General features: G+C 44.0%; 2 protein-coding genes and 1 pseudogene across 8 annotated transcripts; all 3 read right to left on the reverse strand.

The window, feature by feature from the left end:
• Positions 1–8,118: 8,118 nt before the first annotated feature.
• Positions 8,119–89,092, reverse strand: Prelid2 (PRELI domain containing 2). Of its 6 annotated transcripts, XM_076555108.1 has the most exons (8): positions 82,448–82,727; positions 67,789–67,846; positions 65,339–65,413; positions 64,779–64,813; positions 62,750–62,910; positions 44,018–44,123; positions 14,522–14,591; positions 8,119–8,412 (listed from the first exon to the last, which is right to left on the reverse strand). In XM_076555108.1, the coding sequence occupies exons 1-7, from the start codon at positions 82,520–82,522 to the stop codon at positions 14,532–14,534; spliced, it is 570 nt and encodes a 189-aa protein (XP_076411223.1). In that variant the 5' UTR covers positions 82,523–82,727; the 3' UTR covers positions 8,119–8,412; positions 14,522–14,531. The 6 variants fall into 6 exon arrangements, with proteins under 6 accessions (XP_076411223.1, XP_076411220.1, XP_076411222.1 ...); XM_076555105.1 differs by lacking the exons at positions 64,779–64,813; positions 82,448–82,727 and adding an exon at positions 89,047–89,092 and having other exon boundaries at positions 65,340–65,413; XM_076555107.1 differs by lacking the exons at positions 64,779–64,813; positions 82,448–82,727 and adding an exon at positions 84,590–84,684 and having other exon boundaries at positions 65,340–65,413.
• Positions 89,093–103,805: 14,713 nt separating this feature from the next.
• Grxcr2 (glutaredoxin and cysteine rich domain containing 2) lies at positions 103,806–117,411 on the reverse strand. Its single transcript, XM_006977689.3, has 3 exons — positions 117,076–117,411; positions 110,704–110,931; positions 103,806–105,206 (listed from the first exon to the last, which is right to left on the reverse strand). Exons 1-3 carry the CDS (start codon positions 117,409–117,411, stop codon positions 105,024–105,026), a joined length of 747 nt encoding a protein of 248 aa, XP_006977751.3. The 3' UTR covers positions 103,806–105,023.
• Positions 117,412–122,273: 4,862 nt separating this feature from the next.
• LOC143269460 (putative ATP-dependent RNA helicase DDX5 pseudogene) lies at positions 122,274–126,189 on the reverse strand (annotated as a pseudogene). The gene is made up of 2 exons (XR_013045883.1): positions 126,168–126,189; positions 122,274–123,529 (listed from the first exon to the last, which is right to left on the reverse strand). The product of XR_013045883.1 is annotated as a putative ATP-dependent RNA helicase DDX5 pseudogene (transcript).
• Between the last annotated feature and the right edge of the window lie 17,990 nt (positions 126,190–144,179).

Raw genomic sequence — 144,179 nt, forward strand, 5'->3', positions numbered from 1 at the left:
GCTCTAAGGATATGTTGCCTGGAGTGAGGGGGGGCGGGGGGACTAAAAGGGAAGACATGATTGAGCATTCTAAACCTTCCTGCCAGAGCCTGGATGTCTGAAATGCTATTTGCAAAAGAAAAACAACAGACAATAGGGTTCCCTCATAGCCAGTCAAATCTAATCAGCTGCAGGTATGGCCTCGGTGGGGCACCCCTCACAATCTCCAACATTCCATTTCCATTATAATAAACTGTACTCTGGGGTCATTCATTCATCAAATTCTTTTCTTTCTAGTATTATAGGGGCTTTTAATCTCGGGGAAAAAAAAATACCCACTTACAACCACTTATTGAGAACAATGTTTCAGTTTCTCTTATAGCTTCTGTATGACCCACACCTGAGCATGTTTTTTATATCTTGAATTTCTAGCTAGCTACTCCCCTCCAAAAGCTTCTACCCTAAAGACCAGAAAGATTTTTTTTTCTTTGACTGACAGGGACAACTTTAGTTTCAAAAGATCAAACTAATAACCAGATACTTAAACACAAATGACAGAAGGCTTCCATCCAGCAAGTAATCTCCCCAAACCTCTAGAAAAAAAAAAAAAAGACAAAAAACTAGCAATGTGTCCATTTCAATGTCTGAACAAGTGACGAACATCTGAATTCAAGGAGACACCTGAACTCCAAACAGGAAAAAAAAAACATGCATGCAAATAGCATTTTCTCCTCTGTCATCGGATCTAAAAGTTCATCTTGGCACCAACACAAAGAAGTAATGGTTCCATCAGCAGCTACCAGATGGCAGGCACGAAATGGCTGTAACCTTCTCAGAGAATGCCGGTGAATGGCTCCGCAGAGTTTAATTAAACGGTGGCTGCCATTTCCTCTCTGCTACTTCTTGCACAGCATGTCAGGCCATAGTTCTCAGGTCTGGCCATGCAGTGACTAAGGTCAACACCATGAGATATGCAAGAGGAGTCGGGAGGCATTTGTAAGACTTCTTTCTTTCTTTTTCCTTTCTTTCTCTTTCTTTCTTTCTTTCTTTCTTTCTTTCTTTCTTTCTTTCTTTCTTCTTTCATTACCTTGGATCTTGTTTTTAGACAATGCAGGTCAAATTTCTGGTCATAAGAAAATGGGCTGCCCATGGTGGGATATTTTTTACATCACTTTTCTTCTCTTGGTAATTAGGAGACATTGGAGCATCTTTTGTCGTTAGCCAGTAAATCGATCCTTAGTAAGGGACCACAGGCAAACACCAAAGGGAAAGGTCTTCATGAGACTTCCTCCTCAGCTAGCTTCTTACAGTGCCCACCATTTAGACCATTCCTGTAAAGTTGGTGAGAATCGCCGCCCAGCTTATGACCACCTGCGGTGCCTCCCCCAACCCTGGCACAAGGGCTGCAATGCAGCCATAAACCAGAGTCCTCATGGGTGAGGCCCAGGCATCAGTCATTTTTCAAATTCCTCAGGTGGTCCAAGGTTGGCTAAGGTATGCAAGAAGTAATACATTTGAAATTTCTACAAGTTTCTGTAAATTGGTTTATAGAAAGTTAACTTCTGTTCCTTAACTTCTACCCTAGGTCACCCCGGCATTGGTTTGTTATTCTTGGGATGTTCCTTTCCCACTCTCTCTCTCCACTAGCCTCCGTCTCTCCAAGGTTTGGTTAAAGTTATGGGGTTTGGAGGTCAGCCTGCAATAGTGAACATGGGGCCCCCTCACCCCAGGGAGATGCTGTTCTGGCACCGCAGCTCTGATCTGGAAGGCGTCAGACCAGGCTGCTCCTATGTGAAGGTTGAAGAGGCTCACGCCTGAGTGTCCCTTCCCCTTTAACCACTGTGCACTGCAGAGCTCCCGGCTGTGGTAAAATGGTTGGGGGAGGCTGCCCCACCCTTCTGTCTATGAGGCTGGACCTACAAGAAGCTGTCTTCTTCTAAGATGCCACATGACCCACCCCTAACTCAGGCACTATCCGCAACTGTGCATCTGACAGTGAGCTTTGGGTCTACCAACCTCTATGCTTTGGTGATGTGATGATCTCTGCACAGTACATCTTATGCTGACCTCTCCTTCCTGTATCCCTTAAACTAATAATCACAACTTGCTTTACCTAAGAAGTGGCGATGTCAGGTCTTATTGTCAGCGTCATGTCAGTATAAGAATGCTTCAAGCCTTCTAGTGACCTATTAGTTCAAGTCAAAAGAGATTTTTATCTTACACACAGCAAGTACTTGGTAAGTGCTGGATGAACCAGAGTCTCCTCCTAAAAGCAAGGTCATCACCCAACCCTGGCTCAAGCAAAGGAAAACATCAATAGTGTCTAGACAGGCACTTCAGTAACAAGGCACAGAGATCCACTCAAACACATCCAAGTGAAAACAGACAAACGGAAACAATGTGCAGGAGGCAGAACAGAGGTTCAGGCTGACCAGAGGCGGTTCTGCCCCGCCCCCTTCCTCTTTTGTGCCGTCCAGCTCCACTACGGACAGTGGGCCTCATTTCTTCCCCCTAAAGACTCCAGTCCTTTGCACTTGGCCTACTTGGGTCAACCACTAATGGTGGCCTCTCTTTATATCTCAGAGAAAGTTTATTGGCTCACCTTGAGGGAGGGAGGAGTGAACATCCTGTTACCTACTACCTTCATCCGAAGCAGATGGCAAAACCCAGGAATGCTACTACAATCACTAAACACACATTATACTGAGAGATGTGATGTCCTCAGGAAAGTGTTGTGGGATATTTTGACCTCACTCTGACACTCCTTAGACTGCCAATTAAATTAAACCATGAATCAGGGGGCAGAGCCAGAGACTAGCTGACCGGAATTAGCCATAGAGAAGCCAGGAAGTTGGACAGAGAAGATCTAGAGGAGGAAAGGGTGGTACTACAGCTTGTCACAGGTTTTTGGTTTTTCAGGGTGAGGAAGAAATGGACTCATCCTGTGTGTCTGGCCAAAAAGCAAGGTCAGCTGGTTGCTTGGCTTCTCTGATCTAGCAAGTTTTCACGCTCACATCTGATTTTCGAAGAGTCTTTGTTGCTAAAAAGAACAACAGAGACTTAGTTTTAACTTGTACATCGCAGCTGAGGCAGAGTCCGGCTGCCAGACTGGAAGGTCCTCCAGGGAGCAGCCTAGGTGGGCAGTGGGCTGCTGACTGGGTGGCTGTGGGGTCTCAGACAGTAATTCAAATATCAGTAGATTCATTTGCAGCTGCTAAGCTGACAGAAAAACTATAGTAGCTTTTACCCATAAATACTCATTGAAAAAAAAAACTGCCTTTATTTCTACAGGACAATATTTCAAAGCTCTAACTCACAGTAACACTGACTTTAAAACACTTCGTCCTGTATCAAATCCTAGTCGGAGGTATTTCCATTTGGATTTTAATCCATGTTGTTTCGCATTATAGAGCAAAATACGTATGAAAACGCAAACAAAGATGGGGGAAGGGTTTGTACAGCAAGAGAAATGAGTTCGAGCCACGCCTCGCCTACCTTGAGTCCGCAGTCTGACAACTGTGGCTGGAGGCAGGAAATCGGAAGGCCATTAAGCCACTGAAATAGTGTCCCAAGTCATGACAGCCACGCTCACTCACTTTAATGTGAGCAAGGCAGCGTGGACAGCCTCATCAGATGCTGTTCACTGCTACTTGACACAAAGTGTGTAGTCACATGACTTCCCAGACCCCTGGAAAATGAGAGGAAGGCTACCAGAGGCTGGCATGGAAATGGTACAGGAAATGTTGAGGAAAAGGAAAACTCACAAGGCACCCTAGAATCCCAGGAGCCAACCCTGTCTAAACGGGGGCATTCGCAAACCCGAATAGGGCCCAAAAGAGTTAACAAGAAAAGGACAGCCTTGAAGAGCCTTCCTCGATAAATTCCAGTTACAAAAGCAGGAAATATATGCAAAATTGGGGGGAGCGGTGATGTAAGTGGTTTTTAAAAAAGATGTGGAGTGTAAAAGAATGACCTCAAGTTGTTTATACTATGTGCCCCCACAATGTCTGAGAAATGTGATATTAATTCTTAGATGGCACTGTCTATAAAATGTACAAAGTAATTCACATGAAAAGAAAATAGTAGCTTTTCCATTGGCCAATGATTGAAAACCTAAGAACCCTCCTGGTGAAAACGACTCAAGTTAGCTTCCTTCTTTATAAGAACGTTCTGAGTGATCACATGTGCTGATCAGTGGACTCAACTGACGCAAAACCTTCTTAAAGGGCAGGAGACATATAGACCAAAAACGCTCTCCCCACATCTGTCTTTCGCAAAATGTAGTCTGTGTTACAGAACCACACATGTCCTAAAGAACTTGCTTCAAAATGTAAATCCAGAGTCCCAACTGGATATTACAAGAATCGGAGTCTGTCGGAGAAGGGTTGAGCCTGCACTGCATGGTAGCAGAGTTCTGGGGAGGTCTGGACAGTCTCCCCATCACCGTACAACGTCACCTTGAAGGGAAGGCTCAGCAACACAGTCAGGAAGCCAGCCAGATCTGTGAATGAACCTTCCCCATTCTTGTGCCCAGTGTGTCCAATAAAGCCACACTCCTGACTTTGGCATTTCTCATCCAACTCAGTAGATGACCAAGTGCACACTTTGTAGGATATATGTAATTTTTTTAAACTAAAGAATCCTAATTAATTCTAAAAAGATGAAGTTTTTAAAGATTTATTTTTATTATTTTTATTTATATGTATATGTATATTTGTATGAATGGATGTCATACGTATGTGAGTAGCTCTCAGGGACCAGAAAAGGGCATCAGATCCCTTGAAGCTGGAATTACAGGAGGTTGGGAGCCTCCTGAAGTAGGTGCTGGGAACCTAACTTGGGTTCTCTAGAATGGCAAAAAGTACTCTTAGCTTCTAAGCCATCTCTCCATCCCCAGCTCTGTAATATTTTTATAAATATTTTATTTTTCTTTAAGACTTTCTTTTTAACTATGTGTCTGTCTGGGAAGAGGTATGCATATGGATGCAGTGCCCTCAGAGGCCAGAAGGGGGCATTGGATCACCTGGAATTGGAGTTACACATGGTTTGAGTTGCTAGGGTGGTTCTCAACCTGTGAGTCACGACCTGTAAGACCATCAGAAAACACAGATATTTACATTACTATTCATAACAGTAGCAAAATTACAGTTATGAAGTAACAAGGAAAACAAGTTTATGGTTTGGGGTCCCCACAACATAAGGAACTGTATTAAAGGGTCACAGCATTAGGAAGTTTGAGAACCACCACTCTAGAAGCATGGGCTCAGAAGTACTGGCTGGCAAGCATGCATGGCAAACAGAAAAGTTTGAGCAGTTCAGAATTTGTTGTTGACACTTAAAGTTAAAAGGTTTCTCCTCCTTCTCTCCATCCATCTCCTCGGAATTCCTCCTCCTCCCATTCCTTCTCCTCCTCCTCCATCCTTCCCTGGAAAGGTGAACATTGGAAGGACCACATAAAGCAGCCATGTGGCCAGTCACAGAGGCTGGGGCTTAGCAGCAGCATTCCTACCTTCAACCACCTTCTGCAGTGACCTCAGCCCGCTTCACTCACCACAACAATTGTCAGGACCCGCACACTTTTGCACCAGCCACCCCAGCTTAAAGGAACCTGGTACAAATTCAGTCTCTCTCTGCCTCACTCTCTTGCTGAAAATTCCTGCCACAAAAATCCTTTCTTGCCTCGCAGATGTTAAGGAAGAAATCAAGAATTGAGCTGGGTGGTGCACACCTTTAATCCCAGCATTCGGGAGGCAGAGGAAGGTGGATCTCTGTGAGTTCGAGGCCAGCCTGGTCTACAGAGTGAGTTCCAGGAAAGGTGCAAAGCTACACAGAGAAACCCTGTCTCAAAAAACCGAAGGAAAAAAATAAAACTCAAGAGTTGGACAGCTGCCACAGTTGGAGATCAGCCTGGAGTACGCAGCAAGTATTGGACCAGCCTGAGCCACGATAGTGAGAGCCTATCTAAAATAAATAAGTAAGAAAATAAGAAGAAAGAAGTCAGATAACGTATGCAAATGGCCCAGACTTCAGACACAACTGAGTTACTTTAAAAGTAGTGATCTCAAGATTCCACATTCAGAGAGTCTGTCTTCTCTGTCTGGGGTGCACCCTGCTCTATGAGATGGATTGGAGTCTCCCGAGTAACCTTAACAGGTAGCTAAAGAAGAGAAGCCTGGCTTTGTGAGCTTTCGAGTGCAGAGAGCTGTATTTACTCCCGCATCAACCCCCAAGTAAAAATTTCTTGTCGCTCTCATCCATAATAATTCACTTACTTTTGGAAAAGGAAAATTATTCTAATGCCATTTACTAAGTGGAAAACAAGGTCAAAATCTACTCTGACTTCTACCACTCAGTTTCCTTCCAACGTAAAATGCTAAGGAAATGAAGGGAAATTATCCCAAGAGACAAAACTCAAACAGCACCAATAGCTCAAACACAATAAGAGGAGGCTCACAGTGGCAGGCTTGTATGCAAAAGCACAACTGCTTTGAAATTCATCAATGCACAAAGCAGAGAAAATTTCAAATACTGAAAGGGGGGGGACAATTTCCTTGTCTTTTCAATAATGGCCTAATTTTTATCTTAAGATGAATTCCAAATTATTACTTCCTTTCAAGCTTTCTGTTAGACGGTATGCATTTATATTTTGGCTTCTCATCATGGGAAATGCAAACTAATGTCATCGAAATTTCAACCACTAATACCATCTGCATCACAGCTGAAAAGCAGATGCTCAGGCTAGGTGTGTAACGCCATTAGTACAGTGCTTGCCGGCATTCACCAAGCTCTGAGTTCACTCCTCAGCATCCACCCGTCATCCCAGCGCTCTGGAGACAGAGGCAGAAGGATCAGGAGTTCAAGATCATTTTTGGATACATGAGAGTCTGTGTCTCAAGAAAAAAGAAAAAGAAAGAAAGGTAGACAACAAAAAGAATACAGAAAAGCAAATGCTCAAAAATCATTTCACATAATAATAGATCCTATTTAATATTTTTAGAAACTATCTTAAGTCAGTCCAATAACCTCATTGAGAGCCATTACCCCATTGCACAATTTTTATTTAAATTAGCTGTGGAAAGGTTTAAAAATGATGTGCACACCCATTAAATAATCGGTGGCAGAACCTGGATTTAATCCATACCAATCTGACTCCCCAAACCTGTGCTCTTCACGCTAAACCCACAGATAGAAAGAATCGTGCCTGGTTACTCCCACTTTACTAGTCAAAAACAGAGCTGTATCGTTTGTGCCACACCACAAAACAAGTTAGTGGGAGCCACAGCCAGACTCTTCATATTCTTCACTCCATGTTCTTGCAGAGGAACAAGCCAGAGTTTACACGTCATCTCCTAAAAACTGTACTGACTTCTGAGAATCTCAAATATTCATACATAGGTGGCTTAGCTAATCATGGTACACATGTGGTTAGTTGACCATGGTATAGATATGGCTTAGCTGACCATGGTATAGATATGGCTTAGCTGACCATGGTATAGATATGGCTTAGCTGACCATGGTATACATGTGGTTAGCTGACTATGGTATACATATGGTTAGTTGACCATGGTATACATATGGCTTAGCTGATCATGGTATAGATGTGGTTAGCTGACCATGGTATAGATGTGGCTTACCTGACCATGGTATACAAGTACTTAGCTGACCATGGTATACGTGTGGTTAGCTGACCATGGTATACATGTGATTATCTAACCATTGTATACATGTGGTTAGCTGGTATACATGGGGTTAGCTGACCATGGTATACATGTGATTAGCTGACCATTGTATACATGTGGTTAGCTGGTATACATGGGGTTAGCTGACCATGGTATACATGTGGTTAGCTGACCATGGTATCCACGTGGTTAGTTGTTGTACATGGGGTTAGCTGAGCATGGTATATATACATGTGGCTTAGCTTCACCACAGCTCTGGCACACTGCCTTTCTATTCCATCTCTCTGGAGAAAGGTACCAAGGTGGATCTCTTTATGTGTCCCAGAATCCCCTCCTGGATCCTATGAATGCGGATGCTGACAGCCAATGAGTATAAGGTGCCATCCCAGGCCTCCATCCTGCCCTTGGCCACCCTGACACCATCACATGAAATCAGCAGAACATCTTGAAGAAGCATAGATATCATCTGATATGTTCTCTCCCTTTATTCATAAGATTGTAAAGAGATCATGTCATAAAATCCAGCTGAAAAGGTCTCATCTCCATGAGTCCCATGATTTGAAGCAGGCTCCAAAGTAGAGTGTCAGTCTGTGCTCGGCAGGGAAGGTCTCCTTTTCTCTAAGCCACAGATTCTGTGTCCTGAAACTTGCATCCAATAATTGTGCCTATGATGTCGTGGCCAAGAAGGGATTCTCAAAAAAAAAAAAAGAAAGAAAAAGAAAAAAAAAAAAGAGTAAACACAGCGGCAGCTTCCCTGCAAGAGAAAGAAATAGGTTTTATCACCTAATAAACACGTCTCACCAATCAATACTTATTTGGCCTCTTTTCTGAAGCAACTCCCAAGAGTCACTTGAATTCTCTCACTATGGATAATTCTTGAAGAAATTGCATTCCGACCTCCTAATGATCTTCGAACAAAGCAAGCACCTCATTTTATTAAGTGCAGCTACCTAGAGGAGCTAGTTCAGAGTGGAACTCAAGATACAGCTAAAAGTGAGATCTTAATCATCCCGATGAGATAGAACTCTACTGTGTTATCATACCTCACCAAGCCAGTCTCCTGAATGCCAGTGGCAAGAACAAACAGATGTCAGGGCTATTTGTTTTGTTCAAAACTGACAGGAAATCAAAAATCCATCAAATAGATGTGCCAGCAGCAATGCCACAAGCATATTGGCTAGTGAGATTTATATGCCTCCGTTTTGGTCCATGAGAAAATTACCTAAGCTTTCTACATTTGCAAATGCCCACTTGGACACACGGGTCAGCGAGTTCATGAATGTTACTTTTGATGCTAGGTACCATGAAAAATGTAGGCATGTGTTACATGAATTTAAATCCTACATTTTTATGTTTTTGTGGGGGTAGGGTTAGCCCTGACTTGTCTGGAACTCAGAGATCTGCATCTTAAGTGCTGGGATTAAAGGCACGTGATGTAAAAATATGAAATAATATCTCCTCTGGCACATTTATGTAACTCTACAAATTGTCTTTTAAAGACAGAGAACTGGGCTGCAGAGATGGTTCAGAGGGCAAAGGGCCCAGTACACAATCGTGATGTCCTGAGTCCAAATGTGCAGAAACCATATGAAGTCAAACGCAATAGTATGTGTGCCTATCATTCCAGGACTCAGACAAGATTGCTCCCAGGCCTGGTACACACAGCAAAACAAAAAGCAAGAGACTCTATCTTGAATAAGGTACAAGGTAAAAATCAATACTTCAGATTATCATCCCCTCTCTCCTTCCCTCCATCACATACACACACACACACACACACACACACACACACACACACACGCACGCACGCACGCACGCACGCACGCACTTGCATTTATGCATATAAATGCATACATATACATATGCACATATGCAAAAAACAAAAGAAAACAGAGAGTTGCAAAATTCCAAAGTTGGTATATCAATTGAATTATAAACAGTGCCCATATTATTACCATGCTACAATGACATTGCCTATATTAACAGAATGCCTGTATTTCTATTGCACTGTATTCATGTGCACTGGACCTCTCTGAGTGTCAGTGACCACTGTTGATGGCACTTTTAATTTCACTGTTGTTAGCATTTCGATATCTCTTCATGCCTTAAGATAGCATGATGTGAGTCTTCACTAAGTGAGGCTGTTAGCATAAATGCAGAGGAGATAAACTGTCAAAAACTCAGGAGCAGAGGTATGATGTGATCCATGCTATAGTTTTTAAAAGGCCACACAATCACCACCACAATCCTGGACACTGATTTATGAAACTAACTCAGGAGACAACAAACTTTGCCCTTCTTGTTTCCAACAAACAACAAAAGGAGAATAAAGTAAATAATTTAGGCTGTTAACGGCTGCAAGGTCTCTGTCAAAACTATTCCAGTCTGCTGTTGCAGCTTTGAACGTAGCCAAGAGCACAGTTGTGTTCCAATAAATCTTAATTTATAAAAAGCAGCAGCCTGGATACATTTTTCGGCTACAGTGTTCTGAACTCTATTCTCTGTGTGGTCCCTCCTACCCATTATATTTATTTACTTTTTATTTTAGTTACATCTCTCTCTCCTACCCCCCCCCCCGTGTGTGTGTGTGTGTGTGTGTGTGTGTGTGTGTCTGTGTGCGTGCGCGTGCGCGCGTGCATTTGCATACACCGCACATGTGTGCAGATCATGGAACAACCTGTGGGAGTCAGTACCCTCCTTCTACTACCTGTGGCCACAAGACTGAACCCAGACTACCAGGGTTGGGGGCAAACACCTTCTCTCAATGAGCCATCTTTTCAGACATTGTTTTTAGTTTCGAAGCGGGTCTCACTCCATAGTCCAGGCTGCTCCCAAACTCTCAGTCACCCTGTCCCAGCCCCCCAAATGCTGGCTCCTTTCCGTTTAATTTTGTCACTTCACAACTCAAGAACAGCACACGCCCCACCTACAACTTATTTTCCATAAAGCTATTTTTGAGAAAGGAAGAACGTTCCATGAAGACAGAAGCATTTTAAACTACAAAAGCTTTGTAAAAATTGTCGTCAAGAAAATGGGAAGGAGAGAGAATAAAGCTGTGGCTGGGCTACAACACCAAAGCCTCAAATTTTTCTAAGTCTGATTTGTAGTGATGATTACAGAACTATTTATTTATACTTCACAAAATGGAATCATCAATTTAATTTGTATATAAGTAATAACTCAATGAAGTTGATTGGAACAGCTTAAAGCTTAACTGGTAGTCTTTAATTTACAGTAATTGTAGATGCATATATATCCCTTCCTTTACATTTACTCCTTTGAGAAAATGGGTTATGAATTATGACATCCTGCTCTATGTGTATAACACAGGAACTCTGTGGCACCAAATGCTACTGTCCCAATCCAAAGTCCTGGTACTATGTAGACCTCGACCACTTAGCTACCTGAGGCTGCTTCTTATACACCAGGATAAGCCCAAGTCATAGGTTAGTCTCACATGGTAAAAAGGAAAAAAGACAATCCAAGTGTCCTACCTCTTGATACTACAAAAACATTATCATCTACAAAGTTCATACTGGAGAACTGTGTACCAAGTCATACACACAGGCTAAAATCATCATCATCATCATCATCATCATCATCATCATCATCATCATCATCATCTCCAGAGTAAGAGTTTATTGTTTTCAGCTAAGCTGCACTGATAGCTGTCCTGGGCTCCAGGGGCCACAGGCTGGGCATGACGGAAAGACAACAGGCCACACTGTAAACTTTTTAAATTTACTCATCTTTACTAACAACACTTTAAACCCAAACTGACTTAGAACCACAAGCTAGGATGAGCCTTGACTCCTTGTTTCAGGTAAATTTTCTCTAACCTGGAGCTTGTCTACATTACATTCAGATAATAAACAAACAAATGAATGAATGAATAATGCAAGAAGAGGCTTTGATGAAAAAAAATCAGGGGAAAATACAGGATGCAAACCATTGATAACTGATATAAAGGTAAATGTATACCCAAAGATGCTAAAAGCCCAGTTATCTGCTTTCTTGGTATCCTAGCACTTGACTGCCTCCATCATCTCTACCCAGGGATGAGCTCAGGAGACCCACCCACCCACCCCCACCCCCGCAAAACTTGGTCAACCAGAACTCCAGGAGTGGGTCCACTAGTCTATGCTTTAAAATCCTCCAGCTGTTCCTGATGTTGACTAAAATTTCAAGACCACTAATTCAAAGCTTGGAAACTAGCAAGCATTGCCTTTCCAAAGTCCCTCGTGTAACTTAGAGCTGACTTCATAGTTCACCCCCTGGGTAAGTCAGGATCAGTGCCCAAGGGCATGCGCATTAGTACTCAGTGAGAGTGGGGTCTATTAAGATGGAAGTGGCCAAATGGAAGCCATTAAAGATGCCTCTACCTGGGACTACAGTAAAGCAAAGCCATTACTGCATCCCTGGGGAGATGGTGAAGATGAGAGCCACCATCAAGGCCACAGGGGTGATGGCTCCAACCATATCTCCATTTAAGTCCATTTGGCCTGTGCTGCTGGTGGACACTGGAGAAGGACAGTTAACTATTGTGAGTTGAATCAAGTGGGGACTCTAATCATGAACAAGCTGCACTTGCCTTGATTGAATAGATTAATACATTTCCTGGTCTCTAATATGTGGCTGTTTTTTTCTTTGTATCTGACCATAAGACCCATCAGAAGCTACTGGGTTTTTTTTTTCCAGTTGGTATCTTTTATTACATTATGAGATGTATTTAGAAGATCTCATAATGTATTATGAGAGGGCCATGAGCCCTTGAGGGACAAAGTGTAGAATGTTACAGTTCAAGGTGTCTGGGTGTCACATTGATAAAGGATGGGCTTGTTTGTCAACGCTGTCAACTGACTGGATGGAGAGGTGGTTGGGACATACAATTCTAGGTGAGGCTGGGAGGATATTTCCAGAGAAATGTATCCAAGAAGAGAAGACATGCCCAGAGTGTTGGTGGCATCATGGCATGGGTTGGGATACTGAATTTAACATAAATGGAAAAAGGAGAAGACCGAATGAGCACCAACATTCATGTCTCTCTGTTCCCTGCTGGGAAGGCAATGGGACCAGCCACCTTACAATCCTGCCACCACACTGTACTCCATCTCTTCTTAAAACATAAGCAAAATAAATCTTCCTTGTAGTGGGTAGCTGTTTCAGCTTTGACCTGGAAGTACTACCCCCATTGAGGCTTCAGTAACTGTCACACCTACAAGGTGGGGCCGAGACAGGAGCCCTTAAGACCTGAGATCTGGATGTGCTGGCTCTCTTGGTTCCTGGACCCTGGACGCTGGAGGTAGACCGAGCAGAGTTCTCCAGAGAACACCGCCGGACTGCGCTACACCTTTCCCAGACCCTGTAACCTATCCCTTCACTTGTAAGTTACCCCACAAAATAAACCTCCCTTTTAACTATGTGGAGTGGCCTTAATACTACAACCAATACTTCCTTAAAGTTGCTTCTGTGAGGTATTACATCACAGTAGTGAGCAGAGTAACTAATATAGTCAGCCTCACAGACATGCCAGCCTAGAAAAACAGGGAGATGTAGCCAAGTTCTTTATAATTTGTTTAAGGAGCAGGATGGATATAAGAGCAAACTATACCTAGATTCAATTCTAACACTCTATGAGCACCTACCACGTGCCATGCCTGTACTAAATTATCTTGTTTAGTCCTCCAATAACATTGAAATCTACTATATGTCAAGTGTATACAGCTAAGTAGTCATCAGAATGGTGGGCGTACAACTTGCAAATCAACAGAAATGCAACTCTCCAACTCGTGTCCATTCAGAGGCATGACTGGCATGCTTTGAAACTCAAGGTACTTGTATATGAATGGTCCTATCATTTCTTCTTCGGTTAATTGCTCTCAGAGTTTGTTGTATGCCACAATTAAAACACCAGGTTGTTTATAGAAAACTGTGTGTAGAGTGTCCTTTTAAGCTGGCCTAAGGTAATTATGAATTGCTAGTCTGTGCCCTTCACAAACACTCCTAATCACCCAAGGCACTCAAGCCAGAGCCCATGAATTATTCCTAAGACTCGGACTCCTTCTGAACAGCATTTCAGGCAGTGGAAAGTATGTGCTTATTGCGTATCCCTTATCCAAACTGCCTGGATCCAGCAGTATTTTGGATTAGGGAACTTTTCATAATTTTTGCACTATTTGCACATATATAATGAGATTCCCTGGGATTAGAACCCAAGTGTAAACGCCAAATTCATTTCCTTTTTATATAGACTGTATACTCATAGCCTGAAGATCATTTATATACAATACTTTCAGTTTACCTTGTTTGGACCGCCACCCACCACATAAGGTCAAGTATAAAGTTTGTCACACAGCACTTTAGGTCAGCATTCAGGAAGTTATATACTTAGGAGAATTTTGTATTTTGGTCTTGGGATTAGTTTCCAGACTAGTAAGATGTATTTGTTTTAGTTGGCCAATCAACATGTTCCTTTTCTGTGATCCTTCCTGCCCCAATTACAGCTTTAAGTCTCCCTTCTTATAGTTCTGAGAACAATAAGTAAGCTTCAGTTAATCCTGAGAGCGGCCTTTACAAATCTCTGCCACCCCACGGGCCTCAATCATGGCAGATTATACCGAACAGTTTTAGCGATTTGAAAGCAGTTGTAACTCAGCGCATAGTACAAAACCTGCTTTGAAAATCAGAAAGCCAAGCAAATAAAGCTGCTGAGCAGATAACAAAATGCCTGTGAAATAGTATTCTATGGGTATCACTGGGAAACGTACAGCGAATAGCTCAGGGAGGCTGATTCATAATGCCAGGTTTATAAGCATGGAAACATGGCTTGAGTAAATAATTCTGATTTTGCTTTTGATACTCACTGATGATTCTTTATTCCACTAAGGGGGCACCACACTGTTCCTTTAGCAGCATCTCCATTATTCTAATTCCCTACAGAGAGAAGAAAGAAAAATCAAAATGCCATCTTTCATAGACAAGCACCATTACATTTATCACAACCTTTTCCCTTCAGGGAATCCGGGTCCCGACCATATACATTCATTGAAGAAAAGTGGGCTCAGTCATCCCTGACATTTGTGTAATATTTCACTCAGCAATCCCCCCTTCTGCTTTCTCGGCACGTTCTCGGAGCTGTTTAGGAGGTGGGCAGAGCGGAGTTTGGAATCTGCTTGCAACATCAGAAGGCAGTCCAAGCCCAGGTAAGCAATGTCTCACAAGTGGCACAGCTTGCCAGCGTTGGGATAATGGCCACTGTAAATGTTTGCTGAATGGCGACAATTGTGCTGGCTTCACTGCCAGGGTTCACGAGTGCTGGTGTGGGCAGCAGGTGCTACCCCACCCCACTGAGATGCTCTCCAAGATGAAGGCACTCTTTCCCCACCCACAAGAACCTATTAGGGACCGCTGCAGGCACAGGGACATCTCAGCCAAGGCACATCATCACCTGAGGTCACGCTCTCTCTCCAGTGCCAGCCCATATCCTATGACTGGTGGATATGAAGACATGACTCTCTTCTCTCAGTCGCCAACAACTGGGAAGGGTATTGCACCCCCATGGCTCTCCGTGGCGCAGCTGAGACCTCTGCCGCAGCTGTATCTCAGCCAGCCTCCCTGGTTCCCCTCCTAACAGAGATGCTCCCCGCAGCCCTCTCCAACACACTCGATACATACATCCCCACTCTGACACCTTGTTTGATACAGACAAAACTGCTTTCCTAGTTAGAACACAGATGTTCAAAGAGGTTTAAGTGTGCGCCCAGAGCTCTGACATCATGATGGGAAGCCAGGGAAGTGCACAGGCACTCCACCCTGCTTTCAGCCCCACACACCAGTCTTCTGCACGGTGCATTCCATGACTTCCCACACCACCCTGCCTACCCTTGTTCCTGAAGGAAAGAAGATGGCAGATACCCCTGTCCTACTTTTAGAGACCAGTTCTGCAGGCTGGAGAACAGCTTGCAGGGAAAGATGGGGTTGAGGCATAACTATGAGGTAAGGTCTTAAAGACTGCGCAGCTGGATCCAGAAAGAAAGGGGGTTGCTCTTCACAGAGACTAGAAATGTCGAGAATCATAGCAATGAAAAGAACTTTAAAAAGGTTCCCCAGGCCTCTCCCAGAAAAACGGGATTAATGGGACTCTGGTGGGGCCCCAGAGTTCTGTACCTTTGACAACCTCTCACATGATTCCCTTAAGAACAAGCAGGGCTGGGCAATGCTGAGTTGGCCTACAAAAGAAAGGCTGGGACCCACCACTGGTGCTTGTGTGGGACAGGAGACAAGGACTGGAAGGAAGCCAAGGCATCACTAGTGAACACAATAAAACAGGGGCTTGGGAAGTGACCGCATGGTTGAAGTGCTTGGCATGCGAAGATGGGGACCTGAGTTCAAACTCCCAACACGTTCTTTTAAAAGACCAAACAAACAAACAAACAAACAAAAAACGTTGACCACACATCTGCATTTCCAGCACTGGAAAGCAAGAGAGCAGAGACAGATAGCTGGGTATATCAAGTTCATTGTCAATTCTAGACATATCCATGGGCTCCAGGTTACACAAGAGACACATCTCGAAAAGATATGGTGGAAAATGGTCCAGGAAGATGCTTAACAGCAACCTCTGGCCTCCATATGCATGCATATACATGTGAACCCTGTATGCACATTAGCATACTCACATGAACATGAACATACATCACACCACACACACACACACACACACACACACACACACACACACACACACACACACACACACACCTTTCACACCAAAGCAGAACAAATGAGATATGATTCTGAAAGACCTTCCAGCTCTGCCAGGGCCATCACCCCAGACAATGCTGCAGCATTAAAGGATCATGACAGAGGCTGAGAAGCATGGCTTGTCAGATGAACCAGGACAGCAAACCAAAGGACCAGTAACAGTTATCTGAGCCAGGAGACTTGGACCCTATTTACAGCTCACAGCCTTTCTAAAGCTGGGTTCCTTAGGATGGTCACTTTTACCAAGAAGTGCCTTTGACTACCAAGGTCAGGGGACTTTGAGGCCATCTACTTCCAGTACACCAAACCACCTAGGGCTACCCACAATAGAGATTACAGGCTCCTCGGCCCCAACAGTGACTTCCATCTGAAATTCCAGGGCCAGGGCCTGGAACTTTGCATTGATAACACACTTTGTGAGATTCTGAAATGCAATTTCCAAGGATTTGTAAATAGCAGCTTTGTAACATTTCTAAGGTCCCCCTCCAGCTCTGCCCATCTGGGCATGATGAAGCAGGCGCTCTGTAATCACACCTGGAGGTGTCCTCTCAAACTGTACTTTGAAAGTTAGTCTCCTGTTGGGACCAGAGAGATGGCTCAGTGGTTAAGAGCATTAGCTGCTCTTTGTAGGGGACCTGGATTCCATTCCCCGCACCCACATCAGGCAGCTCACAACTTCCTGCAACTCCAGCTCCAAGGGGATCCTACACCCTTTTCTGGTCTCCTCAGACACCTGCACTCACATGCATATACACTCACATACACATGTAACTAAAAATAAATCTTAAAAAACAAACAAAAAACTAGTCTCCTAGAACACTGGGGAAGAAGAAGTGGGGACCAGGGGTACAACAACTAGTAAGATAAAATCTACCAGATCAGGACAGTGTTCACTTCCATTTTCATTTATTCAACAATACACCTGACTAATATTTATCGTGTGCCTGCTATGTGCACTAGATAGTAAATTGTGAACAGCTAAGAAAAAGTCTCTGCCCTTTACAGGGAATTTTCTTTCTTGTTTCACTTTTTTTTCTTGTTCCAACAACCCCCCTAATGTCCTCTTGTTTCCAGAAAGAACAAAAACTGCCACCTAAATTCTTTTTTCAAACTTATATTTTTCAGAGTAGCTGTCCACATCTGGACAGTATGTCTTTAAAACAAGGAAAGCACGTTCTTTCTTGGGAAGAGAGAACTAACCCGTAATCTGTCTCATCCGTCTATATTAAGACCTCCACCACTTACCAGGCCACTAATTGACGTAAATAAAGATTCCAAGGTTTGCCCTGGGAATTCAAAGACGTGGTTTATTGAATCAATTACGTTCACAATGTGACAGTTGATTTTTCTTTCCCTCTTTTCCCCTCTCCTAGCACTTTACTCTAAAGTAAAGTTAGATCTAGAAAGGGGAGCGTGAGGGCAGGGGAAAAGGCGAATAAAGTGAATTAAGAAAAAGAAAACTCCGAACAGTAGGCTAGCCATTATTTGGCACTTCTCTTGGTAAGGAGGGGCCAAATCAAAGCCCGGTCAATAGTACTTTCAAATAAAGTTCATTCTAACACTCAAATCTCACCCCAGAGATGAGCCGTAAAGAGGCTAAATTTATACCCCTTATCACACAATGAGGCCTGCATGCAGAGTAAACATTAAGTGCATCCACCTTTCGGATATGCTTTAAAAGCTTTTTGGGCTGACAAACCATAAACCAGCTTGATTTTATTATCTCTCTGCCCTCAGAATGGTTTTTCCTCTATTACTAGTCCATCTTTCCCCATTTGTCAATGCACAGGCAAGTAAGCCATCTCAGGGCCTCATGTCCCTAATGTCAGGACAGCAACACCTAACGGTACTCCCATTTAGTCTCAGAGCCTTTCAGGTTGGAAATCCTTCACAAAAACCCTTTTCTGTTTCTGAGAAGTCACTGAATATTACTGCAAGACCACACTGTGTCTTCGGGAGAGGTAGAATCAAAGATGGCTAGATCTAGATAGTGTGTTTATTTTATAATCAAGTTGATGCTCCCTTAATGAATGTCTGATTTACCTGGGAGGCTCCAAAGGGAGTCATATTAGACGTTACAAAAATTACAGACACCAGAGCAGTTCCCCAAAGGCATACCCACGCCGAGCTCCTAATAAGAGAGCTGCTCACTTAATTATCACAGTAATAAAAATGGTGTCAAAGACCCCACTGGAAAGAACTTCCTTCTTGTGATTCATGGCTTTAGAGCAAATACTGCCTGAGCTAGCTAAATTTTTGTCAACTTGACACAAGCCAGAGTCATCTGAGAGGAGGGAACCTCAATTGAGCAAATGCTTCCCTAAGACTGGGCTGTAGGCAAACCTATGGGGCATTTTCTTGACTGATGATTGATTGATGGAGAAGGGTCCAGCCCATTGTGGGTGGTGCTATTCCTGAGCAGGTGTTATTAAGATATAAAAAAACAAACTGAATAAGCCATGAGGAGCAAGCTAGTAAGTAGCGTTCCTCCACGGCTTCTGTTTCAGTTCCTGCCTCTGGTTTCCTGCCTTAAATTCCTGCCCTGACTTCCTTCCATGATGGACTGTGATGTGGAAGTGGAAGCTAAGTAAGCCCTTCCATCCCCAAGTTGCTTTTGGTCAATGGTGTTTTATCACAGCAATAGCTAACCTAATTAAGACACTGCCCATAGTATCAGCTGCCACTGTGTGTATGAGGCTTCATCTAGCAGCATAGAGATCCAACAGGACATGATGTCCTCCTGACAAAAACACACACTCAGAGGTCATGGTCTCATGGAAGAATGAAAAACAAGTGAGAGGCAAGCCAATCTCTGAAAAGTGTTGTAACTTATAGAAAGAAAAAAAAAAAACGTATGAAAGAAAAGGGGAAGGAGAGGTCAGGTACACAAGAAGAGACAAGTTGGAAGAACAACCAGAAGAGGAGAGATATGAGTAAACACCAAAGTGGCTTCTGAGCCACAGACACCAGAGAAGGTAAAGAGGGACCCCAAGAAGGTTAGGAAAAGGCCTTGGAGCAGGGAGCTGCATACAGCACTTTCGCTGTTAAGCAATTACCACAGGAAACTGGACAGAATAGGGAAGGAAACAGGATGATGATACAACCCATCTTCCAAGCTCCTGGTTCTACACACACACACACACACACACACACACACACACACACACACACACACACACACACGTTCTCCTCCTTAGCTCCACTTCTTCCAGGAAGAGACAATAGCACATAAAACCCCCTATGTAGCCACAAATGACACCGAAATCAGCTAATGACTCTATTGGAGACATTTGGGGCATATCCAAGTTTGCTGTGAAACTTGGTGCAAAATTTAAAATTCTTTATACCTTAACTGCCTCCTCTTTGAATAGAGATAGCAACATGGGCTTGTTTTCAAATTGGGGGAAAATCATGCCTAATCTGATTACCGTAATTCCTAGCGTTAAAATGCTAGTTTATAGTAAACAGCCTGCAATTAAATAGCTGTGCTTCCCCTAAATCTTCCTGTAATCCTGGGAGGCTGGAGGCACAGCTTCACTGGTTCCCACATGCACAAAAGCTCCATCCTCAGCACCGCTTAAACCATATGTCTGCAATCCCAGCATTCAGGAAGCCATGGAAGGGGGACCGGAAATTCAAGGTCATCTTTGGCTACCTAGCAAGTTCAAGATCAGCCTGAGATGAATGAGATCCTGTTTAGACGGGGACGTGGCTGATGAAGTGGCTTAGCAGGTAAAAGCACTGGCCATGAAGTCTTGACTACCCAAGTTTGATCCCTAGAACACAGGTAAAAGGTGAAGAGACTACTTCCCAAAGTTGTCCTGACCTCCACGTATACAGCATGGCGTGTGATACCTCCACTCCCCAACTTCCACTCCAACGCACACAGAATAACAAACGGGTAAACAAACAAGGATGCATGCATCTTGTGGAAGAGGACAGCCTTGGGACACAGGAGACACAGCATCACTGTCCACTGAATGAATGCAATAGTTAACCAATCAATAATCAATTTATATTCCTACCACTTTATATGAAATGGAAAGGTACACACTTAAGGTACAAGTTTAGCTTACGTTTCAATCCCAGCACCTTCGGCACAATTCAACACACAGTAGGTGCTCAGTGCTGATGGGTTGTAAAACTTAGCAACATATGAATTATGGATGCTAGAATAATGAGTTTAGGAAGAACTGATCTGAATAAATCTGCCTCATGTTCAGCATCCGTGAAGTAGAAGTGGGAGGTTCTGCATCACAAGAGCTGCTGTAGAGATGAAGGGACCAAACAGGGAAAGGATGAAGGCATGAGGAGGAGGAGGAAGAGGAGGAAGAAGAAAGAAGAAGGAGGAGGAGGAGGAGAAGAGGGAATGATGGAGAGAGAGTCAGGAGCACACACCAGGTCTGGAGAAATCTGGACTAGTCAACAAATATTGAGAAAGAGAGATACTTTTCAATGTGAAAGTTTGTGTTATAAAATCACTGGCCACTTAACAGAAAGCTTTGCATCAAATTTAGTTTAAAAACTTCATTACCCTTCAACTTCTATTTTCCATTAAGATGGCTTCTATAGAACTTGTTCAGAATCATCTTGTTAACAATGCAGAATTCTGAAGACATGAATAAGGTAAAGTAATAACACTTGGTTGCCTCAACTCCCAACGTGACCTGTGGCCCTAATCATACTCATCAGGCTCTGTTTGGTCTGTTTCCTTCCCAATCTTCCAGCCACAGCCCTCTGCATTCTCCTCTGACCATGGACATGACCCACATGCCTACTTTCTACTCAGAAACATATCTGCGCCTTCTTTCTCACCCACTGTTCTCTCTGAGGAACCCCAGGTCTTCAAGGGGCAGTCCTCCTGCAGCATTCACAGCTCAGTTGACCTCCCCCCTCCTCAGCGAATGCCTACTCCTGTGGCCATCCCCGCATACACAGCCAAGCCAGTCTAGGTCCAGTCTCCACATGTCACTATCTCTGTAGCGGCCGTATAGCTTCTAATATATCTGTCACCCCCATAAGAAGGTATATTTCATGAGATCAAAGAAAGAGCCCATGTGTGTCCACTGCTGAATCCCACCTACACCAGAACCCAACAGGATGGGCTTCATTTGTGAAGGAAAGGAAGGAGAGAAAAAGAAATGGATGAAGCAGGAGATGAAAGGAGGAAGCTATCTGTATCCAGTGTTCTCATCAAAATATGAGAAACACTGAGCAAAGCTCTCTAGAAAAATATTTTATCACAATAAAGCATCGTTTAATCTGATGCCCAATTCTTTTCAACTTAGAGCTACCTTCATCTCCAAAACTGGAACAGCACCAAATAACAATAATAAAAATTTATTAGCCCATGCAGCGTGCCAAACACTGTGGGAAACTTTTCCAGAGCAAAGTTCCTCTACCCTCCCACTGCACTAAAGGATTGTTATTTATGTTTGGGGATGACACCAAGGCTCAGAAACACTGAACATCCCATCCGAAACCACACAGTAACTAAACACCAGAGCCTCCAGTTGACTCAAGGCAATCAAGCAGAAGAGCCTAGAATCTGGCTAGGCTGGAAGTTCTAAGGAAAGTGTGAGACCCCTATTACAATGCTGGATGTGTACCAAGAGCTTTTCTCTCTTCTCTGTTTGACTATGGCTCAAAAATTCTGATAAACAAATCAGACATTTTAGTCCTGTTCCCAAACAAAATGTCATGAATTTTAATATCTGAGTCAATATCTAATCATATCTATAAATTATCTCAAATACAATACTTTTCAAGTAGGAATAGTCAGATATAATATACAGCTTTGACATAATTTCCCCAATAGTAATTGATACATTCTTCAGTAAGATTCATTTTTATTTTCACCAATCACCCCAAATCTTTAGGTATAACTGCACAATATTAACTGCTACAATGATTCACACACCTCCGTTTCACATTATTAATCTTTCTCTCTCCTGAAGGAGAATATTCGATTCTTACAACTTGCAACAGGAAATAGTATGTCCCCAAATAAGAAAATCTAAAACTTGGGAAAGATCTTGTATTTTCTGAACCAGAAAGAAAACCCTCAACAAGGGGTTGAAAGTGGCCCATGTGATTTAGAGAGCTCAATAGCCAAATATCAGGAGGAAAGAGGACACTGTCATTTTCATGGCCCCTCTCCCCCTCAGCCCCACCTGACAAGCATCAAGTCTCTAGTGTGCTTCTGTATTTACGTTCCTTCTCCACCACCCAACATGACTCGATCTGCCTCTATTTTGACTGTCTAGAAATGTGAACTGTGCACGGTTGTATTCCTCCTGACTTGAACTTCATGTGAAACACAGCTTTCCTTCACCGTTCATCAAGGCCAGCCTCTCACACAGAGCCAGCCACACCCGACCTGAGACCATCCCGCTACTGAACACTCATCTCTGCTTAGAAGTCGCCATCCATGGGACATATTCACTCATGCCGTCTGTGTCTGTCCTAATGACAAAGAATTCTCTCCTATCCTCCAGCAGAGTGGCTTCAGCGCCTGGCACCAGTGGGCCCCATTACCTACTCTTGTTATGACAAACTAAAAAGTAACAAGCCTTCTATCAATTCCCTTTGAGTAGAGTTTTCTTTTTTTTCTTGTTCACCAAACTTAAGCCAAAACATAGCTTCTCCATTTTCCTTCCTTACTTTGAGATAAAATAGAGAGCCAAAGTGTCTGTACATGTTATCAATGAATTGTCTCTAACAGAATGCATAAAATCTAACTATTGCCCAGGACATAAATAAATCCAACAGATTCCTAGATAATTCTCCTTTTGTTTTTATTTCCACCCCGGCCCATCATCATGCTTCGGTGTAAATCAATAATATCTGCATGCATGTCTTCAAATTAGGTGTTTCCTTTGAAAAAGCTATCCTTTCCTACACCCATACATGAGTAAAAAGCCCAGTTCACGAAGTCTCAGCAGCATCGGCGTTACCGCAGACGTGTTATGGGCTGACTACAAGCCTCTGTCTCACCCACATCTTTAATGTTCTCCACAGTCTTACGAGGTGAGCTGCTTTCACCCTCTTTATCTCCAGGGAAGGAAAGAGTCTCAGGTAGTGAGAACCTAAGTCCACACGGTTATCGAGTGGCAGGCCTGGAATTTCACCCTGGATTTCTCCAGCTCCTTGTAACAATGAGCACTTACCTCAATGAATTTGTTTGCTTGCCTGCGTAGAGAGAGCAGAAGAAGCATTTTGCTTCGCAATGCTATCTTATAAGAATTAAGTGAGACATCTAAAGCCACTTGCATACAGCATGACTGTGTTAACAATACTTAACCTTCCAGTCTCCCTGTGGCCTAAAGACAAGTGCTGACCTCTGCAGACGGAGCTGGCGAAGGGGGGAAAAATGATGGGGGGTGGGGGGTGTCTCTCACCACAAAGCTCTCTTCAGTCAGTGTCCAGTGACTCACAGAAAATGCCTCCAGTGACCCACCTCGAGCATCTTTACATTCGCAAAGTGTATTTCATCCCCTCAAAGAGACACTGGTGCTTCTGGGGTGGCTGACACACCGGATGGTGAACCAGCCTTCCTGAGGTCTCAGTATTGGTTAATAGCAGGAACACAACTGCAATCTGGGCCCACTGAAGAACTGGTTCTCAGCAGGCAGACAAAGCCTCTACTGTGCTACAATACTCCTGGACTCATCAAATCCTCATGCCCAGTCTATGAGCTAGTCACACGGGTAAGTGACACTCAGAAAGGAAGTTAGGCGGTGGTATGCTTGGCTAGAAAGTAGCAGGATCTAGTGACTCTCTCAGTTTCCTAATGCCTTTAAAAGGTGTGATCATGGTCTAGCATGGTGGTACACTGCTATAATCCCACCACTCGGGAAGTAGAGGCTGCGGGATTAGTAGTTCAAGGCCAGGCTCCACTTCACAGCAAGTTCAAGACCAGCCTGGGTTCCATAAGATGCTATGGAAGGGGAAAATGGGATGGGATGGGGAGGAAAGATGTGTTTGTAGCTTTCACATTGTGTCAAGTCACTTACTTCCATCTACATGTATGTGGTCTTCACTTCCTAAATTTAGGAGCAGAATGAGAACAAACTACAAGCAGTGTTTGCAATATCCTCAGAGCAAAACATCTCACCACACCTGGGCTCTAGAGAAGCCAAGCACACCCACAGGAAGCATTTCTGCTCCAATAAGTTACCTATGTATAGAGCGTCTTGGTCAGCTGTCCAACCAACATTTTATTTCCCACTTACACCGGTGACTTTTTGTTGCTGTGACAAAACACCATGTCCAAAAGCAACCTCAGGAAGAACAAGCCTGTTCTTGCTTACAGATCCAGAGGGAGAATCCGTGATGGCGGGGGATGGACGATATAGCAAAAAGCTAAGAGAACACATCTTTAACTCCACGCAAAAAGCAAAGAGAATTGGAAGTGGTGCTATCAAGTCTCAAAGCCTGGCCTCGGAGACATACTTCCTCCAGCAAGGCTCACCTAAAGGTTCCATAAGATCCCCAAACAGTGCCATCCACTGGGGACCGAGTACTCAAATACCTGAGGTTATTGGCTATCAGGGGCATTTCTCATTCAGAACACCATATCACTAAAGGTCTTTTGTTGCTAACCATGCCCATCATTTCTTGGGGGACAAAAACCACAGATGAGCAAAGTGCTAAGTCCCTTTTTGGAGCTCATGATGGTGGTCTTCTTCATACACTCTGTAGAGGGGCACATGAGTAAACCATGGAAGGTTCCAGAAGCAATCGTTTTAAAGTTCTAAGTATTTCACATTTAAAAATCAACCAACTTAGAACAAAGGCAACATTTAGGAAAGCTCTTGAGGAGAAACACATGTGAAATCCTCAAGGTGGAGAACAACTCTTCGATCTATTTACCTCATTTGGAATTCAACTGGCCAATTCAGCTTCTCTGAGAAATATATCTGTTACAATGGCAGATATTTGTTAAAGATAAAAACAAAATCTTTCCATAAATATTTAAAGGTGAATGACTACTAACTTCGTTTGTTTGGCTAGTTCCTTGCCTTTTTGTTTGTTTGTTTGTTTGTTTGTTTACTTGCTTTTGTTTTGTCTTGTTTTGTTCTGTTCTGTTTTTGATACAGGGTCTTGCTATGTAGCCCAGTCTGGCTTTAAACTTGAAATCCTCCTGCTTCAGCCTCCCGAGAGTTGGAATTATACCTGTATATCACTACACACCTCTTGTTCACTTCTTGCTTTCAAAAGACAAGACTCAGGCAGTGTTTATGCAAACAGATATTTAAAAATCCCCAAGTCCTGCTAGAAATTAGTAAGTGGTAAAGGAAAGTTGAAGAACCGGACGCAATGGTGACAGGCTGACGGTTTGGAAAAGTCACTCCACCAAGTCAACTAATTAGGCAGGCAGTGTTTTAACTGATTAATTCCTAAGTCTCTGCTTAGTCTCAGATATATCTCTATGGATTAATAACTCCCACGTGGATGAAGCTCTAAACCTATCTTTGATGTGAAAAAATATTATGAAATTCTTTCCTTTGATTAAAAAAAGTATTTAAATCTCTTTCCTTTGATAAAAAGGTATTTAAAGAAATTACCTTTAAAACCAAAAACGGAAAGCAATCCCAGCTCTTGTGGAGAAACTCATGTGAAATCCTCAAGGTGGGGGACAACTCTTCGGTCTATTTACCTCATTTGGAATTCAACTGGCCAATTCGGCTTCTCTGGGAAATATCTGTTACAATGGCAGACAGAAAGACTTGGGCCGCTAGGAAAGTAAGATGGGGAAATGGGGTGGTTGTCTATCTTAAAGCCACTTAGCCTAGGGCTAGGGGTGTAGCTGGAGGTCAGAGCACTTGCCAAGCAGGAGGCCCTGGGGTTAATCTTCAGCACTGTTAAGACCAAGACCATATTTTTTTTTACAACAGAAACACAGCAATAATAATTTTTCCTATTTAAAATCAGACATGTATGTAGCCTGCTCTTCAGTGTAGAGACAGAGATCTAACCACTGATTTGAATATGGCACTAAGTCTTGCCCCCTGTGTGGTCTTAGGTCTGTCCCTTCTCATCTATTACATACTCATGAGGGTACCCACCACAGATGAGTGTTGAATCATCTGAATGAGACAATGCATGCAAAGTACTCAGGCTCCCAAGTCATCACCTAAGAGATATTTGCACATCCATGTCTACTGTTTACTATTCATGGTAGTAAAGGACCAGCCAAGAGGCCCATTCAACAGCTGAGTGGAAAAAGGAAATGTGGTACATACACACAACAGGGCTTGACTCAGCCATAAAGAAGAACAAAATTAAGCATTTTCAGGAACATGGATGAAAATGGAGATCACTGTAAGCAAAAGCCAGGCTCAAAAAGACAAATATTGTATACTTCACCTCATACACAGAATGTAGGTTTAAATTATATGTATGTGTATAGGTATATGTTATACAAACCATAAAGTAAAAGGGAGGCCATCATAAGCAAGAAAAAAAGTCTAAAGGGGAGATCAACAGAGCGTCATGAAATATGTGTGACTTAAAGGCAGAAGGAGGAATTATTTACAGGGTGAAAGGGACCCAATAAGAGGGTAGAAGAGAGGATGAGGAGAGAAGATTGTGGTGGCCCAAACAGTAACAAAATATATACAATCCAAGGTATGAAAATGCCACGTTGAAAACCATTCCTTTCTATACTAACTAAAAATCAATAGATAATAATAATGACAATAAGTAAAATATTGGAGTAAAAGATATTACCTGTGCCTAGTGTTTTTATTACCATCCCATTGGTTCTGTATTTGAAAAGAAACTACTTTGCTTTAATATTGACTCAAAATAGAATAGAATCATAAAATTATTACCAGTTCTGGAAAATAATATAATAATGTATTCATTAAGTCAATAAATATCCACTGAACCCTGAGAAACTTTTGGATCCTGAGGGCAGAGTAGTCTGAAAATCTAGACTTGACTTTACAGACTCCATCTTAAGAAAAGGGCCACCTAGATTTGACTTTACAGGCTCCATCTTAGGGAAAGGGCCACCTAGACTTGACTTTACAGGCTCCATCTTAGGGAAAGGGCCACCATCTCAGACCACCTGCTGTACTCAGTCTCAGGAAGAATCACAGGAATGTGCCATGACAACTTGAACAGATACAGGGCAGTAAAGTTTAACAAGATCCAGATATTCCTGCAGACATCTTGTCTGTGATTTATGGCCCTTGAAGATATTTAGATATTCCTGCTGAGCAGTCCAGATAATCCTGTTCAGCAGATTGTTGTGGTCCCCATCAAAAGTCTAACCCAATGGTTTCAAATGTGGTTTCGCACCCCAAAGTCTAGACCAATAGTTTCATAAAATCACCTTGCCCCATATCCCTTCTACCCAATTCCAAGCATGTAATTCCCAGCTTGTGGTTTTCTCTATTAAAAACTTTCTACACCTGGGCTCATGGCTGCTGCCACATTTCCTTCCATCTGCCTTGCAGTGGCCCAGGTTGAACCTGAATAAAAGGACCCTTATGTGCTTGCATGGGAAACTGGCTCCTTGGTGGGCTCTGGGGGTTTCGTGAAATGGGTACAACAGTAGTGCATTCCATTTGGAAGTCACTCTGCAAGAAACATGCAACTTTACAAAGCCCAGGGAAACAATTGCACATTTAGGAGTTCTTCAGTTAATCTTTTCTAAGACAGTATTGCAAACATGAAAGATTCTAGACTCCAAATGTTTCACCTTGTGTCACTTTGTGACACTGTAACATTGACTAACATTAGGAGTAAGAAATAACCTCAATGCTCAGTACTAAATAGCAAAGTAAGTTATAACCACTTAATGAAACATAAAGTTTATGTAGTTCATATAAAAGGCACTTGTGATGAAATGTTATTTGAAAAAGATATATAATTGTACTAATAGTGTGGACATCGATGTTTGAAATATACAAATAAAGACTAGATGGAAATGTACCAATTTGTGTTGTTGGCTTGTTTTACTGTTTGTTTTGGGGTTTTGTTTTTGTTATTGTTTTTGTTTTTTTGCCAGTCTTGCTATATAGTGCAGGCATGATTCTCCTGCCTCAGCACCTTGAGTGCTAGGATTACATGCATACACCATTAAGCCCGATTCCAAATTATGCTTTAATGCAATGATCCCTTATGGTGTGTTTCCTGTATGCCAAGGTATTTTACATGCTTCATTACACTTGCCTGTGAGTCTCATGCTCACCAGGTAGACAGCATTATTCAAATGTCATCCAGAGAAAGGTTGGGCTAGAAGACGAGGAAGGGCTCAGATTTAAACCCAGGTCAGGCTGACTTCAAAGGCAGGCTCATTATAACCACTAAACATTGTCTGCAATGCTATAATGGGGAAAATAAGTTTTTGCTTTTAACTTCCTTGCACTTTGCTTTTTAAATAATGACAATACAACAACCGATCATTTGCTTTGTGCCAAATCCTGACCTGTGGTATTTTATATAACTCATTTACTCCTTCCAAGGACTCTAGGAAGTAGGAACCAATACAGTCCTCATTCTGCAGATGAAGAAAATGAGACGCAGATTCTAATGGCTTGTCCAAAGTCACACAGCTCTTCTGGGCAGGGTATTGCCATGAATGGCTCTCCAAACAATCCAATTTAAAACATGTACTAGTTATTCAGTTCATATACTAGTTATTCAGAACCATTTTTAAACAAGCCTCATAAAAATTATGTAAAAAATTTTCAAAGTCTTTGGGAGGAGATAGTCACAATTTCTTTACATCTTAACCGTTTCAGATATATCTAGAAGATTACAAACTAATAAAAAAAAAAGAGTCGATTTTGTTGTTGTTTTTGTTTTTTGTTTTTTGTTTTTGGAGACAGGATTTCTCTGTGTAGTCCTGGCTGTCCTGGAACTCACTCTGTAGACCAGGCTGGCCTCATACCCTGAGATCCACCTCCTCTGCCTCCTAAGTGCTGGGATTAAACTCCTGCACCACCACTGTCTGGCAACAGTCAAATTTTTAACAAATGTAAATCTATTTTAAAATAATAAAAGCTGCCGGGCAGTGATGGTGCATGCCTTTAATCCCAGGACTTGGGAGGCAATAAAAATTTTAATTATAGCCTTTAAATTCTATTTACCCTCTTAGCGACCGGCCGACGGCGAAGATCTGCCCGGTGGAGGACAGCAGACAGCGTGGACCTCTCCACCCTTCCCCCAAGCCCCTGAATAAAGTGTGTGTTGACTCTAAAATTCTATTTACCTTGGGAATCAATATGAAAGAAGTTAATTAACTGCAAAATGAATTAACTCCATTTTCTTTTGCTCAGGAAATTTGGAGAAAAATAGAAAAAACAGTTGAGGACCAGGTATGATGGCTCATGCCAGTAATCCTAGCGCTTGGGAGGTTGAGGCAGGAGGATCAACATGAGTTCAAGGCCATCCTAAATTCTAGGCCCGGTTAGGGCACACGGGACACTGTCTCAAAACAAAACATGAACGACAACAAAATGCCGGGGAGAGAAGTGAAGGCTGAGAGGGAGAGAGGATTCTAGGAGAAGGGGAGAAAGAAAAGCAGTGTAAGACATCTCTAAAGAAGAAAGACAGCTAAGGACCAAGGTGCATCAAAAGACAAATCCCACACAGCAAAGAGAATTAAAAAACGAACAACTTGAAAGTGGCAAAAAGACATCACTCCATAGCCAGGCGGTGGAGCATGCCTTTAATCCCAGCACTCGGGAGGCAGAGCCAGGCGGATCTCTGTGAGTTCGAGACCAGCCTGATCTACAGAGTGAGTTCCAGGACAGGCACCAAAACTACATAGAGAAACCCTGTCTCAAAAAACACTCTAACAAACTCAAGGTCTCTAAACCCAATACTCCTTATCTATGGAACAGGCAGACACACACGGAAGGAAGCCTCTTCCACAGCACCATTGCTGATGTCCCAAAAGAAGCAAAGCACCCAAAAGGAACCAAAAGTCCCCACATCAGGGAACCCAGGGAGCTTTTCATTAGCACATCACAGGGTGCAAGCACACCATTGCCTGTGGACAGCTTACTGGAGCTATGGGAAAGAAGTGAAGTTACCTTTCCAATCCAAGTAGCCATTCCTACACTTCTGAATTTAACTCCCAAATTGAGATTGACTGATGGGATTTTCTGGTCCTTTTGGTCAAACTGAGCCTTAATTTAGTGCCAAGAGCCTAGCTGAGGACAAGATGGAACTTACAAGTGGTCTTATTGATTCACAGCAAATCTGTACCTCAAAAGCACTCAGTCCACACATGTGCATGCACAAACCCTGCTCTATTTCTTTATTTCTTCTTTGTCTTTTCTTTTCATTTGTCGTTGTTGTTGCTACTTGGTGTAGGCCATTTCATACCTTTAAGTTCTATGCCTGCCTCAGGTTTATATTGGGTAGGTAAAGATTTATGGTGGCCACAAATCCTGTTCCCATTGTCTTTTTATGTATTTGAATCTTGTACAACAGACAGAGAGAACAAGCTCGGAAAACTCACACACTGGTGGGAGATTTGATCCAGGACAGCGGCAAGAACTCAGCTCCGAATGTCCCAGTGCCTGACTGAGTGGAACAAGGGAGCACTGGAAAAAAGAATGTCATGGTAAGAGCTAAGACAGCAAGGACACTTTTCTACTGTCTAACAAATGTCAACTTCAAGGTCACAGGTAACCCGACGCTGTTGGAGTCGGGTCATTCTCTTGTCTTATCTCCTCACCTAGACTTCTATCTTCACACTGGTAGCTAAGAGAATGGGCTCCGAAATCACACAGCCTGGACTCAAGTTCCAGTATTATACCTCCATGCCCACATCTGTTAAGAGGGGAAGGTGGAATAGCTGTGGCCTCTTTTCCAGGCTATTGGGAGGATGAATGTTTGAGAAACTAGGAAGTGTTTGGATCACGGTGTGCAATCAGCTACTATCATGATTCTATCTGGTTTCCCCTAGAGTTTCTAAACTGTATTTATGGGAGGTATAGATCAAAAGTAAGTCATCTTGCTCTATTACTGGGACCAGCATTTCAAAAACCTACAAATATTTATAATATATAGCTTGGCTCATATGAACAGGACTGTGATACAAAATTATAAAGACCCTACCACGTGCTCATGGCCACTTCTGCTAAGCAGTGTTTTATTAGCATGTTTTTTTTTATTTTTAGTATTATTATCTCTGCTACACTTAACCATCTACTTTTTAAATGAAGTATCTCTGATGCTCTTTAACCCCTACATAGATAAAACTATTTAATTCTTCTGTATGCTTAAAGACTAACAGATAGGACAATATATAAAGAACTCAAGAAACTAGACATCAAAGTACTGAACAGTCCTATTAAAAAGTGGGCTAAAGAGCTAAACAGAGAATTCACAAAACAAGAACTACAAAGGGCTGAAAGACATTTAAAGAAATGCTCAACATCCTTAATCATCAGAGAAATGCAAATCAAAACGACTCTGAGATACCACCTTACACCTGTTAGAATGGCTACGATCAAAAACACCAATGACAACCAATGTTGGAGAGGATGTGGAGCAAAGGGAACACTCCTCCACTGTTGGTGGGAATGTAAACTTGTACAACCACTGTGGAAATCAGTATGGCGGTTTCTCAGAAAATTAAGAATCGAACTACCTCAAGACCCAGCCATCCCACTCTTGGGCATATACCCAAGGAATGCTAATTCATACCATAAAGATACATGCTCAGTTATGTTCATAGCAGCACTATTTGTAATAGCCAGAACCTGGAAACAACCTAGATGCCCATCAACGGAAGAATGGATGAAAAAAATGTGGTACATATACACAATGGAGTACTACTCAGCAGAGAAAAACAATGAAAGCATGAAATTTGCAGGCAAATGGATGGAACTAGAAAAAAATCATCCTGAGTGAGGTAACCCAAACCCAGAAAGACAGTTATGGTATGTACTCACTCATAGGTGGATTCTAGATATAAAATAAAGAACAATCAGACCACAACCCATAGAACCATAGAGGCTATATATATAGCATGGAGGTCCCTAGGACGACTGTGGCTTATAATAAATTTCAGTTTTACTCAATTATTGAAAAAAAATTGCCAAGCGAATGGAAACACATGAACTATGAACCAAAGGCTGAGGGGCCCCCAGCTGGATCAGGCCCTCTGAATAGGTGAGACAGTTGATTGGCTTGATCAGTTTGGGAGGCAACTAGGCAGTGGGACCAAGTCCTGTGCTCATTGCATGAATTGGCTGTTTGAAACCTGGAGCTTATGCAGGGACACTTGGCTCAGTCTGGGAGGAAGGGACTGGACCTCCCTGGACTGAGTCTACCAGGTTGATCGCAGTCCTCGGGGGAGGACTTGTCCTGGAGGAGGTGGGAATGGAGGGTAGGCTGGGGGTAAGGGGAGAGGGGAGAATAGGGGAACCTATGGCTGATATGTAGAACTGAATGGTATTGTAAAATAATATATATATATAATTTTAAAAAAAGACTAACAGATAGGAAAATGTTGTTTAGAGATAAAGGGAACTAGGAAAGAATGAAAAATGCATATAATTTTAGAATTTAAAATGACTTAATTCCTGCCGGGCGGTGGTGGTGCACGCCTTTAATCCCAGCACTCGGGAGGCAGAGGCAGGCGGATCTCTGTGAGTTTGAGGCCAGCCTGGGCTACCAAGTGAGTTCCAGGAAAGGCGCAAAGCTACACAGAGAAACCCTGTCTCGAAAAAACAAAAACAAAAAATAAAATGACTTAATTCCATGTGGTTTTACAGGAAATGATAGGTCCTGGGTTCCCTAACTCACAGCCAGATCAGCATGCCCATTGTCACACTATGGAGACATGGTCTCTCCTACCATCATATACACAAGGACCCCCACACACACCCAAACCTCAGGAAACCACTTCCTAGCCTTTCAGACAAGCCTTACATTCCCAGCTTTCACCTTATTTCAGAAAAAAAAACACATCCCAAATTTCCCAGACTTATGAGAATCCCGAAAGCTACCGCACTGAGCAAAGTCTATAACAAACAGATGAATTCAAATGAGTCATCTGGGGATTTGTGATTCCTAGGCCTCACAGTCAAGGCAAAACAAACAAATAAACAAACAAAACTATTATGACTCAGAGATCTCTGACCCTGAGATGTTTTCCCCAGGAAGGCGGTGTTTCGGGGGACTCTGTGACAACAGACTGAGCGGAGCGGAGAGGGAGGGGCCATTCAAGAAGACAGAGCCATCTAGAAGTAAGTTGTTATTCTCACAGCATCAAATGAATTACTGTGACCTGAAGTGGTCCAGTTGAGGACTCAAGAGTGGGATTCAAAAGCATTATCACCAGACATAAATAAGAGCTGAAGCCGGGCGGTGGTGGCGCACGCCTTTAATCCCAGCACTCGGGAGGCAGAGCCAGGCGGATCTCTGTGAGTTCGAGGCCAGCCTGGGCTACCAAGTGAGTTCCAGGAAAGGCGCAAAGCTACACAGAGAAACCCTGTCTCGAAAAAACAAAAAGAGCTGGGAAGAGACTTCCGGCACTGAAGAGAGAGCATATTTCATCTGGTCTGTCAAGTGGCTCAAGCAACATAACGAATATTTAAAGGATGCACAGGAGCAAGCAGGAAATGGAAGTCCTCGGTCCTCAGTCTATGTCCTCATGATACGCCTGTAACTTTAACATCTGTGGTTGAATGACGCTAATTCTTGCTCTGTTCCTCTCTCTTGGGATTACTGACTTTAAAACATTCCCCTTTTCAAGAGTTGTGACTACCTCTGCAAGTGTATACATGGGACGCACAGTTCTCAGTTAAGGAACTCAGCATTCACACAACACCACATCAACGTCACACAACATAAAAGCCCAGAGGGGGACTGAGGCCAAACAATGTGGCATTGGCAGAATCAATAACTGTTATCATTTCCAGAATAGATAATCAGAGGGGTAGAGCTGGCAATTTTACTTCTGCGTCACAATTCTAGGAGCTATAAATAATCAGGCCAACAGTTCTAAGACCCCAAGCCATTCATTCAATTCAGACAAGCCTAGTACTGAACTGGTAGAAGAAGCTATAAGCTGGCAGAATTATTTTTGGAAAGGAACTTGATAGTACGCACAGAAGGTCTTAACCCTAGAAGCAATCAGAAATGTACAGAAGTATTTATACTCAGGGATTTGACTCAACACTATTTCCAATGTGGAAAATGAAGAAACCAATAATAAAAGCTATTATACAAAAAAGGGTATTATGCAAACAGTACAAGGAATATGTACTGTCTAGATGTAGCCATGCACACCTGTAATCCAGTGCTTGGGAGGCAATGGCAGGGGGCCTAAAACTCAACTACAGCATGAGCTATGAAGAGTTTGAGGCAGCTTGGGCTATTTGTGAGAGCATATCTTAAAATTTAAAGAACAAAAAATACAGAAATAAGTGATGACAAAGAAAAATGTTGACAATATGCCCATAAATGAAAACATTGGGCTGAATAATTTCAACTTTTTTAAATATAAAAACAATTCATCTATACCTATGCAAACACACAGAGACACATGGAAAGAGCTACATCAACAGGCTAAAGGGGAATACATTATTAGAATTACAGTTTATATTTCACCGTATTTTGATAAAAATATTTGTGATTTAAGAAGATGATTAAAATGTTTCGAAAGAAACAACACAAACTTTTCCTTTACCATTGTATATCTACAATAATATTTGAGGCTGAGAACACAGCTCACTGAAAGTGTGTTTACTGAGTATGTGCAAGGCCATAAGCTTGATCTTCAATAGCAGAGAGAGAGAGAGAGAGAGAGAGAGAGAGAGAGAGAGAGAGAGAGAGAGAGAGAAGAAAGGATGAAGGGACGCTGAGTGAACAAGACTCCAATGCTTCAGACCCAAAGCAGTGTTTGGCATGGGCACAGCCATAACAAAGACTCCAATGCTTCAGACCCAGGGGAACAGCAAAGCCTTCCCTAGTTGAGGCTCAGCAAAGCCTTTCTTGGTCTGAGTGAAAATGCTGACAATGTGTTTGGAAAAACATACCCACCATGGCGTTCTCCTCCTGAATGTTTAAGGCCTGGGGACTGCTCCCCTACAGAAACTGCTCCTACAGCGATGAACCAGATCTGCCTCCTTGTTCAACTCTATATAATAAACCTGCCTCCTTGTTTATCCATATGAAATAGCCCTGCCTTCCTGTTCAACTGCATGTAATAGATACACTGAGCTCCCAGAGTGCTGTGGCTTCTTCATTAGAGAGATCCCAACTTTTCTATATCTGTTTATAAGTCATTTCTTCATTCCCTCGCTGCTCCTAATCAGGGTTCTGGGACCCACGCCAATAATTAAGCAAAAGGGAGAAGCAATAACATCTAGAGCCAAGCTCAGTTAACTGTCAAAAGATTTCCAAAGATAACTAAAATCTCATCTAGGTGGGTGATGGGGACCCATACCTGTAACCTGCACTAGCAAGCTCAGGCAAGATTATGAATTTCAGGCCAACTAAGCTACATAGAAAGTTCCGAGTCAGCCAAGGGTGCCACCATAGAGAGATTCTTGTCACAACAAAACAAAACAAGATAACAACAAAATCTTCCTCAAGTAAGTACTTAAAAGGCTATTTACAGGACCGGAGTTCAATCTCAGAATAGACTGTACAAAGCCAGGCATGGTGGTGTACACTGGTAGTCTCAGTGCTGGGAGCACAAACAGACGGATAGTCCTGCCATTCACTGGCTTGACAGCCTCGCCTGCCCAGGGAGCCCCAGGTCCCAGCAACAGATGCTGTGTCAGCAAACAAGGTGAAGGGCATCTGAGGTGTAACACCAGAGGCTGGCCTCTGCCTCCACACTCGTGCATACACATGTTGTGGGATGTTTATACACTTCATGAAGGTGTAGTGCTGTGGCTAGTGTAATAAGAAGCTGAACGGCCAATAGCTAGGCAGGAGAGATAGGTGGGATTTCTGGGAAGAGAGAGGAAGGAGGAGGAGGAATCTAGGCACTCGCGGAAGACACAGAGAGGAAACAGGAGGTGCAAGATGGAAGAAAGGTAAAGCAACGTGTTAGAGTGAAGATTAATAAAAAAAAAATATATGGGTTAATTTAAGTTATAGGAGCTAATGGGACAAGCCTAAGCTAAGGCCAAGCTTTCATAATTAATAATAAGTCTCCGTGTCATTATTTGGGAGCTGGCTGGAAGGACAGAAAACGAGTCACTACATATACATGTGCATGTGTGTCTGTGCAAACACACACACACACACAAACACACATATACACACACAGTTATTTGCCTATAACTACACTTCTTGTCAGAAAACATCTTTTAATACTAGTGACTATTGAAGGTTAATATATGCCAAGCATGCTCACAGACTTACTAGTCCTTTCCAATCTCCATGGAATAAACAGATGAAAAGCTGGGTGTCTGGGTTGTAAAGTGTAACATCTAGAATATCAGACCAGTGGCCAATGAGCCTTTCTATAAAGCTTCACGCTTACTCACTACATTGAGCATACGCCCAGAATCCCATTTCATACTAAAAAAAAAAAAAGTCCTTGAAAAGCACAGCACACTCTTTTAGTTCAGGAGTTGATACTTGTATATGGTTATTAGGGTGTCTACAATTTACTTCAAAGCAGTTCAGCATGCACAAGGTAGTCCTATGGCATGTATGTGTTACATCCTGTCATATGCTGAGGACAGCCAGTGCCCTCACGTGGGCCTCACAGTCCAGTGGATGGCATGACTATTCTAATCAGCAATCTCACTCTAGAAATTACAGTTATCTTTACCCTTGAAAGGATATTAGCATAAGGCATGCTAAAACTGAATTTTCACTGGTGAAATTGGTGGCTGATTAACTACCATAATGCATGTTAGAAATAGACTCTTGTTAATGCAATGAATGGAACTTAAGATACAGGGATCAGCTCAAAATGCCGGAGATTTTCCCATCCTTGCGTGACTATGGAAGCTATACATCTCAATTACGACCATTCAGGACCAGCTAGTCCTACAGCAGACCTCTGGTCCAGAAGACACTGGCTGCTTCACACCGCCTCCTTCTAACTGCTCTCCTTATTATGAAACCGTGGTGCTCAAACACACTGAGGATCTGTGTGCATATTCTGACTCTAGTTTACATACAGAGAATGCATTTTGGCTCCCCAAACCCACTGCCTCCTCTCGTTGACACCACTCCCTTGAGAAAGGGCATCTTATACTACAAAGAACAGGATCCTGAGGAGCTTTGCTTCCGCCCCCACAAAGTTACCACCAGCTCCTCCACCCCACCACCCCACTTCCAAAATAGCACAAGGCAAAAAGGCAAACCGAGATCACAACTTGGGGGCGAGCTGCTCCCACATGGCTTCTTTTGAGGCCAGAATTCACTTTTCACTTCTCCACAGAGGCTTTGGAAGATAATATGGGTGATAACAATCTTGCCATGCAGTGTTCTTTTTTTAGCCAGTTCGTCTCTGTGGTTAGGGATGACTACAAATGCCGAGGAATGCAGAGTTCTCATTATCCGATCGCACAGACGTGCTCTTTCTTTAAGTTTGTGAAATACATTTTTCAATGTGTGATAAAATAATTTGTTATCTCAACCACTCTTGCAGAAGGCCCCGTTATTAGTGCCATCCTTATTCTCATCACGCTGATCAGAAGGCTGAAGCAGACGTGGAATTCAAGAGTGTGTGAAATATTTGTTACAGAGACAACTGTAGGCAAGTCAGACCATTTGAACATGACTTTAAAGGTCTGGTTTGGGCATGCTATATCTAAAAAATCTGAACATGACAGTTTAGGATGTGAGCTTGTTACTCTGGTTTTTTTAAAAATCCAGTTTTACAATGGATCATAATTCCCTACTGTCAAAAAAGTTTTGGTCTAATACATGTGATCCAAAATAACATTTGAAAAACCCTGGCTAGGCTGAGTATGGTGCTGTACACCTTTGATCCCAGCACTCAGGAAGCAGAGGGCGGTGGATCTCTGTAAGTTCAAGGCCAACCTGGTCTACACAGTGAATTCCAAGACAGCCGGGGTTATTTAGGAAAGAAAGAAAAGGCCTGGCTATATCTGGCTGCATGATTTTTTCAAACTCACTCTATTGGTTATTTATTGCTGTGTAACAAATTACCCCAACTTTGCAGATTAAAACAACATGTACCTAGTATCTCTCTGATACTGTATACCAATGGGCTATGCTCACATTCCATTACACATCTATGTGATGCCTCTCAAATTGAGACACATGCCATATGTTCTCTAGTGCTCAAGGGCTGAGAACTTAGTGTATATGGACTCTCTCTTCAACACAGGCTGGAAAAAGATACCCAGTAACGGAAAAAATATAGCTGCTATGCATAAAGTTGTATGAGAAAAAAAAAACATATTTTTAAAGTCTAGTAGTTAGACAAAGAGGAAGCAATAACGGTCATCCAAACAGGAAAGGAAGGAAAAAAATGTGTGTTTGTCGATGACATGATCTTACCGTATAAAGACCCTTAAAAGATCCACCCCCAAAAAAGATGTTAGAATTAATAAATTCAATGAAGTTTTAAGATACAAAGTTAATACACAAAATGATAGTATTTCTTTATATGGGCAACTAACTAAAACACTTTGAAGAGAACCATTTACAGCAAATACAAAGAAGAAAGTCACTCACAAATAAATTTAACCAAAAAGTTCAAAGATTGTGTGTGTGTGTGTGTGTGTGTGTGTGTGTGTGTGTGTGTCTGTCTGTCTGTCTGTCTGTCTGCCTGCCTGTGTGTCTGTGTGATGTGTGTCTGTCTGTGTCTGTGCATCTGTGTGTGTTTCTATATGTGTGTGTGTGTGTGTCTGAATGTGTATGTTTGTGTCTGTATATGTCTGTGCATCTCTGTGTGTGTCTATGTCTGTGCATGTGTGTCCGTGCTGGGATTTTTGTGCAAGTGTGTGTGCAGATATATGTCCGTGTGGAGTAAGAAATGAACCCCCAGTGTTGGTCCTCAGGAGCTGTCCACCTTGTTTTTTGAGACGAAGTCTCCCACTGGCCTGGAGTTTACTGGGAAACTAGGCTGGCTGGTCAGCAAGTCCCAAAGATCTACCTTTTTCTACCTCCTCAGCACCAAGGAGTAAAACCTAGCTTTTTTATGAGTTCCAGGGGTTGAAGTCAGGTCCTCATGCTTTTGTGATAAGCCCTTTATTGACTGAGCAAATGATATCTGCCCCTAAAACTATAAAAATGATCATCTCCTATTCTTCTGCTGTTCCATGTTCTTCCATCATAACCCAGCTCCCTCTTCTTACATTCTTTTATCCTCGCTGTACTCACATCCCCTTGTTTTGATTATCCTAGACATATAACACTGCCCTCAACACACACATGGTTCAAGTGCAGAGATTGTAGATGGGACTGTAAGAGTTAGAGACCAAGGGCACACTCTGCAGTCAGACGAGCTTTGGATCACATTCCAGTTCTCCCACTTTCTAATTTAGTAACCTTGAGAAAACTGTCCCATCGACTGGCACCTCAGTTTCCCTTTCCCTGTGCAAATGAATGAGAACAGAAAATCCCAACTCACTGAGTTGCTCAGAGAGGCGGACACGCAATTCATGCAAGGCCTAGAGCTTGTCATCTGCAACTCTCATCCTCACGAGCTGCCTTGTTAATACCCTCCTCGGACTCAGAGTATTGAACGTGAGCACGAAGGCAGGCTTTATCCACTCCCAGCATCAGCAGATGTTTAATCACTGTCCGCCATGCTTCCCATCCTCAGCAACATACCCCAAACTAAAGCTGCACAAGGCAGTCTCCATCCTGTGAATGATGTCTCGTATCTATGTGTCTCCAACACTCTACCCAATATGCCCAGCACACGGCTCATCAGAAGATGCTTGTGGGGTTGAATAAAGTTTAAAATGTAGTTATGAGCACGATTCATGTTCACATGGCTGGCAGGGAGGTGATGATAAGTAGAAAGTATGACAGAGAAGCTTGTGATTGTGATGTTTTTAACTCTTAAAAGCGAAGAGAACATGATTTATATGTGACCTGATTGTTTCAACTTAAAGACTCTCACAGTTTTCACTCATATCTCCAGGAATGCGTAAAAATACCTCTTTGGTGGATGAACAACCTTGGGCAGAGGAAGTGCTGCCAGGTCACAAAAGTGATGGGCTGGTACACAGCAGCCCGCTTAGGTACAACCTGTACCACTGCCTGGGCATGCCTGAGGCTTGGCACCCAAGGGAAATCAGCAACGCTGATAACCACTGCATCTAATCCAAGGAGAGGGCGGCTTCTGATGGGTATGTGAAAGCCAGCATGTGTCCAAAAGAGCCCCAATTGCAAACTGCACTGGAATAGTGAAGGAAAAGGAAAAAACGCAATTGAACAAGCCCCTGGAGACCCAGAAACACAAGTGACCTCACCTCCAGCCCGACACCAACAGCCTGGCTTTAATTTACAAACATAGATAGAAAGTTTGAGTGTCTAGTTTTGCTTTTACTAGCGGGGGTGGGGGGGGATCGCTATCAGATCCCCCTTTGACACCACTAAATAGCCTCAAGGATAAAGTCCGAAAATGAAAATACAGTCACCTAACACACACACACACACCGGCAAGAGCACTTGGACAGAAGCCAGTTATGCAGACTCGGCTGTGAGGTTTACCAGGAAGGCAGGCTGGCCCTAGAAAACAGCCTCGCGTGGGTAAGAGGTGAAAGACACTTAAGCATGGCTGCCTTCTAAAACCAAAAAGCTAATTAAACTTAGCCTCTTCAGAAAGCAAAGTTAGAAAAGCCAGTGGGGAAAAACATACTCTCTTACTTCCGAGCATAATCAAGAAGAATAAAGGGCTCACCAGGTTAAAGCATTAGAGTCACCTGGTTTTGTTGGCTTTGTTCCCGTGAATATTCCTAAGAGGCCAACGATGCGCCGCTCTGCATTCTACTTCCTGCCTATTCACTTCAGCACACACATGCGAGGCGCTACCCAGAATATCACAGGTTAGGGAGCAATCAGGGTCAAGACTGAGAAAGCTGAGGCTGAAGACATGGCTCCGTGAATAACAGTACTGGCTGTGCAAGCATTCGAACCTGAGTTCAGATACCAGCATCCACATAAAAAGCTGGCCATACGTGTATACACACACACACACACACACACACACACACACACACACTCACACTCACACTCACACACGTGCATGCCTATGACCTAAGCTTGGTAGGGAGGTGGGAGACTGGAGGATGGCTGGGTCTTGCTGACCAGCAATCTAGCTTCGGGTTCAGTGAGAGACAGAGTAAGACACCTAACATCCTCTTCTGGCCTGCACAGCATGTGGTGGGGGCAGGGGGAAAGTGGGGGATAAGAAGGAGAAGGAGAGAAAGGGATCTGTGTGTGTGTGGTGTGTGTGTGTGTGTGTGTGTGTGTGTGTGTGTGTGTGTCCCTCTTCTCTTTCCCATTAGGGTACAGAGTACAGAGTGTACTGTGAGAACATTGTAGAAACAAAAATGCTTTGGGAATATTTTCCCCCAAAGCCCTTTCTCTGAGAAGTGACCGCATCCCCGATCCCCACGGTCACGGCAGAGAAGAAGGTCATGTTTGCACAGCTGCCATTCAACGCCCTGGTCCTGTTTGACCTGTTTGCAAACAAGGGCCTCTTCGTCCAGAGACATAAGAAAAAGAAGAAAGACAGCCATTCTGCTGGTAGAAAGAAGAGAGATGCAGTCAGTCTCTTCATTGGCTAGAACTCTATTCAATCCGTACACCGAGACCCACATTCCACTAAACAGAGAGAACCAGACTGACTGAAGAAGAGAACCAAGAAGCACACACATCTCTACAGACCAGGAGGGCGGGACTGGAGAAGGAATCCTACAAGGGTCCTCAGAAGCTCCATCTCAGTGGAACTCTTCCTGAAGCCAGCAGCCAGCCTCAGCACCCTTGCACCATTCCAGTGACCAACCTCGAGTGTGTTCTGTCACTTGCAACCAACAGATACAAGAAGCGTAGGACACAACGCAAGTCTGTCCTAGCACAGCCATTCATGTGAAGGTCACTGGGCTGAGACGGTCAGGGCTTTACTGCCTCTACCTGGGGCCTTGAAGAAGAGTGAACACTTGCCAATGAAAGATGGGATGTGAGTCTAGAGCCTACATTTCACTATTTCTATGACCGAATAAATACATTTAGCACCTGGTCTTAGTCAGGATTCCTAGTGCCTTGAAGAACACCATGACCACAGCAACTATTATAAAGGAAAACATTTAAATGCAGCTGGCTTACAGTTTCAGAGATTTAGTCCACTATTGTTATGGTGGGAAGCAAGGCTACCATGCAGGTAGACATGGTGCAAGAGAAGGACCTGGGAGTTCCACACCCACAGGCAACAGGAAATGAACTGAGTCCCACACTGGGCATAGCTTGAGCATATGAGACCTCAAAGCCCACCCCCACAGTGACACACTTCCTCCAACAAGGCCACACCTACTCCAACAAGGCCATACTTCTAATTACGTCACTCCCTATAAACTGAGCATTCAAACATGAGTCTATGGGGGCCATACTATTCAAACCACCACACCCACATTTCACACGGCACCTAGCACAAGGCAGGTACTCTCCTGTAAGAAGAAAGATGATAGGGGAGACGACAGGAGTATACTGGGTGTACTTATTGAATCACCTTTCACCAATAAAATGGGAATGCAGACCACTTCATGTATCTTACAGGATCAAGATATGATTAACAACTATTAAAAGGTTCAGATTGATGACAGATAAAATACAAAACCACTTGGGTGAATGAACAACATGTATTTATCTAAAGTGAAGTAAGCGATAATTTCCATGATGAATACAGCCTGCTATCTGTTTTCATAGGGACCACCGGATAAAATTTTATTTTATTTTACAAATGACTATGTGTAGCCAATTTAATAATAAGAAACCTCAACTCAACTTTTAAATATTATCTCTCCCAAAAGGGATTCCATCCTTTTGATGAATAGACTTGTGTGCAAAACAATTATACTTAATTATTATTATTACGGCTTTCCTAATACAGGATTTAATAGATGAACAAGGAGTCAACTCAGTCAGAGACACAGTGATAAAATTAATTTTTCCACCAGGGGCATTACTTTGAGACTGCAGTTTTGCAGATAAGAGGGTGGTGGTGGTATTTTTCTTTTCTTTTCTTTTCTTTTCTTTTTTTTAACAAATGCACATATTGTGGTCTAGCAGGAAACAAGCACAATAATTTCTCAGTGAGTAAAAGTGACATCACATCTTCTAGGAGTTCCACTACTCCCTTCCAGCGTAGGCTAAACCAGTCTGGATCCATGAGAGAAACCCCCTCAACTAAGCCAAGAACACATCATTAATCTCAACAACCCAGTGCCGCGCTCCTTAGAACATATTCAGACTGGTTTAGCCTGGTTAAACTTTGGATTTAAATAACAATTATTAAGAGAAATTTTGTGGATATATTTATTCATTAACTCCCTTTTTTTTAATATCACCTCATGATACTCTTTTACTCTGTCCTATTCAATACCCAACTGATTCCTCCATGTTTTCTTAAAATTAATGTTAGTTCAAAGTGCAAGCAAGCTTACCTTCTGGGCTCCATGTCTTAAGAAGGTACTAGCAAAAGTTTCCAAAATGCAGTTGAGAAATCCAGCCCCTGTGATCGAAATTCTGCCTCTTTGAATAAACTCTGTCCTGAAAAAAGAAAAAAAAATTTATATACACACACACAAAATTCATCTCCATGGCTATCTGCATAAAATAACATAAAGCAAGCCATGAGGGCAGGAGGGACACTCGATGGGAAGAAGATCCTGGTAGGCGGGGAGAGGGGAAAGGAAAGGTAATGGGGCATCAACGTGATCACAATCCATCTTTTACCTGCAACTGTCAAAAACACTCATCTTTCTTGAGACTTTGCATTCTGATATATAAATTACAGACACTTTCAGCAGCATAATTACCATCTAAAATTAACATGAAATGATATCCATAATAATTGAATAATTATTGTTAAAACAAAAGATTCTATTTAAGATTGACCTAACTATGTAGAGTTTATACAGTATAAACAACAATCGTTTGAATTAAAAAATATTCATTTCACAATGTAAAAATGCCTCTTCAAGAAGCGACCACAACCATTTTGCTAGAGTGATATAGTTTCTAATTGCCTTCCAAATACTTACTTCTCATGCCCATAGATTAATGCAGCTCTCATCCCTTACCAAAGAAGCTTTTGCAGCAGATGGAGGCTATCCTAAAGAACCACAGCTGGCCGGGGGGTAGGGAACCAGTGACTGTGGAGTGTCCATCTGTACACAGACCATCTATAATACAAGCCCTGTCCCAAAGCTCGGGAAACAACCAAGAAGAGAGGCAGAAAGACTGCCCGGACCAGAGGTCAGGGAAAACTGCTGTCCTCTGGACATGGTGAAGATGTTGCGCCCAGGAACCCTCGACAGCTCCGGCTGCCTACACAAAACCTGCACCAGATCACACCAGTCTACATTCCTGCACGGATGGGGGAAGGGTCCATGAGTTGACAAGCTAGTGATGACCCACAATGTCTGATCTGAGAGTCAGTTTTCCTCACCGACAATCCCCCTGAGAGGTTGTCCATGCCTAAGTGGTCAGCCATACACCCATGTACATATGGGCAAACTAACTAGACTCAGTAGGGTGTGTGTATATGTGTATATATACACCTATATAATTACAGATGAGAAGACGAAGTTGAAAGGGAAGGAGGGACATAAAAGGAGCTGGGAGAAATGTAGATAAAATGCATTGTACTCCCGTATAAAATTTAAAAATTAAAACAATTAAAAAAGAAATTAGCACTCTTTGGAGGAGGAGTGCTGCTTTCCACATGGCAGAGTCTCACTAGGTAGCCCTGGCTGTCCTGGAACTCTATAGACCAGGTGGCCTTGAACTCAAAGAGATCCACCTGCCTCTACCTCCCAAAGGGAGGGACTAAAGCTACGCACCACCACGCCCAGTTGGAAACTCTTAATTCGCAATTGAGAGGACTACAGTTCAGTTAACATCTAAATACATTTATTTCATGGCAATCCGGACCAAGAGTCCCTCTCATTATATGCCTAACATGAACTTGCTCCATGACAATAAATGCAGTTAGTTCCTCTGCTTAAAAGCAAAATGCCTCTTAAAAATGGGATCTGAGACCAGTTTCGGCTTCCTGACCTTAAATAAATTGTTGACTTTCTATAACCAATTTCCTCCCATGTAAATGGGACTGTAATATCACCCATTTACAATATCGTTATAAAGGAGTTTACATGTATAACAGGGATATGTAGAATGGCATGTGCTAAGCATTTGCTAGAAATTCTAGCAACGGTTGCTACAGAGAGGCAGGCAGGCAAACGAGGAGACCGCAAAGCCAGAAGTCTGGAATAGGTACTGAGCCCCTGACAGGGGCCAGGAGGGACAGAGAGCAGATGGGTTACCATTTCTATCATTTTAATTATCAAAACTCTACCAATATTAATTATCCCCATCTCATAAAACAGAGATTTGGGTTACACTTGAGAATGATATAAGATGGCTGAACAGGAAGCCTCCAGCTCTCACCCCACCCCCCAAAAAGACAATGATTGAACAAAAATTTACAAACAAAATTGCCTTTGTGAGACCTCCTGAAACCAATTAAGAGATGGAAGAGTATACCCAAGTGACGGCAGAGCCAAGAATAGTCACGTCAAAGCCAGTGAAGCACGCCGCTTTTCCTCACTGTAGGAAGAACTGTCTGTTGCTGCGGCAGAATTACTAACATGAGCAGCTGAAGGAAGGAGAGGTTATTATTGCTGGTGTTTGTCGTGAGACTGGGTGTCATATAACCCAGGCTGGCCTCAAACACTGTGTGGTAGAGACTGGCCTTGAAATTCTGATCTTCCATCTCCAGCTCCCAACAGCTGAAGCACAGTCATGCACCACTGTGCCCCACTGGAAGAGAGGTGTGTTTCAGGCCCTGGTTCATGGGATAATCTGTCTTGCTGGGAAACATCTGGCTGTGTGCCATTGGGCCATTGGGAGGATACTTGCTCACAAGAAAGGAAAATCCAGGCACTCCGCTAGCTTTCATCTTTTTTCCTTTTTTCTCCAGTCCAGGACCTCAGCCCAGGGGATAGTGCCACCCACACTCAGTACAGATTTTCCCCAGATTAGCTCAATCAGTCTGGAAAAGCTCTTACAGATACCTTTAAACCTGTCCCTCACTACTGCCCCAAGTGATCCTTAATCCATCTGAATTAGCCATCACACTCCAGATAGCTCCCTCCCAACTAGCACAGTGGGGCAGAATGGGTCGAAAACTACAAAGGCTTGCTTCTCCCACAGAAGAGAGAAAGGAGATAAATGTGCATCGATATTGTGGCTCTAGCAGGCCTTCCTGAGGACGTACTCTGGGGAACGGAAACAGTATACTTGGATGCTTGCTGGTCGCTGAGAACTAAAGCCAGCACAGCATGCTGGTACAGCCCTTAAGGGTCTGTGGAACCACCAGCAAAAACGAGAGGTTATAGGCTGGGCTCTATGACAGGGCAGCCTTCTGCATCTGGGAAATCATATATACAGTCCCAGAGATGCTCAGAAGAAGTTTCAGAGGCCACCACACTCCCAGCTGAGCTGTGTAAGCCAGCCCATGACAAATGGGAGAGGTGGTCGTTGTTTCATAGAGCCAAATCTCTGAAAGATCACAGGACAGATGGACAGACGGACAAACGGACATACATACACATGGCAGGGCAGTGGGGGAAATGGCCCAGTCATAGAACTAAATAAATGTCTAGAAACTCACCCTAAAGAAACAGGCATATGAATTACCTGACAATTAATTTGAAATAATTATTTTTTTAAAATGTCCAACTAGCCATTCAAACAACTACATAAACTCAGGGAACTGAAACATGAACAGGATGAGACTATCAACCAAGACAAAACGCTTTAAAAGCAGAAAGCAACGGCAGCAAGAGACTTGAGGACAGGCTGTTCCAAAGAGGAAAATGAATGGAGAGACATGGTGAGAGCTTTGGAGGCCTACGGACGCTGTCAGGTGGACCCACTCACACACTGTGGAGTCTTAAAGGAGAAATCAATGCCAATGGAGAATTGGAGAGATTATATAAAGCAATAACGGCCCAAACTTCCCAAATTTAAAAGAAAAGAAAATGTGCATACAAATTCAAAGTCTCAACAAACTCCAAGCAGGAGACGTCGAAGGAGATCTACACCAGACACATCCTACAGTGTCAAAAGTCACAGGGGGAATATCGAAAGCACCAAGAATAAAGTAACCTGCCGCATACAAGGAGCTTCCGGGAAGTCGGCAGTGAATTTTTTTTTTTTTAATCAGAAACTTTGCAGGCCAGAGGGAATTGGGTTGATATATTCAGCACGCCAAAAAGAAAAACTATAAACCAAGAACTCAACAAAACTACCTTCCAGATATGAAAAGGAAATTAAGATTTCCAGCTATACAAAAGCTGAACATATGCATCTCCACTAGAGACTTGGGCTGTAGTTAACCTGTCCTGGTTTGTTTGTTGAAACCGCTGACTGCATGGTTACTATATGCCATATATTACATATCATATATAATCACAAATATATATAACATATATTTACATGTATATTTGTGATTACATATGACTCTATATTACATATCATATATAAAATCACAAAAATATGTAAGTATAATATATATATATTTGTGATTTTATAATGATATGTAATATATAGCATATGAGATATCTATATAGAGATACATACCTATCACAGAGCTAGTGAAACGACCCAGTGGAAAAGAGTGTTTCCTGGCAAGCATGAGGATCAGAGTTCAAATTCCCGGCACCCACATTAAAAAAGGGTAGGTGTAACCACGCACACCTGTCTGTAACCCCAGGGCTATGGCAAGTGGAGGTGGGAGGATCAATGGGACCTGATGGTGGCCAGCCTAGTTCCTGGTTCGGAGAGAGACCCTGCCTCAAGGAAAGGAGGCAGAGAGTGATTGAGTAAGACACCCAGCGTCTTCCTCTGACTTCCACACACACACATGCCCATACCCTCACACACACACACAAATGTACATGTTCACATCACACACGTTCACATACTACACAAACCAAAAAAATGGCAGCCTTGAATTTTGGTTTTATAAAAAATAAAACACTCCTTTTTAAAATGTCGGTGCTACGAAGAAACATTTTCAATTAAGGCGCCTGCTAACTTTGGGCTCACCCTTCACTTCAAACCTCTTAAGGCACCACTTCGTTTTTCTTTCCCCACACCATACTGAAAATGAGAGGCTCTTCCGGGACCTCACTGTGTAACAGGAAATGCAAAGGAACAAGTAGGTGAGTGTCGGCATCAGCTGACCGCAAAGCATTTCAACAGAGAAAACCCATAAGGCCCCAGGCACAAAGTAGCAGACAGTCTCTGAGGAGCCACACTGCCCTGGTTTGCTTGCTATTGCTGTGATAAACACCGTTACCAAAAAGCAGCTTGCAGAGGAGAGGGTGTATCTGGCTTAGTCTTCCACCCCACAGTCCGTCACTGAGGAAAGCCAAGGCAGGAACTCATTGCAGGCATCTGGAGGCAAGAACTGAAGCAGGGACCACCGAGGGATGCTGCAGCCTGGCTTGCTCACCTTCCTTTCTTATACCACCCAGGACCCCCACTTCAAGGACAGCAGTAGGCTGGGCCCTCCCACATCCTTCATGAACCAAGAAGATGACACACTTGCTGACAGTCCAATCCCGTGGAGCATTTTCTCAATTGTGGTTCCTTCTTCTCGGATGACTCTATTTTGTATCAAAGTGACAAAAAGCTAACCCGCACATACACATTATCTGAAAAGCCCATACGTGGCACAACTTTTATCCATCCCATGATAATCTCAGGAATTGCATGATATGGGAGATAAAAATGGCAAGGAATGTGAACCCCAGATTGAAAGGTGCCTCGGGCTTTGAAGTCAGATTTTATCCGGCAGGAAGGAAAGCGACTTCTCCCAGCACAGAGGAACTGACACAGATTAAGAGCTGTTGGTCCATCAGTGACTGACTGCTAGCCTTGCTGTGACCACTGATGCCTGGAAACAACCCTTTATACCCCACTTGCAGTACAGCCCTTACACTTCATGAATGCAACCACACTTGTCAGAGGAACTAGTTATCTTTGCAATCAAACTGCTCAGCACAGAAAATATTTTCTCAATTCTCGATACCTTCTTACATCTTATGGAGAAGAGAAAAAGCCCAAATCTCCTGGGCGTATGTTCCTATGTGTACATACCTATGTGTGTATACATGCACTTACACACAAAAATATTCTGAGAAACACTGAACTCAACAAGATGTGATTTTAGTCAATCTAGCAAGCATGGCCTTGCCTTTTCTGTTTCTTTCCCCGGTGCTGAGTATTAATGCAAGCCACGCAAGCTCTCTGTCACTTAGAATCATCTCGAGCACATACGCTCGCGCTTGTATCTAACAGCAGTACCTACATTGAGATCAAGTCACAGCAAAAATCTAAACCTTCAGCCTCCTCTCCCCTCCCTCCCACCTCCTACCTTCCTCTTCCTGCTCCTACACACTGCACACACACACACACACACACACACACACACACACACAAGTTACCCCACCCAACCTGACACATACACCTCTGCCTAATCTGCTTCTTAGATTTAAGCTCATTTAAAATGCTTTATTCATGTCCAACGACACTCTGGTGACATTAATCTCTCCTGTCTTTATTCTGGATTAGTCGGAGCAGACTTCTACAATGACTTTAATATTTAAAGATGAGGAGTTGAAGAGTCTCCCACTCTTTGGGAGAGATTAGCATTGAGTCCTCTAGCAAGTGTAGGGGAAGGGATTAATCAACGTCTCTCTCATATCATATTCTAACCAACAGCTCTTTCTGCCAATCTGAGAAGTGAGTCCTCAGAAAAGCGTGCTCGGGGTCTGTCCACCTGTCAGAGACCAGCAGGGCAGTAAAGAGGGTCATGTCCTTGTCATCCACAAGATGGGAGTTCACCCTACTATATTTCAAGACTGTCAGAGAAGAAAACAGTGTACTCTCAGTAGCTCAGAGCACCGTAGCACTTTCTCCCTGTGACACACGACTATCTCGAATGTCTCTTGTCCGGACGAGCATCGGTTTAAATGCCTCTGAAAAGCGCAGCTGGTTGTGCAGCATACTTTAACATCAGCTGTTTTCTTCAGCTTTGTGTTCATTAAAAAAACAGGAACAAGTTAGGCCTCAGCAGACAGCTCAGTTCGTAAACTGCTAGCTGCACAGGTGTGAGGACCTGAGTTCAGGTCCCCAGCACCCATGTCAAGCTGGATGTGGTAGGTCATGTCTGTAACCCCAATGCATCTAGGGTGAGTTGGGACGTGGAAACAGGAGAACCCCAGGAAACTCCCAGAAGCTCGTGAGCCAGGTACCCCCGTGTATGAAGTGGCAAACAAGAGATCCTTGAGCAAACAAGATGGAAAGTGAGGAGGTCCAACAACCAAGGACGTCTTCTAACATCAGTGAGTCAGCCCCTAACACACATGCACATACATGCGCATGCGCGCGCGCCCACACACACACACACACACACACACACACATATGCACATATGCACACATGCACAAACACACACAAGCACACACAAGTTTTAAAGGAAACAAAAAAGGGTGGTGGAGCGATGGCTCAGTACTAAAGAACACTGTCTGCTCTTCCAGAGAACCTGGGTTCGATTCCCAGCGCTCACATGGCAGCTCACAACATTCTATAACTCTAGTCCCAGGGGTTGCACAATGCTGTCTCCTGGCCTCCACAGGCATTGCATGTATGTGGTGCACAGACATACATGCAAGCAAAAGACCCATACACAATAAATAAATTTTAAAAGAAGAAACAAAAACAGGATGGACAGACTGACTGAGATGTAATGTTAACTAACAGAATCTGGGAGCATTAGGATTAGAGACGCTGCTTATTTATCATACTCTCCTGTGGTTAGCAAATCTAATATGCATTACTTTGACAATCACACAAAATTAAGAGTAAAGCCATGACTATCATTTCTACAGAATAAAACATTCTGAATAGGTTCCGTGCAACCAAGAACCATTTCAGCAAAGGTGCAGCTAGCATGGGCTAGCCCTTCACTTAGTTACCCTGTGGCTCTCCGTACCTACACTCTGAAAGGTTGGTTCTTCCTCCCTACCCGGCACATGAAGTGGGTGGTGTTTACATCAAGAAGCATGCAGGGAGATTCAGGTTTCCTCCTGTCTCCCTCTCTGTTAAGCCTAGAGACGAATGTATCACACTTGTCTTTACACACATTTTTCACACTCTCCGTCACACTCAAAACTCTCTACGGTGACAGTGTACATCACACCCAAACAACACGTCCTCGGAGGATATGCTGATATGCTTTGTAAATTAGTTTCTCTATGTAAATAAGAAGAAACTGTAGTAAAGAGATGTTGAATAACTTACCCAAGGGCAGAAGGGTTGATCCCATGCAGAAGTCACCCACGGCCTCAAAGCCTTCCCCTTTCTCTGCCCCACTGACTGACACTAGTCCAGAAGATCATCAGCCACAAGTGTTACAGCTCCAATATCTCGTCAGTCAGCCTTTGGCTATGTTCAGTTTATGTCAACTGACTCTCAGTCAGCCATGCCTTTCTCTCCCTTATTACTGCTACTGGCGGATTTCTCACATCCCTTTCTCTTTTTACGTCCAAGGCAACCGCCTCCCCGCTGGGGTCCTTGACTCTAGAATCGAAATCCTCTACTCCAGCCTGCCTGAAATCAGTGATCACCTCACTGCCTGTTTATGAAGGTGGGGCCTGTAAAGCCGGAATGCTCATATACTGACTTATACATCACTTGCAGTCAAATATCTGACTAGAGAATACCCAAACATTTTTCTAAGTAGGACTATCTCTTTTTTCTCTATTACAGTCTCAATTCCAATCACAATAACTAGTGTGCGGTAAGAAATCACTGAAATGCATTAGGAAGGGAAGGAAAGAGGGGAGGGCCAGAAGAAAGGAGGAAAAGGAGACCTATTTGGAGATTATTGTGTCAAGGAAATTGTCCATCTGCTAAGGTCAGTAGAGGGCAGCCTTCACCAGCTGAGAGACAAGCCACCGGCACCATGTGTGAATGAGCCCGGCTCATGTAGGCAGTACCAGGATCTTAGCTGCTTTTTGTTCGTACACAGACATCATTCAACGTACCACACACCAGAATCATGGAAAAGAATGCACAGCCCAAATCCAGGCACTCTGAAAATGAACGGCAGTTTAAACAACCAAGACTCCTTTTTTCTTCTAAATTTGGGAAAATAAAATTCCAGGGAAAACGTGGATGAAACTAATCCCCAGAGCACAGGGCCACCAACTTGGAAAGCTCAAAGGGGCAGTTTCCAGAAAAACAAAGTTTCCTAATGAGATCCTGGCCTGGAATACTGGCTGGCTAGGTGTGGCAAATCTTGTGTAATTATCTTCACGATGGAAATTTAATTAAAGTGCCTTTGAAGGGAGGGGGAAATGTTCTACTGGTGTCGTGATGTGGTGACATCTCAGTTCCAACCAGAGTTTAGGGCCTTCTAGAAGCACACAGAAAGAAGGGTGACCAAAGGAGATGGGGTCCTCCAGTCAGTATGCTCAGTCCCTGGGTAACCCTGAATCTAACACTGCTGCAGAGACACCCCCCGGCTGTCTTGCACCCATTGCACCAGATCACGGGGCCTCCCATGCTGTTTGGCAAAACCAATTTCTGTAACCATGATCCCTGGAGACCCCCATGCACTCCACAGAGCTCTCAAATGCAGAGTTTTCAGCACTCGAGTACCTACTGAAGTTGTATTTACAAATGTGATATAAGTTAAAACGTAACATAAGCAAGCAATACAGGCTATGTCTACTGGACAGACAGACAGGCACAGCTTCAGGACAGGGGTTACTGAGGCCACTCCTGAAATCAGACCGGTTGGATCCTCCTCTAACCTTGCACTCGCATCACATAAATAAATCCCTGAAGCTTCCTGAAACCTTGTCTCCTCTGTAAAATGAGATTAACATTTACTACTTGGTTTGTCCCAAGGCTGAATTAAGGACATCTGTATAAGGTGCTCTAGAGGACATGCACTCGCTCAGATCCACCAGCTCAGGGGATGGCACCACCCACAGTGGGCTGGGCCCTCTCACATCAATCATTAATCAGGAAAATGTCCCTGCAGACTAACTATGGGCCAAACTGAAGGGGGCATTTCCTCAATTGACATTTGCTCTTCAAGTTGTCAAAAAAACTAATCAGCATACCCCTGCATTGGGCTAGGTACGGAACATCCCTACAAGGCTCATAGGTAGAAGACTTGATCCCCAATACAATATATAGAGGTGGAGCGTTTTGGAAATGATAGCACCGTGGCAAGTTGGAGCTAACGAATGGATTGATCCCTTGACCCATAACTGAATGGGTGATTGGGAGGCAAATAGAAAGGCAAATAGAAGCAGGACATGGAGACCTCTGAAGAGTATAGCTAAGGCTCATTCTCTTTCTCCCTTTCCTCTTTCTTCCCCTCTCCCCGCCCCCCAACTCTCTCCTCCTCCTTCCTGGCTGCTGTGAAGCAAGAGGCTTTTCTCTTCCATGTCCTTCATCCGTGATGTCCACACCCCGCCACAAGCTTGATTGAAGGCCACAGGACCAGGTGGCCATGCCCTGGACTCTCTGAAATGGTAAGACAAAATAAAAGGTGGTTCGGTCAAGTCAGGTTTTTCCTCCGGCATGCTGTCACCGTGACAAAATACAGCCCAGCTCTGAGGATAACCAGGCTTCCAGGCTGATGAACCTCCTGACAACAGAGGCACATCTGAATCACCGTGCTCCTCTCCATGGTCTTGGGGTCTGTGAGTTCTGCACTACATCACTGCCTGGCTGATAAAACACCATCATATTAATATTAATTAATTTTCTGAGTATTTAACTTATTGTAGATAGATGCATAACGACCACAAAGAAAGAGATGGTCCCCATGGTGTGTGCTCCCTGAGAGCAGACAATACCACACATTTTCTCAGGCATCAGGCTCACTGGAGTCTCACTTCTTCACCCCTTCCCTTCATCAATCATTCCTCTCACACATGTTCAAGGGGCTGCTGAGAGCTTCCTATGCTTTTTAGTGGGATGTTTGTGCTGGGAAATGTTTGCTGTTTGCTGGAGAAGATTACCAACGAGTCACGCTTTACAAGATTAACCTGAACTTTGCAAAATGGGGATAGAGTTCTAAAGGGGTGCCAGCTCTGTATCTGCTTATCAGTAGTGCCATAGGACACTGGCTGGTTATCAAAGTTTCCAAAGCTACTGGGCAGATTCACCTGGAGCCTCTACAAAGGTAGACTCACTGCAACACATCTATACTTCTTAATTCCCCTCTGAACCTTGGAGCAAGACACAACTCTAAACCTACGGAGGATTAAAAGTACCACTGGTGTCCACTAAGAGATTTCAAAAGCTTTCACTCGTGAGTGCCACAGAATGTTCTCTTGGCTAAAAATCATTCTTTCCATCTCAGGTATCACCTCTCCTTTCAGTCAAACAGCTTACTCCACTTTTCAAACATAGTGCCTTTGAAGAGTCCCCCAACATCAGAAACATTTACTCACCATTAGTGACGACTTGCACTTACTCCGTGTTTATCCCCTCCAAGTGTAGAGCAGTCCCCCTTAGGGTCTTACTAAATCTGCATCACTGTGTGAGGGAGCTCAAGCCAATGCTTCCCAGAGCAAAGAGCACACAGGTGACCAAGAGCATCAATGAGAGCTTCCCATACCAGTGCACAAGACTCCTTCCCCGATCCCAACAGAGCTTCCCACACTCTACCTACCCTCTGCCCAGTAACATCTCTTTCCCCTCCCTTCCACCACTCCTAATTTGGACCAGATGTACTACCTGAATCCCATTAACATTAATCATTCATTTGTCAAAGGGCCAGGAGCACCTTCTGTGTGGCATACACTGTGCTTGACTCTGGGTTACAGAAAACCATGACAAAACCCTCACAAGATAGGAAGTACGGGTAAGGAAATCAGAGCAGACCCTGACAATGTGAACACAAACATCAGAAGGCAAATGGGGTCCTTTATGAGGGCAGTCATTCTGAGCCCAAATAAGGCTCTACCCAGATGTTGAGTTTGAACAGAAGGGGCCTTGTGGCTCAGCTGTCGTAAGTGGTGATGAACTCTGCTAATTGTTAGATCACCCTCTGGTGTCCTGGAAGTCAAGGTCAATACAGGCAGGGGGAGTTGTGTCTGCAGCTGAGTACAGGAGCATTCACTCAGGCTGTTAGGTAAAAAAGCACCCTCAAGTCCTGCAGCACCAGACTGAGTCTTAGAAATAATTGCCAAGTAAGTGAGTAGAGCCAGAGGATGCTAATACTTGGGGAACCATGAGCCTGGAAATCGATCGAAAGAGGGCAGTGCCAGCCTTAAAATCTCACAGAAATCACCCAACTGCTACATCTGCTGCTGAAACCAACATTAAAAAGTTCCAGAAGAAGAATGAGATAGATATACAAACAAACTGCCCAACAAGTATCTCTCGAAAGATATAAATCATACTATTTGTGATTTGTTGGATAATTACTTGAAACTTGGCTCTTTCAGCCAAGAATCTAAAACTGAAAACTTCAAAGGTTACATACCTATTTATTAGAATGAGTAATATTCACTATGAAACCAGACTGTCCAACCCATTCATTTAATCTGTTTGTAAAATTTCATGTGTGCTTTCAACATCTTTTGTACTCTGTTCTAGGAAGGGTTTCACTGAAATTTTTATTAAAAAAAAATGAACCTTCAACACTTTTGGCATATACTTAGCTGAGCTTTTAAAGTCTGATGTGAGGTCTTACGTCATCAGAGCACAAGGATGGAGTGTTGGACGTGGGCAAGTTCAGATAGGAGGCGCTGAGATGCTACACCGAATGTAGAAGAATCATCGCCTCACTCAAAAGCAAAAAACTCCACCAAGGAGAAATTGAAGGTATAGATTAACTTGCCACAAGAATACAGTTGTGGGGTGAGGAGCAGAAGGCAAACTCCTCAAGATGATGACATCTGTCATCTAGAACAGCATTACTTAGGTAAAATGTCAACTACTAAAACCAAAGCAACTCTGCATCTACCACAGTCTGCAACAGGATATCAAAAGTCTATTGTAAAGGACAAAAGAACAAATTAAATTACTCAAAACTAAGTGGGTGTACTCAAGGACTCACAGCAGCTATGGTTCTTAACATTCCAGCATGGATAGGGGAGGGGTCCGTGAGGTCCCACCCCTCCCAGAGGATCCATTGACAGAAAATGGACACCGGACAAGGAAGACACAGTCCTCAGTGGTGTGGTCACTGACTGCCCATCCTATGCTCATGAAAACAATCCTAATTTAATTCAGTGACACATGTCACACACACACACACACACACACACACACACACACACACACACACACATCCTGAAAGTGGAAGGGGTCTTCTCAGGAAGAATGGTTTTAGCAGGAAAGAAAGCAGAATGAGAGTTGGCAACGGTAGGTAAAAATGACCAAAATTCACGATTATACACATATGAAACTGTCAATGGGGGCTGGAGAGATGGCTCAGAGGTTAAGAGCACCGACTGCTCTTCCAGAAACTGTCAATGAATTAAATTTTTTAAATGACTTTTAAAAGGGCCAGAGAGTTGTCTCAGCATGTAAAATTACTCTGCTAGGCCTGACACTCTAAGTTCAACCCCCAGAACCCACACAGTAGAAGGCAAGAACTAGTTCCTACAAGTTGTCCTCTGGCCTCCACATACATGGCATGGCACACATGCACTCGAGCACACACTCACACAGAATAGACATCAAAAAGTTCTAGTTACAAAGGAAGAACTCAGACCTAAGAAATGGAATTAAAACGGGTGTAATAGTGGTTAGAGTACCTAAGTATCACTGCCAAGCTGCTCTGGTTCTGAGGGCACAAAGGTAAGAGCAAGAGAGAGCAAGCTTACTCGACCTTCTTAGCCAAAACTGTGATTTCCAAGTGGCAGCCACAGGCCACACGTGGATGCTGGGACCTCAAAACGGTAATGGCATACTGGATGTCAGAGGCTCGTTAGAAATTTCTATAAAATATCCCTTAACTATTTATACTAATTATATGTAGATATGATAATATTTTGGACATATTGGATTAAATCAAAAATGTTACTAAACTTAAAGAAGAATCAGTTCAAACACAAATACTAAGAAACTAATAAGCCTATCTCAGAATGGAGGTTTTCAGAAAGCAGAAATTATCATATTTTTTTCTTCTTTTTTTTTTTCACTACCACTTTCCATTTTCCTAGTAAAAGCTCATTCCCACAAGAGATGATTTTAATTTCATACTGTTGTTGTTTTGTTCACTTTTCTATTTTCTGGCTTGTCTTGAGGGGTCCTAAGGGCAAGGAGAACATCAGCCTGGAGTCTGTGAGTCCAGAGACTCTGACATTCGCCAACACACTCCACATGGCATCCTGGACCTACACACGCCAGTCACTGTACAACAGAGAAAACAACATCGACGTGGGGGATTGTCCATGCCAAATACATAAATCCCTGAATACACATCTTTCCTGGACTTACATCTGGCTCTGGAAGTAAGACAGCAGGTTCCCAGTCCCATCAGTCTTAAGTGGGGAAGTGAGCACTTCTGGGGATGGCATACTGAGATAACAGAAAACCTAAACATGGAACACAGTCTTGCAAGATGATGGTAAACAGTTCTAAGCATAATTTGTTTCTCTATTTTGAACTATGCAAACTGAGGCTACAGCTCAGTGGTGGAGCATCTGCCAGGCTTGCCCAAGTCTTCAGTAACACACATTCATATTTATTCATTCTCTGTCTTTCCACATATACACATATCCATACTACAAATTAGAATTGAGTCGTAAAAAAATTCTTAGATCATAGATAACAGGTTGGGGGGGGGGGTGTAGTTCAGTTGGTAGAGTGTTGGCCTAGCACCAAGTCCTGGGTTCCATCTCCAGTACTGCATACACCAGGGGTAGTTGCATAGGCCTGTAATCCTAGTACTTGGAAGGGAAAAGCAGAAGAATTAGAAGTTCAAGGTCATCTTTGGCTACATAATGTATTCAAAAGACCAGCGTGGTTAACATGAGACCCTGTCTTCAAAAGAGTAATTAAATACGTGATAAAACATACAATTGCAGAGATTTCCATTATAACACTGCAATAGCTAAAAGTTCAGAAACCTAAGAGTCAAGTAAGAATGGACTAAGAACAGTAGAATGTAAACTGTATGTAAAAAGTATGTAAATAAGCATGATGTCTAGTTCATGTGATTTGTTGCCCAGAATTAATATTAGTTATCAGAGTCATAGTCATGCATGTGGTGGTGCACGCCTTTAATCCCAGTACTCAGGAGGCAGAGCCAGGCAGATCTCTGTGAGTTCAAGGCCAGCCTGGTCTACAAAAGTGAGTTCCAGGAAAGGCACAAAGCTACACAGAGAAACCCTGTCTCAAAATAAAAAAATAAAAAATAAAAAAAAGAATTATTCTTTTCATATAATTTTTTTAAAAAAACATAAAGTGAAAAGTTTCCTGGATTATCTTGACAAATAGTAATTTAACTGACACAGACAGCTTTTAAGACTATCCAATAGCCCAAATATAATACCAAATAACATGAACAAAAAAACAGTACTAAAATAAAGAGGATGAAATGAAAGCCTTACTTTGCATGCATCAGACAACACCATCCTTTTACGCCATCTGCATTCCAACAACAGAGCTCTGTTCCCTGGCCCCAGCTTTTAATCCCAGCCATCTATGTCCCATGTCAGCTCTGGGCATCGGCCAAGCAAAAACTATGGCTCCATGGCTGTCCCTCTGATGTGAATAAGACATGCTTCCTTACTCATCCGAGAGGCTGCTGAAACATCCTAGCATCATTGATGTGTGGCCAGAGCTGTGCAGGAGGAAATGATATGGAAAAAGGCTGGGCCCTAAGAATGGCTTTTGCATTGGGACAATTAGTTATTTGAAGGTTTTATTATTTTCATTAAAACTGTAGCTATATTATAAATTTTTTCAGGCCACACAGAACAGTCATAATAAAACACAGTAAATTATCTTCTGAAATCACATTATTCACCATAATGGTTGTCATTAATATTTAGTGCTTGTGATGTTTTACTTTTGTTTCAAAATCTATCTTTGGGTGCTAAAAAAGATGACAGACACCAAAGAAGCTGAGGCAGGAGGATGGTGGGAGCCCAGGAGTAAATAGCGGAGATACTTGTCTCCAAAACAAAACAAGGAGACTGGAGAGAGGGCTCAGCAGTTAAGAGGCACAGCTGCTCCTGCAGAGGACTGGGTTTGGTCCCCAGCACCCACAGCAGCTCACACACACCTATAATTCCACTTCCAGGGGATCCAAAGCCGCCTTCTGGCCTCTGCAGGCAGGAGGCACACATGTAGTGCACATATAAACATGCAGGCAAAGTGCCATACACATAGCAATATAAACATCCTTCTTTTAAATCTGTTTTCAAGAAATTGATTGTGGTAATATTGTGTTCCCCAATATATTGTGCACCTTAATAAACTTATCTGGGGTCAGAGAACAGAACAGCCACTAGATAGACATAGAGACCAGAAAATGGTGGCACACACACCCACCTTTAATCCTAGCATTCCTAAGGCAGAGATTCATCCGGATCTCTGTGAGTTCAAAGCCACACTGGAAACAGCCAGGCATGGTGACCCACACCTTTAATGCCAGGAAGTGATGGCAGGAAGCAGAAAAGTATATAAGGCATGAAAACCAGGAACTAAAGTCTGTTAAGCTTTTAGGCTTTTGAGCAGCAGTTCAGCTGAGATCCATTCGGATGAGGACACAAGGGCTTCTAGTTTGAGGAAACGAGATCAGCTGAGGAATTGGCGAGGTGAGGTTCGCTGTGACTGGTTCTGTTTCTCTGATCTTTCAGCATTCGCCCCAATACCTGGCTCCAGGTTTATTTTTATTAATAAGGCCTTCTAACAATTCATGCTACAATTGATTGTTTCTCACCCATTGTACTTATAAAATGTAAATTGTGTTAATTAACTACAGGCCATGCTGTAGGGAAGTAAACTCTGCTGAGTGCTGTGATGGAGTGCAAACTTGTATGTTAACACAATGAAGACAACACTCGAGAATCTGTTATGAATCATGTGTCTATGTACCCCAAAATTTATATGTTGCCATTTTTATTTTATTGAATTGAATTGCATTGTATTTTTGGTGCTAGGGATGGAAGGCCTCATGCATGGGAGACAAGCTGTGTACTTACTCCCCAGATGCCTCCAGCCTGTATGTTGAAACCTTAACCCACAGTGGGAAGGAGTTAGGACACTGGCCTTTGGGAAATAAGCCAAGTTTACATGATTCTGTGAATGCAGAACTCAGCCATAGAATCCTTCCATGGAGGAGAGCAGATCACATGTTCTCCACCATCAGGTTTAACAGGAGACAGGCTAGAAGCAGGCTCACAGACATCAGATCTGCCAGTGCCCACAGAATGGTTTTCCCAGCCTCCAGAGCCATGAGAAATTCACAGGTGCTGCTTGAACAGCCAAGACTGTGGTATCTAATTACAGCATCTCAAACTAAGATTTCCTGGAACTCAAATTGTGCGTGTCCTGAAAACCAGCCCACAGTGCTTTAAAACTAGCATATAAGGCATACAACCGCTGTGGGGATCCCTGTGAGCTTCACGGACACAGGAAAACATTAGCGTGAGGTAAAGAAAGATATTTGGTTTGCCCAGTGTCGTTAGCCAACACCGATTCAAACTTCTGAAGCCTGACACCAGGCCAGTTTATTTAGACACACTTAAGTCTAGTACGATTTTGGAAAAAAAGTTTCCTGGTAGCAATTATCCCAATCCCATATGATCAATAAATCTTAAGATGTGACTACACAGAAACTCTTTTGAAAAATATGCATGACCTCCACCATGAATGATTGCCTAAGGGCCTAGGATCTGGTGTGGTCTCTGATCAAGATAGTATAGAGGTCAACAGGCTATAAACTACACGTGACATCTCCCCTGAGGATGGGTTCTATTGACTGAGAAACAAAGATAAAGATAAAGGTCAAGGGAGGGAGAGTCTGCAGTAAACATTCTGGGGGATTTGGGTGAGGTATGGCTCTAGAGGTAGTTACCAAATGTCACCAGGTTATTAACAAGATCCACTCTCAGCCTTCGGGATGGAAAGCAGATATTCATTCACTCCGTTGAGGAGATAACCCAGCATGATTAACACTCCAGGTTTCTCCAATGCTTATCTGTGAGCCTTCTACACACCACAGAATCCACTTAAAGTCACACATTTCAGGAGCATTTAGTATACCTACAGGGTTAAGCAGTAACTGTGTACATTTGTATCATATGTACAGTTGTGTCACTACTGTGTGCTAGGAAAGGTAAATTTGATTGTTTATAGATAATCTTGCAAAAATACAACACTGAAAATTTTCACTAAGTGAAACACATATCACGTAAGAGTCATATTCAGAGGACATGCAACTCATGGATTTGCTATTCTCCTTTACCGCAAAGAGAAACTAGAGTCCATCAGAGCATCTACCGTTGTGGCAGTAACTAAATAAAATGTAGTAAAGTTGGATCGCATACAGAGGAATCATCTAGCTCTACGTGTATCAGATAGGCAAAGCTCAGAAGCAGTCTAGTAAACATAAAAGATAAGTGTACAAAACTTGGATGACATAAAAATCATGCATGTAAAAAAAAGACATACAAACTAAGCAGGTTGGGTGAGCCTGTGGGGAAGCACCTCCTTAAGTCTACTGGAATTGACAGGTGCTAGGCAGGCCCACTGGCAGGCTCACATGCGTGAAAACATCAAACAAAACATTTTCCTTATTTAAACTCTATTGAATACCCGGATTGACTTTAAAGGTCCAAAAAGAATATTCAACAAATTGGTGACATTCGTTGCCTTTGGCGAGAGTAAGAAAATACCAGAATTTGGAGGGTACTTGGAGTTCTGTCATATTTTCTCCAAAGAAAACATATTCATCCATTGCTTACATGATTAAAAATAATGTGAAATACATGTCATAGACAGAGACCATAAGTATGAAATCATGTGCTGTGTATGAATCCCCACACCCAACACACACACACACACACACACACACACACACACACACACACACACACAGGTGATCTTACCAATTTGGATTTTCCACACTTTCCCGGAAGACAGACTCTTCCTTCATGGATGCATACTGTGTCCACGTGAGGCAGTGACTCCGTATAGCCATGTTCCTTTCCTGAAGACTGAGCCACGATTCCTCTTCTAGCTGGACATCAGGTACCTTTAAAATACTCACCTGTCCAACAGAGAGAGGACAGCGTTCTCAATTTAGGAAGAGCAAGCTACATGAAGACTGCCTAGGGTAGATCTCAGCCTTAGATCACAAAAGGGACAAGTGGTCCTGATGTAGGGATGGCACTTGAGCAACACCCCTCAGTCTCTGATAATCAGACACACTGTGGCCTCACTACATGCTGCCCAGGACTTGCAAATGGCCCAGGACTGATGTAGGCCACTAAACAAATTATCAGCTGCCTCATGTCTCCTCTGGGGCAGGCCTTCTTGCGTTGATGGATTCTCATCAGGCCCACCTACACGCTCCCATGCAGGGCAGTATCAAGAGAAATATTTTCCTGGTTGTAATCTCTGTTCAGTCCCTAGAAATTGATGCTTTCCCAGGTGGAGAGGACAAGGAAAGCTACAAAGGCAGAATTGTACAAGTCAAAGCCTTAAATTATTTAAGAATTGAGATACAAGACGAACTTGAATGCCTTTTTAAATAATAGATTCAAAGTGCGTATATAGGGCAAAGGCAGCTATGAACTCTGGAAAAGCTAGTGATAATTTGCCGCTGAAGCGCAACACAGCTTTCCATCTGCAAGTCAAAAGAGGTTCATCTTCTTCGTGGTTCTAGCTTTCTTTCCACTAAGGGAATAACTGTTTTAACCCACGATGAGGAATGGATGGGAGCTGCCATTTTTCCTAGTATAAGCACAGCCATTTAATCTGCAAGCTAATCCTTAGTGCCCAGAGTCATTCTGTATCACACAGGGAATCTCTTCCGAGGCATTTTTTTAAGTGCCTGTCAAGACGCTCTCCTCTTATGTATTAAAAGACCCCCATCAAAAAATCCTACATTGTGAATGAAGGGCTCCATAACTGTTTCAAGTACTGAGAATAAAAGAGAGCAAGTGCTCAGCCAGAGATGGGACATCGATACCAAACACCTCCAGGTTCAGGGAACCCGGTGGAAGAGGGGAAAGAGGGAATGTAGGAGAGGAGTGCTGTAGAAGGCTATCCTACGGACATGGCATGCCTGTTGTACCTATGAACTCACAAGAGCTGTGCTTACCTGCATTAGACCTGCGTAAGAGCAAGCCAGTTAAAAATCCAGCATAGACAGCACAGACAGGGGAGGACTTAGCTGAGGAGTTATTGCAGTTGAAGTCTGCTAAAGGCAAGAGAGCTACTTTTCTTTGGAGGGGTACCCATACCCCAGTGGATAACTACAAACCCAAGCAGATATGGACAACACTAACTAGACTCAACGATTTAAAAATAATAATACTAAAGCCGGGTGGTGGTGGCGGCGGCGGCGGCGGCGGCGGCGGCGGCGGCGGCGGCGCACGCCTTTAATCCCAGCACTTGGGAGGCAGAGCCAGGGTGGATCTCTGTGAGTTCGAGGCCAGCCTGGGATACCAAGTGAGTTCCAGGAAAGGCCCAAAGCTACACGGAGAAACCAGGTCTCGAAAAACCAAAAATAAATAAATAAATAAATATAGGAGAACATGAAGTTGGGAGGGAGATTCTGAAGGAAGTTGGAGGGGGAAGGGGATAGATAAGATCAAGACATATATGTATGTGTGTATACATATATATGTATATACATACATATATATGTGTGTGTGTGTCTACATATATACACATGGAATTTTCAGAATAAATAAAAGCCATTTTTTAATACTTCTGCAGCTAGGCATGGTGGTACACACCTGTTATTTCAGAACTTAGATGGCCAACGTCGGAGGATTATCCCCAGTTTGAGGCCAGCCTGGGCTACACCCTAAGTTCCAGGCCCACCAAGGCTATGGAGTGAGGGAGGCCCTCTCTGAAGAAGAAAATCCGTGTTTGGTTCAAGCCATGCAAATGATGTTTTCAACTTACCTCCGTCCAACACAGAATCATCAGAGTGCTTGAGGGTTTCAAAGAGAGAAAACAATTTTCTATCATGAAGATTCCGGCATCAGTGACCTTATTTCACAGACATACACACCAAAAGGCTTGCACGGGGCACTAAGAATTTTATGCTTTCAGAGACAGCTGTTTCTTCTGACAGCGCATTGCAAAACACAAGTGTGCACTTCCTAACCGAACATGACACTAATACAGTCTTCCCACTTCTAATTGTTCCTACCTATTGCTAACCACGGACAGACTAGTGAAGACACCACTTCGTTCAAAATGCCAAAAGTGCCCACAAAATAATCATCAAATCTCCCCACGTCCACAAAGAGCCCTTCTCAGAAGGGACAGAGATGAGACACCCCAGCAGCATCTACTAAAACCGGGATGGGCATGAAAGAAATATTTCCCCTACAAAACGATGAGACTTGGGAAGTGGGAGATTCTGACACTACTTTAGATCAGAAAATGCTGTCTTTTTCTATGACTATTAAAACTCCTCAATTTTTTACCCACTGTGATTAAACTCTGAAATGAATTTACCTTTCTTAAAATTTCTGGAACCACATTCTGACAGATAGCAATCCTCTTTCTATAGATGAGTCCTGTTGATTCATCTAGAAAAAGAAAATTTCATAGCCAAAAAATAATTAGGGAAAAGCGAATTCTTATCTAAGAGTCCATAGAGCTTTTTAACTCAACTTCAATTTTCAATATGTAGAATTCTTATAGATAAGGTTTAACACAAAATTAAGTTTTCCGGGGGCTGGAGAGATGACTCCATGGTTAAGAGTGCTTACTGCTCTTATAGAAAGTAAATAAGTTTGGTTCCCAGCACCTACCTCAAGCAACTCATACCTGCCTAGAACTCCACTTCCAAGGAATCCAACACATCTGGTTTCCTCAGACACCTATATCTAGGCACACATACCCCACAGGCATATACATAAACAAAATATGAAATAAAATAAAAATTTTTTAAAAAACATTCTCCTTTTCTGATCAGTTTTCTAAGCCAAATCACAAATGCTCAAGAGAGAACGGTAAAACAACCTCAAACACAGTGCTAAAATTGAGAAAATGAATCACAAACGGGCCACCACTCTGGGCGATCAGTGTCAAGCATCCAGTGGCAGTGGCCAGTGGCCACCTGCTCCATAACAAGCGGATGGTAATGAATTCCGCCACCTCCTGGACCACACTGTCACACAAAGATTTCTGAGTGTATCACTTAAGCCTGTAACTAAATAACTACACAAGTCACACTCCTAGAGGAATGAAATCCCTGTGACCAGAGCATTCCTGGAGGAGAGTTAAAACTAACAATAAAAATAACAAGTGAAGTTAGATGGGAGAAAACAGAAAAAAAGACAAACTGTGAAACGCTGTCATTTCTCTATGAATTGCTAAGGCTCAGACACAAGGCAAGGTTTCTCAGTGCTCTGAATACAGCTGTCCTAACAACCCCTGTCGCAAACACTATGGCCACCAGGAACCTGCAGTCAGGAAACAAATGTTCCACCCCTTGCAGCCCTTTGGTAACCTCAGACACTGTGAGCAACACATGTATTAAAAAAGGAGTCCCTTCTGGGCATGGTGGCACATGCATTTAACCCCAGCCCCTGGGAGGCAGAGGTAGTTGGCTCTCTGTGAGTTCTGGGCTAGCCTGGTGAACATAGCAAGTTTCAGGTCAGCCAGGATTAAATAGTGAAAGAAAAAAAAAATGGAGGCAAAGATGACATCCTGAAATTAACAGGATTGTTTACCATGTGACAGATAATGACTTCCAGCCTTTTAAAAGTTAGGTCATGAGGGAAGTAACAGATCCAGGACTTGAAGTCAGGTTTGCCTCAGGCCAGAGAGCAAGCTTGTCCCATACTACATACAGGTCCATGAGAAGAAGTTTACAGTCTATTTCTATAGCTGCAGGTATGCAGAAAGCAGCCCCATAAATAAGACGGTTTCATGTTTACGCAGCACAGGGGAAGCTGCAGCCACATCACCACCAGCAACACCGGTGGTTTCTAAGGCTGAAGAGCATGCCGGGCCAGGCTCTGGTGTCTCCACAGGCTTGTGCATCAAGTGCGCACATCATCAGAGCTCCCGGCACCGCCCACGCCTCAAGTCCCAACACTAGCAGTCACAATGCCTCCCCTGAAGAAGGAAATGCAGAGATCACCAAAGACCCCCGAGGTGGAGCAGTCATCATTTTCTGAAAGGGGTCATGGGGTATATAATTTAGATTTGTGGGCCATATGGTCTCTTTTGCAAATATTCAGCTCTTGCTATAACTCAGATAAAGCAGCCATCAATAACATACAAACAGAGGGAGTGGCTAATGTGCAACAAAACCTTGCTTACAAAAACACCCAGCATGAGCCATAATTTGCCAAACCACAGTAGGGTTCACAATGGTTTCATTGTTGTAAATTGCTTAGATTTACAGCAATGTCACATCTATCTGCTATTTCTCAATAGCCCGGGCTAGCCTTGAATTCCTGATTCTCCCGCCTCCACATTTCAATGGCTGGGATTACAGACATGAGCCACACCATGCCTGGTTTCATCTGTGTGCTATCTACAAATGTTTTGCCATCTAAAAATTGACATGGGACAGAGATACAGTCAAATGAGCTTGGGCAGGTCAGTCTCTCTGTGTTTTACTACCCTGCATTAAATGGGAATGATCTTAATTCCTAACTCAAACATTTCTAAACTTTGAACGAGCTAATCAAAGTAAGATGTTGGCACACATTAAGTACTTCAACATGTCACCTGCCCAGCCTCAGTCTTACCATCAACTATAATTTAGAAAGTGACAAGAGCCCTGTAATAGATAGATATAATAGAGATACACACAGACACAGACACAGACATACACACACACACACACACACACACACACACACACACACACACACAAATACATCCTTTACAAAGTCAGTATACTTAATGAGCATAACTAAAGTACGGGCATATTCAGAGAGCTTACCTTTCTTTTCTTCCACAGTTTTTACAGAGATGACATTTTTATCCATGGGGTTGGGATACTAAATGAAAACACATAAAGAAAAGTTAGCATTCTCTTTTGTCAACATGAATTAGCTGATAAAATGACAGGTACCTGTAGGACCAGTAAACATCTTCCAAGAAACATCTATGTAAAACCCAGTTTTAAATCAAGGATCTTGGTTTTACCATTTGGATTCAAACAAATGAGGCAGGCTTTCATGAAATCCAGGAGCAATTTATTTAATTTGGAGGGTGGGGATCTTGCCCACATATGTATGTGTACCATGTGAGTGCTTGGTGCCAAAGAGAGGATCAGAGAACGACAGAATCCCCAAGAACTAGAGTTACAGATGATTATTAACTGCCACATCAGTGCTGGGAATTGAACCCAGGTCCAACAAGAGTAACAAGTGCTCTTAGTCAATGAGCCATCCTTCCATCCCAAGGAAAACCTTTAGATCCTATATAAGCCCTGAGCAGAGATGAGAATGAGGTTGGAATAAATAATAACAACAACAATAATAATAGTGATGAGCCAGCCTAACATAAACCAAGAATGTTCTTGGAGCCAGACCTGTGCTATATGCCTTAATTATACCATCCTGTCTAACTCTAATAGCTATTCTGTTGTGAAGGAGTTACATAATATTAGCCCCAATTTTCAAAAGTAGGAACTGGATGAAGACTGGATTGATTCAGGAATTAAATAGGCCAGTCCAAAACAGAGAGAATTCCTTTACTACTACTCTGGACCATGGTCTAGTGACTGTGTTAGCACCTCAGGAAATAATAATAAAAGGATAGGATGTCAGGCACACAGAAGATATTCAATAAATAATTTATTTCCTTTATTAAATTGCCCTGGAAGACAATTTAGATACACCAATGCTGCTAACATCTACCACTTTTAACCTACTCAATTTACATACATAGTCTGTTAATTCTCAAAAGCATACCATGAAGTTATGTTTTCTTTTCTATTTCCTATATGGGAGATGAGGCTTGGAAAAACTAAATACCCTGTTAAAATCGTTAATAATTACTGCACCTGGGATAATGTAACTTACCCCGGATATTGTCTGGCTACCTCCACATCCATTGTGAAGTCACCTCTGAGGTACTCTAACCCAACCTTTCCATTACTCAGATGTGGGGAGAGAGAGAGGATATGAATCTCTCAAAGCCACAGGATAAAGTGGCTCCTAACTGGAGACTGATGCTCTTGGCTATCTCCTGCCCCCTCCTCAGGTCCCCAGCTTCATCACATGATCAAATGGCATCTTAACACACTAAGCAGAAGCCAAGTGCATTGCCCAGGCTGAGGTGGGGAGAGGAGTCCTTTGCCTGAAGATCTTGAACTTCAGGACTCCTGAATCCTTAGAAATTAAATATAAAACTCTATCAGTATGGGTCTCAAAGAACCAAAATTAAGAATGAAAAGGCATTTGTGCATGCATTCACTTGGTTCAGCCCTTAATGGAAAGGCTCAAAATTACAATGATCGCCTCCATGAACCTTAGCCCTCTGGAGAGCAATGCCAGTATGAGAAGGATGGGCTGAGGATTCTGTTCCTCTACAAAGGAGACTTCCTGCACACAGCTCCTTAAACCATGAGGACCGGTGTGTGAATTAGCCTTTTTACACTAACGTAAAATGAAATTGTTTCCTTTACTGTATTCCAGCTTGTTCATCACATATCCATAAATGCATTCCGACTAAGTGTTAAAGTCACGCTGTAATTGTAGGAAGATAACGAAACTAAATTATGAAGGAAAACAGAATGCATTACCAGACAGGCACAGTAATAAAACTTTCTCAGTGCTGATTATATCACTAAATTATCAGTGAAATTCTTACAGGTTAAACTACCCTACTTCACACTTCCATTTAATTTTCATTTTACCTAATGAAAAGAGATATTCATTTAAATAATAAGGTCCCTCTTCATCTTGTTTATGATTAGACAGGTAGAAAGATGAGAGATACATAGGTAGGTAGGTAGGTAGGTAGGTAGATAGATAGATAGATAGATAGATAGATAGATAGATAGATAGATAGATTCTTATCTTTGTTTGAGTTTTAGTGCCATGAAGAGACATCATGGCCACGGCAACTCTTATGAAGGAAAACATTTCATTGGAGCTGGCTTACAGTTCAGAAGTTTAGTCCATTATTGTCATGGTGGGAAGCATGGCAGCATACAGGCAGACATGGTGCTGGAAAAGGAGCTGAGAGTTCTACAACTTGATCCACAGGCAGCAGGATAAGACAGTGCCTGGCTTGAGCTTCTGAGGCCTCAAAGCCCACCCCCAGTAACATACCTACTCCAACAAAGCCACACCTCCTAATAGTGCCATTTCCTATGAGCCTATGGGAGCCATTTTCTTTCAACTACGATAGATAGATAGATAGATAGATAGATAGATAGATAGATAGATAGATAGATAGATAGATAGATAGATAGATAGATAGACAGATAGACAGATAGACAGATAGACAGATAGACAGATAGACAGATAGACAGATAGACAGATAGACAGATAGACAGATAGACAGATAGACAGATAGACAGATAGATAGATAGATAGATAGATAGATAGATAGATAGATAGATAGATAGATAGATAGACATATAGATAGACAGACAGACAGATAGATAGACAGATAGCCAAATACTGTTCCAGACACTGAGGATATGGTTGTGAAATGAAAACCATATAGAAGAAACAAACAAGAGCAGTAACTAAATATGTCAGATCTGCTTAAGAGAAAATAGGACAGCGTGGAAGACACAGTGGAAAACACTTAAGGGTCACTCATTTTACAATCCTTGCAAACAGCTGTAGGAAAATGGAACTTTTAATAGCGGAACATGAGACCATGAACTGTTCACTCTAATAAATATCATTCGCAAAATCGAAGTTGTTTTCCTTCATGAGTTAACAGACATAAACCTCAAGTTTCCATAAAGAATGGCAAAGGAAATTAGAGGTCTGGGTGAGACAGCTGAATGCCACGACATGGATGGTGTGAATTGTAACGCTTTTCAGCAATTAAAAGTGCATTGAATCAAGGTTCTCTCTACCTGGCATTACTTGAAATAATAGAATGCCATCTTGTGGTAACCTACATATCCAAGTTTTAATTCTTACACACGAAATATATGAAAAGCCTGATTCTAAGGGATTAAGGGAGGAGAGGCCGCTCAGAGCTCATACTAGCAGCCCTTCCCACCAGCCTCATGATTTCTGAACATCTATTCAAACACCACATGACTATGGAAGTGATCCAGCCAGATCCAAATATACACTGTGCCCACTCTGAGCATGTTATATAGTGGCTGCTCCACACGATCTCATTTAGTTCTCTTCCAAACAGGGAAACATACTAACAAGTATTATGATATGAACTCTTCTTGTTAAAAGTCTCATGTGTAAATCCTGCACACGAACAGAGATAAGCCTGCCCATCCCCTCTCCATACCAGACACTCCTGGAAGTAACATGGTCTGTTGACCCAGTTTCTGCCAAAAAGCCCTTGTCTTTTTTGAGCCTGGTTCAATGGATGTGTATACACATCAGGTGCACTGTATTTTATCAGACTCTGGAGATTTCTCAAGGTACATTTGGCTTTATTTTTTATCTTCTTTATGATTTTACTTCCTTCATAGAAAAAGCAGGCAAATTCCTTTCCTTTCCCAAGATGTAAGTCTACTGCAACACTAACAAAGGTAAAATACATACTTCTAAGATTGTCACCCATCCCTTTTCATTTTCCTTTTTACATATTACAAGAGGCCAGGCCGGGTGGTGGTGGTGGTGGTGGCAGCGGCAGCGGCGGCGGCGGCGGCGGCGGCGGCGGCGGCGGCGGCGGCGGCGGCGGCGGCGGCGCACGCCTTTAATCCCAGCACTCGGGAGGCAGAGCCAGGAGGATCTCTGTGAGTTCGAGGCCAGCCTGATCTACAGAGCAAGATCCAGGACAGGCACCAAAGTTAACCAGAGAAACCCTATCTTGAAGAAAAAAAAAGAGGCCAGAAACCATTTGAATGGAGGTATATTGAATGGGTAGATAAAGCTACTCCTAGAATCCATAGGTTATTAAATGAAAATCCCATTTCCAGGGATGAGCTACCTCCCTACAATATCCCTCGGGAGCCTCCAAAATAACACAGGTGGTTGCCACTGCTGTTGGCTGCCCACTAGCACTAGATGGTTAGACCCTATTGATGAAGACAGCACATGCTCTGGGCTAAGGACACTGGAAACTAAGCTGGAGGTGAGCTGGATGCTCCCTCCCTGGTGACTGGCCCTCACAGTGTCAGCAGTGCTGAGACAGCTGTGGGGAACCTGTCCGCAGCTGTCTTGCTCAGCTCTGGACCCTGCAAAGCTGTCCTGCTGAATTGCAACAGCAGCAAGTCCATTATGGGGTAACCAAACCCCGCCCCTTTTGTTGTTGTTGCTCTTGTTGGTGGTGGTTTTTTGAGACAGGTTTTCACTGCGTAGTTTTGGTGCCTGTCCTGGATCTCACCCTGTAGATCAGGCTGGCCTGGAACTCACAGAAATTCCCGGCTCTGCCTCCCGAGTGCTGGGATTAAAGGCGTGCGCGACCACTGCCCCAGCAACCAACTATTTTTTAACTGGATTGGAGGCCTGCTTCACGGGAGAGAACTAGTGCTTAGTACTGTAAGCCTAGTCAAAGTCCTGTGGCTGGAGAGGTCATGTGTCCAGTAGAAAAGCTACTGCTGCTGTTTGCTAAATGGATATGCTGTGTTCATTGAATTGGCTTCTAAATAACTATGTTTATCATTCCCACAGACGAATATTGTTGTCCCCTCTGGGTGCAGACCCTTCTTTTTGCAGTAAGTAGTGGTTACTGAGGAGATATAACTGCTGGTCAAAGTGCTAGGAGGAAGTGACGGTTGAATGCTCAGCCCTAAAAAGGACATCTATATCACCGCCTTCAAGGCTCAGGGAACACTGTGAAAGAGGAGATTTAAAGAAAGTAGGAGCAGGAGAGGGGCTGGAATGTTGTAGAACAAGGTCTCCAAAGTAGAGCACAGCCGTTGCACTCTTAAATTCATAGCAGCTGCACAAGATTGGGTCGATAGCCATCGTCCCATGAAGAGGGGACACTTACAATGGCTCAGCCTTCCCTCTCCGAAGGTCTATAGACAGTTAATGGTTGTTGTTGTGGGGGAGGGGGAGGTGTTCTCTTCAGTGGGGTAGCTATGGGTGAGAGATCCATACTCGTGTAGATAGGCCCTGTCCATGCTCCTGTAAGCACCCAAGTGAAACTCAGTAGCCACCCACCCGTCTCTCTGTCTCTCTCTTTCTCTTTCATACAACACACACACAAGCACACACACACATATGCACACACATTATGAAAGGGGGAACTAGTTGGGAAGAGGAAGGGTATCAGCGGGTGTGGGAGGGAAACAACAGAGGGTAATGAGTCTCAATACGATAAAAATACATTACATATGCCCAAAAACATCATAATGCAACCCATGATTACATATAACGCATACATGCTAATAAAAAGTTGTTTAAAAGGGAGGCCCAAAAAGCCACATGATGCCAAGTTTGGAGAAAGTACATTAAAGCAAATTCATAATTATGAAAGTGAGAGGCCAAGAAATTGAGTCCATCTATTATAGGAATAATATTTAGTGCACTTGTGGGTGGAGCTTTATGGGGCTATAGCCTCTACTTTTGTTTGCTAAGGGAAAGTTCATCATTCAGAAAGTAATCTCTTAAGAGCAGGAAGTTATTAAAGTATCAGCTCTATGAAAAGTTCAGAAGTCAATACCTGCCTTTTGAAACACAGTCCTCCTCACCATAGTCAGTATCTTCATAGGAATCACCGTGGACCTGCTTTTGAATAGGGTTATCAGAGAAAGCATGAAGACTAAGGACCTGTAAAATGCCTGGCCCACTGGCACACACCATGGTCTGCTTGACCCCCTATAAGGGGATCTGGTACCCACTGCCTCCAAATATGTTCAAAGGGCCTTGCTGTGTATTCAGCTACACCGAGACATCACCGTACACTGCCCAACCTTTTCATGGTCTCCATAAAGTAGCTCAATCCGGAAGAAAAGCGAAGTTGCTTGTTACCAAGATCAAACGTGTCATCAGTTAATCAACACTGCCTTCATCTGCCTGGTATGGAAACTCAAGCCTGTGAATTGCTGTACTAGGGAGGCTGAGGGAGGAGTACCAAGGGCCCAAGGCCAGTCTGGGCTACAGAGGAAGACGTAATTTTAACAAATGCACTTTGCCCCACATTATATGTCTGTATATACCCCTGAGAAAGCTTGGTACAATAATCAATATGTTCCTCTCTGCTCCCCCTGACAGGAAGCACTTTCAGGACAAGGTCATGTTTTATTTATTGTCAAAGGGTGCACAGACTTACCATGAATAGCAATTAATAGGCACATAATGAATATGTAACTATTAGCACTTTGATAGATTTAAAAAAAAAATCTTCTTTCATACACTAAGCCACAGCCTCCCCTGGATGAGTTACTAAGCATGCTTTAAAATTTAAATTGCACTTAAAAAATAATTTATCATGCAGATGTGCACCATTATTCATGCTCACCTTCTCCCTTATTGTTCTAAGTTAGTAAAGATTTCTGCAGACTGCTTCCACCCCCCAGCCTTTCAGGTTCACATTCCTGAACAAACATAAAGATCCCCAGAATTTAGCAAGTGCTTTGGAAGCACTTACCAAGCCCCAGCATTAAGCTAGGTGCTTACATGGAAGTGCATGCATTAATTAATAGTCCCCCTAGCAACCTTAGAAGATGGCTATTAACCTTATTTTGTAGACGGGGAAACTGAGGCACGGAAACATGAAATGACCTGTTCACACCCCCACCACCGTCGGCACTACAACCTGACTTGAGAGCCATGCTCCTCCTCCCCCGCCCCCACCTTCTCCTTCATGCCACACATCAGCTTGCAGGAGAGCCTAGGAATGGAAAAGTGCCACCCAGCACAGGGCATAAAGGTCATCTTCAGGCTCTGCTTGACACTGAGGCCTAACATCTGGGGGAATGCAGATCCTCCTAAATACTTCTGGAGCTCCATGGGGAAAGATGTGCCGCCCACGTGAGTGTCAGATTGGCAAGGGAGTGAAGATGGGATCAGAAGGAAACATTATTAATTACCCAATCAGTTTTCTACTCTAAATGGAAATAGCCATTCATAAATCCCCTTTATGAGCTTAAGGGTAAACACTGATCCATTCCAGGCAACGCGCCGCTGGAATAAATAAAGCTTTAGGTCACAGATGGAAGTGAAATTTATTTTACTCTATTTTCTTACAGTATCCCAGGAATGTTTCTGGACCCTGTGTTGACTTTCATCTGTAGGGGTTTTGGTTTGTTTCCTTTTGTGAAATGGACAGTGGGTGTTTCACTGTGTTGCCCAGGCTGAACTCGGCCTTCTGAGCTCAAGCAACCCTCCTGCCTCAACTTCCCAAGTACTGACTTTAGTGGAAAATTGTATACTATGAACCACTGGAGGGTGAGCTTTCTTCATGGATCAGAGTGTGTTGAATGTTTCCTGTGTTCTAGAACCTCTCTGGGGGCTTGGGATACAACACAAACAGCTGGTACAAATCTCCGTGGAGTTTGCCCACATTCTCAAGGAGCAAAGTCAACCTGAACAAGTCTGCAGTGAGAAACCTCAGGGTCTCTGGCCTCATTTGCACAGACATGAAAATCCACTCATCACCCCAGCTCATTTGCATCTTTAGGAATGACTTTAAGCCAGGCGATGGTGGCACACATCTTTAGTCCCAGCACTTGGGAGGCAGAGCCAGGCGGATCTCTGTGAGTTCAAGGCCAGCTTGGTCTACAGAGCGAGATCTAGGACGGACACCAAAACTACACAGAGAAATCCTGTCTTGAAAAGCAAAAAAATTTAAAAAAAAAAAAAAAAAGAATGTCTTTAAATTCCAGGTGGGTGACATGTAAGAAAACCCCTTAGCTCCCAGCACATGAAAGACAGGTCAATCAAAAAAGCCTCCACGAAGAAGTATCTTCTATGCCACCACATTTGTCTACACAACCTTCTAGTCAAACACTACATGATGAGTGCTGGAAAGGTAAGAATCGGACAGCTAGGAGGTGGTGATGCATGCCTTTAAGGTGGATCTCTGAGTTCAAGGCCAACCTGGTCTACAGAGAGAGTTCCAGGACAGCCAGGGCTACACAGAGAAAGCCTGTCTCGGAAGGAAAAAAAAGAGTTGTATACAGAAGGGAACCTGGGAACCCAATGACACCGTGAATGAAGTCATCACAGAAAGCACAGTATAGCATCTGAAGGAGCCGTGCTGGGTCTCCTAGTACTCTTCCAAGAAGAGGCTGAGGACACTACTCCATAAGCCTTGTGTCCTTTGTTTTCTAGGTACCACTCATCTTTGAAAGCACGCGGCTAATGTTTTGCCCGCAGCAGCCAGCAGACAGGTGTAAGGAGATCAGATAATCTTCGCGTTTTAAAAATAGTAGTGAATTAGAACTTGGAAGGTGAGTCTGGACGTACCAAAAGCCACAGATCAGTAGATTCTATTTAAAACACAATGTCCTCAGTTCTAAAGCAGCTTCGCCCACCATTGTGCAAACTCAGATTAAATGTCCCCAGAGCTTCTCACGTGACTGTCCCTTCTGCCTACAGCTTTGCTTTGCTTTAAAAAAAAAAAAAAAATCATCAATTATTTTTTTTCTTCAAAAACATCAGCAACATAAAGACTAAAAAAAAAGTAAAAGCCTATTTTGAGTTATAAAAATATAACTCTCTCCACCCAAGGCTTTATAAAAAAACCCATGCCTGTCAAACTGCTACATTTTTGGTCCTCACAACCAGCCTAGAAGGTGGTGGCATCACCATGAGAAGAGGAGGCTGTGCATACACTGAGCATGCTGCTTATTGCATTGGGGCTCCCAATCAGATGAGTCAGTGGAGCATACCCACCCTGAGGAAGTAATTCTTTCAGAAAATATATATATATATTTTTTTTTTTTTTTTTTTTTTTTTTTGGTTTTTCGAGACAGGGTTTCTCTGTGTAGCTTTGCGCCTTTTCCTGGAGCTCACTTGGTAGCCCAGGCTGGCCTCGAACTCACGGAGATCCGCCTGGCTCTGCCTCCCGAGTGCTGGGATTAAAGGCGTGTGCCACCACCGCCCGGCTAGAAAATATATATTTTTATAATTCTTTGAGACCTTCACACAGTGTACTTTGATCATATTCACCCGACTCCTCCCCTTAACTTCTCCTCCCAGACCTACCCCCATCTTCCTACCCACCCCAAGTTCATGTCCTTTTACCATTATTATTATAATATCCCATCGACTCTAAGTTATACCGTCCATATAGTTCTAGGTGCGGGGCCATCTACTGAAGTATGGTAGACTGACCAGGAGCTATACCCTTGAGGAAACTAACTCTTCCTCCCTGAGAAGCCATAAACCGTCCCTAGATAATCCGTTAGGGGGGCTCACGAACCCCTTTCCACTCCATACTAGAATGCTGAGTGTCTAACAGCTCTTTGGCCTCATTCAGGGGAGCGTTTTTCTGAAGTAGGGGGTGGCTAACACAGAAACTCACAGCTAGTCAAACTGCAGAGCATAAGGGACTGTGGGGTGCACATCAACACACACACACACACACACACACACATACACACACACATACACACAAACACACACACATACACACATACACACACACATACACACACACATACACACATACACACACATACATACACACACATACACACACACACACACACACACACATACACACAAACACACACATACACACACACATACACACATACACACACATACACACACACATACATACACACACATACACACACACATACACACACACACACATACACACACACACACACACACACACACACACACACACACACACATCAAGGCTCACAGAGACCATTCAAAGAGGGGATAGACTGTAAGACCCAGAGGTTGGGAGGACCAGAAATGTCTTCTGGACATAACAGGAAGTTCCACCCATAGTTCACAGTAGCTAGGGCTGCCTACACGAATCCCTTTGTGTTGATATTTCGGTTTAATTTATTTGGTTTGGGGTTTTCTGGGACAGGGTCTAGCTTAGGTAGCCCAGTGGCCACAAGTGTGTGATGACCATCCTGCCTCAGACTCACCATGGCTTCAGTTACAAGCATAAATCACCACACCTGGGTCCTTCCATAGTTCTTAAACATGCCAAACACTTAGCTGACTTATAAGAACTGCATCAGATGCTGACCGGGTGTACTTATATAAGTGACCTCAGCCACACCACATGACACACTAAATCCAACCACATGAGCTCAGTCAACCCACAGAATCACCAGAATGAAAAGCCTGTCGCTAGGCAAGGCCACTAAGTTCTGGAGTGATTTGTTGCAGAGAAATGGCTAACAATGGCTGTGTCCCATCATCACACATCTAAGCTAAGCTTCATGTTAGATACAGGGGGTCCACCCAGAAGAGCGGACCCTGAGAGGTAAATGAGCCAAAGGGCACCACACCCAGCAGAGCGGAGTCTTCAGCCACTGCCCTCACCACATCGTCTCCTGAGTGGCCACTGTGTCAGGGCTGGAAGGACAGGCTGCTGATGAGACATGGGCCTCGGATTCTGATGGGCTGAGATCCTGGCTCTCCTACCTGCTAGCTGGGGGAGCTTGAACAGTTACCTAGGCTTTTCTGAGCCTCAGGTTTCCCTACGATGTGAATGAGTCAGTCATGATGACTTCTTAGGCTGCTTGGAGGAGTAGAGATGACACTATTATTCAGAGCAAATACCCACAGGTATACACACACACACACACACACACACACACACACACAGACAGACATATATACATACATAGACACATACATACATACACACATGTGTGTGCATAGATATACACACAGAGTAAAAGAGAGAGAGAAAGAGACAGAGGGAGGGAGGGGGAGAGGGAGGCAGGAGGGAAGGAGAGAGAGAGGGAGGGAGGGAGGAATCACTTGCCAAGAAAACTCCTATCCACGTTTCAACCTTTCTGTTTGTTTGTTTTTTGTTTTTCGAGACAGGGTTTCTCTGTGTAGCTTTGCGCCTTTCCTGGAACTCACTTGGTAATCCAGGCTGGCCTTGAACTCACAGAGATATGCCTGCCTCTGCCTCCCGCTGAGTGCTGGGATTAAAGGTGTGTGCCACCACCACCGAGCTCAGCAAACCTTTTACAGATGCCACGTTTCCGAGAAAGTCTACCTAAAGGACTCCATGTGGGACTGCTGCCGGCCTCCCCACCACTGTGTATGCTCCTGGTGTGAAACATGCATCACCCACTGAAATTACACTAACCTCGTCATCATTAAATGTTGGTCTCACTCTCTAAAACCCATCACCTTTACCTAAAACCAGCATGTGGGTGCACACTACAAAGAAGAGTGTGTGTAGTGTGGTGTGTATGGTTTTGTGGGGGTAGATCTGCTCCACGAGAGTTCAAAGGGGAGGAGGACACGCCCAGAAGTCATCTCTGACGTTCTAGACGGTCAGTAAAGCCTAGACCAAGTACCCCTCCATTCTGAGAAGGCAGAGGTCTCCCTTTCATGATGACAATCCCTCCCCAAGGGGCAGTTACAGTCTGCATCTTGACTGCTCCCCACAGGCTGTGTGTTAATGGTTAGGTCCCAGGGCAGCCCTATTGGATGGTGGTGGACTCTGGAAGAAGTAGAGAATTGTGGGAAGAAGCTCTAAGGCAGTGAGTACCTGCCCTTGAGTTGGATTATGGGACTCCAGCCCATCCACCCTTTTGCACTTCGCTCCCTGGCTCAGACCCAAGCAGATTTGCTCCACCATGGGCTGGAGATGTTGCCCCTCCACAGGCCCAGAATGGCCAGGCAACTGGGGTGGTAATTTCTTGTCAATTTAACACAAAGTAGCATCGCCTGGAAAGATGGAGCTTCAGTTCAGGAATTTCATCTTTCAGACTGGCCTGTGGGCATATCTGAGGGAGGGACAATTCCTTGACTAATGATGGATGTGGGAGGGCCCCACCCACTCTAAATGGTGCCATCCCTGGGCAGGCTGAGCAAGGCGTGGAGAATAAGCCAGTGATGCCCCTTCATGCCCTGTGCTTCAGTTCCTGCCTCCGGGTCCCTGAACTGAGATTCTACTTTGGCTTTCCTCAGTGATGGACTGTGACCGGGGAGCGGTAAGATGAAATGAATCCTTCCTTCCCCCAAGTTGTTTTTTAGTCAGTGTTTTATCATAGCAACAGAGGAGCAAACTAAGACAGAAACTGGTACAGAACAGTGGAATTTTGCTGTGATGCACCTGACCATGTTGTTTTGCGGGGAGAATTGTGGAAGGATTTTGGAGCTTAGGGCTGGAAAAGGTGGAGTGTTAAGAGTTCCATGAGCTCTTACAGGAGACCGGAAGAAAGGTAGCTGAGCGAGCCAGGGAAATTAAGCCGGTAAGCAGCCTTCCCCCATGGTCTCTGCTTCAGTTTCTGCCTTGTGCTCCTGCCTGGACTTCATGCAATGATGAAATGCAGCCTGTAAGCTGAAATAAACCCTTTCCTCCCCAAGCTGCCTCTAGCCAATGTTTTATTACAACAGAAATCCAACAGGTCATTAGGGACCGGAGCCATCCTCACAGTGAACCGGTACAGACATTTTCTCCTTGCAAGTTCATTATCCCCAGTATTTCATCACGGAGGAAAAGCGACCAACACAAAAAGCACTAGGTAGCCACACTCCAAACTGCCAGTCTGAACAAAGCATGGGGAGTCAACTGTTTCTTCTATGTGCCTAGAAGCCTGGCCTAAGACAAAATGTACACCAGATTCACTCACTCATTCATTTCAGACTTTTGCTGAGGCCCTGGCAGGTACAAGGCACTTTCTAGCTTCCAAAGTTCAATGAGCTATTCCTCAAAAAAAAGAAAGGAGGGAAAGGGGAGGGAGACAAAGAAAAAGAAAGGTCTCCATAGCAACACTGTACTGAGTACCTTACTCAACCCTCACTAACTTGGGTCCCCAGCTGTGTCTCCCTCAGTAATGGAAGCTCTAACCATTTTCCCAGCACTCCCTGGGTCTAACTAACTTCAGCCTATACAGATCCCATGCTACATGCCCGAGGGCAGCTGCAATCATGCCAAGTCTTGGTCAACACTGTGAAAGCTGAAGGGACTTTGAAGATGTATGAGTACAACTTCTCTCTCTCTCTCTCTCTCTCTCTCTCTCTCTCTCTCTCTCTCTCTCTCTCTCTCTCTCTCTCTCTCTCTGAGACAGGGTTTCCCTGTATAGCTTTACGCCTTTCCTGGAACTCACTTGGTAGTCCAGGCTGGCCTCGAACTCACAGAGATCCGAACTCACAGAGATCCGCCTGCCTCTGCCTCCTGAGTGCTGGGATTAAAGGCGTGCACCAGCACCCGGCAACTCCTCATCTCGGAGAGACACTAGATCTTGGAAAGAAGATCTCTGACCAGGGTCACCAAGAGACCTAACTGAACTGGAAACAGATTAGTCCAGGGTCCCACCACACAGGCCTAGGTGACAACCAGTTCTCAAGGATGTTTTCACTTTACTGTTAGCCTGAGGCACAGTCCTAGGAGGAGCCCTCATCATGAAGGCCATAGAATCCAAAACTGCAGTATTATAAGCAGCAGTACTTCAAAGACTTATAACCATCAATCCTTTGATAAACACTCTTTTTTTTTTGGGGGGGGGGGGGTCGAGACAGGGTTTCTCTGTGTAGCTTTGCGCCTTTCCTGGATCTCGCTATGTAGCCCAGGCTGGTCTCGAACTCAGAGATATCCGCCTGTCTCTGCCTCCCGAGTGCTAGGATTAAAGGCGTGTGCCATCACCGCCGGGTTGATAAACACTCTAAGAATTAATTATCTGGGCCAGGCGGTGGTGGTGCACGCCTTTAATCCCAGCACTCGGAAGGCAGAGGCAGGAAGATCTCTGTGAGTTCAAGGACAACCTGGTCTACAGAGTGAGTTCCAGGACAGCCAAAGCTACACAGAGAAACCCTGTCTAGAAAAACAAAACAAACAAACAAACAAAAAAGAATTAATTATCTCTCTCGAATCCACACAACACTAGAAGTGTGCACTGTTTTTCTCACACTACAGATTAGCAAACTAAAGTCCAGAGAGAGTGAGCTTGCAGGGAGTCCCACAGCTATTTAGTAAAAGAGAAAGTCTTGAAACTGTAGAGTAACGCTGAGATACCAAGATCACAGCTTAAAGGACATGCATAAGGAATGGGTGATGACTGGAAGGCCGGACTAGACCGTCCACCCAGGGAGGCCACCCAGAACCCACCCTCTCTGCCTGAGGCGGGCAGGATGTGGACGTGATGCCCAGCACGGCACCCTCCGCTCCTGAGAGCAGCCTTCGAGGAACTCCGCCTCCACCCTCCCCTGTGCATCCCGAAAGAAGCAAGCGCCCTGGAGAGGGACCTGGAGAGTGGGTTTGGATCCCTCTGCTTTGGGGTCCTGTCACCGCGCGGCAAGGCGTAGGGGGCGGACAGGGGGACGGGGGACGGGCGCAGTTCAGGCTCTCGGCAGCGGACGCACCGCCCAGGTCGGAGGGACGGGTACCTTTCGGAGGAAGCAGGCGACCACCTGCTCGAAGGGGTACTGGAACACCTGGTGAACGTCCACGGTGACCCCCATGTCGCGCACCCTCCTCCAGGCGCCTCGCCGAGCTCTGGCCACACCCCGTAGCCAAAGGGGCGTGCACTTTCTCTCCCCTTTTCAAACTTCTCAAACTTTATTGTCCCCCTCGGAGACAAGGCTACAGGTCACACCCACGTTCCCTTTCCCTTGTGCCTTATAAAGATATCGCCGGAGACGCCCCAGACCCCAGCGGCCGGGAATCAAGCTCAGTCCACGTCCCCACCCTGGCCACGCCTGCCCTGCCTCTGAGCCACCCGGTTAAACCCTACAACCCTGCTCTTTGCAGCCAGAATTTTAAGCCATCATTGCCGGAGGTCACAGTTTTATCCTTTGTTGACAGAACCAAAAAGAAACACGGTGTAATAAATAGAAGAGCCTCCGCCCTGAAACCGTGGGTGTGTGTGGTGTGACAGCCCTGCTCAGATAAGTCCAGTGACACAAAGGCCAGCCGCTGCACACTTCGCTAATCTGGACGGCTGCCTGAGGGGTGGGGCTGGGCCTCTGCCGAGGAGGAAACTGCCCTTCTCCCAGAACCATCTAGGAAATAGAGTTGACCTCTGTATCCAGCTCTAGGAAGTTCCTTGGCTAAGGTTAAGTAAGCACCAGCCAGCAAAAGCACCAGCCAGCAAGAAAAGGGATACAGAAGAAATGTTTTCTTTCCTCCAAAGAGCAGTTGTTACTAGAAGCAAATGTTACATTTATTCACTAAGTTATTCACCTGTTTCTGCACACGGGTTGTGTAGAAGTGTCGACTGCAGACTCAGCGAATTCAAACCGTCCCTGCTGCTGGGTAAAATGAATGAGGAGTAGGCTGACACCCATTCAATAATGTAGGCAAATAAAGTCCCAGGGCCTAAGACATGTTGGTGCTAGGTTGAACAGGAACATTCCCTGAGGTGTTGACGTCCACATTTGCCTGGTCTATTCGGGGTCACTCTGGGAGACAAACCCTGTTATCTGAACCCAAAACCATCCACCTCAAGGGGCCTTGGTTTTTCTTCCATCCCCCCATTTCTTACTTTTTTTTTATTTTTATTTTGTGTGTGTGTGTGTTGTTGTTGTTGTTGATGATGTTTTCTCCCCACCCCAGATTTTTTTTTAAGAGAGAAGGGTCTCACATAACCTTGCTGTGTTAGTAGATTAAAATGAATCCCTGGTCCTCCTGCCTCCACCTCCACAGGCTATGCTTACAGATATACACCGGCATACTCAACTTTTTATGTGGTTCTGGGGATCTGGCTCAGGGCAAGTACTCTTCCAACTATGTTATATGCCTTAAGCCCCTCCAAGGGGCCTTTGAATGGTGTCAGGCCAATGCTCTATCAATAAACAAAATATCTCCAATCTATGCGCTCTCTCGCCTCCCTTCATCCCAGACCACCATCTCCTCCTTTCCCTACCATGTTCCTAGGCCATAACCTGGATGTCCTCTTCATAAATAAAGGAGGAGATGGTGGTCTGAGATGAAGGGAGGCAAGACAACTGTGTAGCTTGATCTTCTTAAGGGGCCCCCTGGCAGTCGAGTCAGGATCCATCCCTGGTGCAGGAGCTGGCTTTTTGGGAGCCCACTACCTATGGTGATACACCTTGCCCAGCCTTAATGCAGGGGGAGGGGCTTGGACTTTCCTCAACTGAATGTTCCAGGCTCTGCTGACTCCCCATGAGAGGCCTTACCTTGTGGGAAGAGGGAAGGGGGGGGGAGAGTTGGGGGGAAGGCTGAGAGACAGGAGGAGGGAAAGAGAGAGAGATCTGTGGTTGGTGTGTAAAATGAAAATAAAAGTGATGCCTCTTGAACATTTACTACCCTTTAGAATATAATTTCTTAGCCAGGCATTGGTGGTGTATACATTTAATCCTAGCACACAAGAGGCAGAGCCAGGTAGATCTCTGAGTTCAAGACCAGCCTGATCTACTGAGTGAGTTTCAGGAAAGTCAGAGTTACAAAGAGAAACCCTGTCTCAAAAACAAACATATATATATATATATAATTTCTTAATTATAACTGCAAAATAATTGATATTTAGTAATAGCAGCCAGCCCCAACGCATCACTAAAGTCTCCTTCCTTCTTTCCTACTTGAGGGCATCCCTCTAGCAAGGGTCCTTTCCTGTATCATCAGCATCCACACCTACAAGATCATTACAAGCAGCACACAAAAACACTATGATTTCTTCCACCCTAAAACAAAACAAGAAAGCACCGTTCACTCCCTGGATCCCTCCAGACAGCTCCACTCCAATTTTACTCCTTGGGAGAGAGAAGCCTGTAATGTCCTGAACCATTCTCATAGCATTGCCCTCCACCATTCCACTCAAACTACAATTGTCAAATTCCCAGTGACAAAACTGCTAAGTTCCATCATTAATTCTCTGTGGTCTATGTCTTAATTCAAAACAATTCCTTTGTACTCCAGTTGAATATCTTGCAAAACAAGGATGTGGTCATTATTTTTCTTTTAATTTTTAGTTGTATATGTTTATTATGAATAGTATTGTATTACCTAAGGTCATTTTTATACAAGTATGTATCATACACTGAGCAGACTCTCCATATCCCCTGCACTCCCCCCCCCCCCTTTTATTCTCCTAGCTGCTTCTTTTCTGCTTCCTTTTTTGTTTGTTTCGTTGTTTGCTTGCTTGCTTGTTTTCAAGACAGGGCTTCTCTGTGTAGCCCTGGCTGTCCTAGAACTCATTTCACAGACCAGACAGGCCTCAAACTCAGAGATCTGCCTGCCTCTACCTCCAGAATGCTGGGATTAAAGACGTGTGCCGCCACCACCCAGCTATTTATAGTTTCTTTGTTGCTGATGATTTTTTTGACAGTTTCATGCAAGTATATATTTTGGTCGTTTCACCACCCATGACTGTCTTTTCCCTCCCACTCCCACAGAATTCCTCCCTTTTCTCACTTTCAACTGTTCTGTTTTGTAGAAAGAGAGTGTGTGTGTATGTGTGTGTGTGTGAGAGAGAGGGGGGAGGGAGGGAGGGAGAGAGAGAGAGACAGAGACTAAATCTAATTAGGGTTACTGGCATGGCCTTGGGTAGGTATTATTAACTGGAGCATGGACAACCCACCAGCAGCCACACGGTTCAAGAAATTGACTACCATGACCCCCAGAAACCATTAATTGCCAATATCTCCTCATGGAGGAGGAGGGACTCACCTCTATCCTTCCTCTATCCATGACTGAATGTCAACAAGCCCAGTCTTGAGTAGGTCTTGCGCAGATAGCTAAAGCTTATTTTAATTTGTGAGTGCATTAGCCATGCAGTGTCCAGAAAACCATTTCACTGAACTCTTCACTAGTTTTCTGGTTCCTATATTCTTTCTTCCATCTCTTCCTGAACTTTGGAGGGGGTGATAATCTAGACATATATATATAAATGTCTGGAGTAAGTCTGAGCACTCAAGATTTACTTATTCTCAACACTCTGACCAGTTATGAGTCTCTGAGCTGTCAACCACTGCAAACAAAAGCTTCTCTGACCAAAGGTGAAAGCAGCATTAATCTATGGTTATAAACAAATATTTAGGAGACAGTGTGACACCAGGTTCCTTTAGAAAAAAGACAGCAGAAATCTCCTCACTAAGGTCTATGACTTCCCCAGCGTTGCTTTTGACCAGGTTTACAGTAGCAGGAATGAATTCCCTCCTGTAAAGCAGGCCTCTATTATAATCAGAAAGCCGTTGGTTATCCCCAGAATAGTCATGCCATTATTGCACCAGTGGGTATATCTTGCATGACAGATGTGTCTTGTCACTCTATGGGGTGGACAGATGGGTAAGATCATTGACTTTTCTCCACCAACAGCCTACGTAACACCCCCCAACACTACGAAAGCTAGCCAGCAGAGAAGAATCTTAGGTCAATCTTGATTTCTCTATATTCCACAATCACTATACTTTCATGTCATGTATGCATATGTTAGTTTATATGTCTGTATAAAATCTAGGAACCACATAATAAAATATGTGTATCTTTCTAAGATTGGCTCATTCACTTCTCACGGTTATTTCCTGTTGCATCCATTTTCCTACAAATAACTTTACTACATTCTTCATTATGGCTGGACAGAATTCCATCATCTACATATACCACATTTTCCTTATTCATCCCTTTGTTGATGGACACCTAGGTCAGCTCCATAACTTAACTATTGGGGAAACTGCTGCAATAGACATTGATGTGTAAATATCTTCATGGTATATTGACTTGAAGTCTTGGGGTAAATCCCCCATAGTGATTAGGTCTATTTTTAGTTTTTGAGGAACCTCTATTCTGATTTCCATTGTTAGACTAATACACACACACACACACACACACACACACACACACACACACACACAGGAACAACAGTTAATTTTTAATCCCTGAGTTACATAACTTTTCCTGGGGGACACATGAACGAGCATCTGTTCACTTCATGTAGGGTGCCAACAAAAGACCAAATGCCAGAGTAAATAAACAGTTCCACCAAAACCAGCCTGATGAACCAATTGGTTTGCTTCAGCATGAATTACTATGAAAAGTTACCTGCATCACTAAGAAGCCCACTCATAGTTGGTGACAACTCACAGAAGCTCCATCCCTGGCACTCTTTCCGCAGGTAGCAGGCAGCTCCACCAAAGAGTCTTCTTTCCCTGTGCAACTGCTTGCTGCCTATGGTGACCTGGAGACAGATCCCATGAGTCTTGTAACTTTCTGAGATTCTTGACTCTTATAACTTTGATTGCTTCCTGAGTCATATGACCCTCCGTCTAAAGGGGAATGTTTCACTTCAGGGAAAACAGCTACAGAAGCCCCACCTTACTAAACCTATAAGCAGCATTTCTTTGAAATGCTGAGTGATGAGTAGGCCAGGTGCAATAGCTCCTACTTGTGATGAATGTCTCTATGGGAGAACTCCAGGATATCACCAACCCTTCCTTACAGAGGGGTGAAAACATCTCCTAGCATGCCTATAACCCCAGGATTTGGGAAGTGGAAGCAGGAAGATAAAGTGTTCAAGACCAGCCTGAACTACATAATGCTTTGTCTCAATATATCCAAATACACACACACACACACACACACACACACACACACACACACACACACACAAATATATATACTGGGAGCCTGTACAGACCCACAAAGCAGAAATCATTTGCTTGAAGGAGAAGGAGTGTATTGTGTGTTTGTATTGTTGAGAATGATATCCCCAAAACATGGTAGGTTTGGGCCTGGTGAGCAGTTTAACTGAAGGAAAGGAAAAGACCTTCGCAGTAGGCTCAGAACCTCATCTTGCCTCTTCCCAGCAGGGCAGGGAAAGGCTGTTTAGTTCCCTTGTCAGCAAAAGTTTGGAGCCACTGAAGATGAAGTGGTTACCTCTGGTCTCTGCCCTGAGCTCTCATTAACTGAACTCATAGAGCAGGAAAAAAAAATACTGATCTAGCAACATAATCAGACAGACCTTTCCTCACACACCATTGTCTTCTATTTCAGTCTCACCCAGTATCTGAAAAAGAATCCTTTTTAATCTACTGTCTGTTCTGCAGGCACAGTGGACTTTGACCCTGGCCATGTGTGTTGCTCTCTTTGTCAACCATTACTGAACCTAAAATCCTTGTCTGCCTTATCCATTGCTTCCCTCCCTGCCTGGCGGAAGAGGAGCATATGAGTTTCTGAATCATGCTGGGATGGTGTTATTTCCACTCCTGTGATTTTTCTCCTTTTCATGTTAGTATGTGTGTGTGTGTGCCTTTCCTTCTTTTTATCTTCCTGGTATGAGTTCATTCTGAGAAATCTTCAAAGGATAGAAGGTAAAGTTCCCTTAGCCCTTGTCTGGTTTTGTTACCACAGAATGGGGCCTTGGGTGCCCACTCTACCCTGACCACCAGTTTCTCCCAGAATGTGTCCTTAGGCAACTGCTCACCAACCTCTGATTAAGTGACTACTAAAGGCCAAAAGTGTGTCCTGAAAGGTTAAAGGACCCAGCTGGTGCTGGCACTATGTGAGGTTGATTGGCTGAATGACTGGTCTAAAAGCAAATGCCACCTGCCCATTTCAAGGACATCAAAACAGTCTAAAGGTAAAAATGCATGCCAAGCTAAACAGCACAAGGCCTGTGGCCATGTGGCAGAGTCACTGCCAGTCTGTACACTAGAACTCTTCATTGCCGAGTACGCCTCCCAAGGAAGAATAAAGGACTATGAAACCAGTTTGTTTCTTGACGTATTTAAAAACTTGTTGGTGTCTTAGTTACTTTTATATTGCCATGACAAAACACCACAACCAAGGCAGCTTATGAAAGGAAGCGTCTAATTTGGAGATTCACAGTTCCAAAGGGTTAGAGTCCATGATCATCGTGGTGGGGAACATGGCAGCAGGCAGGCAGGCACAGGGCTGAAGCAGTAGCTAAGAGCTAATATCTAATCTACAAATACCAAGTATGTGCAGAGAGATAACTGCCTGGGAATGGCGTGGACTTTTGACCTCAAAGCCCACCCTCAGTGAAACACCTCCTCCAATGAGGTCACACCTCCTAATCCTTCGCAAACAGTTCCACTAACTGAAGACCAAGCAGTCAAACATGTGAGCCTATAGGGCTACTCTCATCCAAGGCACCCTAGGTGGTCAACCTCATGTGTGATGCCTTTGTGACATCAAAGAGCTCACCAAGGAGCTCTTGTGAGATACCGGACTCATTTTCTCTCTCTCCTCCGTGGCTCATCTTTCCCAATTTTTAATTGAGATTTCCAGGGGGGAAGGTTTAGCAATTACAGTTGGTCTTGCCCCAAACATGTAAGTGAATTTCAGAGTCTGCCATGGGGGAAAGAAACAGGAGAAAGTTAGGAAGTTCCTAGATCTTCAAAAGCTTAGAATACCTAGTCCTGGATAGCATTCAAGGTCTTCTAACTTCCTTTTTCCTGGTTCTAGGGATTAAACTCATGGCCTTAAGTATACAAAGTTACTCCTTCTGAGATATGCCTTCTGCCCTTTCCAGTTCTTTTAATACAAAAACAGTAGCAGTTGAAATCACCAGGTCATCAGTGCTGGTGATTTCAACTGTTACAAACTGCACTGTATTGGTACAAAATGCCTGTGTTGAAGTCCTAACCCTTCTATAGCTGCATTTATCTGCCTGTTCATTTATTTGGGATACTGGGGCTGGAATTCAGGATCTCACACAGACTACGTACATACTCTACCATTGAATTATAGCCCTAGTGATGTAACTATACTTTGCTATAGGGGTTTTTGAAAGATGTTTAAATTAAAATAATGTTATAAAGTTGAGCCCTAATCCAACACGACTGTGGCATTAGAAGAGGAAGAGGCATGTGCAGAGGAAAGGCCTTTGTGAGGGCAGAGGAAGAACGGTCATCTACAAGCCACAGAGAAGTCACTTTGCTGACAGCTCCCATTTCAGACCCACGGCCTCCAGAGCAATGAGAAAACACATTTCCTGTTGTCTAATCCTTCCGCTACACTTTGTTGTGAATCCTGGCAAAGCAACTCATCTGCTGGGACCTTCCTTTCTGATGAGATCGAATTCGGAGGCACTGGAGTTGGAATGTCAACCCATTTTTAGAGAACACATTTTAACCCAGAATGCCAGGCATAGACTAGCAGGAATGGAAGACAGAAGAGATCTTGAAGGTGCTGAACTCCACCTCCAGTCTTTAATCCTTTTGTGTAGTCTGTCTTTGGATTCTCTGAACTTCAACAGATCCTTCCATTAAACCTCTCCTTTAGTACTTAACTTAATTTGAGAGTTAAGACTCCTACCTAACAGGATGCAGGAAGACAGAATAAGCCTCCATGAGTTCATATGCTAAAAGAAAGAAAGCAGTCACTTTATTGTCTAATCTATTTTCTGTCCCAAGATCAGTCTGAGACCTTGAAAAGTCAATCTGCTATTCACACTTACCTTGTTTTCACCTTGATTGTGGAAAAATCCAAAAAGAAATTCATTCATTTTGTTTGGTAAAATTACATCCTTAAAAGGCCAACCATCTCACACCGTTAGTGGCATTTTTTTAAAGCCTCTATGTAAGAAAATTCTTCTCTGAGAAGATGGGTTTTAAAAGACTTGTCTCATACCAGACTGAAGGCCAGAAATTACTGAAGGTCATCTACAGTCATACAATAATGTAATAATAATAATGACTAAAATCCAAAGGCAGAACTAGGGAGATAAATGAGCGGGTAAAGTCCTAGCTGTGCAAGCATGAGGACCTCAGTTCGAGTCCCCAGTACACATGAAAAGCCAAGTGCCGCCTCACACCTCTGTAATACCAGCATTCCTGTGACAGCATGGGAGGCAGAGAAAGGAGAACCCCTGGAAGCTTGAGGGCCAGCTATCCCAGTGTACAAAGCACAGTGGCAAACCTCAGAGAGACCCTGGAAGTGGTAGGTGAGAACTTATGCCTGAGGTTGTCCTCTGACCTCTACATGCTCACCATAGCACATATGTCCGTGATCACACTCACAAATGCATGTGTGTGCCCACATATGCAGACATACTCACAAAAGAGAGCGGGGGAGAGAAAGAGAGAACTTCAAATGAAATGATGCTTGTCCAGCCTATAGGAGGCTGAGAGGAGTTGGGCCATAAATTTAAAACAAAAGAAATGAAACAAAAACCAAAAAAAAGGCAACTAAATGTAGTGAGACACAGGAACAACTTATTAATTAAGCTTCGCGTGGTTTTGGTTCTTGATGTTGGGCATTGATCCAGAAACCTCAAACATGCTAAGCCCATGGCTTACCCATGAGTTCCCCCCAAGCATAGCCCTTTAATATGAGTAACCTCAAGATGTCTCTCCTTGGGGCAGGCAAAAGGACTTAGCAATTAAAAACACTTGCCACATACATGTGTGATGTGAAGTCCATGCCCACAACCCACCTCAAGGTGGAAGGAGACAAGTGAATCAACAAAGCTGTCCTGTGATCTTCACATCTACACATGGCACACTCATGCCCACATACACATCATGCACACACAACAACAACAATAATAATAAAGTTTTTTTTTAAAGAGAAATCCCTTCTCTTCCCGTGTTTACATATTTTTGCAGGGCTGGATATCAAAACTTAAGACAACATGCATTCTAGACAGGCATTCCACCATTGAGCTGCATCCCTAGGTCCCAACTCATTTTTCAAGGGAGGTGGGATATGATAAACAGAAAAGGTCTTCAAGGGTGGAATGGGTGGGAAGAAGGGAAAAGAATAGAAGAGACACCGTGGCCAACCACAAGGAGCCCCAGAGCAAAGGAAGAGTAAATTAGCTCTTTTAAAACAGTAGCTTTAGCTAACCATTTTCCCCCCAAAGGACTGATTGATGAGATTGACTGGAATGGTAATGTTATTCGCTGATGAAGTACCTACCACCCGAGAATAATGACAGCTAGCAAATGATATCTGTTCCCAAGCCCCGGTGCTGTCCAAAAGCTTTCACATATACAGTTCATCTACAACCGTCTGAGGAGATACATGTTTATCTTTAGATTGGTTTCCCTGGCAACAGATTTCTGGATGAGGATTTGCATGCATGGATATTAAGAGGTGCTTTGGGAAGATACATCTTGAGGAAGTAAAGAATACAGGATGAGACAGAGGGTCAATGTGGTCCCAGAGTTGGTTCCATTTGAGGCCATTTCAGTTCTTCAGGAAGCTCTATTGACAGGACAACCAGATAAAAGAGTCCCCGTAGCAAAAGACAGGTCCAGCGAGGCCCTGAGGAGGTGAGAGTATGGGCCCGAGGAGAGGTGTAGGCAGAGTGCGGCTCCGTCACTAGTGTGATTATTCGTGGACTAGGATGAAAAGACTCAAGCGTGAAGAGAGTCACACATCCAGAGCAATCAGGATCTAATTTCACCAAATTCTGGTCTGCAAAGATAAGAGAAAATTGTACATGTGCGGAAAACTGGAGGAACAAGAAAACTGGGATGCTTTGAAGCCTTAACACACAAAGACACTGATGTTTCCAAAGAAATGACATACTGAGCAAAAGAAAGCTGGGGAGTTAGGAAATCGTGGGAAAATAGAACTCAAGAGGTAAATATGATAGTAGAGAATGTACTCCTTTCAGAGATTCCCATGACTATATATATATATATATATATATATATATATATATATATATATATCCCCACTGACCAAAAAAAAAAATCTCCTAAAATGGCCACAGCAAAATTAACCTCAAGCAAATGCTTCTCACCAGGCATGATGACACACACCTAAATCCCATCATTCTGGAAGCTGAGGATGAATTACAAATTCAAGGGCAGCCTCAGCTGTATAACAAATTCCAAGTCAGCTGGGGCTACCAAACCAAGCCCTGTCACAATCAAAGCAAAGAAAAAGTAATGATAAAATGACTTACTTTAGTGGGGCATGGTGGTACAGGCCTGTAAGCACTTGGGAGGCTGAGGCAAGGAGATTGCTGGGATACACAGTAGTTTTAGTCAAGCCCAGGCTATATAGTGGGATCCTTTCTAAAAGGGGTGGTGGTGGATGGAAATGCTTTTTCTGGGTTAGTTCAATGAAGAGCTGGGTGACTGAAATCAAAGGGGCATTTTTGTTTGTTTGTTTCTGAGACGGCATCTCACTGTCAGCCTAACTGGCCTCAAACTCAAGCTCTTCCTCTTCAGCCTTTCAAATATTGAGATTACAGATATGTACCACCAGACCAAGCTTTTTTTTTTTTTCTTTTAACTTTTTCTCCTTTGGGATTGTTGTAGGAAATAGGAGAGGGTCAAACCCAGGGCCTCCTATAGGTCTTTACCACTGAGCTACATCCTAGTCCCCAAGAGTGTTTCTGATTAGTGTTGTTCCCATGCAGAATAAAAAGATTCCTTGGTACCCTAATTCTGGCCAGAAGTCATAGCCCCTTTCCTAGGCAGAGTGTGAGCATCAAAGAGTGAGTTCCAGGGATGCAGCAGATTTGTCTGTGACATGAACCCCAGTGTTATCCTTCCATAGGCCCAGAGGTGATAGACTTCTTTATGTCCTTTACTAGGAATTCTCCCATTGAGCTGCTCACGGGAACCAGGGGGTCAAGCCAACCTTTATTTTCTACATGAAACAACAGTCTAGTGATGACGTCAGAGTCTCTTGATGGAGTAAGCAACTGCCAAAGGATGGGGAGCACATTCCGTACCCAAAGATACTAAGCAAAGCATCAGCAGCTGCTTCCCTAACTTCAGAGCTACAGCAAAGAGGATGACTAAACTTTTCTGGGCATAAATCTCAAAAGATTAACTGTCTAACACAGCATAATGGCAAACAGTCAAAAGGTGCCCCATGATCTTGGAGTGAATGGCAAATGTGTTAGCTAATGACTCATGAACAAGGGGTCTCCAGAGGAAAGGGCCAGTCTACACCTCATCCCGGAGTCCTGGAGGTGGATGGAGTTGCCGAGATGGAAATCAAACAAGAAAAAGACAGTGATGCTAGTTCCTGCATCGAGCACTTCTGAAACTGGACTCAGAGACTGGTGTAAGCGAATGAGTAGCTCTTGGTTCGCCCTGACAGCACACTTTTCCCACTGGTATTTCTTAAGTATTGTCTGTGTGCACCTGGCAAAGAACAGATTACAGTATAAAGGAAAGGCTAGTGTAGCTCCTCCTTCAAAGGGGAGACTGTAAATTGTCTGTTGTCTATCAGAATTTGTTCTGTCTTTCCATCTTCACATAGAATCCTGCTCTCCCGGGGACTCTTGCCTCACTCCTAATAAGCACCATTTCTCAAGACAGAAAGCTTTGGGACTGCTCCTGGTGGATCTGAGGATCACCTCCACTGCCAGAAGAGAAACACAGTGGGAACAGGGCCCAGTATGGATCAATGAGACATCAAGAAAGTCTTCTGGAAATAAGCTCTGCCTGCTCTGGATACAAACAAGGAAGTGATCCCAACCAAAGCGAGCAAACATCCCGTCAGCAGGTGGCCTCGGTTTGATACCTTATGAGTTTGCTGTATAAGTACCACGTGCTAACCGATTGCGCCACTGGAGCATCCTTTACACCACTGGCATCAGTACACTGTCAAGACCATCAACAACTCAAAAAGAGAGACATTTTATTCTGGCCTTTGGTTTCAGAGGTTTTTGTGCACGGTCAATTGGCTCCATGGCCTTTGGGCCTATGGCAATGCAGTAAGTACATCATGGTGAAGAAGCTGTTTGCCTCATGATGTCCAGGACACAAAGAGAGAGGACGAGTGGAACCTTGACATCCCCTTAGAGATTTATCACACGTGTTCTAACTTTATTGCAGCCACGCCTGTACTTAACACATGGCTTTTGGGAAATGTTTAAAATCCAAACCATCACTTTGATGAAGTGTTAACAATTTGGAGAAACCCAGGGTTTCAGTGAACCCTAGACCAACTATCTGAAACACCATACAATTGTCATAACAATGTACTAACAAGCCTACTTTTTTTAAAACAAAAATATTTATTTATTTATTATGTATACAATATTCTGCCTGCATGCCCTGCAGGCCAGAAGAGGGCATCAGATCTCATTATAGGTAGTTGTGAGCCACCATGTGGTTGCTGGGAATTGAACTCAGGACCTTTGGAAGAACAGCCAGTGCTCTTAACCTCTGAGCTATCCCTCCAGCCCCAAGCCTACTTTTTAGTTAAGGCACTATGTACCTGAGGCTGTGACTTATAGATTAAAATAAAATAAATAAATCCTGGGTTGGAGAGATGGCACTGTGGTTAAGTGCGTGCATTGCTCTTGCAGAAAACCCAAATTTGGTTCCCAGCATCAATGTCAGGAGGTTCATAAGCATGTAACTCCAGTAACTCCATTTCCAGGTAATCTGATGCTGTCTTCCTGCCTTCCTTGACACCTGCACTCATGTGCACATATGTACACAGACACACACATACACAGTTAAAAATAGATTTAAGAAAAATAATCCTAACTAGATAAAGGCTAACAATCTAGGCTTAGCTTTCCTGGAGAGACTGTTTTTCCTACCTTCAAACTATGGCTAAAATATGGAAACCGGTGGAATTTCAAAAGATGCAGCTATTTTTAATAATTGTATCTAGAACACCCAAGGAACACTAAATGCTAAATCATCATGCAATGCAGATAAGACAGAGTATAAACAAGTCCTCTGGCAATGAGGCTGCTATTCAACAAAACACTACAATTATTTCACAATGATGTGAGTACTGAATATATATATATGTGCCAGTCACTCTTTGTGTAGTTGCTTAGAGGACCTTGCATACATTAAGTCATTTAACCATCACAGTCTGGCACTGTTATTACCCAGTTTACACTTGAAAAGCTGAGGAGAAATTCTGTCATTCAGACAGATGTATTTAAGAAAATCCACTTAAAGTGAAAATTCTCAATCGCCAAATAACTGATGACTAATACACATAAAATCTTAGCCGGATATGCTAGTAAATACCCATACCCCCTATACTCACTGAGGCAGGGCTTTCATGAGTTTCAGGCTAGCCTGGGCTACCTAATGTTAATGAAATCAGAATAATAATAAAATTATAACAGAAGGATACAGAATTCTTAGTTTGAAAACAATGGGGGAAAATAAGAATTATCTGAGCGACAAAAGTTTGGAGATCATTACACCAAAGAGGACAGCGTAGTAGAAGGTATGGCTTAGCTCTGTTTGGCTGTTTCATCACACAAAAATAAATAAATTAATGAAATAAAATAAAACAATAAAGATAGTTCAGGAGAAAGGTTTGGAAGTTGATGAAACCTTATGTAACACAGGAACAGAAAAGAACGGCAACGAGCACAGTTAAATTAGGAATGTCAGCGGGAAACGATGACCTTTAAAAGTCTTTCTTCAGCTCTGAGTGACCCAGCAGCAACATTCACAGCACCTACTCCAGCGTTCTAGTGCATTCTGGGTCTAGCGCAAGGCCTTCCACGTGGATTTCTTCTGAAGAGAGGCACAATCCCTCCGAGAATACCTAAGTCCGTGACTGAAAACCAGAGGAAAACATTAGGGCATTTTTCCCACTGTCCTTCTGTTACGAAAAGATAAAAATGGTTCCAAGGATGTCACCACAGGTCTATAGAGGGTCAGGGGCCACCTGAAGCCTCCCCTATACGGTGCCAGTGTTGGAAATAAAAAGTGTAGGCTTACGTATTGATGGCATGAAAGTAAAAGTGAGCCGGTCTAGGCACCCAAGGGGCTGATGGGAGGAATGTGGGGGAAAAAAGAAAAGGGAACGTTTTATGCTCAAAGTGTCTTATATACGAGCATGAAAACGGCCTCATGTAACTCCATTTAATAAAAAAATTAAAATGCATTGTAGAAATAAGGCACAGATAACAAAAATGAGACAAATTAAATGTACTTTCAGGTCGACAAAAATCAAACAGTGCTACCCCACCGATTCCGTCCTTCCGGAGAGCCTCGCTCATTCCAGCCACACAGGCTTCCATCCCCCCAGGGTGTGCTCTCACAGTGAGCGCTAACTGCCTTTCATCTTCCTAAATCTTTGTCACCCAACTGTCCTATGGTGTTATGGCTTGGTCTTGCCTCTTTTTATTTTTTTTTTAAGAAGAGGAGAGGAAGAAGCTTTCAGGTGGTGTTACAATTTGAGCATTAAAATCCCTATCGTTGCCGTCACCATACCTTCCAGGAACAAGGTAAGTCTTGGGGAAGAGTAGGGATTTGAGATGATGCAAAATAGAAAGCTTAGTAAGGCGTCTGCCCCAAAGGTCGCTGTAGTAGAAAACGGTGAACATAGCCCTTGCTAATTTTAATATTAAAAAGGAATCAGTGTTTCTTCTACTAATTTTGTATGTATGAGACATAGTCATCTGTCTGTCTCTCGCTGCTTACAGGGAATGAACATGGAAACTGTAAACCAAAATCAGGCAGAGGTATTCCATCTGAGTGACCCCTTCCATGAACCATAGAGGAAAAGGTTCTACAGTGGTTTCCAAAATAACGAGCTATCGGCTGCAAGGCTCACAACCGAAGACTCAGTTCGTCGACTCTAGAGATTAAGTCTCCGTGATAATAAGAAATACGTCAGTCTCTAATGCTAAGAGAACAAATCAATATTTGATTCAGACAAAGCTATCAGTTATATAACAATTGTCAAGAGATAATATTTTTTTTTAATTGAAGAGTAGACGGTAGGCTGCAAAATTAAGCCTCAGGCACAAGATATGGCCTGAAATAGTCTTGGTGATATGACAGATGTCAAAGAACTACAGAAAAGCCATGATGGAAAAGGTGATTTGGATTAAAATCATGTCAGGAGAAACAAATAAACCTGTGCAAGGATTAATCCACCCATGTACCACGTCCCAGTCTCGGGGTCCTGATAAGATAATCTTTTGAGTCTGTTAAGAATTTGGTGGCCCCAGAAGGCAAAAGAAATAATAATTAGACTGAAGCCCCGAGCGTTTGTCCAAATGAGCGTAGAAAAACAGGCACAGAAACTGAAAAACCTGTCCTGTCTGCAGTGTTGATGATGCTGCACAGTAGAAGGGTGCATCCTCAGCACCAGGTTCTGCTGTCTTTATCTGTTCATGCACTGGATGCTAGAGTGTTTGAAAGCCTTGGTCATCCTAAATATGAAATTGTGACCACTTTACATTTTTCAAGGTTACTGCTACAATTTTAATCAGTGTTTAAATGCTCCATGAAAACTTGGTTTGGGGATTTAGGTATCAAGTTCATGAGCTTAATAAATTGAGCGTTAATCACAGAAATGGTCATGAGTGTCCCTCAGCCTGAAGAAAAAAGAAAAACAAACCGGGGACATCAAAGACCCAGCAAGGAGCTGGACAGAAGGTACTCTTATTCTGTATCACTTACCTATTCCTACAGAAGGAGTCAGCAGAGGCCTGTGTGTTTATTTTGGTTTGTTTGTTTGTTTGTTTAGATAAGGTCTTGTGCGTCTCAGTCTGGCCTCTAATTTACTATTTAGCCAAGAATGACATGCTTCTGATCCTCCTGCCTCCACCTCCTCCCTAGTGCTGGGATTAAAGGTATGTATGCACCACCACATCCATTTGTTTGGTGCAGTGCTTAGGAGAGCACCAGGACTTCATGCACACGAGATAAGCACTCTAGTAACTGGGCTAAATCCCCAGCCCTTTACTTGCTATCTTGAAACATTGACTAACTTGAAAGTCAGAGCCAGGAGCCTGTGGTTTTGGCTCCAGGGCTGTCGTCCAGGTACCAGGGCTGCAGTCATGTTAGGTTGTGCTGGAAAAGGTTGCCCTTTCAAGCTCACTCCTGTGGTCACTGGCAGGTTGCTAGAGCCCACATAGCACTCCTTGTCACATGGACTTATCCAAAATGCCACACATGGCCTGGGTGAGCCAGGGAAAGAGTTACTGTTCTCTATAACCAAATCTCAAAGGTGACGTCACATTTTGACCCTGCCCCCTTGTTAGAAGAAAGCTTCTGGGCCACCAACACTTGAGGGGAGGTGATTACAGAAGGGTACAAACCCAGAAAGCAGGTCTCACTGTGTTTTGGTTTTTCATTTTGTTATGTTTTGTTTTGCTTTGCTTTTTGCATGGTTTCGCTGGGAACCCCAGGCTGGAATTGAACTGAAGAACCTCCTGCCTCAGCCTCGGTTCGGGGATTAGGGTGTGTGTCACCATGCCAGGCTCAGAGTCACTTTAAAAGCTATCCATCCACCTGTGAAGCTTTCTTAAGGTATTGACACGTAAGATAACAAACAACACACTAAAGGCCAAAGGGTGAAGCCAGATGTATCTCAACAAACAACATGTGGCCAACTCTTCACGGAATGCCTGTGTACTGGGCACTATGAGAAGATGCAAAACATACAGTGATAACTGAGGCACGGCACCTTCCAGAAAGGAACTCCAGCTGAATGACTTAACTACTTCCTTCTCTTCCTTTTCTGACACCTGCCACTCCGTTTTGCGAATATCTATTTAAATCTCTGGGTTCCTGTGGGAGTATAATTACCCCTGGAGGAAAACATCTCTCTTTCATCTTTCTGCATGCCTGTGTCTTTCACAATACCTGACATACAGGAATCCTTGAAATCTACACTTTACATTTATAAAAGCAGATATGGCTGGTTATCAGCCATATCTATTTTCATATAAATCAATGGTCCCAGTCTTCTGAGAAGTAACTAGTGATGGGGGAGAGGTGCTTAGGAACTGGCCAACAGTGATGCTAAAGGAACCAGGCAGAGAAGGTCTGGGAAGCAGGTAAACTTTGACCTTGGTTATCAGGACCAATTCAGTGAGGGAGCTCTGCTGAAGTGTCTCCGGGTCTGCTTCTCTCGGGGGTTCTGCATGTTCTCTGATACAGGCAGGGATTATATGCCACAGTTTTGGCACTGACATAACTCCATTTCTCTCTCAAATAATTGCATGACTATGAACTCTCAATAATTACTATGTTTAATTAGAAAAGGAGGCGATTCAGCTAATGAGGACAGGTGATAAAAAACAACTGTGAACATTTCTTTCAGATTTACTTTTTGCATAAACTTCACTCCAATTAGGCTCCGGTGAACCACAGTAATTTTTTTTTTTTTTAGAACTGTGGCCGGCGCTCATTTACATGACTATATTGATGAAATGATTCATATTTGTGGAAGACTTAGAATATGGAAACATCATCTTCTGTAGGACTCAAACTTAATTGATGTTTGGAGTCCGTTTATGTTAGGAAGGTAAATTTGGGGTCATAAAGGTGATGCTGAATGAAGTTTCCGAAATATTTTTAAATGGGTAACTTGATGGAGATCTTTTCTGGAAGCAAAAATTAATTATTTTTTTCTTAAAGTAGAGAAGCCGGGGTTGTAGCTCAGCTGACAGAGTACTTGCCCAGCAGGTGCAATGTCCTGGGATAGATCCCCAGTATTGTAGAAAATTGGATGTGGTGGTACACACCCATATTCACAGGGAGAGACAGGAGGACCAGAAGTTCAAGGTCATCCTTGGTTACACAGTGAGTTTGAGGTCAACCTGGCATAAATGAGGCCTTCTTTAAAAAAAAAAAAGTTTCTCTATAGACAAAGGTTTATAACCTCTGGGTATGGCCCTTTTTGACTCTGCTAGATAGGCAATGAGGGTGACTTACTGTCATTCCAGTCCACAAGTATCATCCAACCAGGGCAGAACTGAGAAGGGAGGTCCCTGGATGCCAAAGATGCTGTGTGTGAAGTCTAGGCGTGACGAACAGGCCAAAGGGATGAGCCATTCCACTCACAGCCTGAGGATAGGAGTGGACTGAGATGGGAAGGCCGAGAAACCTCCAAGTCTATATCCTCCAGTAAGGCTAACCCTTCTAAGATTCCAATGCCAGAGCCTATAGGGGACATTTCCATTCGCACCACCACAGGGGTGGGGGCCGGGGGTTAAGAGGACAGTAGGAAATACACTTCGCTATGAAGATGACTGAAGGAGCCGGGAAGTGGGAAGAACTAAGAATAAGGTCTTGTGGCCATTAAGGCTGATGTGTGTTTGTTCAGTGAACTAAATGAGCGTGTACACACCCGTCCAGACAGGCCCAGCTAACCTTTGCCAGGCAGAGAAAATGAAACGCACCAAAGTGAACAGCAATGGACAGGAGCAGAGTGGTCCCCAGATTGTAAACTCAAATCCGCGGTCCCCAGATTGTAAACTCAAATCCGCGTATCACCTTGACTTAGAGGCCCAATGCTGTCATTTTATTAGTGATAAATACTAATACTTTTTTCCACATTTATTTCCTAAGAGGCACTGCACATGCCTGGAACATAACGGGAACCCAATGTAAAAACAGCTCAGTGTTACTTTGGGATTTTTTTTTTTTTTTTTTTTTTTTTTTTATCTGAGGATCGGATCCAGGGCCTTGCACTTACTAGGCAAGCGCTCTACCACTGAGCTAAATCCCCAACCCTACTTTGGGATTTTTAAGTTTAGTTTGGCTTTGTTTGGTTGTTTTTTTGTTTGTTTGTTTTTTGGTGGTGGTTTGTTTATGCTTTTGTTTGAGATGGGGGTCTCACTATATAACCCAGGCTGATCTCAAACTCAGCATTCTCCTGCCTCTACCCTCCCCCCCCCCCCCCCCCACCGCTGGGCTTACAGGCAGGGGCCATCATACTCTCTGAAACGTTCATTTGTTCATTGAAAAAAAAAAAAAAATCCTGCACTTTCAGAGGACATGGCATTGTAATCACACACAGCATTGTCGAAATGATGTTCTGGAACCTTCACACTTGTTTCCAACTGCAGGGATTCTGAGTCCTAAGAGGACCAGTCTACCTTGCCCTAAAGTGTCCTCAGTCCCGACCCCCCACTCCCACCTCCACCCCGGGCGCGGAAGACACAAATCAGGAAGTGTATATTCTGGTGTAGTTATTAAGGAGACAAAGAATACAGAACGAGATTTCTAAAGACAAAGGGCAGTAAACAAACCCCATGGTTCCATCTTCAGAACACATCCATAGCTGGACCAGTTGGTACTACACAGGCTCTAGCTACCGTGAGCGACCACCAGCATCTCCGCCATCATCGACCCTGCCAGCCTCCACTCCTCCCCTTACCCCATCCCTTCCCAACACAGCAGCCGAGCGGCTAAAACACGGCGTCATGATTCTCCTCTGCTCAAACATTAATGCCCGTTCTCAACATTTCAAACCGGGAACGCATTACGGGATTTGGTTACAAAGATTCCTAATTGCTCCAGCAGAAGCCATGTGGCAAAAGCTGCGGGGCTTGAAGAAGGGCGGGGGTAGGGGGGGGGGGATGGAGAGTTTTTCTTCCTCCCGTGCGCAGCCTCCTGTCAGCTCTTCTCATTGGCAGAAATGGCCTGAATGCCATCAGGCTAAGGAGTCTGGGAAGTGTAGTTTTCAGGCTCCTGTTCCCCGCGTCCAGGGGCAAGTATAGAAGAGGAGCATGTGACATTGACTGACCAGAAGCCCACGTTCTTACCACGGCTTCCGAGAAAGGTTCCCGCCACCCAACACTGTGGGGTCTACTCTTACCCCAGACATCTGCAGGGCTCACTGCAACACAGTTCTGCTAGGCCTTTTCTGAAGACACTTTTCAGCGTCGCTAGTCCGTAACCACTCCCAGCTCTCAGTCCCGTGAGATGCTTTATTTTAGCATGGATTTATCCCTTTCTAACAAGCTATACATTCTGTATATAGCTGTAGTGTATAAATGTATATTTCTCTGTAGCATTTTATATGGCTATCACATATGTGAGTATTACATAAATATATGTATTTAGGCATCTATACGTTTACCAAAATATAAGCTCCAGAGGAACCAGGAACTTGTCTTTTTGCCTGCTTCTATATCCTTGATGCTCAGTGGGTATTTGTTTTGTTTTTTGTTTTTTCAAGAAGAAAATTTAGTTTTGGCTCATGATTTCAGAAGTTTATAGTGATCCAGCAGTAAGGTTTAATATATTTAATACCTTATGAAGAGGTCAGATGTTGTGTTTCCACCACAATAATAAATACCTACCTACTGAATGAACATAATTAGTGTAGCCATTAATAACATATTTAGTGTGTGATTATTTATAAAGCTATCCACCCTTAAGAGCATGCAGGACAGGTGAGGGAATGACAATCGTGTGTGTGTGTGTGTGTGTGTGTGTGTGTGTGTGTGTGTGTTGAGGTGTGTGTGTAAGAAAGACAAGCCAACACTTCTCACACCTTCTTCTCTGCGCAGCCTTCCTAAGTCTACTAAGGAAGTAGCGAAAGATAACTCAGAGGTAAAATACGTGCTTAGCATGTGCTAGACCTTGGATTCAATCCTCAGCACCAAAAGAAAAAACAACCCACTAAGGCTAACAATGTATCCTTCTTTTACTCCAAAGACATAAATCCCATCCTGCAATTAGTCCATCCTAGTAAAGCTACACTACACACTACACTTGAACTACCTTACCTGTTGCACATCTGTCTCCACTCAAACTGTAAGACCCACAAGATGCCAAAGGCCTGGTGTCTTTGGGTTACCTGAGGCCTCAAGCACCTCAATACTGCCGTGTGTGTGTGTGTGTGTGTGTGTGTGTGTGTGTGTGTGTGTGTGTAGCGGGGGTGGGGGGGGGAGTCAAACCATGCTTGTGGCAGAATGTTCCCATCAAAGAGTAAAGTACTTAAAGGTCTCTTGACATCACCCCTTCTGCTGCTGCGCTAGGAAGGCGGAAAGGTGAGCAGCTGTAAAAACCACGCAGGGAGGCAGGAAACAGTGACATTAGACACAAAGGACTCACACGGGCAACAAGGAAGCAGACAAGAGCATCGTGGCCTCCAAGGGCGTCTGCATCTTTTTATTAGAAGTATTCATATCGCCCACGTGTAACCCACTGTTGATTTAACAGAGTCTAAGAGAATAACAAACCTTGAAGAATCACTAAGCTACAAAGTCACAACTATTATCGGAGATAAGCCACGAGTCTCGCTAGGTAACGGATTTCAGTGTCATTCTCTCTGAGTGTGGAGAGTGGGTGTGCAAGCTACAAAAGTTCATCAACAAGCGTGGTTTTAAAACTTAATAATCGTTTTTTAAGAGGGAAGAGTCAGCCTTCACATGCACATGCGTGGGCGGTAGAAACACAATGTCTAACGATCAGCCCTCTTGGTTTTTCTCTTAGAGTTCCCTTAGATCAGCACGGAACACCTGCTGTCCATTTTAAAGAGACGCTGGCTAGATCGTAGTCCTGAAATAGACCTGTGTATTTGGTAATTTACTCAGGAGCCGCAGCATTCTTATCACAAATATGTGCTTGAGCACCAAATTTATCACAAATAGGTTTGGCGTGGCTTATAACCTCACCAGGTAGAGGCACACAGAAATATCATGCATCATCCCCACCTGAGTGGGAGTGCAGCTCCCTGCCTGCCTGCCTGCCTGCCTGCCTAGCCTGTGCCAGAGCACTCTGCCACATAGGAGCGGCTACGGAAAGAGGGCCTCCTCAGCTCACCAGTCTCTGGGATGAGCTTGCTATTTTGCTGGCAGAGGCCTGCCAGGACCAGGGCCACCAGTGTTGGCTGTACCTCCCCTCTTCTGCTTCATTAGAAATTCGATTTGACCAATGACCATTTCAGATGCATTATGAGCAACAGGAATCTGGTTCATTGGAAATCCACTTCTTGATTCCTTTTTCACCACATTATTTTTGCAAAATAACTCCCAGCCCGGAAAATGACTTCAACCTGCTGCCTGAAGGGTACATTTATTTATTTGTTCACTGGTGCAGGGGGAAGACTGAGCTAAATCAAATGAGAGGCACGCACGTGTGCCTGGAAGGATAATTTTAGATCCAGTTCCAAAGCAGATTCTAATTCAAACGTGCCCCTGTTACTTAGACCCATGCGGAGATGTTACCGGCTCCACAAAATGCCATCAAATGACTTGAGATTTGCCAGTGGTAGGAGCGACTGCAGCTGCAGCAGCTCCCTTTCTGAGAGAAGCAGGAGGAAGAGGGACGGGTTATTAGGAGTAGCACGTGAGAGTGCAAAGAAAGCAGATGGGAAAACCAGGGCGACAGACTACGGGCTGCAAATTCGGCAAGGCTGCAGGCCGTTCTCGTTGCAGGCAGGGCACCTGAGGGCTCGATAGGACTCCTTGAACCTGTTAGCCAGCATTGAGAACTTGCTGCCATGGCACAGAGAGCAGGTGGCGATGCCGGACCCCTGGCAGTGGAGACAGCTGTCCTCAGGGACCAACCCATCCTGCAAGAGACAAGCCAGGCTCCAGTTAGAACAGTGGCTCAAGCCTACCGTTTTCACAGAGATCAAAACAGGGCTAGGTCTTGGCAAAGACCGGAGCAGAATTGGAGAAAATGTTTCCCATCGATGCAAATGAGGGAAATGGCCAGGATACAGAACGGCAATTTCATCAGAGAGGATTTCTCAGATGAACATCATGAGCGCAACATCTTCTGCCCCCACATCTGGCCTTCTTCACCTCTCTGCTCTTGATCACCCTTGTTCCCAACTGTTACAAGCTCCATAAAGGGAAGACATGACTTTTCTCCCTGCCAGACAGAGTGACAAGCCTGTGTAGCAAACCTCAGCAGGTGCTCAAAGAAACCAGGCGCTGCCTGCCCCAAGGCTTTCCTGAGTCTCGTTCAAGGCACCCTCACAAGAGTCCAGTGCAAACCGTCACCCGAGTGTGGTAGGAAAATGCCCTAGGGAGAAGCTACCTGGCAGTGTCAGACACATGGCCTGGAAGAAGAGGAGGCAGGTTTTGACCCTTTGGAACGGAGCACCGGACTCCACAAAACCCCTCCTTGTGGTTGTCCACTACCAGGTGTTCAAGAAGGGATGTTTTCTGCAATTGGCAGGCAGGGTGAGTGAATGAATTAGCTCTGAGTTCTTCTAATATTTTATTCTCTCTGAGAGCTGTGGAAGGCCTAATGATTAAAAGTCCCCGTCTGCAATGGCAGGGTAAAGGCTCATGGAGTCCCACTCCTACGTGAGAAGTTACTGGCACCTGATGGCTGCTGGGGAAAGAAGAGCCAATTTTCTTCAGGGATTCGGCCCTTGAAAGGCGACCTGTGTTCGGGTAGATGGTCCCACACCTGTATACTTACAGGTAGCACTAAGTCGACTCAGTGTTTTTTGGTTTTTGTTTTACTTCAGGGCTGAGGACCGAACCCAGGGCCTTGCGCTTGCTAGGCAAGCGCTCTACCACTGAGCTAAATCCCCAACCTCAGTGTTTTTTCTTTAAGAGAGAAAGATTGTGAAGTAAGGAGGGAAAGTTGAGGGGAGAGGTCGAAGGGTGGGAAATGGGGAGGGGATTAGATCAAAACACTTTACATATGGATAGGCATAGTAACACGTGCCTTTAATTCCCAGCACTCAGGAGCGAAAAAAGCAGGCAGATACTATGAGTTCAAGGCCAGCCTGTTCTACATAGCATGTTCCAGGCCAGCCAGAGCTACATAGTGAGACCCTATATCAAAAGAGAAAAAGAAAACATATTATATGTGTGTATGAAATTCTCAATAAGACGAAAAGCTCTGGCTGTGGAGTCAATAGACTAGAATGTGGAGGCTGATGTCTGATGCAGGCAGCCCAGCGGGACCCTTGGCTCAGCCTCTCCTACTCTCTCCCTCTACCTATAAAACAGGACTGGAAATGCCCACCCTCTGAGTCCTGGAATATTTAGCAAGGCAGCACGTGCAAACACAGTCTCCTGTCCCCTTACATATCCTAAGCTTTCCATAAAATCAGCCAATCGTCTCCTGTCTCCAGAAAATGCCCCTCGGCTATATCTCGAGACAATATGTCTGAGACATCTCACAGAAATCAGCAATTTCACACTCTTTATAAACTGAATCTCCCGAGGAGCAAGCTGCAGACCAGACTGACGCCAGGTCAACTTACTAACGAGCCTGTCCAGTTCAGCTTCTAAACATCCTTTCTCACCCATCTCAGGTTCTCCCACACCCGTGTTCCTAGCCCAGGTGCACTAACTCCAGTACAAAGTTACCCCTTCTTGTGAGACACTTTCTCCATTCAAGCCAATTGAGTTGCCTATCATCCTGACCATCTCAGGGAGAACAACTTGGCAAACCCTCTTAACAAATACTTTCCCTCCTGATGAAACCTCCTGATACAGCAAGAGTAACCTCAGCAGATCTAAAATAATTTTTTTTTTTAAATCTAAACCTCTCTTCTTTCACAGAGCTTCGGGCTCTTGTCCTGAGGCATGTCTACACAGCCCTGCCCATTCCCACCTGTTCCAGATGTCAGCTGTTCAGTTCCTTCTAAACTGACTTATCCACCCACGCTCGCCTTTCAGGAGCCCCACGCAGGGCTACCCCCTGAAACGCTGAGCCTTCCTGAGTCCATGACAGGAAGCTTCCCAGCTGCTTCATCCTCACTTCCCAGACATCCAGAGTCACATTCAGAGCAGTGCCTGGCACAATTTTTCTTCACATGTTTGCCTTCCAGTAAACAAGCATAACCATATGTGAGAAGCCCTCTTATTCTTTTTTTCTTTTTTCCTTTCATTGAAAATAGATTATTAGCCGGGCAGTGGTGGTACTCGTCTTTAATCCCAGCACTTGGGAGGCAGAAGCAGGTGAATCTCTGGGAGTTCCAGGCCAGTCTGGCCTACAGAGTGAGTTCCAGGACAGCCAAGGCTACATAGAGAAACCCTGTCTTGAAAAATAAAACAACAACAACAAAAAAAAAAGAAAATAGATTATTTTCTTTCTCATACAATATATCCTGATTACAGTGTTCCCTCCCTCAACTCCTCCCAGTTCCAACCCACCTCCACTCCCCTCTGGATCCACTCCTTTCTGTCTCTCCTCAGAAAAGAATAGGCTTCTAAGAGATAACAACCAAAGATGACAAAATAAAATAATAAAAGATAAAACAAAAACTATTACATCGAGGTTGGACAAGTCAACTCAACAGAAGAAAAAGAGCCCTAAGTGCAGGCACAAGAATCAGAGGAATCCTCTTTTTAAAATTCTTCTCAAAATATTTAGCTCCAGGTATAAAACATAGTTGCACAGCACAGTTTAGGCTCAAGAGCCTAGCAGAGCCTCTCAATTCACTTCCTACTCTGGTATGTCATTCTATGTGCTCCCTGCAGACACGCAGGCTTGCACAGCTCTGAAGACGGTGACCAGCACAAAGCCAGAGTCTGAAGAGCAAAGTGACATTGGCACGTGGACCTAATTTGACTGCTGTCTCTAGTGACCTCTGGCGAGTTATTGACCTCTCCAAGCCTCAGTATCCCCAGGTGCAGAGTAAGACATGCTCCAAGAGGTTTTTACGAGAATGAAAAGAACTATTGCGTGGACAAACACTGAGAATAGTAGCTGGCTCTCCCAGGCCTTCAGCAATCAGTAGCTATTGCTGTTATTACTGTCTTACGATCTCAAAAATGAGATCGCTGCATGAAGCATGAAAGCACCCGGAGATTTACAGTTACAATCTCACCGAGCACAGAACCAGAATCCTCCCCCTGCACATTATTCTTCTCCTTTGCTTTTGGAGTCCACAGAGGTTCAAGGTGGCCCGGCTTTCCGCCTTGCTCTACAGTTTCATCAGGATCTCTCTTCCCAGTTACATATAGCAGAGCAAAGTGTCTCTTAGCCAGAAGGGTCTCCTTGATGTTCTTTGACCCTCTCTTTTAGAATAAAACTTGTCTGGGCATTCATTACACCAGGGATTGAACAAACAAATAGTAATTTAAAACGGAGTTTAAAGGACAGACAAGGAAAGCATAACCTTTCCCGGCAACCTTCTGCCACACAACTGTGCCCTCGTTTACAGCACTACAGAAAAAGAAGCTCTGGATTCTTCCAAATTGAATTGAAAGGTAATTGTCACACGGAGCCTGCCATTGCTTTTCTATCAGGGCTATGGGGTGACCTGCACCTTCCTATTTCTTACTCTCTTCTGTGTGTGTGTTTGGGGGGGGGGTCCCTCCAAGTTAAAACACAATAGGAAAAATAATGGAATTAATGTATAAAGAGGAAAGGTGATGTTCACAATGTTCGGGTTGTTATCTGCTGGCATGCTAGGTTCTGCATACTTCTTGCAGAAGACGAGAAAAGCAATAGTGGGGTATTTCTTACCAGCTAATGCTTGGTTCCAAATCCCATTATGTTTTCCACACACAGACAATATTGACTGAACATCAGTTATATACCAGGCTTTTTTTTTTTTAACATGAGAACTGCAGTGTTGCATCCAACATGAATACATCTCCTGCCTTTGTGGAGATCAAATCCTGGTAAGTATGAGTAAATCTTAATCACATAATCACAAAAATGAAAGTAAAGTTGCAACTGTGAAGAGGCGTACAGGTTCTGATGGGTTTATTCTGAGTATGTTATCCTCATGGGAGCCATCATGATATCAGGAACTAAAGGCAAGAGGATGCAAGACCTGGGGGGGGGGGGAGCGTGAAGAGGGGATCTGCCTCTGGCAAGAGAGTGGAAAGAACCTGTGAGAGGTGGACAGATGGACAGTGGAAGGAGGAGAGGGAGCAAGGGCACAAGAGATGTGTGCCAGATAAAACCAGAGAGGCCAGCACTGGCCGGGCAACCTGGGGCTTTCTAAAACACACGAAGAGATTTGGTTTTATCCCAGGCAATGGAACGAACACCACTGAAAGCTCTGAGGAGCAGAAGGGCTAGGAAGGGAGTGACCGAAACAGAGATTCTCATTTCAAAAGCACTGCACTGGGTGTGAGATCAGCTCCAAGTGTGGATGTGAACCAAACTTCAGGAGCCTTTTTCTGAAGTCCAAGAGGCTTATGTTCTTTCTGGTGGTGGGGATGGAGCAGGAGAGGAAGAGAGAAGATAGATTTTAAAAGGCAATGTGGAGAGTTAGGCAGCCATGTAAGGTAGAGATGAGAGCAGAGAGACCTGTCGCCTTGGCCTAAGGTCATCACTCAAAACTGGCCATGACTTTTTGATTCTCTTTACCTCAGTCCTCCCAGAGCAGGGGCATCATTCAGGTCCCCAAAGCCCTTCTCCCATTTTCCAGTCCAACTCATGGGATATTAGAGTGAGTCCCACAGAAACAAAGTTTGCATCCAAGGAACCCTGGAGGGCTCACAGCAACATGCGCCTCAACTGTTTACTTTTGGCATATTGCAAAGATTGCAGTCCATAAGAAAAGGAAGAGTTGGGGCTGGATGTAGGTCAATTGGTAGAGTGCTTGCCTAGCATGCAGGAAGCCCTGGGTTCAATGTCCAGCACCATATGAACCTAGTGCAGTGGCCCACATATCTGTAATCCCAGCACTCTGGAGGCAGATGTAAAGGGTCAAGGACAAGATCATCCTTAGCTATGTTGGGAGTCTGAGGCCAGCTTGAGCTGTAGACCCTTTCTCAGGAAAATAAATAAATAAAATAGAACAGAGCTGATTTCTTTTCCATCTCTAAAACCCAGTGTTCATAAATTCATCGAAGCAACAGATTCCTAATCAGATATAAAAAGAAGTCATCAAAAAATTACAAATATTTAAAATAGGAATTTACAAGCATGACTATAATAATATATAATATAGTAGAAATGTGAATTTATATTAAGACTATGCCATTACAAGCCCATAGACTTTAAAACCCCATCACACTTCAACAAGTATTGTAAGTGTTGCTGTTCAAAAATGTTTAGGGAGGTATTGCAGAAGCAGAGCAGTCTACAGGCTATTGCTGCAGGCCAGCCTGGGGCGATCAGTGGTGCTGACACACCTGTGTGTGCTGATTATGGAGAAACGTGCCTTCGGTCTCCGGCAGGGGACTGCCGTTTTGCTCCCTGTCTCCATCGTTTTCTCCTGTGCTCATCAGAGCCTCTTCCTCCGCAGCCTCTTCCTTCTGGAGGATTTTCCTCATGAAGTCCCTTTTGTCCATCGGGGTTCGGATGATTTTCAGGTTGTTTGTATAGATGATTATCTTCCCAAAGTCTATAATAGGTGGAGGCTAGAGAAACAGAGAGTGAGCGTCAGCAGTCACCAAACTCAGGTTTGCAGAACCTGTCCAATGCCCTGTCCAAGAAACAGGGAGAGAAGGGCTTTGCACTCATCTAACCTGTGACTCGTCCTACCCAAGGCTTCCTGCCAAGGTTCATTTATTCTTTCTAAAAAGTAAGAAGAGTCACTTTCCTTCTTGCTGAGGATGGGAACCAAGGGAGTTTGAACCACTCGGAGGGCAGGACTGTAGAGGTCAGAATCCAGAGCTTCTGGTCCCACCAGAACAGCCAGGACACCCCAGGACAGCCAGTGCGGAGCTGGGCACAGGCAAAGGGACTATTTAGTCTTATACAAATATTTCTCCATTTGTCTATGCATAGATAACACTATCTCGTACCACTTACTGAACACTATTTGTGTGCCAGACATCATGCTAAGCACTTTGCTGACATCACTTCTCTACCAAACATCCATGTGAAGTAAATGTTATAATATCCACACTCTACAAGTAAGGAGTAAGTTTCAGTGGGGTCAAGTACCTCACTAAGGTGACAGAGTGACTTGGAAACTGTGACTGGGATTCAAACCTAATATCTTTCTTTTTTTAATTTTAGATTCATTCTTTTTACTTTATGTGTATGAGTATTTTGCTTACACATATGTGTGTGCACCTCATACATACTTGTTGCCTGCAGAGGTCAGATGAGGACATTGGATCCCCTAGAACTGGAGTTATGAGCACCATGTGGGTGCTGGGAACTGAACTTGGTGCCGCTGCATGAGCAGCAAGTGCTTTTAACCACTGAGCCAACTCTCCAGTCCCCAACGCCCATATTCTTTGTTTCCATTCTTCCTTTATCTCTTTCCTTCCTTCTTTCTTTAGATGGGGTCTCACTACATAGCCTTGGTGCCTGAAACTCACTATGCAAACCAGGCTGGCCTCAAACTCATAAAGATCTACTTGCATCTGCTTACAAGTGCTGGGATTAAAGGCGTGTACCACTATGCCTGTTTTCCAAACTCCCATGTTCTTTTTTTTTTTTTTTTTTTTTTTTTTGGTTTTTTTGTTTCTTGAGACAGGATTTCTCTGTGTAGTTTTGGTGCCTGTCCTGGATCTCGCTCTGTAGACCAGGCTGGCCTCGAACTCACAGAGATCCGCCTGCCTCTGCCTTCTGAGTGCTGGGATTAAAGGCGTGTGCCGCCGCCCCTGCCACCTGGCTTCAAACTCCCATATTCTTAACACCTATACTACACTATTCACAAGCATTCCTTTCTTCCCACATATATCTCTATATATCATATATATCAAATTGCAACAGATATGTCAGTAAATATACCGTCATAATCCATTTTTGTTATTCAAATAATATGGACTATTTTATGTCAATATACTTCCAAACAATCATCGTTAATAGCTAATGTCTCCTACTATGGTTTTACCATGTGTTACCTAATGCTTTGCTCATGGGGGGAAAAAAGGGCAGTGCTATAGTACACTAAAGAAGCTGGATGGAGGACAGGGATGTAAGATTGTAGCTTGGTGGCAGAGAATTGGCCAAGTATATGTGAGGCCTTGGGTTCAGAGAGTCCAGGATGCAGAGGAGGAAAGAGGAGAAGAAAGGGAGAGGAGGAAGAGGAGGAAGAGGAGGAAGAGGAGGTGGAACAGGAGAGGGAAAGACAACCAGAAGAGTAAATGCTCAGGTACCACTTGACCAGGAACACACAGTTCTGCCCAGCTACATAGTCGGGAAGGAAACAGCCTTGGAGTCCAGATCTGATGTCTACTAGTTACAAGGTGCAGGACAGTCACGTACTCTGATGCACTCCATTTTGGTCATCTGCTTGCGTCTTGACATCCAGCTAGCTGGTAGGCACTTGCACAGACAAGCTAGTTCATTAAATGCAAAAGTACTTCCACACTGGTAGTACACAGATGTGCTGAAACTCCTGGGTCCTGCCACACATTATCCATTCTCCCTACTGGGGGCTTCCAACATTGTCAAGCTCAATAATTTAAGAGTTAATGCTAGCTGGGCATGGTGGTGCATGCCTTTAATCCCAACACTCTGGAAGCAGAGGCAGGTGGATTTCTGTGAGTCTGAGGCCACAGTTCCAGGACAGCCAAGGCTACACAGAAAGACCCTGTCTCGACACGCCCCCAAAGGGTTAATGCTTAAGACACCAAGCTCTAGGGCCCTTCCTGACTTCTGTGCTGGCCTTATTCCCATGATTACATATTTTTACTCTACTACCTAAGAATGATATCACCTTATGGAGATGATATGAAAGATACAGAAAAATGGGGTTTGCAAAAGTTTTTGATAATATGCAAGTGTGGGCGTCATCACTGCTGTTATTAAAAACAATTTTTCAATAATGTATGCACACTCATGCTGTACAGCCAAACACCCCAGCATGGAATATTTTTCCTGACTCTAAAACTGTATAAATGCAGTCTACTTAAATGATGCCACAGTTCAACACTCTCATATTTAAAGTATTCAGTTGGACTCTAACACGAGGAAGATGTCAGCATTCAGACTCCTGTAAACAGCCATGGGCTTTTCAATGATTACTTAAGCCACAGGTTTCATGTCTGGCCCTCTTTTCTCCCTCTTCAAGGGATCCTGTAGCAGATTCCATTTCCTATTGTTTTATGCACACTGGATTCCCATTTCACACTCTGGACTATCAGTTTCTGGCATCAGGAGATAAGGGTGGTAGTACTTTTGGAAGGTTCTGTTTCTACTTCCTGTAACAGCCAAAAGGTTCAGTTACCAGGAAGTTTCCTCACATCTAGGGCTCTTTTCTTTCAGTTTCTTCTTTCTTGAAGACCAAACTCTCAATGTGCTCAAAGAATGGATGATCACCTGCTTCTACTCCCTGCCCCTAAACCGGTCAACATCTAATATTTTTACTCCAAAGATGAAGGGTCCTGATCATTCTGAATGTGTGTTTAACTTCAGTCCTCTTGCCAGCCAGATTCCCCGCTGTGTCTGAGCAAATTCTCTGGGTGTAACTGAAGTTTACGAGGTCTGGGTACATCAAGCTGCCTGTGAGGAAAATCCACTCTTGTGGTACAGAGGGCCAGATGGAGTCAAGAACCCTTTAGCTTTTTGTATATTGTCTAGAATGGCAGTTTACATGGGAAAGTATCTGTATCCATGCTGGTTTCTGTAGCCACATGCCTAGAGACAGTTATCCAGACACCAATGAATGCAGAGAAGTCCTGTTAGATACTAGAAACTCAATGGGCTTTGGAGTCAGGGAAACCCAATTTTATTTTATAATTTTATTCAAATGTTATTTGATGACTATGTTAGATGGACAGGTTATTTTAAGCTGTAAACCCTGTTAAATGTCTGTTTTCACAATTTGAAAATTTCTTTCTCATTGAAACATTTTAAGTATGAGATCATTTAATACATATAAATTGGATGTTTAGTAAATGTTACCTCCTTTCCTTTCCCTGTCCACAATTTCATGAACCCTACACATTTCAGTGAGTTTTTATTCCTTAATGTATTTTTATTATCTAGCATCACCTTGTCTAACTATCACATAAAATACAAGGTAGACTCAACATTTCCTTAAGAACTTGTTCATCACTGTAATAGTAGGAACCATTTGCTAAACATATATAGGGTGCCAGGCACTTTGCAGGAATTATCTATTTTAATCATCTTAATAGCCCTCCTAAGAAGGCCTTCCTGTTATTCCCAGGCCAAGATGATGACGCTGGGGCTCAACAAAGTGAGTTTGTCAGAATTCACAAAGGAAGTGGGTAGTACTGGACTTTGACAAATGCCAGAGCCCATGCTTTGTTTTTATTATTACAATTAGAGTAAAATAACCCGTAACATACGGTTTTCTGTTTTAACCATTTATGAGTGTAGGGTTCCCTGGTCTTCACATTGTTGTACAACATTTATCTTCAGAAGTTTATCTCCCCAAACTGAAATGCTGAATCCATAACCAGCAACACCTTCTTCTCTACCCCATAGCCTGACAACCACCATCTTCTTTTGGTCTCCATTGATCTGTGCCATAAGTACATCATGTAGCTGCAATGGTACAGGTTTGCCTGATTGTGCATGTCTTATTTCACGTAGCCTAATGTGTTCATGCTTCCTCCATGTTGAAGCACATCAACATTTCCTAAGGTGTTGTAATATTCCATTATGTGTTTGTACCACTTCTTGCATAGTCATTCATCAACTGATGGACATGTAAGTTGTTTCCACCTTTAATTGATTGTGAATTTCTGTGAACAGTGATGTGCAGATATCTGAGTTCCAAACACTTAAGTGAATCACTGCACTTAACTGCAACCCATCACGCTACCATAGGCAGCATTTATGAGGGCTTAATTTACAGCTCCATCTGCTGTTGGCAAGTCATGGAGCCCCAGCTTTTGTTTCCTTGTTGTTCAGGAATACCATCCTGAACTGTTGGGTGTAGGTGGGCTGCACAGGTCCATTATGGTCCCTGTCACACTCAGAGCCTGATGACAGTGGGATGTGGCCATTGGTAGAACAACAGAGAAGGCAAGGCATAATGAGACCAAATAGGAATCCAAAATGCTCTCTGGAATATTTGTGTTCTAATCTGGCTTTGTAAATCTATGTCAAATCATTCTTACATTGCCAAAGTTGGCATATGAATTATAAATTACCATGACTTGTATGAACTATGCCTTTACTAAATCTCACTTCCAAGTAAGATACCGTTACAAAGGACTATTGTAAGCACAAAGCATATCTAAGTACTTAGGACACAAATAAATAACAAGTATCACCAACATCATCATCGTTATTACTATATAATGAACTCGTTTGTTAAAAAGGAACATGCCATAGAGATTAAAGTATGGAAAACCAGGGGATCCAGATTCCTATTCTGACTCAACACCTTAGATTTTCTATAATGATGTGTGACCTTTAATCAACTTGGCACATAATTTTCCTCCTTCACAAAATAGAAATGATCACACCTTGCCTTTTTCCCCTTGAGAATGCAGTAAATAAAGAGCATGATGGTCATAGAAAAAGACAATCCATGGCAGCACTTTATAACACATAAAACATTCCACTAACATAGGGATTTTCACTCTCAACTTCATAAAGAATGAAACCTGGTATTAGTTTTGATAACTGTGAATATTACAATTATCTTTTTGCCAATATCAACAAGTCCAAAACATGTACCTGTAATACCTATTTTCTTAGGAAAAGAACAATAAAAATGATTAAAAATATTATCTGAAAAAACACATCCAAAATGAGGACATATCATGGTGTAGTTACCATTAATAACTTAGGTACATTAAATAATTGTATGTACTCCTTAAAAGAAACAGCATTCATATTTTCACGGCCATGAGCACAAAGTCATCTCCTAAGATTCTAGAAATCATTGAGTATTTCCTATTTTGTTTTAGCTTAAAATAGAATCCTGCGGGAGCTTCTGGTTATCCCTGCCAGAGACACTAAGGAAACCTGCAGGAGGAGCTTGCGTCATTGAACTATTAGTTCAAATTTCTTCCCCAAGAAACACTTCCCCTGTTTGATTTGCTGCTCACCATTTCTTCCCAGGATTCAGCTACCCAGCGCTCGTATTAATGAGCACCAAGAAGGCAAAACTAAATAAATAGACCGACAATTTTAAAAAGCAGGCAGTAGGAAGGTGATAAGGAGGGGAAAAAAAAAAAAAAAAAAAACAAGACACGGATAAAATACAGCAGAGTAATTGGCTAGAGCAAAATGGGTACCTTCAAATATCCAATTCTTTCAGGAAACAAAATGACCTACTGCTGCATAATTCTCTAAAACGACAGGCTGGCAACCTGAAAACCACGGCACCTCTATTTAATTTACACACGGAGGAAACTCAGCCAAAGACCCAATTACAGTGTGTTACCCTGGATGGAATTTGAACGTTGCTTATGCTCGGCACACTTTCCAATAGTAATCAACCTGCGTGTTTTGTCCAAAAAAAAATATTATTCTAATAACAGCTCCCCATTTGATGAACCTACAGCTCTGGCCGGTAGCTGAACTTGAGCGAGATGCGTGCCTGAAGCACTTGGGCATTTTGCTAGACACATATTTCAAGGAACCTACCCTGTGAGCCCGTAACCTCACACAATACCAACCTTATGATCATTCGCCTTGTAGTCATTGAACAGAGGCTGGCTCCCCGCCAGAGCGTAGGCACTGCCATCCCTGAACACGCTGATCCTCTGAGCAGTCAGCTTAGGGGCGTACAATTGCGGCTTGGGGACTTCCCCTGACCCATAAACCCCATCCATTGGTTCAAGGGCCTCCTGGAGAAAACTGTGAGGGTATTCCTCTTTGGGTGACTCTAATTCCTGCCCATCCTCGAACACCTGCTTCAACACTCGGCCACTGTAGGAAGAGGAGATTTTAAATCGTACTTTTCTGGGTTTGTCGTCGCCCTTCTGATTCAGTTTCTTTTCCGGGTCCTCCATCAGCAGAAAGTTCTCGCTGTGGTCTCCAGGCTTCCCAGTAGCCAGTGGGAGGAGGCTCTGAGAAAAGGGCATTTTATTTTCTCTCCTCGTGCATATGATTAATTCAAGTTGTTTCTGGAGAATGCTCAATTACAGCAACTGACACCCACACATTAAATATTGATAGACCTCCTGAAAAGGCAGGTGATCGTGGGTATGTGGAGTGGCTGGAACAGAGGACAAAATGAGTCTTCTTCCTGGTCTCAAACGTACCCCCAACTTCATTCAAGTTCTGACTTTTCTTACTCTGGGGGTGAATACATTTATTACAATGATCAAGTACCAACTCTGTGAAGATTAGACCCTGATCAATTAGCAATCACATTGTTATCATTACCAAGACAACTATAATCTAGTGAGGAGGCTCAAGAACCTGTCCATGTGACTCTAAAGCTATGCCTGGCCCCCAGTTTTTCAGTGTCTTAGCAGGCTCAGGATACAAAGCAGTTTCTTGGGGTTTCTTCTTAGAAGAGGAAGAATCAAAGGGTCCAGAAGCTGAGAAACTGACTCAGTAGTTAAGAGCACTAGCTGCTCTTCCAAAGAACCTAGGTTTGGTTCCCAGCACCCATACAGTGCCTGATAACCATTTGTAACTCCAGTTCCAGGAGTTCTGACACCCTCTTCTCCCCTCCACATGTGCCAGGCACACATGTGCCACACAGACATATGTGTAGGCAAAACACTCAAATATATAAGACACAAAATAGATAGATAGATAGATAGATAGATAGATAGATAGATAGATAGATAGATAGATAGATAGATAGATAGAAGTCTTCATGTGCAGCGGCTGCACTGGTCCCCACAGCCTAGCGGGACTTATCAAATTCCCATCTCTGAGACAGTGAATGAGATGGCCATCAGAGAAACCTGAGATGTGGGTCCTGTGAACAGTCCTCCAACCCTGTACAGAAAACAGGCCTAACGCATGTGAAATGATAACCTCATGCTTCGGGAGCAAAGTGGCCACTGATGAATCAGATGGCTGTTCTAGAAAGGGAATGCTCGCTGAAGAGATGAGAATACAAGGGTGAAAAAGAAAGACTCTCTGAGTTGAGTCTGAAGGGCTGGTTTGGATCCGAGGAGCTGGAATGATGAGATAAAATCTTTCTATCTTTGCTAGTAGCACAAAGATTTATTTACTTGCCCAAGCTGAACTTACATACTCCTCAGCCATTTCTATGGATTCTATCGCTAATACCCCATCTTGTAACTCAATTACATTATCCATTCCCATCCCTCCCTCCAAACCTGGCCATATCCTCCTCCCCATTCTCCTTCAAATTCAAGCGCTCTCTCTCTCTCTCTCTCTCTCTCTCTCTCTCTCTCTCTCTCTCTCTCTCTCTCTCTCTCTCTCTCTCTCATGCTCTCTCTCACTTTCTCTTTCACTTTCTTTCTGTCTTTACTAATTGTTATTGCATGTGTGTATGTATATACATTATGTATTCCTAAATACAGTGTGTTCAGTCCATAATGCTGCCCATACGTATGGCTTTCAGGGCTGACCATTTGGTACTGGACAACCAATTGGTGTGCTCCTCCCTGGGGAAGCCCACCTCTCCTGTTCTCAGTTTTCCTCAGTTGCCTGTAGTTCTTAGTGTAGAGCTGAGACCTCATAGGCTTTTCTTCATTCAGTTTGGTGTGTTCATTGGTGTCATTCTTGCTCAGCTCACACTTGGGGGTGAGACTTTATGAATGTAGTTTCTGATACTACTAAGAGACACCATCTCACAGCAAACTCCCTGGTCCTCTGGCTCTGCCGTTTTCCCCACCCCTTCTTCCCTCATATTTTCTGAGCTTTAGGTGCAGGGGTGTTTTGTAGATGTATCCATTGGGACTGGGCTCCAAAGCTGCATTCTGATTGGTTGTGGCTTTCTGTAGTGGTCTCTGTCTGCTGCAAAGAGAAGTTTCCTTGATGAGGGTTGAAGACTGAACTATCTGTGAGTAGAAGAACAAATGTTTATAGATTGTTGTTATGCTGGTTTAATAAATTAGTGGTTGTAGAGTCTCCTCCAATAACCAGTACTTCACTAGCACTAAGTGGTTAGCTGGGTTCCCAGTGTGGGCATGGTTTCCCTCTTGTTGAGCGGCTCTTAAGTTCAATTAGAGAGCTGTTAGTAGTCAAGGTAATCATGCCTTGCTGCACCCGTAGAGTTATTGTGCTATGCTGCTCATTGATGTGGTCCATAGGCATCCTATATGATAGGACTGTATAGGTTGGTTGCCTCCCTCCTTCCAAAGCTTGCGTGGAACCTTCTGGCACCATGAAAGCTAGTCCTCAGGGAGGGTGCTTTCAAGTCAGTTCCAGCTCAGGGGTTCCTGGGCCCTGTTTCTGAAATGCATGATGTCTTCAGCAATAGGGACTTCCTTTCCACTTCTAGGGGTAGCCAAGGACAACAGCAATTGGCTGTATATTTTGGGAGTCTCTTGGGCAGTTCTGGCCAACAACACAGAAGAGTGCTTCTCATGCCTGGTGTTGGGTTTTTTGTGAAGAGGTCATCTTACTGTTCTTTCCTAGGTGTTTCAAAGTTGCAGCTGCCTCCTAGACACTTTCAACCCAACCTCCTTCCATTGCCTACATTAGTACCATTAGTATGGGAGTAGTGTCCCCCCACCCCCGCCAATGATTCGCCAGATGCCAGTTGCTAGTTAGCGATCTTACCAGAGACCCATTGGAAAACAAGTTCTAATGCCTGTATGTGACAAAACTCTTCAAAATCTAGCCTTGGCTTCCTTCCTTCACATCCTCAGCCTCTATTATGCTTCCTGGTACTGTCTGATATTAGTGTTAAAGGCACACAAAAAATCTCATCCATTTCCTAAAGCCTCAGGTTTCTGTCTCTGATCAAGTACTGTTTTGGGATCGGTGGATAAGATTTCTAGTCCTCCTTTGTACTACATACTGCTTTTGGAAGCCTCCGCACGGCCTGAAGAAGTTTTTCATAGACTGTGGATCCATCTCCGATGAAGTTCTTCCCACTTTCCCTTGCCATCCTTGTGTCTCCTGTGTTCTGGGCATATGAGAGTCCTAAGCTGTCTGTGCCGGCTCTCTATCCTCAGCATTTGCTAAAGCGCCTGGTCCATGCTAGAACTCTGTTAATAATTGTTGAATTGTTCAAAGGCTTCTGAAAAGAAAAGCCACAGGAAGAAAACTCTCTCAGCAGGAACTGGATGTGTTTTATAGAGGATAGCTAACATGTAAGACTTGTCATGGGTAACATGTAAGGTTGTTAAGAAAAGCATGCACCTTCTACAAGGAAGTGTTGGAGTCCTGGGTGCATTAATTCCTTTTGCAATTGCATTGAGAGAAGTTCCTGACAGAAGCAACTTGAGGGTGGAAAGATTTGTTTGGGGTTCATGACTCAGTCCATCCTAACATAGAAGCCATGTTGGAATGGCCCAGTCCAGAGCAGCAAGGCTGTGGTGTGTGGCAGTATCTGTTCATATGTCAATCAACAGGAAGCAGACAGTTGCAGAACCAGAGGCCTTCTGCTAGTGACCTACTTCCGCCAGCCATGCCTCATCTCCTATAGATTCCACCAGCCTCCCAGAATAGTGCCCTTAGACAGGGAAAAAGTGTAATTGGTGCAAGAACTATGTGGGAGAACAAAACTAGGATGGTGTGTGTGTGTGTGTGTGTGTGTGTGTGTGTGTGTGTGAGAGAGAGAGAGAGAGAGAGAGAGAGAGAGAGAGAGAGAGAGGGGGGGGGGCAGGCAGACAGACAGACAGAGAGTGTCTGGCTCTGTCTTCCTAGCATCAGAAGATATATTTCTCTCACTTGGATGCAAAACTGGCCCAGATAGATGTACAACAACCAATTGCAGGAGCCTGAAATCTTGATTTCTCATCCTCTAGAAAAGCCTGGTGGGGCCCAAGTCTACCGCAGCCTTGTTTGTATCCTCCAGTGTATAGAAAGATATTATTATTCTCCATGTGCATCACATCATGAAGACTGGAGACCCCTTGCTAGAGGACTGCTTCCTTCTACCTGTATGTGTAAATGGCCAGTAGTCTGTCTTCATCAAGCCGATCCAGTGGGCTGGCGTTGATAGCTACCTGTCACAACCAAGCATGTCCAAATACCCCACAACGAACACCATTAACAAAGGCAGCCTTTTGGAAACATGGACTTCAACCAAATCCAAACCTGGAAATGAGTTTTCTGAGTCATATTTGTCCAGGACTTTTTTTCATGCACTTCCCTGGCTCATCGACTTTCAGTGAGTCACAGTAAAGGTGTGGAGAGTTTGGAAATGAGCAAGCTTGCTCGACAACTTTTAGATGTTTGTGTTCTCAGAGTGGTCACAACTCATACACTCCCAGAAGAATAAACTGAAAACTTGAAAGCAATCTTGGCAGTATTATTGAAAACCTTAAAAATGTTCATACCCTTGAGTCTTACTAAGGGAGAAAATAACTGCCGTTATCAGAAGAAATCATGTCAAACCACTAATATCAGTTGCCTCCAGGCAGAGGATGCTAAACACTTTTTTTCTCTCTCAGTTTTATTATATTTTACATGCCAATGATAAACTCACCTTACTGTGATAATCAGGCAGAAAATAAATTCTAAAAATCCATTCCTTTCAGCCCAATAATTTCTCTGGAGGAAATAATTTTCAAAGGAGAAAAATATTTATCTAGATAAAGATATTCTCCATAACATTACTTATGCCCAGAAAAAAAACTTGAATTTTCAACAATAAGAATTCAACAATACAAAAGACCATGCAGTCATTTTTCAAAAGATTTACAAAAATTTTGAAATAAATATGAAAAATGTTTTTGTTACTAATTTTTTTTTTTTTTTTTCAGTCTTCAAATATCTTTTATTGGAAGGCCATGCATTGCCTTCATTTATTGTATTTGAAATCACTGTACAGTTACTTTTGTGAAAACACTGCCTGCATTTTCTAGTACAAAAAAAACCTAAAAATTGTTTCAGGAATGTAGAGAAATATCCAACTTAAATAGCGAAAAAAGTGCACCATAATCACTGCTGCACTGCAGTCATTTCTGCATTTCCCATGTTTCTTAAATAACTATCTTGTCTGATAACACACAATATAAAGAGCAATTATGAAAAACAGACATTTACATATACTTCTAAAGTCTTATTGAGAATACCCTGTTGGCATCGGATAGCCAATCATAGGCGCAGCAGCTGCGGTAGCAGGATATGCATATGCCTGTTGGTTCATACCATTGTGCATATTTGCAACATTACTTCCATATTGCTGAGTGCTATCATAACCGTTCTGGTAAGTCCCTGTTGGGTTACCAGTCCGAAAACTGGTCTGTATACCAGCAGATACAAAATTACTCCCAAAGCTCCCATTGGTGTAATTTGCAGCACTGTAAACACCATTCTGAGTTTTAGCCCCAAAATCTCTCTTCAGCAGACTAGAGTAACCTCTGTCATAATTTTCCCTGTCTCTAAAGGTGTTAAATCCACCCCTTTTGCCCGCAGAGTATCTGTCACGACGATCATCCTTCATGCCTCCTCTACCCCTGGAACGACCTGAACCTCTGTCTTCGACCAACTGAAGCAACTTGGGATTAATTGCTTGATTAGCTTCCCGAAGCACAGAGATAAGGTCGCTCACTTGCTTTATGTTATTAGGTGTAAAGAAAGTGTATGCTGTGCCTGTTTTGGTACTGCGAGCAGTTCTTCCAATTCGATGAATATAATCCTCTGAGGAGTTAGGGTAGTCATAATTGATGACAAATTTCACATCTTCCACATCTAGCCCTCTGGAGGCCACATCGGTAGCAATCAGAATAGGAGCTTTTCCGTGTTTGAATTCATTTAGAACCCAGTCACGTTCCTGTTGACTCTTGTCACCGTGGATGCCCATGGCAGGCCACCCATCTCTCCTCATTTTTCTGGTAAGTTCATCACATCTTCTTTTGGTTTCAACAAAAACAATGGTTTTATTCTCCTTCTCACTCATGATCTCTTCCATTAGACGAATAAGTTTTTCATCCTTTTCTACATCATGACACACATCCACAATCTGAAGAATGTTGTGGTTTGCACTCAGTTCCAGTGCACCAATGTTGATGTGAATATTTGTTACTAATTTAATAGGAAAATATAACTAAGTTTTATGTTCAGTAATGTAGAATTTGCTATAGAAAGCTATAGGACAGAAAAGAATAGATACAGAAAGAATGGATACATAAAGCATTAGTAATTTTACCTAAAATGGAGATCAGCAGTCATCTTTTTTCTCTTTTTCTTTTTTTGGCACGTTACTGTATTTTTCTAAAATTTTTGTGATAAATAAATACTGGCTTTAATATCAGAAGTGCTTCCCATTTTAAAAAACATAAGTGAATCTATGCACCTGGCTGAAGAAAACTGAATCCTCAACAGTCGACATCCTGCCATTTTTCTTCTGCCTGAATCCAAACTGGACAGAGAGCTCAAGCTCCAGTCATCCTAAACAGGGCTTCTGTTTGTAGTTACCTGGGAACAGGGTACTAACAAGAGTAAGTACACCAAGCTGGAGAGAGAGCTCAGTAGGAAAAATGCCCACTCTGCAAGTGTGAAGACCTGAGTTCAAGTTCCATAACCCACACTGGAAAAGCCAGGCATGGTAGACCACGTTTGAATTCCCAGCACTGGGGAGGTAGAGATGGGAAGATCCCCGGGACTCTCTGGTCAGCCAGCCAACCTTCTTGGTAGGCTTCCGGCCAACGAGAGACTCTGTCTCAAAGAACAAAGTAGACTGTGTCCTGGGGGATGACACCCAAAGTTGATCTCTGGCACACACACACACACACAACACACACACACACACACACACACACACACACACACACACACACACACACAGGAGAGAGAGCGGGGGGAGAGAGAGAGAAAGAGAGAAAGAGAGAGAATAATCCCACCCCAAGGTAGTCTAGACCAAAGTCCTTCATATGTGTCTAAGTAAGCCTAGCTCTTGGTTTACAGGAAGGACAGGACATAGAAGAACCTGCTGAATGACCTAAGGGGAAAGAGCACATGAAACGAAGCCATTCTGCAGGACACCTACACAACATTAGTTTCTTCCAAGGGTTACTAGATCAGGAAAACATTAGAGTTAGGAGAACCACGTTCCAGATTTACAAAGAATAAATTGTTCTAACTAAATGCAGTATATGAGCATTGGCTGTTTCCTTAGGAAATCTGACTGGAGTTGGCACCAGGCACAACTCCAGAATTATTGTCAATGTACTTAGGCAAGATAATGTCATGTGATCATATGGGACAATGTCCTTTATGTAAGAGATACATGCTTAAATATTTAAGGTGATGTGCTGTGATGTCTGCAACTTAATATGGAAAAACTAGCCCTGCAATATACGTACGTGCATATTTAAATATATTTGCGTATAGGATTCGAGAATGGAGAAATGTTGACATTTCCAGGTGGCTGAATTATTAAACTATTGCCCTAGAGTTTTACAGCTGGAATTTTTCTAGTAATAATTAGGCAGAGATTATGCTTTAAACAAAAAGAATTCAGAGGTAGCTAGGTTTGCTTCTGTGCATTTTGATTTAGACCCAAATCCTTTTAGGAACAGTATCTTTATCCTGTCCTGTCTGATGTCATTTACTGAGACTTGTTTTATGTGTATTTGGGGATTTGGGAGATTATATCAGATATGTGTCTGGGTGAAAGAAATGTACAATTATTGCAAATTGAGTCTGAACATTATCCTTTAGTGATCTTTCCACATCTATTCTTTCTAATCAGGGTAGGGCTTATAAATTAATTATGCCCCTTTAATCTGCTCACAAGCTATTTCTCTCTCCCCCTCATCTCTCTCTCTCTCTCTTTCTCTCTCTCTCCTTTCTCTCTCTCTCTCTCTCTCTCTCTCTCTCTCTCTCTCTCTCTCTCTCGTGTGTGTATGTGTGTGTGTGTGTGTGTGTGTGTGTGTGTGTGTGTGTAAGCAACTATCCTCAGCTCCTTTTGAAATATTGTTATGGCTGAAGGTTGTTATAGCTGTTGATCATTTGTAGAGAGCTCTAAGAGTTCGTGAGAATTTACAAAATACACAAGGAACACAGTTTAAGCCACCTAAGGTAGAAAGACCCAGGACCATTTTTCAAAGAGACTGTCTGAGCTCCTGTGACCTTTTATAAACATGTCTAAGGTTGTCTGAGCTCCCTTGGGAATGGGTGTCGGTGGCTTATGACAGCCTGATGGCTTCTCCCACCTCTCCCATCCACACTACAAGAAAACCCAAGGAGGAGTCCAGCTAAAAGTGGGACTCGGGGGCTATTCAGAGGGAGAGACTTTTTCTGGGTCATTTTTTTTTTTTAGCCAATTCATAGACTTGATTGTTCTTTGGGGGTGGGGGATAATCCTAATGAGATAAATGTGCGAAACCCCGAGTGAAACCAAGTGAAGCTGATTTCTTTAGCCAAGACTTCTCAGGAAGGCTTACTATATTGTCATTCTTTATCAGTCTCACCGGGGACACACAATTTCCAAAAATACAGTGCCCACAAAACTCTTTTATTTTTAAAATTAGATTTCCTGGGACCAAATTCTGAGCAAAGCCAGCTGAAAGACACTGTCCTAAAAGGATTTTCTGCAGGAAAGTTCTCCGCACCTGCCATCCATGTCCCTCTGTAATGTACCTGCTCCTCCCTGGCTGCCTGCCTGTGGAGATGTTCCTAAGCGGAAACTGGAAACTCCAGCCCAGAGAGGTTAAGTTACCCGAGCTAGACCCCACCGCCATGATGCCACCGTCATCATTCGAACCCAGGTCTGACTTCAAAGCTCATGCCTCTCACCGTTAAGACATCCATCTTTTGATGTGAGACTGACCTCCCAGTGAGAAAAAGTGGTTCCTTAAAATTGGAATACCAGTGATTTTATGTGTAGCCTCTCCATATTCTGAATCCCATAAATGACTGTTGCAATACCCGATCAGGTGAGGCCTCTCCCTGGCTAGGCTGTAACCTAGAGGGTGGTTGTCAGCATTGGGTGGAAGCTAAACCAGAGTTTGCTTTGAAATGGAGCCACAGCCTTATCTGAGTATCTCCAGCAGGGACAAGCTGTCTTCCTGAGCTTTGAAATACTTCTTCCTCGTTGTCTCTGAGCAGGGCTGGCACGGGTCCTTGTCTCGTGGGCCAAACTCCCACGTCAGAACGTAAGACGAAGGATCTCAACAACAAGAAGCAGATGAGTGTGTGGAAAACGATCACCCCTCCTAGAACCATAGGCCCAAATCCGAGACTTCATCAAAAATTAATCACTGACTGGGGATGTAGCTCAGTTGGTAGAGTGCTTGCCTAGCTAGCACCAAGTCCTGGGTTCAATTTCTAGCACTTCAGAAAACTGGATTGGGGGCACAGGGGTGGGGGAGATGTCTCAGCCGCTAAGAGCGCTGGCTGCTTCCACAGGACCTAGGTTCAGTTCCCAGTACCCATGTGGCAGTTCACAACCTTCTTCTGGCTTCTGCCGGCACACGAGTGGTACCTAACCATGCATGTGGGCAAAGCAAAACAGTTTCATAAGCATAAGATAAAAATAAAAATAAACAACAACAATTGGGTATAATGGTACACAACTGTAATCTTAGCACTCAGGAGGTAGAAGCAGAAGGATAGGAAATTCAAGATCACGCTTAGCTACATAGAGTTTGAAGCCAACCTGAGATACATAAGAACCTGTTTTGAAAAATAAATAACAACAACAATTAATAATAATCACTTGACGGTTCCCCTCCATTCAAAGGCTCTGTCCTGAAGGCACCAGCCTGGTCTACAGAGTGAGTTTCAGGGAGCCAAGGCTATGCAGAAAAACTCTGTCTTGAAAAATCAAAATAAGTAAATAAATAAAACCGTCTTCACCATTCCCTCACTTCCAGCATGCTGTGTATTCCCATCAGAGAGAAAGCAATGAAAAATCTCAGAAGCAAAACAAACAAACAAACAAAAACTGCCTTGGAGTTTTCTCTATCCCAGCATTCTCCAGCAGAAGTGACGTACAAGCTGTGGGCATGGGTTTTACTTTTCCATTAGCAGTATTTTAATAATAAAAGGGAAGAGATAAAATTACTCTGGATAGTGTTTATTCAACTCAACATATCTACCACTGTCTCATTTAGACATGACATCCCAGGCAAAAGATTCTTTTCGAGGCACCTTATACCCTTTTTTTGATACCCCTTCAAACTCCTGCGTCTGGTTACATTTATAGAGCACATCATTACTTCACCAGACCTTATTATAAATATTTGATCCGTACCCAGATCTCATGAAGTAGGTAGCTAGAAAGTGGATTTGCATGTCCAAATCGTTGCCATCATTAGGATTGTTGCAATCCTAAATTCAGTTTCCTACGTAAGTTAAATTAAGAGTGAGGTCTTTATGGGAACTGGTTATACTGTGAAGCCGGTGGTTACACCTGGCTTGGGACTAACCTTTTACACAGCTTGTAGCAGCCCAGTACTCAGAAGTTGTTAATGAGGCCGGTAGTGCCCCCTAGAGGGCATTCCGGAAATTTGTGGAAACATTTATTTTTTAATTTATTTTGGTACTGCTTTTCCACAGGCATTTAGAGGTTGAGAGGCAAAGGACTCCAGACACCTTGCAACAGACAGACAACAGTACATAACAAAAACATTGTCTCACATTAGGGGACATTTGAACCTAGCCATTTGTTAAGTTACTTGATTTATGTCATATTTTATTTTATTTGTGGGAGTTGGGTTTAGATTTAGATATGTGTTTGTGGAAAATGAAATGCACACATTAGAGTAAATTTGTTTTTTAATTTTGTTCAGAGTGCTACTAAAATCTGTCCAACGTGGTTTAGAACGTCATTTAACTGACCAATTAGGCGGGGCATGCTGGTACATACCTGTGTAATCCTAGCATGTAAGAGACTGAAGCAGGAGGATTGTGACTTTAAAAACCAGCCTGAGTTGTATAGCAGGTTCCATGCCAAGCCCAGCCTGTGCTACATAGGAAGATCCCCCACCCCCCCACCCCGTGTGCTCCTCTCTCTCTCTCTCTCTCTCTCTCTCTCTCTCTCTCTCTCTCTCTCTCTCTCTCTCTCACACACACACACACACACACACACACACACACACACACACACACACACACACGGCCATTTTATCAAACATTGCTGGCACTATTACAGTCATAGCAGTCATAGCCATGAGCCTAGCATCTATTTCATCAAAACGTCCACATGAAGTGCACCCAAGCGTTTGCTTCTAAAAGGTGCACTGTTTTATTTCAATTACTTTTCTTTCATTTCTCTTTATGTTAAAGCAAAGTTGTATTGTTTTGTTGAACTCGTAGACAGTTATTAAATTTGTGAGCTGCACTCCAGAGTAGTAAGAAGAAGCTGGAAATTACCGCTCTCCTGAGAGCATTCATTTGGGTCTGATGGGTACAAAGTCATCTTTCCGGGGAGAAGGCTGGTGAAGGGCTAGAGGGTGAAGACTGCCACCTGCTGGGAGGAGGGCGAACTGACGTTGAGTCGTCACAGAAGTTAATAGGACAGAGTATTGGGACCTACTCCAGCGGCCCTCCTGGAAGCCTGGGCTCCAGCCCTGATCCAAGCAGCCAAGGAGGAAGGTCCCTTTCCCCAAGTGGAATGTGGAGTAAAGGGCAGAGTCAAGGAGGTGAGGAGCAGGCCAGGCTGGCAAGAGCAATCAGCAGGCCAAAGATATTCCTGGTCTGATCCAAATTTAATTTGCCTATGTATAGGCCAGTGGGTCCAGCGAAATGTAACAAGATGCCACTGTTTCAGAGCGCAGAAAGTTCAAGTTTTCCAAAGTTTGTATCCATTTAGAAATCCACTTGAAAGCACACAATTAAAACACAAATGTGCATCTTTCTCCATAAATTCGACAAGCAGACACATAAGTGTTTTTTTAAGTCCCCTTCACAATCCTGAAAAAAATAATTGTTACTGTAAATCTAGAATATATCCCTCCCAGTGTTTCATGTCTCATCCTGCTCTCTAGTTAAATTATATAGCAGTGAGTCAGGGACACTGACATTATTAAGAACGTGTGTCACGTGAACTTGAAGCATTGTCTCCCGGGGTGATGGAGGTATCTATGATGAAACCTGGATTTGGACCTGGATAGTTTGTCCTGAGATTCCACACATTATGCAGATTTGAGTTATAAACAAACTCCTACATAGCCTAATGCTTCCTCCCCCCACCCCTGGGGGACAAATAGGTATTGACTATAAATAGTTCCAAATCTGTCTATAGAGATGGCTACACCTCAAAACATCGCCACAAGCACAAGGCAATGCAGGAACTAAAGCACATTCCCTCTACCTGGGTTGCCTTGGGTAAATTACTTAACCTCTCTGAGCCACAGGAAAGTGGATTAAGGTCCTGAGAAGAAGAAACACCCAGCAGAGCTAATTTTGTATTGCAAGTGGGAAAATGTTCTTAAAGAGGTTAGGTCCCAGCGTCCTGTTGGGGAGGTCCAGAGTCTCTGTTGGAGAGATCTCCATTGTCTTGTCACTTTCTGACCCACCCCGTTCCACTGAAACTCAAGTCTCTACCTCCCTTCCTCAACACTGGCTCCCGGTCACATATCAGAGCTGCCTCTGAAGTCTTCAAGACATCCTAGAGCTATGGAAAGGGGATTTGAGTCTAAGAGCTGTAAACCTAACTTCATCATAAAATTGCTGAGTGAATGAAACAAGCCATCAGCCCCGCTGGGCCTGTTTCCTCACCTCCAAAACTGTGGACATAACACCCTCTCTAACATCTGCTACAGTTCCACCTCTGGTAGTGATGAGTGAGGAAGAAGGGAACTATGGATGCAGCGAAGAAGACCCTGTTGATTTGTCAGAGGCCACAGGTGACTGTCCTCTGGGAGAGGTATGGAATGACTGCTCGGGCTTATGGAGTAAGACGGAGAGATGGCATCATTCTGAAGGACACACAGAGAGGAAGACTTACCTTGGGCCATGGAGAACATGCTGGCTTTCACAGGGAAAGAAGGCACAGAGCCTGCAGGGGAGCAGCCACTAAACGAAGAAAAGCTTGAAGGCACATAGGAAGTGCTTAGCGTTGTCTATAGATTCATGGACGAACAAGTGGCAGCCCTGGTGGGGAACGTTGCCCTGGTGTTTCTGCACAAAGAGAACAAAAGAGGAGGTAGAGAGAGACAGAGCTAGAGGGATAGACTCAGGCTTCATAATCTGGCCCTCGGATGCCAGACCAAGGATTTTCATATCTGTGCTGATAAGGAACCTGTCGTGGTTTGATTGTGAAATGTTACCCCACAGGTTCTTCTTGTGTTTGAATATTTGGTCCTCAGCAGGTGGCACTATTTGAGAGGTTGTGGAAACTTAAGGGTAGGAGACACAGCTGTCCGAAGCAGGTCCCTGAAGGCAGGCCTTTGAGGGCTGTGGTGCTCCCTTCCAGCCCCTGTGTCTTGGTCCTCCATCAGGCAACAAGCTTTCACCATAAACTTCTGACCAAGTCACTCCATAGTGCCTTCCCCACTATAATAAACTGGGAAGCCGAAATAGATCCTTTCTCCCTTAAGTCACTTTCTGTCAGCTGTTAATAGGCACTGACCAGAACCATGTCCTGCAAAGATCACTCTGGTGTAATAAATGAGCAGTGAACCTGACCATGATGTCTACATCTCTCTTTACAGAATTACACACACACACACACACACACACACACACACACACACACACACACACACACACACAGCCTGCCTTTCTCTCAACCCATGGAGCCTTCATGGACCTGATGCCCTGACTTTCCCACTCTACTCCAGAGAGGGCCAGCTGATCTATCTTGGCCAATGGGAGCATTTCAACCCAATGGATCACAGTGGTTGGTCCTGGTACCCGACTTGAGGCAGGCTGGTAAGAAGACTCCCAGAGTGAGGTGGAAGTATTAGAGCAGTACTTTCTCCATGCACAATGCACTCCAGTCCCACCTAACTGGAAGAACAGCCGCCTGTGCGCTTCTAGACGCCTTCTCTAGTCCCGCCCACAGTCTGTGGTGGCAATGGAAACCTGCCTGAGAATGAAGCCACCAGGGAGGATGCAAAGACAGCAGGCATTGGAGCCAGGGTCTGATGGCTTCATTTACATTCCTGGATGGAGGTGCCCTTGGATTTCCAGGAGTCTTGGAAGTGATCCAGTCACATCTCTCCTCCACTCAGATTGGTTTCCTGTCTTTTTGTAATGGAATGATTCTAGCTAAATATAGTCAGGCACTGTGTTGATGCCTAGCACTCACTCGTTCCTCTAACAAATATGTCTAAGTGGCAGGTGCTGATCAAGGCACCGAAAATACACGGGAGAGCAGAGACCCCTGCATCCTGGAGCTTACATTCTAGTGGGGAGCTGCGGCATGGGGCAATGAACAGAACTAATTAAGTCATAATTAAGAACATAATGTCTCAAAGGGTGATATATGTTCTCAGAGAACAAAACAGGGTGGGTGGGGACTGGAAGCTGAGGCTGGGATGTGGGGAGGCTTGACTGAGCAGGAACTTGCTGTTGCTAAGGGAGTCCATCGTGACTGGGACCAAAGCTTTCCTGACAAAGGAACCTTCTTTCTCAAGGCAGGATTCCAACCAACAGCCAGAGGAGCCGCAAGAAGACCAGAGTGGCTGAGGTTCAGTGGTCCGTGAGAAGATCAGCTAGATGAGAGGAACAATGGGGAAGGGCAGGCATCCGGGAGGCCACATTAAGAACTGACCTTTTGAAGCTGGAGAGACGGCTCGGTGGTTAAGAGCGCTTGTTCTTACAGAATATCCAGGTTCAGTTCCCAACACCCACATGGAGGCTCACAGTGATATGTAACTCGAGTTCGAGGGGAAACATTACCCTCTTCTGGCCTCACAGGTGATTCAGGCAAACACTCCTACAATCAAATAAAGTAAAAATAAACTTTTAAAAAAATTGAACTTTTGCCAGGCAGTGGCCTTTAATTCCAGCACTCGGAAGGCAGAGGCAGGTGGATCTCTGTGAGTTCGAGGTCAGCCTGGCCTACAGAGCGAGATCCAGGACAGGCTCCAAAACTACACAGAGAAACCCTGTCTTGGAAAAAAAAAAAAATTGAACTTTCAGGCTGAAGGTGTAGTTTCGTTGGTAGAGTGCTTGCCAAACATGCACGAATCACTGGGTCCAAGTCTTATAAACTGGGAGTGTTGGTGCACACCTGTAATCCCAGCACACAGGAGGTGAAGGCAGGGGGATCAGAAGTTCAAGTCCATGTCCATCCTCACCTACATAGAAAATATAAGGCTACTCAGTCTCAAAAGTACTCAATGCCCCCCCAATGACCTTTCACCTTGAGAATCACAAAGCCATTGGAGAACATTGATAGAAGAGATGTAATCCAAAGCATTCAAGGATCACTCTTGACAGGAGTGAAAACCCAGGACACTTAGAGGCGACCTCAGAAATGGGGTCAGGGCGGGGCCTGGCAACATTAAAGGTGGTAAGAACAGTCAGCCTTAGAATCTATTGGGAAGGTACTGGCTAACAGGTAATGCCAATGAATGAAACATGGGATCCCACAGGCAAGGGAAGACTCCCTTTTCATGGGAGCATCTTCAAGGACAAAGTTGTCACTGTAAAGACAAGCAAGATGAGCAAATTTGGGAGTGAAGGTCAGGAGTTTGTTTTTATTGCACTGGATTTGAAACACCTGTAAGACTTGTAAGGAGGACACACAGGGTAGGTATTTGAATATCAGAAGCTCATGCCCACAGAGAAGTCAGAAAGAACTCTCTTTGTTCTCTCCTCCTCCTCCTCCTCCTCCTCCTCTTCCTCCTCCTCCTCTTCTCTTTTTTCCTTTTCTTTTTGAGACAAGGTTTCTCCACGTAGCCCTGACTGTCCTGGAACTCACTGGCTCTATAGATCAAGCTGGCCTTGAACTCACAGAGATCCGCCAGTCTCCTAAGTGCTGGGATTAAAGACATGCGCCACCACCATGCAGCCAGGACTCTAGCTCTAAACCTACACCAACCCCAGCGAAAGATCAGAGCAGCCTGGGAAGTTCTTGTTGCTACCTCTTCCCTAGCACATACTCCTTTATCCACATGCATCTGTGATCACCTTGCAGGGCCCTCAGCCCCTGGGCCTTTTCCCCCTACCTTAGAGGTTGATTCTCAATTCCAACCATCCCAGCCAAGGAAAGTTTGTTTGTTTGTTTGTTTTTATTTTTGAGACAGGTTTTCTCTGTGTAGTTTTGGTGCCTGTCCTGGATCTTGCTCTGTAGACCAGGCTGGCCTCAAACTCACCAAGATCTACCTGGCTCTGCCTTCGGAGTGCCAGGCATGCGCCACCACCGCCCAGCTGTTTTTAATTTTTAATGTTAAAGTTCAACTCTGGGTATCCAATGTGATGAAGATGGCCAAATGCAAACCAACAAGCTCTCCAAGAACAAAGACTTCCCCACTCCCAAAGCCTCCAGATCACCCAGAAATCCTGAGGACGGGCATGAGGAGGCACAAGACAGGTGCAGACAGTTAGCAGGGCTGACAGGTGGCAGAGGGGGTGCAGATCCAGAACCCTGTGGGTTCCATCAGCTGACGAGTACTGAAATGCTCGGAGGATCTTTTGCTTAAAATAGGAACAATGAATATGGAAAAATCTTTTAAATGTTAATAGAAGCAGTATTAAAGAAGAAAATTGGACCTATTGTTTTGCAAACAGCTGGATCTACTGGAGCAAATTCAGTGAGCACTTCTGAGGACTCCTTTCAAAATACGCTTAATTATAATAAGCAAAACTCCAGGAGGCACACTGCAGGAGAAAGACCTGGGAATTTAAAATCAGGAAATGTGGCTTCTAGCTCCAGTTCGGTGGCAGATTTCTGACTTCTGGGCATCATTCTAAACTACAGTTTCTAAAAATCACTCAAAATTGTAAAGTGGAAGGAAGGAAATAGGCCTAATAACGATAGATGCAGAAACACTTGAGGGAATCACGCGCAGGCAGTGGGTTAGAGCCGCGGCAGGCACGGATCTGCAGCTTCTCCATCGGGGTGATGTGTGGGTGAAGCCGAGGACTTTAGGAAGGAGAGTGCCTGGATTCGAATGCCATCTCTACCACCCTGTACCCTAAAGCAAGGCGCTCAGCCATCCACTCAGTACCTTCATCTGCAGTAACGCTTCCCACCTCTTGTAAAAGAGATCATCAGATTAACTAAAGACTGTGTTGTCCCCATTACACAACCAACACTCCCCGGCAATTATTCATATTCATTGCTACGCCATGTGCTTTTCGTAACAAGGTTTTTAGATTGGGGCCACACATACTGCCATGTTACAGCTATCTGATTGGAGTGATTGTACCTGCTGCTCAGGGTCACATTGCTAATAAATAACAAACATGACCAGTAAGTAGCAAGGCACATGGAAGTGGTGATTTGCAGGGGATGAGGAGAGGACAGAGATCTTAGGGGCTTCCTCTAATGCTGTCTTCATTTCAGGCAGCCATCCTCTTCCTTAGCTGAGACGCTCTTAACTCCCGTCTCTACGCAACTGCCTCCATCCAAATATCCAGCCAGCCAGCTGTGCACCACCACCCCAGAACAGTCCATCCACCTACTGTTTACAGCATCCCTCTGTGACTCTGTTTTTTCTTTCTTTACGGATCTTATTGCAGGGCTTGCTCATTGGGTTACCACAGATCTCCCACCGGAAGAGTTTGTAAAACTTTGCCATTTTACAGACAAGAAATGTGGCTCCATCTCTGCTCTGACTCCAGGTTACCACGTAAGCAGATGTTCAGTTAATGAGCTCTCACAGCGCCAATCCGAGCCTCTGCACCGCGGCCTCACCGTCATTTCTCCTATAAGCCCTTTTCATTAACCTTGTGCTTTAGCTCTGTTGACAAAGGGGGGGAAGAGTTGGGGGGAAATATCCATGCTTTCCTCTCCCCTCCCCCCAAACATTCCTCTCTCTCACGTGCACATTTATTTATAAGGCGTGGTGGCTGTGTTTGGTTGTCTACCTGACTACATCTGGACTTACCTAAAACTCAGGCGGCTGGGTATACCTGTGAGAGATTTTTTTTTATTAAATTATATGAAGTGGGAAGACCCACTTTTAATCCCAATCTTTTGAAGTGGGAAGATCCACCTTTAATCTGGGCCACCCCTTCTGCTAGCAGCCTGTATAAAAGAAGAAGAAAGCTCTTGCTCTTTGCCTGCTTGCCCTGGCTCTCACTGGCAAGTGATTCCTTCCCTGGCACTGGAGCCTACTTCTTTGGGATTCTGGCATATACTGAAGACCAGATGAGACTTCCAGCCTCATGGACTGAACGACTCCTGGATTCTTGGACTTTGCATTAGTACACAGCCATTATTGGACTAGCTGGACCACAGCCCGTAGGGCACTCTAATAAATCTCATATTCATATACATTCTATCAGTTCCGTTCCTCTAGAGACCCCTGACTAATACACAAGACTAACATACAGTGTGGTCAGCCAGGGTTTTCTCCTCTCCCAAAGGCCAACACTCACTGTGAGGCTTAGCAGGACAGCCATTCATTCTCACTGTCACGCTGTGGCTGAGCCAATAGTGGGGCTCACATGATACATGGGAGTTCATTTTGTCCCAACCGTGCTGTACCTGCAAGCAGAGTTCTCGGGCAAGTTAGTTTTAATAATGAAATTCTAGTGAGGAAATGCCAGGTGAATTCACTACTAAAATTGGAAGTATTTGAGCAGGCTAGGGTGGAAGAGACTCCCTAGGAACAGTCTTTTCAAACTCAATGTTGATCACACACTGGCAATCAATGAAACATGTGCCTGGGTCTCTTATCCTGCCCCTACCTCTATCACAGCTTGATCTCTTACCCTTTTCATTCAAGAAAGAGGACCTGGTCACTCTGATATTTCCCCTTTCCTTCTTTCTAATAATTTTCTCACTGTCAATAACCAGAAGTGATAATCATGGCAAATTATTATCACATATATGGCAGCTCTATATTGCCCACCTTGTTATATCTGGACTACAGCAAAGAGAGACGTGAAGTAGAACTTCCTACCTGTAGTCTAATCAGAGAACAACACACACACACACACACACACACACACACACACACACACACACACACAACTCAACAGAGCTGTGGCCATTTTGCCTGTTAAGTGACCCAGTCTCCTCCCATCCCAAGTCATCAAAAGAGTCCGCCAAGTGTGATATGCTAGTCATTGATTCCCAGGCTTTTTGTTAACTGATGTTAGTTCGGCTAATAGTGGGGGTTTTTTTTGTTTTATTTTAGTGTGTGTGTGTGTGTGTGTGTGTGTGTGTGTGTGTGTGTGTGTTCACAGAAATCTTCAGAGGTCAGAAAAGGGCATGGCATTCCCCGAAGCTGGAGCTGCAGACAGCTGTAGGTCACCTAACATAGATACTGGAAATCAAACTCCAGTCCTTTGCAAGAGCAGCAAGCACTCAACCCTGAGCATCTCTCCAACCTGACAGCTTTTTTTTTTTTTCCTGGTTAGCCACAGCTCACTTTGGCTAGCTGAGCCTATAGACCACTTCCTCCTGCCCAGGGTTTGGTATCTATGTGTCTTGGCTGCTACTCCGTCTGTAAGTCCCAATAAATGTCACTTCATGAGATCTTGGGTCTGTCTGCTACTTCCTTCCAAATCTCTGCAGCCTTCTCATTTGGCAATGGGTTCTCGAGAAGAGGATCAAGTCTTTCTGCAATAGATAATCTTGAGTTGTAATAAATAGTGTGAGGGAGCCGGGTGGCGGTGGTGCACACCTTTAATCCCAGCACTTGGGAAGCAGAGCCAGGCGGATCTCTATGAGTTTGAGGCCAGCCTGGTCTACAGAACAAGATCCAGGACAGGCACCAAAACTACACAGAGAAACCCTGTCTCAAAAACAAACAAACAAACAAACAAATAGTGTGAGGGGAGCTTTATGGCAGAGCAACTTACCTAGCATGAGTGGGGTCCTGAGTTCAATGCCACGTCCCAAACAGGAAGCTGATATGTCCTTGGATTTTTTTTTTTTTTGAGAATGTTTTGTTTTTAATCTGGGAATGGGACTTAGGGGCCTTGAATGCTGTAAGCAAGCCTCTGCTGCTGCCACTGAGTCAGTTAGACCCAGCCCAGCAATGATAGACTCCGGCCACATTAAATATGGATTATTGAACATACATATTGACAGTGTCTGTCTTTTTAAATATTAAATTTCATTTTGGAATAATTTAAGATTAATAGGAAAGTGACAAAATGGACCAGACACTTCCTGTAACCTTCAGTCCTTCTCCCCTGCCGTTAACAACTCTCATGGAGACCCTCATCACAGCCAAGACATTGGAGTGGCTGGATTAGTGTGGCCTCCACAGCAAAACTGACTTGACCTGTTTTTGTAATGTCCCTTTCCTGTTCCAGGATCCGCTTCAGGACGGCATGCTCATACCCACGGATGTCAGGGTTCACCTTTCAGGATAGCCTCTCAATACTGGAGGAAATGCCATTTCAGCCCAAATCTGATCCTTTCATCTAGAACAACCGGTCCTGGCAAAGAGGAGAGCAGACATGGATGCAGCCGGGGCAAGCGGCGTTTTCAGGAGTGACTTCGATCATCCAGGCTAGAGGTGAGGGCCTACAGGACAGGTGGTGTCTACCTAGTCATCACAGGCCATGACTAGCATCTCGTGTGATACAGTTGGTTTTTTTCTTTTGTTTTGTTTTGTTTTGTTTTTCGAGACAGGGTTTCTCTGTGTAGCTTTGCACATTTCCTGGAACTCGCTTTGTAGATCAGGCTCGATCTCACAGAGATCCGCCTGCCTCTGCCTCTCGAGTGCCGGGATTAAAGGTATTCCCCACCACCACTGGGCACAGGTTGTTTTTTAATGCTCCCAAACGCAGACAGACAGTCTTAGCCCTTCACATCGAGTATAAATATGGCTTTTTGAATTTTCTCATTTTATCTGAGGGAATCTTCATGTGGAGATAGAGCGGTCCAGCCCACAGAGGCTCATTTAGGGAGAATGACCTTTAAGACCCAAGATGGATTCATGGAATTCCAGTCAACCAACACTTCCTGGTACCTTCTGTGTATCAAGCACTAAGAAACCTACCTGTGAGAGAGTCATTTGCTGCCCCCAGAGAGGCCCCAGCCCATGTAGATGTCAGAAGCACTCTGGCTTTAGAAGCATTCTAAGGAAGGACCACAGAAAATCAAACGGCTAATTGCAGATTGGTGACATGTTAGGAATCAATGGCACTGGCTGGGTTCAAAGCAATTTGATGTGTCTAGGTGGTTGAAATATGAGCTCAACCACCAGGGAAGGTTGCTAAGGAGATCTTATCGCAAAGGGTGGGACAGCCACTCCTCTTCTTGCAAAGCAGGGACTTCCCACATGATTTTTTCAGAGGAGACGGAGCTTGGAGATGCCGCCTACACAGGCAGCTGATTTTCTAACCTGCCCTTCGCGCACGGTTTGACTTCCTTCCTCCTCTCTCTCTCCTCAGTTCACGTGGTCTTCTAAGGACCCCCTGGTAAGGAGAACCTTACAGCAGATGATCCAAGTCTCCACCATCACCTGGAAATGAAAAATGGAAAGCAAACGTTGTTGAGCTTCTGCAATAAACGCGAGAGGGTAGGAAGGAAGGGCTGGTTCCTTAGCCTCACTTGCCGGGAGCAGAATCCTAAAGCACGGTGATGGAAGAGGGGGGGGGGAGAGTAGGGTCATAGGTCGGCAATGATGCTACCCACCACCTGCGGCTGTTTGAGGCAAAGTCAGCCGCTGATCCGCCGGCTGCTTGCGTCATTTTCCTGGTGCTCTACTCGGAAGAGCAGTGGTGACTTGAAGCAGTGGCCCAGGAACTTGCACTAGGGTGACCAGAAATGTTTGGTAAGAATGAAAACTACTGGGTGCCTGTCCTAGACCACCGGATCGAAACTCCTAGGAGAGGTCGTTAGGATGAGGTTGATTAGGGATGCTGACCTTGGGGACAGCTGTCCTCCAGGATCCCCATGTCTCCATGAAAAGCACACGAGAAAGACATGTCAGGAACACTCAGCGGCCTGAAGGAATGCCTGCAGGAGGTGGGCAGTGAAAACAGATACTGAAGATAATCTCAAGGGCAGGTCACTCCTACCCTCAAAGGGAAAGGTCATGTTTTGTAGTTGTTCTTTGGTTTGGTTTTTGTGTTAGGATCTCACTGTTTCCTCCCAGGCTGGTCTTGAACTTGTGATCCACCTACCCCGCTCTGCTTCCCAAGACACTGTTATCACCCAGCATTTTAGTAGTACTAGACAGCCCAGATGCCCTGGGAGCACCACCCCCTGCCCCCACGCCCCCTGTTATTATGGTCGCTTGGCTCAACCGCTTCCCAAATCATTATGTAGCTTGATTCTGTAGGGTCCTTTGAGCTGAAAACTTCAGAAACCAAAATTACTCTCAACTTCCCCAGCTTCACACAGAAAATTCCAGAAAGATCTCAAATATGCTGGTTAAGAAGATCAGCTGTGGGGGAGGGTGTGCATAGGAATGATTGGAGGGAGGAAAAGGAAGAGGGAAATGATATAATGTATTATATTATTATCATTATTAATTTTTTCTGAGACAGGGTCTCATTACATAGCTCTGGTTGTCCTGGAACTCACTATGTAGACCAGGCTGGCCTCAGACTCACAGATATTCACCTGCCTCTGCCTCCCAAGTGCTGGGATTAAAGATGTGTGCCACTACATCCGGCCTATTTTAATTTTTCTTTAAAGAGGAGAAAAGATCAGCTCTAGAATCCAGATACTAGATGACTGTACACCTTCTGGCATCCCTTTGTGCCTCAGTTTCTTCATTTGACCATGGAGTTCCAACAAGCTCCATCTCCATCCATTAGTGAACGGGAGCGTCTGCTCAAAGCCCTCAGTGTGTGACTTGGACAGAATGAAAGCAAGACAAATATTTACACAAATGCATGAGTTGTCAAAACTGCTTGGAAACACTCACCGCACACCGACAAGACGTCACCACGAAGAGGTGAGGGGCGAAAAAGATACTGTCAGGGGGTAAAAAGAGACGAGCTTATTCATGGGGGAGCAGGTGATGCTCTGTGGAGAACTCCAAACGCTGCTCCTGGCTGTGTGGAAGGCATGGGGCGGAGGCAGGGCACTCCTTAGAGCTCCTGTGCGTGCTGGCGTGGGAGTCGTGTGTGTGACAGAAAGGAAGAGACGAGAAGGCGAGTGACAAACGCTCTGTGTGTGCATCTGTCATCACGGGTGAGCAATAGACGTGGTAAGAATCCTCAAGGCAAGGCCATGTCATTAGAGTGGGAATGGGGGAAAAAAAATTGCATTATTAGGGAAAACGGATGCCGCGTGAAGCCAGGGCTTTTAGAACTAAGAGCACCAGATGGACATTTTCCCAGGCTGGAGAAGCTTGCGTTACTGATGGTTGGTGATAAGCCTTGGGGTCTTTTGCTTTCTCTTATTTCATTGCTTATTGCCCCATTTTTCTTTACCAGCCCCCGGGTGGAATCCCGAGGGAGTCTATGAGAAAACCCTTGAAGCGAGGGGAGGAGGGATGACTCCTTGTCCCGGAAGTACCCCTGCACTTTGAAGGGCTTGATCTGAACTGCTTAGACAACACTTTAGTACAATTCATCATAAGCCCATCTTATATTTTCAAAGAGTAGAAGATGGGGGAGGGGGGGGGGAGCAGGAAGGGATGCACAGGTAGTTGCCAGACCTAGAGGTGAACTGGGTTCAAGTTAAAGTGAGCCCAGAGAAGCCCTTCAGCCCTTCTGAACCTCTTTCCATATCTACACAGTATTGGAAGAGACAGACAGACTTATAGCCAGCCCTCAGGAGACTCGCTCAGGTTCGTCATCATCCCAATGGCCATTGTCACAGTAGCTGTGGCCAGTGTCCTTGATATACGTAAAGGGTTATGGAAGCAACTTCGGATCAACTTGTCTGAGTTCAGAATCGTAGCAGCATCACATGACACTGTTAACAGTAAGATTTATTCTGTAGATGCCTGGCCCTTTGGGAGGGGGAAAAAGCAAGTATTTCCAGGATGGGCATCCCCAAGAGTCCGAATCTCCTTTCAAGACACAGAACAGCATTGCTGTGTTAGGCAGACAAATTCCCCAGAGGATTTTCCCCGTTATTCCCACCCACCACTAGTCCCCATTTCCAGGGCCTCCTTTCTGATCCTCAAGGCATGATCAGCTCAGGGGAAAAAGCGATTCTGATTTCTCTGTCTCAGATTTTCCTGTGTTTTAGACCCACACGCTTGAACTTCTGTCTCCCATCACAATAAGAACATCCCAGAAAGAGTAGCGTTCTGAGAATGAGACCAAATGTGCAAAATATCGAAAAGTCCCAAGACAAAAGTACCCTCCCAATGAGCCACCATGCACGCACCCAAGGGGTGCATCTGTAGGTATCTGGTCCCATGCTGGGAGCACAACATAGCCCTTGATATAGAAGGTCACAGCCTAAAGGAAACACTAGAGACCTCAGTGGTGTGGAGAAATGAGAGGCTTTCTCCAGGCTGGCCCAGTGATACTTTCTGATGAGCTCACATCTGTGGACCCTCCCCGGGGATGGGTTGTGAACACTCAGTATATCTCAAGACGGACACATCCCCACCGTTCCCTTTTCGCCACAGTGAAGGACATCCTAGGTTGAGAGCCACTGTCCCTCACCATCAATCATGCCAAAACCCTTGCTCAGTTCCATTAATAGAACGTCATGGCCTACAAAAGGTTTCTGTTTCCTATCTGAAGGTGAGGCAAGCAGTTTTGCTCTTGTCTTTCAGATGAGGGAGTAAATGATGGGCCAGCAGCCTCGGAGCACAAAAGTAAAAGAGCTGAGGGTGAGCTTATGTGTCCTGCCCAAGTAAAGCAATCAGCAAATTCATCCGAAGATCACCACTGCTCCCTGAGCCCTGAAGCGTGCATGCGTGGCGTGCGTGCGTGCGTGAGTGCGTGCGTGCCCTTTCCTTTCCAATGAAATCCTGCACGGCCCTGATGGAGAAAATGTATTTGGACACACCCTGTCTTGCATTCGTCTAAGAGTTCTGTGGAAAGAGGGCTGAGAGTTTTCACATCCTTCATCACAGGTGGCAGAGATCACCTCTGTCCTAAGAGCAGATGTCCGGGGCCCCGGGAACACCCAGTGGCTCTGGAGTACTGCCACGGACCCAGCCCTGCGCAACCGCTTCAGCTGCTTTGGTGGATAGCCTTACACCTTCTCCAACCCGTGCAATTTCAGCCTCCCTCTGTGTTACTGACTTCTGCCTCAGGAACAAGTGCCTCGCGTTCTTCATCAGTATTTGCCTCCTGTCCATAAGTTCCCATCTGAATTACCTTGTCCTCCCCCTCTGGCATTTGTTATGCCTCCAGCTTCCTGCCTGTGTGCTTTCTTGGGGGTCTCAACCCCTGGAAATGGTTCTCTTCTGTTCTCACTGTGATGGCCCAGTGCCATCTACATGCCCTTTCCATAGTTCCGCCTTACATTTGCCGCCATGGGCTGCGAGCTACCATTGCCCCATCACCAGGGGTGAATGATCTCCTTAGCTTGTGGTTCTAAGGCTTGCTTCCTAGGAACGAAGAATCTCTTCTTGGGGTAGGTTGAGGCAGATTCGTCATGGGACATCCACTTTCCATGTTTCCCTAGTCCGATAGCATACAAGGTTCTTCTCTTCCAGCCCAAAGCCATATAAACAAGTCAGGGAGCTTAGAGGCTCTGGGCCCCACAAGGAAGCTGAACATTGTTGCATATGCGTGGAAAAGAGACAGCCGAGCAGGGGGCATGTGCAGGAAGAGATCCCAATAATGAATTCTTATAAATCTTCCATTCTAATTTTTGTCCTTTTTTAAATATTAGTTTTGCATTTTTTGTGCATGTGTGTTTCTGTATACGTGTGTGCCACATGTGTGGGGTGTGTTGGTACCTGTAGAGTAGGCAGTTGTGTGCCATCAAATGCAGGAGCTGGAAACTGCACTTAGGTTCTCTAGAAGAACAGGAAGTGCCTGTTAGCTGCTGAGCCATCTTTTCAACCCATATTTGGTATTTTTATGTTTTGAGTCCTAACATGTACATTTAACGAACACATACAAGAACCGCGTCTAACCTCGATGTAGATAAGAATATAGCAGTCACTTGCTGAGGACACATTCACTAGAGCAGGAAGGGAGAAGTTGGCCCATCAGCCTGATCTCAGAACCTAGACCCGTAACCCCATCATAACAATGCATCCAAGCCTTGCCCGCCCTGGCTGTGTTGAACGGGTTTGCAGAGCCAGAGAGCGGTTCTTGCTGCAGGATTGCTCTGAGAAACAATGACAAAGGAGGGTTTAGGTAACGGGTGGGTGGGTGGGTGGTGGGAGGGGGGAGGAGAAGCTGTTAATTTTGGATCTGTAATTCAGACTGCTCATTAAATGGCAGAGGTGTCACTGTGTGCCCTTCCTCTCTATTCACCTTCTGAACTAAAGAGTCAGAACCTGGCATTCCTAGGCAGGAAGAGCTCTCCTTCCCATGCTTAGAAACCCTGGGGACAGTGGGTCTTTTCCCAGCTCACTGAGGAGAACTCTGGCCTGTAAGCTTCCTGTCATTCAAAGGAATCACCCCAAACCATGTCCTCAACATCTAATCGAGAGTTTCATAAAGTGGGAGAATTTACCAGGAAGTGTCTTTTAAGCCAGGCATTCTCCCAGGGGCTAGAATGACAGAACATCACTGGCGCCTCATCATCCAGATGCCTCATTTTTTC

Source organism: Peromyscus maniculatus, chromosome 19, assembly GCF_049852395.1.
Source record: "Peromyscus maniculatus bairdii isolate BWxNUB_F1_BW_parent chromosome 19, HU_Pman_BW_mat_3.1, whole genome shotgun sequence".
NCBI classification, from domain to species: Eukaryota; Metazoa; Chordata; class Mammalia; order Rodentia; family Cricetidae; genus Peromyscus; species Peromyscus maniculatus.

Bases quoted from the DNA above. Each gene is read 5' to 3' on its own strand.
- Prelid2 (XM_076555108.1), bottom strand. From the start codon at position 82,522: ATGGGGGTCACCGTGGACGTTCACCAGGTGTTCCAGTACCCCTTCGAG. The intron at 64,814-65,338 runs TAAATTCATTTC...TCTCTTTGAAAC, and splicing joins TCCAGAAATTTTAAGAAAGG to CCTCAAGCACTCTGATGATT. The intron at 44,124-62,749 runs GTAAGATCACCT...TTCTTTTTTCAG, and splicing joins AGTGTGGAAAATCCAAATTG to GACAGAGTTTATTCAAAGAG.
- Grxcr2 (XM_006977689.3), bottom strand. From the start codon at position 117,411: ATGGAGGACCCGGAAAAGAAACTGAATCAGAAGGGCGACGACAAACCC. The intron at 110,932-117,075 runs GTTGGTATTGTG...CTGTTTCTCTAG, and splicing joins ACAAGGCGAATGATCATAAG to CCTCCACCTATTATAGACTT. The intron at 105,207-110,703 runs GTGTGTCAGCAC...TGTCTCTTGCAG, and splicing joins TCCATAATCAGCACACACAG to GATGGGTTGGTCCCTGAGGA.